At 41.7% G+C, this 144,179-nt stretch overlaps 3 protein-coding genes across 13 annotated transcripts; 1 reads left to right on the forward strand and 2 right to left on the reverse strand.

The window, feature by feature from the left end:
* Positions 1–224: 224 nt before the first annotated feature.
* KHK (ketohexokinase) lies at positions 225–17,951 on the reverse strand. 7 transcript variants are annotated; one of them, XM_026671576.2, is made up of 8 exons: positions 17,812–17,951; positions 17,226–17,342; positions 9,231–9,365; positions 3,022–3,094; positions 2,586–2,732; positions 1,993–2,081; positions 822–979; positions 225–576 (listed from the first exon to the last, which is right to left on the reverse strand). In XM_026671576.2, exons 1-8 carry the CDS (start codon positions 17,901–17,903, stop codon positions 491–493), a joined length of 897 nt encoding a protein of 298 aa, XP_026527361.1. In that variant the 5' UTR covers positions 17,904–17,951; the 3' UTR covers positions 225–490. The 7 variants fall into 7 exon arrangements, with proteins under 7 accessions (XP_026527361.1, XP_026527360.1, XP_087805362.1 ...); XM_026671575.2 differs by lacking the exon at positions 9,231–9,365 and adding an exon at positions 9,440–9,574; XM_087949236.1 differs by lacking the exon at positions 17,226–17,342.
* LOC113414552 (cGMP-dependent protein kinase 2-like) lies at positions 17,287–87,598 on the forward strand. Of its 5 annotated transcripts, XM_087949169.1 has the most exons (23): positions 17,995–18,079; positions 43,775–43,900; positions 46,923–47,087; positions 53,650–53,783; positions 55,160–55,307; positions 55,485–55,651; positions 59,524–59,637; positions 61,069–61,174; positions 61,700–61,763; positions 61,899–61,976; positions 63,155–63,243; positions 63,888–63,953; positions 66,322–66,360; positions 70,492–70,536; positions 74,675–74,804; positions 77,458–77,600; positions 80,927–81,016; positions 82,373–82,514; positions 83,959–84,122; positions 84,589–84,705; positions 86,039–86,101; positions 86,976–87,051; positions 87,158–87,598. In XM_087949169.1, exons 4-23 carry the CDS (start codon positions 53,708–53,710, stop codon positions 87,242–87,244), a joined length of 2,004 nt encoding a protein of 667 aa, XP_087805295.1. In that variant the 5' UTR covers positions 17,995–18,079; positions 43,775–43,900; positions 46,923–47,087; positions 53,650–53,707; the 3' UTR covers positions 87,245–87,598. The 5 variants fall into 5 exon arrangements, with proteins under 5 accessions (XP_087805326.1, XP_087805301.1, XP_087805295.1 ...); XM_087949200.1 differs by lacking the exons at positions 17,995–18,079; positions 43,775–43,900 and adding an exon at positions 17,287–17,408; XM_087949175.1 differs by lacking the exon at positions 43,775–43,900 and having other exon boundaries at positions 17,946–18,079.
* Positions 87,599–101,006: 13,408 nt separating this feature from the next.
* On the reverse strand, positions 101,007–117,612 carry EMILIN1 (elastin microfibril interfacer 1). The gene is made up of 8 exons (XM_026671574.2): positions 116,944–117,612; positions 112,364–112,489; positions 111,283–111,476; positions 106,683–108,683; positions 105,063–105,161; positions 104,368–104,385; positions 103,492–103,626; positions 101,007–103,070 (listed from the first exon to the last, which is right to left on the reverse strand). The coding sequence occupies exons 1-8, from the start codon at positions 117,120–117,122 to the stop codon at positions 102,715–102,717; spliced, it is 3,108 nt and encodes a 1,035-aa protein (XP_026527359.1). The 5' UTR covers positions 117,123–117,612; the 3' UTR covers positions 101,007–102,714.
* Positions 117,613–144,179: the final 26,567 nt, after the last annotated feature.

Here is a 144,179-nt window from a genome sequence, read left to right on the forward strand (position 1 = left end):
ATCTTTTAAATCGTTCCCAACCTTGGTGTACCAAATAGCAACAAGTGCGTCAGCAGCATCTTAATTCCACATCCTCTCTCCCCTCATAACTTCCGCCACTTCTGGATCTGGCTGGCTGAGGCACAGCTAATCCTTTTCCTTCGAGGCTTGCCTGTGTATGTGTGTGCGTACATACACACAAACCTTAGACTGGAATGCCTTGCATAATCAACCAGGAGCAATCAGCAACTTCAAGTATTTTATTTATCTTTTCATGGTTATACAACGAAACCTCTTTTCCTCCTGGCAGGAGACAGAAGCGTCTGAGCCAGCTTAGCCAGACTGCATATGGAATGTGTGGCAGGCAGCCTGACATGTCTTCCCACCTGCAGGAGATGCCAGAGGAGCAGTGCCAGTGGCACTAACAAATAGAACACGTACCATGAGAAATAATTCAGTATTAGTCCATGGTCCAGTGAAATCCCGCAGGTAACAGCTCTCAGCATGTTGCTCACACGATCCCATCGTACCCGTGAACCCCACACTTCCGGCCTGCCACCTGGCATCCATAGGTTAATGCTGCAGGAAGTGTATTTCCTGCCACAGAAAATGAGAAATCAGTTTAGTTTTAGGACAGATGGGCATAACTGCTGCTCTTTAAAGTGCAGGAGATGGAAGGATGAGGAGTTTCCTCCCCATTCAGATCTGCTTCTTGATGTTATTAGGTAGTGGTTTGTCGTGCAACTTAAAAGTGTTCTGTTGTCCAAGACACAGAAGCAATTGCAAAGGATTCTGCCATTCATGCTATACCTACAGGAAAATGAGAAGCATCCAGAACTCACCTTTGCTTAGAGCCAGGATCACAGCAGCGTTGAATGTGTCTCCAGCCCCCAGAGTATCCACAACAGTTTCAGGGGAGAATGCATCTGAATGCACCAGCAGCTTATCTGGTCCCATTGCGTCAGCTCCATACTCAGCCCAAGCACAGATCAAGGTAGCTCTAGACATGGAGTGCAGAGACTAACCCTATGTAGTGTTTTGGATCCATCAAATGAATAAATCCAAATTACTACACAACCAGGCAGAAGTGTGAATGTATTCCTTATCTGCTATATTCCAAACCAGGAAAAAGTAAAAGATGCTTCCAGGTGTTGCAAGAAGGTGGTGCATTTTCACACCTGACTGCTCCATAGTATTTTGACGGGACTGAATCCAAAGCACTGGATAGCACTAATGGGATATTTTCCTCCCTATTAACTTCCATACAAAATATTTTCTATTCCAGCTACTTGGAATCTCAACAGCAAATCTGAAGTTGCTGCTAGAAACTTTGCCATATAACTGGGGACGCTGACTGTTGATTACCCACCCATTCCAATAATGTGCCCAGGCAAGAAGCTGAGCCTGTCTGGGCTTTCCTTTCAGCTCTCAAAAGGGAAGTCTGTGCAACTCAGCCTTTGGCCTAAACAGAAAGAAAGATAGAGGATAGACCTTAAGGGAACATCAGATAGGAAGGTGTTATATAAATCCAATCAATAAAGTATTAAAAGAATTGTGCTTCTGATATAGGATTGCTAACTAAAGCTGCTGCAAAAGATAGTACCTTGGATTGTGCCATCACACGCAACAAGCATTTAATCTGATTTGGGCGTTATCGGCTTGTAGCACCAATTCAACCATGATCAGTACAGTTCTGGCTTAGCATGGTATGAAGCCAACCTGTTGCAGTTTATTCAACAAGTCCCAGTTATACATGGTTTAGCACAGTCTGTGTGTGACTTCAGCCTGAACGTGGCTGAAATATCTCTAAAGCTGCTTGTAAAGAGAATCCTCTCCAAATCGTTAAACAACTTGTGATTTGAGGTTTCTTATGGTGAAGTTGGTTGAGATGACCTCTAAAGGGCTCCCACTTTTGCCTCTGAGATTCTCTTCAGTCTGATATTCTTATTTCATACCACCCCCAATAACCAGGGAAGGATCCAGGTTTGTCCCCATGTTTTGGCTCCCTCCTACCCTGGCTTCAAACGCCTATAGAGCCCCTTCACAGCCTCAGGAGCTGAGTAAAATCCAAACGTCTTGGCCACATCTTTGCTGACAAAGACCTAGAAGAAGAGAACCACAACAAAGTCATCACTTTTTGGCTGGGCCTTATTACGTAGTATCTCGGTGATCAGATAGTGAGTGCCTCAGACTGTTATATATGAAGAAAATGACTGTGAGTCTCCAGAGCATTGGGGTGTATTCTGGCCAGACATTTAGAAAATTTCACTTCACAGCTATAGAAATCCCCCAGGAATATTACTGTTTATCTGTGTGCTCACAAAACTCATCTGCAGAAAATCTCTGGAAATGAGTGACTGAAACAGTACTATTGATTCAGAAATCAATTAACTCAGAATCCTTAATAAGGATTCTAACAGGGGATGCCAATACATCTTCAGTAGCCACAGGAGGAGGAGGCAGAGGTGGCAAAATCTCTTAAATCTATCCTATGAGAGGAACTTAACTGAAGGGCAGATTACTCTTTCATCACTGCTTGCTTTCTTGACCAGCCAAGTTTCCCACCTACATCAACCTACACCACGACTTTACCTTTGACCCCTTACCACATCTCCATAGCAAAACAGCTGGTACAGTTCTGGCCTGGTCTTTTCCACCTCCACAGATGTGGTCACTCGTTCAGATGGTGGGCAGGATTGGTTATACTTTTCTACCTGTTGCAGCATTTTAACCTGTTCCGAAGCATTCCTCCCCTGGGAGAAAATACTATGATTAATGACACAATCTGAGATGTCTGAATTTGATATTATTCCTGGAATTATTGATAGCCTTTGTTATTTTAGATGCCTCACAACTTATAGTAGTTGGGCCATTTATACCTGCTACTTCCAAAATAGATACCCAGCCACTTCACTGCCATGGAACATCACCTGCCTACTTGTAAAAAAGTGCCCGCATATTGTAAAAGGGTTGTAAATCTGACCACCATCATCTTATCACATGAACAATTAAGACCAACCTCCTTTCCAGTCAAAGCCTTACCTCCCAATGGATCCACTTGTATTGAGACAGGTCAACTTTTTCAAAATCAGCAGCTGTCACATCTGGCAGATTGCTGCAATTGGGAGAATGGAAAGTGGGAAGAGGAAGACAGATTTAATTAATGCAACAAACTGATTTTCATCTTGAATCAGTGAAACAGTAAGCAAATGCATACCTCCTTACAATTAAATAAAACAGGAAACAAAATACTTATTGACTTCTTAAACTCAAAGTGTATCCTGTGTAGCATCCTGTTTTGTTAGCACCAAATGAAATAATCTAGCCAATCCAAAGGGGACATGAATTGTTTTCTTATTGCTTGTCCCGAGTTTCCAATGAATAAACACATTACTCTGAATATGGTGGTTCAGTTATATGCAGAACTGATTTTGCAAGCTTAAAGTTAATTTCACCTCCTACTGGGAGCAATTCCAAAGTACTTTGGAGCTGCTTTGAGCTACACATCCCAAGGTTTTAAGCTGCACAGGCAGCCATCCCAAATAAGAATGTCTCTATAACTTAATTCCTTTTTCCCCAAATTTGACAAAAAGACATGAAGAAATCTCTTGGCAGATGTATAATGTACAATTGGGATGGAATTTATTTACTTAGGCATCTAACTGAACAATAATAAATTATAATATGCTAACCTCTTCCTTGGTTTCCATGATAACAGTCTGAATTTGGAGTCATTGCTTAAGGTAATGTGAGAATAAAGAAACTAGACATATATACATAAACTGAAATGCATTATCATAGAAAACAATAATGGCCATCAGTCTATACAGTGTTAAAAATATAAAATAAACATGAGAAAAAAGGCTAATCTCAACTGCTTGCTAAGTCTGCAATAATTGCACATTTAGTCGTACTAGGTTATTCGGTAACAGTGAGATTGACCTTTGTTCTGCATCTATGGACTGTCCTGGACTGTCCCTCCTTTCCTTAAGCTAAAGGATGCTTGACTAGGATTGAGTTTGATCCTCCATTCTCAACTTGTTCCTTTTATTTCATAGTTACCTCACTCTGAAAACATTGTCTTAGCACTAGGCCATACTCAGGAACTTCATCTGGAGATATTCAGCATGGAAACGGATGCCATTTAATTCTCAGCCCTCATTTTTATGGATTAATTGTACCTGAAATGGATTTGGTTTTAATGATTAACCCACTAGCCTGGAAGACACAGAGACTGCTTTGATCAAAGGCCACAAGAATCACATTCAGAAATATGACAAGCTTGGGCCTTCTGCATGTCCCCAAATTATTAACCAGGCCTTGATACTCTATTAGTAGTGGGAGACAGAAAGCTGCACACTTCCCACCAGTTGAGAAAAGCTAAGGGAAGGGAGGGGTGAGCGTCACATAAGCTTTTGTGTATATATTTTTTATGTGTTCTTTCATTCAATTTGTCTAGCCACCCATCTCAACAAGTGAGTCTTGAGTAGCAAACAATCTTAGCAATAGCAATAGCACTTAGACTTATATACTGCTTTATAGTGCTATACAGCCCCCTCTAAGCGGTTTACAGAGTCAGCATATTGCCCCCAATGATCTGGGTCCTCATTTTACCAACCTCGGAAAGATGGAAGGCTGAGTCAACCTTGAGCCTGGTGGGATTCAATCTGCCAAATTTCAGGCAGCTGGCTGCAACAGAAGTAGCTTGCAGTACTGCACTCTAACCACTGCGCCACCGAGGCTCTTAAATAGAAAAAACAATTTAACGCCCAGTTACCCTATGGTAAGATGGGCGGCGAATAAATTTTATAAATAAATAAATAAATTCCCATCACAAATATAAAAAGTAAAATACACAGCAGGAAAATATCACAATGGACAGTTGCTAACACAGTCAGGAGACAAGAGCCTTCAGACACTTGGTTCCTCAGGCCAGGTGCAGAACCAGGAGTTTAGGGCTTTATGAAAAGCCAGCAGGGCCCTGGAGGGAGAATATAGCCCATAGAGCAGAAGTCTCCAAACTTGGCAACTTTAAGACTTGTGGACTTCAACTCCCAGAATTCATAGCTGGCTGGAGAATTCTGGGAGTTGAAGTCCACAAGTCTTAAAGTTGCCAAGTTTGGGGACCCCTGCCATAGAGCTTGGTTGTAGATACAAAACACACTTAATTTGGTCAGATAAGGACCAGTACATGGAAAGATACAAACTTGGTATAGGTTACCCTCGGTGATTTATTTTTGTAGTTGTGCGGATCTAGCCTATACGAACACTGTAGCTGATCCTTGTATCCCCTAATGACTGGTTTGTCTAGCCTACATCTCACCTGTTGTTGTCAAAAGCCCAGGTTCTTTCTTGCTGTGAGCTGGTGGGAGTCACATTTGAATTTCTCACTCTGTGAGCCAAAAAGCTGCTTGGGGAAGGGGAACGTCACAAGATGACACAACCATATTTGGGAAGGATAATCAAGAATTAATATTGGCAATTGTGATTGGCAGCAATCTGGACTAAATTAGTGATTGACCAAGAATTAATAATAAATCAGATTTTTAATAGCTCATGCGTGGATGTTTTTATTCCTCTTCCATTGGGTGGCACCTCTGGAGGAATTGAACAGGCATTTTAAGCCCTATTTTGACCTGCTCAAGCAACTCTTATTTTCCCCAATAAAATGGAACAAGAGCTATATTAATTCTTATGTGGTCCAAGGAATTAAGAGCTGGCTGTGCTATTTCTTAACAAAGCTATAACCATTACGAATGTCGCCCTGCTCTGAACGTAGAGAGAGGAATCAATTCATTTATTGGATGTTGACTCTGATGAGTTGGTAGTTTTAATATGTTTTTCTTATCTTCCTGTTATCTTGATTGATTTTAAAAGAACAAGTCAGGTTCTTTTGGGTATCAAGCTGACCCATAAGTGTAACCTAGTGAGGGAAAAAATATCATAGAAGAAAGCAATGGGAAAGAACTGTCATACTCTTGCCTCAAGTTAGGAAGTCTTTACTTTTCAAAATGTGTATTGCTTCAAAATTATAATAAAAGGTAAGTCAGTCAATGTGACTCTGGATTTCTTGGTTGTTTAGCCAGACTATCTATTAGGTGATATCCATTTCTCTCAGGATAAGGAATCTCAATCTCTAAAATGGAATCAAGCTATCAGGCAAAGAAAAGTTCAGGCAATGGCACACTGCTTACTGCATGCAAAGCAGACTTTCTCCTTACAAAAACACACAGTAAAAACAAGTGACTATATTTAGAATGGGCTAGCACTAACTTTAGTATGATTCTTTAATGGCTTAGCATATTGTACAAATCCACTACATTTGGCTAGTTTATAATACAGTACATGGATTGTGTCAATCCATGGGTTGAAAATAGGTTGATTCTGGTTAAGTGATGTGTGAATGTTGGGTAGGTGTTAAAGCCTTGCTAGGCAAAAAAGTAAGTTATTAATATTGCTAACCAAGTAATTATAAGATTAATATCAGGACTAGACTTCCTGTCTCAGGAATGTCTCTGGAGTTTTTTTCCCCTTCCTTTGCTGGTACTTTGCTTGGATGAAGTGACCATTCAAAGTTACAATGGCACTGAAAAAAGTGACTTGTGACCATTTTTCACACTTACGACTGTTGCAGCATCCCCACAGTCTTGAGAGGCCAGGTGAGGAGATGCGTGCGTCAATGTGAGTGATATTGAGTTGGCCACACTCAGCCAATAACATGACCACTAACCCATGTCCACCCAGTCACATGACCACCAAGCCACGCCCACCACCTAAGCCACGCCCACAGAACAGGTTGTTAAAAAAATTGAATCCCACCCCTGCATACATACATACCCACCAGGCTATCCTTTATTGTGGGAAGCAACATTACACAGAACTTAGAAAAGAAGTAAGGAATAGTAAGGCAACTCTGCTAAAGGCATGAGATTAACAAAATAAAAGGAATCATAGCTAAATCTAGTTTTTCACCAACATCATTCACAATACCTCTCTAGATCTGCTTAAAGTTGACTGTTCTCTAAACATTCCATTTATTTTCATGCATATTTTATTTCCACTTCATTGCACTCAGTAATCAACTTTCAACATAATCTTTGCTCAAAATTCTATAATGAAATTCTATTATTACACAACAAGAAACATGTAGTACATTAAGTTTTCCGACACTTACTTCTTTCAATTATCTTTTGAGGGGGGAAAATCTGTTTTACATATCCTCTGTCCAGCATAAAGTTGCATTGCGCTTGTGAAATTATGCTCCCTGTTATTACTCATACTTTTTCTAACAGAATTCTCAAATGCTTTCTAGGCACTTAATATGCTAACACACTTGTATCTTTTTGCATTGTTCATTCTTCTTACCTTTCCTTTTAGCTAGGGTAACAGTAACAGCATACTTCCCATCTTTAAGGCTCAGTAATAGTCTTTCAACACGTTAAATAAACTACAGTACAGTCACTCCACAGGCAAAATAGTTACAATAATCTACAACTACATGATCTTACTATTTTCCAACATTCTAGTAGGATTAATGACTACTTAACCATCAATATGTTCTTGGACACTAAATTTTATAGTGTCTCCTAATTATATTTTCATCCCAAATCATTTTATCACTTCAATTTCATAACCACTCACATTGTTGGAGGGTCTTGGTTTAGTTCTTTTCACTTATTGTACTTCCAAAACAATTATTTCCATTCAAATTGCTTAATAACATGTCTCTTTTCATTGTAACTGTTCCTTGTTCTCTTCCACTGTTCCTTGTTCTCTTCCCTTCCTTTGTGATTATATTTCCCCACGCACGTTATGCAGCATCTCACTCTCATTCTCATTTATGAGTAGACTTTGTCTTATACGCATCTATTTCAATTCAATTAAATTCAGTTTTTCAATTCAAACCTTTATTGCCAGAGTACAACATGAGATTGGCTGAGCCTCCCTTCGTGCACTCCCTCAACACAACTCACAATGAAGGCAGAAAATTCCTAACCCAGTGAATCCTAACAAACATACAATCCTACTGCACCATGTGCATTTATTGCATGTCGCGCAGCCCCGCAAGTCATTCGTACTATGTTATTGTAAGGTTATTTTCCATTCCATTCCATTTCTCATCAACAGCCTTGTTCATTACTAAACATCCTTTTTCATATTTCTCATGTTATACTTCCCATTCTCTATACTGGGCAAGATCTTCAAGCAGATTTTAAACATCATGCCTATGAGCACTTAGCAGGAGTGCAAGAATTAATAGTAGTCAGCATGAGCTTGTCATGAACAAGATTAACCTTATCTCCTTTTCTCACAGAATTACCCCATTTCTCACATTTGCTTAATGGATCTGGATGCAGTGTATCTTGATCTCAGCAAAGGATTCCATCAATTCTAATGATATCCTCATTAATAAAATAGTATAATATAGGCTAGATGATGCAACTCTTAACCCGGTAATTACACCTCAGTAGTACTCATAACTAGCTCCCCATCAATTTGGAGAGTAGTATCAAGTAGAATGTCACGCAGCTATTTCCTGAGGCCTTTACCATTTTTATTAATGACTTGGATGAAGGGGGAGAGTGAGCAGTTTAGAACAGAAAGAAAGAAATGAAAATCGAGACAAGCTTGAATCATAAACAACCAGTGCAATTTTATGAGCCTGCTTCTCCACTGTGTGTGTAAGCAGCTAAAATAGGAAGCTAGGAAGGACCTATTAAACCACTTACCGCATTTCATTGAGGGCCGCATGAGGGTTGTGTTTGACCTCGGGGCTGGGTGGGTGTGGCAGGGTGGGCATGGCCAGCTCGATGTCACTTGTGTCGGGGGCACCAGTGGTGGCCTAGGCGGGGCTGGGGTGATCCTCTTGCAGCCCTTTGCCAGCGAAAATGGAACTTGCGGCCCTCCCGGGCTCCGTTTTTGCTGGCAGTGGCACTGTGGGCCGGTCCTTCACTGTTTCCAGGGCGGCCCCGCAGGCCAAACCTAAACACCATGTAGGCCAGATCCTCTCCGTGGGCCTTGAGTTTGATACCCCTGATTTACAGTAATAGTATAAACACAATCCTAGTTATATTCTTTGTAATCTCTTCCTGAAACAAACAGTTGCTCTAGCAGGCCAATCCTCGCCCACCACACACAGCAGTCAAGGCCACCTGGCCTCTACTGGGGCGCTGAGAGTCCTTTTGTGCCACCCATTGGTAGAGAGGGGGGGAAGGTTGGAGGCAGCACAGCCAAAGTGGGCCAGGTCTTACGTGTCATAAAGAGTAACTGTCCGAGAACCGTTGCGGCAATTGATGAGGCAGCAGGCACACGGTGTCTCCCCCTGGCTCTGCCAGACCAAGTGGGCAACTTCCACTTTGCACCGTTGGAAGTCAGACAAGATGAAGCTTGGGGCCAAGGAAGAGGAGAGAGAGAGAGAAACCCATTAGACTTCACTGCGAGGAATGCTCAACCTACGCACCTAGCAGCGTGCAGGATGGTGCGGGTGCCTGTGGCCCAGTTGCTGATCACCGTTGAAACGGGCAAGCTGCATGCCAGATGCAAAGCCACATGGGTGAGATCCACCTCATAGCGTCGGAAATCATCACGGACGAAGCTGGGAGGGCAGAAAACATGAACGTCTTCTTGTGGGGGGTGGTGGAGGTGAGGTTCTCTGACGGGTGGAATAGAAGGCAGATGCTCCCAAGCTTCTCTTCAAGACAACAGGGCTGTTACGGCCGCTTGGCAAAAGTTGTCAGTGGGCTAGAAGCTGTGAGGGCAGAGGGAGGTAGCTGTCTGAAGAAAGCAGATAAAAATGAACTCTGCAGTTTGGAAGCCGAGAGCTCTGAGGCCCTCAGAGCTTAGTACTTATTAAAAAAATCTCATTACATTTACTCTGGAGCTCTGCTCTCTGAAGCATATGCTGCTCAGGAGTCAACAGACAGAATTCATGCTATAGTAAGTGTTAGGTATAACATTGATACCAAATATGGTTTGGGTGAATAAATATATAAAACTTAGATATCATGGTTTAAGTGCTTATCACTTTAAGTACAATGCAGCAGGCAATTAGCCGATTAAGGGTGCGGTTAGAAGTTACAATATAAGGAAGCATTAGAAGCTGGAAAGCTTACTGTCTGTCTGTAACTGTGTGCTGCTGCGACTAACTGTGTCTTGCTGTGACTAACTGTGATTACTGACTGTGAGTGCCTGTGACTGAACTGTTATTGTTTGCTACTGTTTGCTGATTACTGCGTAATTCTACTGAATATCCAGCGTTTGTTTCTCTGGAGAGTGAAACCGGAGGAGGAGAAGATATCTTTATCGGCTGATAAAGATATTGCAAGGACTCTTAACTTGGACTATACTAGTGAGTCTTACTGGATGGAAATACTGTGAATGACTTAATGGACTGAATGACAATGCTTAAACTCTAACTGGATTAAAAACTATTTAAACTACAAACAGTGTTTGTGTTCAGTGTGTGTATACTCTGGGGCCCTTCCACTCTCGTTTGGCTTCCTGGCTTGACTACTGCTGCAATACTCTTCTAGGGGTTAATTCCCAAATCCCTAACATTGGTTATGGGCCCAGCTACTCATAGTCTAACTAACCAGGATATAGCAGAGAGAGTTGGTGTGAGTTGCACATTACTGTAAAAACAAACTGTTTTAATTAGTTTAAAATAGTCAAAATATCTGAAGAGCAATGGCACAAGTAAATTTGTCACAACTGTCCATGATATCCAGGCTGGATGGAACAAACTATGTTTCATGGTCAATGAAATGTAGTTTACTTCTACGCAAAAGAAGGTTTGTGGGACATTATAGAAAACCCACCAGATGTGAGTAGCTGGGATCCTGCTAATGATGATGATAAAGAAAAGTTACAAGACTTTAAACTGAAGAATGAGCAGGCTTTATGCATCATAGGACTGACTCTCTGTGATCAGCAGCTTGTCCATATTCGTGGAAGAAAATGCTGCAAACTGCTGGGAGAACCTCAGGAAGATTTATGTTCGGGACAGTGTAGGAGCACATATAAATCTTACACGGAAGCTTTTCGAACGCATCTTCAGAGGAATGGAGATATGTTAGTTCATTTAAACTGTATGAAGAGCATTTTTCAAGATTTGCAAGAAAAAGAGCTTATATTTAATGAACTGCAACAAGTCTACATAATATTATCTTCATTAGATCAAAGCTATGATGACTATGTGACTTCATTAGAAGTATTGCCAAAAGAAAGCCTCTCATTAACCGAGATTACAGGCAGGCTACTAGAAGAAGCCAGAAGAAGGCGTGAGCGTGACGAGCTGAGAGAAGATAAGAAAGAGAGAAATTATCTTCAAAGTTTGAAAGAAACCAGCAAAGCAAAGTAAAGCACCTGGAAGAAGAGAATTTATCTTCAACGGCATACACAATTAAAAAGTGTTTTAATTGTGGAGGCAGAGGACATTTGGCAAGATTCTGTAAAAGAGAAAAAGCCAGAATGTAAAAAAGCCAAAGAAAGCATTTGAACTAGCCATGTTTAGCAACTCTGATGTGAAGAATAATTTATGGGTGGTTGACAGTGGCGCATCCCACTGCATCACAAGAGATAAGACAAAATTTATAAAAATGTCTACAAGTTCTCAACATATATCACTTGCCAATGGCTGGAACCTGAAAGCGAAAGGTCAAGGTTTTGCACGTTGTCCGTACATAAACCAGGATATAAAAATGTTGTATGTACCGCAACTAAAGTTTAATTTGCTTTCAGTAAGGGTATTAGATAAATTAGGTTATGTAATTACTTTTAAGGATAATAATTGCATAATTGAAAAAAGATAACAAAAGGGTAACTGCAGCTTTAAATGGAACATTATATGTCTTAGATAATAGTAAGAAAGGGAGGCTCAAACTGTATTTAATAATATAAAGCCTCATGAAGAATGTATCCATTTATTGCATAGGCGTTTGGGGCATGTAAATTTTAAAATGCTAAACGTACAGTTGAGTTATCTGAAGGAATAAGGTTAAAACCTTGTGATAAATATTTGCGTTGTAATGTTTGCTGTGAAGATAAGAGCAAGGTATTGCCTGCAAATAGGCTAAATGGTTTCAAAACAAAAGAACCTTTAGAAGTAGTATTTGCAGACATAATAGGTCCAAAGAAACCCAGTATGGGGGTGCTAGATATATACTGAGCATTATGGACCATTATTCTAGATATGGGTTTTGCTATTTAATGAAAAGCAAAACTGAAACATATCAACATTTTTCAATTGGCTTAGGTTTGCTGAAAGAAAGGCTAAGCGACAACTGATAACCCTGGTGACAGATAATGGTACGGAATTTATTAATAACAAATTCCAGAACAGAATTAAGGTAGCTGGAATAGAGCATAAGAAGTCTGCTCCATACAGGCCAGAACATAACGCTTTTATTGAAAGAAGAGGCCAAACACTACAGGCAATGGTTAGAACAATGTTAAATGATTCTGGGTTACCTGATTCTTTGTGGGGGAGGCTACAATGTGTGCTAATAACATATTGAACAACGTTGTTAATACAACAACAGGTGAAATACCATTTACCAGATGGCATGGCAGGAAACCTGATCTAAGTTACCTGCACACATTTGGTGCACCAGCATGGGTGCATATCCCTGCACAACTCAGAAAAAAAGGGCAACATAGAGCTAAAAGATTTTCTTCGTTGGTTATCAGGCAAACCATAGGGCATATAGATTTTGGGAGAAAGGCACATCTAAAGTGTTATGTAGTGCTAGTGCCCAATTTCTAGAACATGAAGGATGGGAGAAATTAGAACAGGATGCCAATAAAGATGTAATTATTGAATCCTATAGAAATCCCATTAGTTATCCCTGTAACTTTAAAAATAAAGTAAAGAGACAAATACAGGATGAAATAGTGCCCATGAAGGAAGAAACAGATTCAATAGCTGAACAGGATGAGGAAGATGAACAGGTAGTAGTTCAACAAAGTCCTCCTGTAAGCCCTGTAATTCCCAGAAGAACTACACGTATATCTAGACCGCCTGATAGGTACCAGGCTAACACAGTGTGCCAGATTAATCAAGTTCCTAATTCTGTTGAAGAAATTAAAAAGTATCCTAATAAGGAAAAAGAAAAATGGTATGCAGCAATGAATAAGGAACTGAATTCATTAAGAGATATGAAGGTGTATGAAAATGCCAAATTACCTATAGGAAAGAAATCCATTGGCTGCAAATGGATATTTAAGGTAAAAACAGATAAAGATGGTAATTTAATCCATAAGGCAAGGTTAGTAGCCCAAGGTTTTAGGCAGAATGCTAATGACTATGATGAGGTGTTTGCACCTAGTCTTAAGGCAGCAACCTTGAGGGCAGCTTTTGTGTGGGCAGCTAGTAAAAACTATATAGTTAACCATCTAGATGTGGAAACTGCTTACTTGCACGCCCCATTAAAACATATTATTTATATGAAAAAACCTGTTGGTATTAAAAGTGAAAATAAGGATAATAATGATTGTTGGTTGTTAAAGAAAAGCCTCTATGGTCTTAAACAATCAGGCTATGAATGGAACCAGTATATTGTAAAGGAACTAGACAATATAGGATTTAAAGCTGGTTTAGCGATCCATGTCTGTTTAAGAGGGAGACAAATGGGAAAGTATCATTATTATTACTATTCACAGATGACATTGCATTGATAACTGAAACTAATGATGAAGCAAATAAAATAATAGCATCATTAGGAAAGAGAATAAAGATCAAGCAATTAGGGAGATAAAGAAGTATCTCGGTTTGAATATAAAGAAAACACGGAAAGGTTATAAGATATCTCAGGAAGATAAGATAAGCAAATTGCTAAAAGATTACAAGATGGAGCTTTGTAAGCCAGCTAAGACTCCAATGAGTCAGGAGTTTAGCAACACTGATGTACAAAGCCCTGAGTTTGATAAGGTGATTTATCAATCTTTAATAGGTAGTTTGAGTTATATTAGTAATTGGTCTAGACCAGATATATCGTACTGTGTGAATCAGTTGGCTAGATTCAATTCTGCACCATGTGAAAGACACTGGAATGCAGCTAAGAGGATATTAAGATATCTTAAAAAGACAATGAATTATTCATTGTATTTAGAACCAAAGGGTGATTTAATTCTGAGTGCTTATGCAGATGCTAGTTTTGCATCAGAAAGAGACACTAGAAAGTCGACTTCAGGAACAGCCATAATGCTGGGTAATACATTAATAGGCTGGAAGTCAATAAGACAACAGCATATAAGTTTGTCTACTATGGAGGCAGAATTCTCCTGTTTATCATTGTTATGTACAGAATTAATAATGTATAAACAAATGTTAATTGATATAGGTATAACAGTAGATTATCCTATAATTATACATGAAGATAATCAGGCAGCAATTCAAATGGCCACAAATATTGGAGTAAAAACAAGGAGCAAGCATACAGATCTAAGATACCTAAGCGTGAGACAATCTGTAAGAAGTAAGATGATTCAGCTAGAGTACTGTATGTCGGAGGACAATTTAGCTGATAATTTTACTAAAGCCCAAGGTGCCATTAAGCACCAGGAGAGTTGTGAAAAATATGGGATTAGATTGTAAGGTATTATATATTTATTTCACCCAAAAGGGGAGTATGTTAGGTATAACATTGATACCAAATATGGTTTGGGTGAATAAATATATAAAACTTAGATATCATGGTTTAAGTGCTTATCACTTTAAGTACAATGCAGCAGGCAATTAGCCGATTAAGGGTGCGGTTAGAAGTTACAATATAAGGAAGCATTAGAAGCTGGAAAGCTTACTGTCTGTCTGTAACTGTGTGCTGCTGCGACTAACTGTGTCTTGCTGTGACTAACTGTGATTACTGACTGTGAGTGCCTGTGACTGAACTGTTATTGTTTGCTACTGTTTGCTGATTACTGCGTAATTCTACTGAATATCCAGCGTTTGTTTCTCTGGAGAGTGAAACCGGAGGAGGAGAAGATATCTTTATCGGCTGATAAAGATATTGCAAGGACTCTTAACTTGGACTATACTAGTGAGTCTTACTGGATGGAAATACTGTGAATGACTTAATGGACTGAATGACAATGCTTAAACTCTAACTGGATTAAAAACTATTTAAACTACAAACAGTGTTTGTGTTCAGTGTGTGTATACTCTGGGGCCCTTCCACTCTCGTTTGGCTTCCTGGCTTGACTACTGCTGCAATACTCTTCTAGGGGTTAATTCCCAAATCCCTAACAGTAAGCAACAGAATGGGAATAGAATGGTCTTTGATCTGCCTCAGATCAGTTCCATAAAAAGTCTGTTTCCTGAAAGCAAAAGATCATAAATTTAGAGATTATAGTTTTCATGTGTTTCCTACCTAAAAACAGGTAGAAAAATGTGCCATTAACTTCAGTAATCATGGTTGGAGTCAGCTACAAGGACTACAAAAATGAAACGCAGGGACTATATGAAAATTTGCGACTACAAGTTCCACATCTCTCAAACACCTAGATGGAAAGTTTAGTGTAATATAAACTATAAGGTCAGGTGATAATAAAATTAATGGTCTGTGACTATTTACTTACATAAATACACACTTATACACCTATATAATGACCATTTCTTAGTAATGGGTGCCAGTGATAAGATAATCATAATTAGCCTCACTAATTAACTATTATCTGTTATTCCAGAGTTTCTGTCCCACTGCAAGTGTTAATTAACTTAGCAATGCTTGAATAATTCTGTGCAATTGCCAATTACTGACAATCTGAATGGTCATTGTGTTTGTATCACAAGTAATTTATGCTTTAATTAAGTTATCCGACCATACATTTTGCCTTTCCTTAACCGTTTACTCTGTTTCTATTTTTTCTATCTACATCTTACAAAGATTGGTTAATTGAAAATAATAATTCATTCATGAAGTAGAATATAGTTCACTGCATTCCTTTGCTGTAGTCTTAGGCATGCAGGGTTACTCTATTATTAACTTTAAGAATTTCATAAGACTTATTCATTGTACATAGCATAACATGATTAGTCTTTTAAGTGTTACAAGATTCCTTGTTGAAATTAATTATTTTAAGGGAAGGGATTCTTTTGCAAAAATAGAACAATATTAATGAAAATAAGTTATTTTAGAAGCAGAGGCAAAAACATGCCTGGCATCTGCATTTGAATCTCACGCCAAGTCTGATTTGTTGATCATCTATCACCAGTACATGAGAGACTTTTATTCCAAGAACATGGCTTGGAACATCCCAGATTGGAAGAGAAACAAAGTTAAATGAGAGAACAAAGACAAATAAAGACAAAACTCAGGGAGATATTTGTTAGAGCTAGAAGAAAACCAGTCCACCATCACACTGAAATGAATCCCCTGCAGCCTGATTTGAACCTTATTTGAAATAATTGAAATTCACCCATTTTCAGGGTTGTACCAGCAATGCAATGAACTAGAAGCTAAAATGGACTACATTCACACAACTTGCTGAGCCATACAAAACAAGTTTTTAAAGTAATTAACCTTACTGTGAATTCAGTCCCAGGTTTTATGTATCTTGGTTTAACATGTTAAATAACTCTGACATTGTGTGAAGGTTATGATCACTTCACTATAATCAGAGTCTCCTTTCTGTCACAACCAAATAACAGCCCAGTTTAGATTTGCACAACATGTACAGTTTGTTTACTGAATCACTCCAATTCTCTTGATTTGCACAATACTAGTTTAAACTATCAATGACTAGGTTTATTTAAAAAACAAACATTAAGCCACAAAATAGCCCACAAAGCTTAGCTTTTTGTGAAAATAGAGTCTACCTATGATGCTAATCCAGGAGAACCTTCTCAATTCCAGGCAAGGAGTGGATCAATGGACAAAGAAAATATATATCTGCAAAACACTTTAGGTTGGACACTGAGAAGGAGAAATCAATTTGTAGACTGTTGGGCCAGTCACTTTGTCTCAACCCTAGGAAGAAGGTAATGGCAAACCACTTCTGAAATGCCTTGGCAAGAAAATTGGCTGATCTTCTCTAGGCAGTCTGTGGACCAGACTGAATTTGGGGGGGGGGGAGGGGGGGGAGAATAGTAAGATGGGATCTAAGTGCATAAAATAAATACGTTTTTCATGAAGTGGAGACACACACTTCTGCCCTTCCCCTTCTGGCTTTCTCTCTCTCTGTGTGTGTCTGTGTGTGTGTGTGTGTGTGTGTGTTAGTCACAACCCCGTCTGTATTCCGCTGGCACTTACTTTGCAGCATGACCAGGAGCTAAGGAACCCATGAAAGCACAAGGGGCCCCCAGCAGGGCCAGAACGGTACAGGTGTTGGAGGCGTTCCCTCCACGTTGCCAGCGCTGCGACAAACATCTGGAAAGAAGCAACAGCCAACAGCAGCTTCAGCGTCCCATTCCGAGAGGCCCTCTGGGCAGCCAAGTAAAGTATCCGGGACTCCGGCAACACTTCAGGGCTTTTGCATTTGTTGCAATCTCTTCGCTCAGATCTTGAAACGGACCGAAAGGCTGCTTCGGGACGCAAAGGCAACACTTCCACCCTCCCTCCCTCCCTCCGTCCTTCCCTCCCCACCCCCGGAACCTGTTCCGCCAGCTCCGAGTACTCTGAGCCCCGGCCGGAGGAAATGAGCCTCGAAATTCCCCCCACCCCACCCCAAAGTGTGAACTGGTTCCTGCTTATCGGGGCTTTGGAACACGGAACCGGACAGAGCGGAAAGCTCTCCTCCCGCGACGCGGAGCAAAACGGGTTAGCAACCCCGCCCCCCTCCTTCTCCTCCGCAGTTTGCACCCAGCCGTGCCCCATTGCTAGGCCTTTGCAGCAGTACCTGGTGTCCGAATCCTCCTCCGGGTAATTGTCCACCACGCTGATTATGTCCAGGCACACAAGTCCGATGCACAAAATACGCTTCTCCTCCATCGGTCCAAGTGGGCGTCTTCCTCGGCTCCTGTCACTCCACTCTACGCCGGTCCCAGCCGGGGGCTCAGCGTTCTTTTCTCTTCTGCTGATCTCACGCCCGGATCGGCTCGTCCCAGGCAGTCGCACGGCCATTGGCAGAAGCGCATGACGGTCGGTTCCGATTGGCTCCCTCCACGGTATGCAAATCAATCCTACCCTTTGGTTCGAAGGCAGCTCTTTCCTTCTTTTTCATAGGACTCCCCCCACCCCCAGGAAGTAGGGCTGCCACTCTAGCGGGAGCCCCGTCCAGTGCCACCTACCCACCCTTTTCATCTTTGGAACTCAACGCCCCATTGCCGCTGAGCTGGGTCGCTGAACTCCCGGCAGAGCAAGTAAGGCCGGCCTGAATCGTACCTGCCTACAACACAGAGAAGAGAAGAGAAAAGAGAAGAGAATAAAGAATAGAATAGGAGAATACCTGTAGAATATATAATAAAGTAGAATAGAATAGAAAATAGAAAATAATAGAGAATAGAATAGAATAGAGAATAGAATAGAATAGAAAATAGAATAGAATAGAATAGAATAGAATAGAATAGAATAGAATAGAATAGAATAGAATAGAATAGAATAGAATAGAAAATAGAATAGAATAGGAGAATAGAATAGAATAGGAGAATAGAATATATAATAGAGTAGAATAGAATAGAAAATAGAAAATAATAGAAAATAGAATAGAATAGGGAATAGAATAGAATAGAATAGAGGAGAGAATAGAATAGAGAATAGAATAGAGGAGAGGAGAGGAGAGAATAGAATAGGATAGGATAGGATAGAATAGAAAATAGAATAGAATAGGAGAATAGATAATAGAGTAGAATAGAAAATAATAAAAAATAGAATAGAATAGAGAATAGAATAGAATAGAGGAGAGGAGAGAATAGAATAGAGAATAGAATAGAGGAGAGGAGAGAATAGAATTAGATTAGAATAGAATAGAATAGAATAGAATAGAATAGAATAGAAAATAGAAAATAATAGAGGAGAGAATAGAGAATAGAATAGAATAGAGAATAGAATAGAATAGAATAGAGAGGAGAGAATAGAGAATAGAGAATAGAGAATAGAATAGAATAGAATAGAATAGAATAGAACAGAATAGAAGAGAGAATAGAGAATAGAGAATAGAGAATAGAATAGAATAGAGAATAGAATAGAGGAGAGAATAGAGAATAGAATAGAATAGAATAGAATAGAAATAGAATAGAGGAGAGGAGAGGAGAGGAGAGGAGAGAATAGAATAGAATAGAATAGAATAGAATAGAATAGAATAGAATAGAAAATAGAATAGAATAGAATAGGAGAATAGAATAGAATAGGAGAATAGAATATATAATAGAGTAGAATAGAATAGAAAATAGAAAATAATAGAAAATAGAATAGAATAGAGAATAGAATAGAATAGAATAGAATAGAATAGAATAGAGGAGAGAATAGAATAGAGAATAGAATAGAGGAGAGGAGAGGCGAGAATAGAATAGGATAGGATAGGATAGGATAGGATAGGATAGGATAGGATAGAAAATAGAATAGAATAGGAGAATAGATAATAGAGTAGAATAGAAAATAATAAAAAATAGAATAGAATAGAGAATAGAATAGAATAGAGGAGAGGAGAGAATAGAATAGAGAATAGAATAGAGGAGAGGAGAGGAGAGAATAGAATAGAATTAGAATAGAATAGAATAGAATAGAATAGAATAGAATAGAAAATAGAAAATAATAGAGGAGAGAATAGAGAATAGAATAGAATAGAGAATAGAATAGAATAGAATAGAGAGGAGAGAATAGAGAATAGAGAATAGAGAATAGAGAATAGAATAGAATAGAATAGAATAGAATAGAATAGAATAGAATAGAATAGAATAGAATAGAATAGAGAATAGTGCTGGCCGACGACCAAAGAAGTCGAAAGCAGACTCCAGACAATGGAGATGCGAATCCTCCGATGGTCGGTAGGCCTCACCCTACTCGATCGCGTCAGGAATGAAGAAGTGCGCAGACGGTTCAACGTCGTGCCCATCCCCACGGTCATGAGGCAGTCCCGGCTACGATGGTTCGGCCATGTGAGTCGCGCCAAGGAAGAATCCATCATCAAATCTGCGATGAAGGTGATTGTCGGAGGAGCGAGACCGCGTGGTAGACCTAAGCAACGCTGGATGGACACGATCAAGGCCGATCTAGAGATCGCGAAGGCAGACCCGACATACGTGGCAGACAGAGAGGCGTGGAAGCAGTACTCAAGGACATTAGCGGACCTCGCCAGAGCGCGAGACAAACGCTGAAGAAAAAGAAGAAGAAGAAGAAGAATAGAATAGAGAATAGAATAGAGGAGAGAATAGAGAATAGAATAGAATAGAATAGAATAGAATAGAGGAGAGGAGAGAATAGAATAGAATAGAATAGAATAGAATAGAATAGAATAGAATAGAATAGAATAGAATAGAATAGAATAGAATATACAGGTAAAACTTGAAAAATTAGAATATCGTGCAAAAGTTCATTTATTTCAGTAATGCAACTTAAAAGGTGAAACTAATGTATGAGATAGACTCATTACATGCAAAGCAAGATAGTTCAAGCCATGATTTGTCATAATTGTGATGATTATGGCTTACAGCTCATGAAAACCCTAAATCCACAATCTCAGAAAATTAGAATATTACATGCAATCAATAAAACAAGGATTGTACATAGAACAATATCGGACTTCTGAAAAGTATAAGCATGCATATGTACTCAGTACTTGGTTTGGGCCCCTTTTGCAGCAATTACTGCCTCAATGCAGCGTAGCATGGAAGCTATCAGCCTGTGCCACTGCTGAGGTATTATGGAAGAACAGGATGCTTCAATAGTGGCCTTCAGCTCTTCTGCATTGCTCAGTCTCATGTCTCTTATCTTTCTCTTGGCAATGCCCCACAGGTTCTCTATGGGGTTCAGGTCAGGCGAGTTTGCTGGCTAATCAAGCACAGTAATCCCACGGTCACTGAACCAGGTTTTTGTGCTTTTGGCAGCGTGGGCAGGTGCCAAGTCCTGCTGGAAAATGAAGGCAGCATCCCCATAAAGCTCGTCTGCAGAAGGAAGCATGAAGTGCTCCAAAATCTGCTGGTAGACGGCTGTGTTGACCCTGGATTTAATGAAGCACAGTGGACCAACACCAGCAGATGACATGGCTCCCCAAATCAACACAGACTGTGGAAACTTCACACTGGACTTCAAGCATCTTGCAGTGTGTGCCTCTCCATTCTTCCTCCAGACTCTGGGTCCTTGGTTTCCAGATGAGATGCAAAAGTTGTTCTCAACAGAAAAGAGGACTTTGGACCATTGAGCAACAGACCAGTTCTGTGTTTCTTTAGCCCAGGTAAGATGCTTCTGAAGTTGTTTGTTGTTCAGGAGCGGCTTGACAAGAGGAAATACGACGTTTGAAGCCCATGTCCAGGATCCGTCTGTGTGTGGTGGCACTGACTCCAGCTTCAGTCCACTCCTTGTGAAAGTCCCCAACACTTTTGAATGGCCTTTTCCTGACAATCCTCTCCAGGCTGCAGTCATCCCTGCTGCTTGTGCACCTTTTTCTTCCACACTTTTCCCTTCCACATAACTTTCTATCAATGTGCTTTGATACAGCACTTTGGGAACATCCAACTTCTTCTGCAATTATCTTTTGAGGCTTTCCCTCCTTATGGAGGGTGTCAATGATGGTTTTCTGCATAACTGTCAGGTCAGCAGTCTTTCCCATGATTGTGAGTCCTACTGAACCAGACTGAGAGACCATTTAAAGACTCAGGAACCCTTTGTAGGTGTTATGGCTTAATTAGCTGATTAGAGTGGGACACTTTGAGCCTAGAATATTGAATCTTTTAACATTATTCTAATTTTCTGAGATTGTGGATTTGGGGTTTTCATGAGCTGTAAGCCATAATCATCTCAATTATGACACATCACGGCTTGAACTATCTTGCTTTGCATGTAATGAGTCTATCTCATATATTAGGTTCACCTTTTAAGTTGCATTACTGAAATAAATGAACTTTTGCACGATATTCTAATTTTTTGAGTTTCACCTGTATAAAAGAGTAGAATAGAGAATAGAAAATAGAGAATAGAATAGAATAGAGAATAGAATAGAATAGAATAGAATAGAATAGAGAATAGAATAGAATAGAATAGAATAGAATAGAATAGAATAGAGAATAGAATAGAATAGAATAGAATAGAATAGAATAGAATAGAGAATAGAATAGAATAGAGAATGGAATAGAGAATGGAATAGAGAATAGAATAGAGAATAGAATAGGAGAATAGAATATATAATAGAGTAGAATAGAATAGAATAGAATAGAAAATAGAAAATAATAGAGAATAGAATAGAGAATAGAAGAGAAGAGAATAGAAAATAGAAGAGAATAGAGAATAGAACAGAATAGAATAGAGACTAGAATAGAATAGAAAATAGAAAATAATAGAGAAGAGAAGAGAATAGAGAATAGAAGAGAACAGAATAGAGAATAGAATAGAGAATAGAAGAGAATAGAATAGGGCAGAACAGAACAGAACAGAACAGCAAGGGAGTTTGGAGGTCTTCTAGTCCAGCCCCTTGCTCAAGCAGGAGACCCTATACCATTTCAAATAAGTGACTTTCTAGACTCTTCTTAAATCTTCCAGTGATGGAGCACTCACTATTTCTAGAACTGCTTTCTAGAATGATATCTAGAACTGCTATTCAGAAAAAAAAACTTGGCCAGTCCTGTCGCAATTGAAAAGGTTACTTTCACATGACACACTACCTAATTATTGAATATTAACATGCTTTTGAGATAGTACATTAGATTAATCATAAAGAAGCATTACCCAATAGGCTAAATTGCAGAAAACCAAACCAGGGGTGGCATGAGGTGAGAATGCACCCACTAACTGACTGCAATTGGGAATTGTATAAACGGATGTTCTATGCATGGCTTGCCGGTTGGTTACTTTGTGAAAGGTTTGACTCAGATCACCACAGGCTATGATAAAGCAAGAGTTGGAATGAAGGAATACATATCCAGTCAACCTGTGTCAGGATCCAGGATCTACTCCAATTTCAGTGGTTTTAAAACAACAACCTCTAGTCTTCTACCTTATTTCAGAGGTTTTTGTGTCTGAAAAGAGCCTGATCTAAATTTACAGAAATTGCAGAAAAGTGGGGTGGCACATCCACACATCTGATATTCCAGCAAGGAGCCTTCTATTTGGTGTTTGCTGATTGTTTCCCCACAAGCAAATCCAAATGTAAATGCTTTCCAGGGACCCATATCCATGAGACTTGGAGCATAATGGACATCATGTTCTGCTCCTTCTACCATGCTGGTCTCAGCCATGGTTCAGCCTTCTCTCCTCTCCTGCTGATCTCATCCCAGAAAAACTATTGAAAGTTAATGTAACCATCACAATTTTTATTCAATACTTGCAGGCGTAAACATGCAGTGCTCCCTGGGACAGACACCAGGTATGTATGCAATGTTCTGGCATGGTATGGCATGTCTGTGCAGGGTGTGAGCTTGTAAAGCTTTTACAGCCAACACACTGAACACTCTTTAATCAAAAAGCGCAAAACAGACTGTCTACTAAAATCTGTGGGAAACTAACTTATCAGCCTGTGAAATGCCTTCCCTGTGAACTTCTCTCTGCACCTGTCATTTATCTCCTCATGTACATCCCAGGCCACAGCATGCATCTATTTTTTATTCTAAAAGCTGATGCAGTGGTTAAATATGGCATAGCTTGGTCCAGGTACGCTGATGCAGGTTGAAAGTGTAGACTTGAACAAATGAATATAACAAATAGATTATTTCAGTTCCTTTTCGCTGCAGCAGACAAAAACATTTGTTCCCATATAAGCAATGACAGCTGAAAATGTGCTTTTTGGAAGCCTCTCGGGCTGTTTTCTTCCCACATGCTTGTTTTAGAATGACAGGAGAGGCATCCTGCTCAAGGTGATTTAGGATTATTTGCTTTGAAGATTAATAGCTGCACATGTGCCTCTCTCTGTTACATGCTCTGGAAAGAAGAAAGAGAAGCAACCCTGGAGCCTCGTGAAAATTGGAAAAGGGGCAGCATTTCTGCAGAAGATCTTGCAGGTTTCCTTGTGAGTTATCTGCTCACAAAGTAAATGGGGTCAAAGTACTGCTATCAATGTTTTGCTTGATTAGTTACACCAGTAAACATATTGTTTATTATAGTAGTTTTAAAAAATCTACTACTCTATTGGCAGTTGTTCTCTAAGGTTGGAGATATAAGCTATTCCTCCACTGTGATTTATAGTGTTTTCACATACACTGAAATGATATAAGCCCTGTCTTCATTTTCTTTTCTTTTCTTTTTGGCACAATGATGGTTGGGTGACTCCAAGAGATGCTATAAATTGCTAGTGGGAAAATGAATAGAAATATCCTTTCTCTGACAAAAATTCAGCTGGCTGAGAAAAGGTCTCCTTCCATTCCGCAGGTAAAATACGTGCCTCACCTCTCAGTTTTATCCCTACTTCCATCGTCTACTTCCATATGTTGTGCTCTTGATAATAAGGCAGCTGTATAGGAGAACTCTCTGGGAGATTGTAATATTCAATGTTATTTCCAAACAACTATTTTTATTTGCAGTCAACTGAAATAATGCCGAAACTCTACCTGGAATTTCAGTCTTAGCAAGTAGAGAAGCCTGAATTTGGTCCCATACATTAACAAGTAAAAGAGTCTAGGTGGGCCACAGAGCATTACCCCGGCACAATTTTCAGTTTCTTTAGAGGCAGGTACTTTAAAAGTGCATTACAAATGTTCAAGCAAGGGACACAGTCTGAGAGGAGGGGCACAGATTTCTTTTTAGTACAATGTTAGTGTAGTTAACAGTTAACAGTCAAGAAATAAATAGCAATAGCACTTATACCGCTTCATATAGCAGACAGTACATAGTAATAGCACTTAGGCTTATATACCACTTCACAGTGCTTTAGAGCCTTCTCTAAATGGTTTACAGAGTCAGCCTATTGCCCCCAACAATCTGGGTCCTCGTTTTACTGACCTTGGAAGGATAGAAGGCTGAGTCAACCTTGAGCCATGGTGGCACAGTGGTTAGAGTGCAGTGCTGTAGGCTACTTTTGCTGATTGCCTGCAATTTGGCAGTTCGAATCTCACCAGACTCAAGGTTGACTCAGCCTTCCATCCTTCCGAGATCAGTAAAATGAGGACCCAGATTGTTGGGGGCAATAGGCTGACTCTGTAAACCATTTAGAGAGGGTTGTAAAGCACTGTAAAGCAGTATACGTCTAAGTGCTAGTGCTAGCTGGTTAGCTGGCAGTGAGCAGAGTTAGCCTGCAATGCTGCATTCTATCCACTGTGCAGTGCATCTAAATCAAATGCTTTGTAGTTATTGTTGCATTCTGAATCATAGTTGTTAGGACCACAAAGTATTTCAGTTTTAAAATAAAAAAAATATTTATTGAAGCATGCAAGGTTGTAAGAATACCTGTCCATCTTTTTCCCAGGAGCACAAGGACCAAGCTACATTGCTTTATGTTTTCATGAGAGCCGGTGTGGTTGAGAGGCTAGAAACCAGACTCCTGCCTTAGCCATGAAACTGGCTGGGTTTTCTGACCTAGGCTTCACAAAATCACAAAGCAGACTCCTTGGCCCAACAAAAGCCCTTTTTATTAGGTTAATGTGAATTCCTACCATTCACATCCAGCAAACTCCCGGCAAACAGTCTTTCAAGGGTGAATTATAACCACAGAGCTTATCAGGCCTGGAGAGCTGCCAGACTGATAGCTTCCAAGCATAACGCTATACAAGAAAATACTTGGCAAGGAGTCTCTGAGAGTCACAAACAAATCTTCACACTAATTAAATGAACTAATTGTCTCCTGCAAAACCCCACTCCCCTCTCACTCCTCTTTATTCCCTCTCTCAGCCAGTCCTTGAGTATTGAAGATTTGTCCTGAAATGAATATAAACTCTAGCTCCTTTGTAGTGCAATGGTGGTTTATTCATTAGCTCAGCAAACAACAAATACTGTTCTGTATTCTGTGCAGTGGTAGATTTTGTCTTCTGTACAGATGCAGATAGATAAACTCAACAAAACATACATACAAAGTCTTTATTATTGGTTCATCAGGTATCCTCATAACTCACATTTGTGACGAAGTTCTTCTTTAATGACCAATCCTTTGCATATCTGTCTTGTAGGTAAAAAGATGGTTATCTCCTATCCCTTTTCTCCCATCTCGTAGCGGTAGAAGTAGAACAGCTACCATGAGTCCGTGAGTTCAGCCAAGAGTGAGGAAACCTCCTCCAACCCATCGGGGGTCAATTTAGTGACCAATCAGGATTACAGATGTGGTCACGTGACATGGACTACATTTCCCAGGATACCTTAACTAGATTTACCATGATGCATTCCCTTAAGGGGACAGCTCACAATTGCTAACTAACTATCCAATTCCCATACACTGGCTGGACAGCACAAATACTCTTCTCTGACAAGAAAGGCTAAAAGCCAGGCAAGGTTAGAGTTGAGTTTGAGTTTGCTCCCTTTCCTTTTATTACCATTATCATGAGATACACACCATCGCACCCAGGCCTATATGCAGTTCTAATTCTGGCCACACCTAACCCATTATCCCTAAATGCTATTAACCCTATAACATGTCTATATCCCTACCCTATTCCGACCCTCACTAACTGATCCCCACCTGGTGCCACCTTCACCATGTTTTAACCTAAGGCTTAATTACCACTGATATGTGCCCCAACCCCCTTTAACAATATGCACTGTTAGGAATATAAGTCACCTAACAGGTATTTGGGTTAGAAATATGTAAACAAGGTAAACATTTTAAAACTGTATCTTTAAGAAAATGAAAAAAATCTAATTAGGTGTGGTTTCTCAAACAGCCATAAGATGGAGCCAGAAACCTGGTTTGTTTAGTCTTAGTCTCAGAAGAGAGTGTGAGTCAGTCTCTATTTCCTTCTGTTGGAGAGTATTGCCGTTCCATTTTTCCTAATTGACTGCTATTCCTGGATTTGATGTAAGTCTGATACTGAACTGTTTTTGACACTGGACTTTGTTACTGGATTATCCCTGGATTGAAAAACTAACTGATTTACCTGTGAATGACTTTGGACTGCTTATTTTGGACTTTGCTTAACGTTTCTGGAAGTAAAAACCTACACTTACTGTACAGTGTATCATTGTGCTGTGTATGCGTATTATTCAAACACTACTCTCAAATATGTCTCCCTGTATGCGCTCATTCTCCTAACGGGGAATTACCTCAACATGCACCACATCAATACATGAAAAGAGCCATTTCCAGCAGCCCCATAGTTGCTTCAGAATCCATCCTCCATCCCCGCAGTTGTTGCAGAATCCATCCTCAGCTCTGCTGAGTCATTCCAAAGCCATCGGCCACCACACAAGCAGAAATACAGATCTGGCAGCAGCAGAGATAAGGTGACATGGCTGACTTGCTGCGAGGTGTATTCGGAGCTGACACTCGGAGCCCAACAGGCAGACCCCTCTATCAGAGATCCGCCTGTAAAGCAATAAAAAGGGATTAATTATCGCCATAGTGGTTCATGTCCCCTCCCTTGGGTTTCCCAGGGTACCGTTGATGGAACTTCCGTTGAAGATATTGTTATGTATATGTAAATAACGTAGTTGGGTTGACAATATATAAACTACAAATATATATGTTTTGTAGCTTTAAGGAAAAATACTGTAATGTATCATGCTATGTTCTGGTTGGTTAATTATGCTACAAGTTGCCATAAGAGGGAGCTATAGATCATGGTTTAATTTCTCTTTCTCTTTTTCACTGATGGTCTCTCTTTATACTGATACTGACTGACTACGGACCAATACTGACTAACCCTGTTTATTTTGATATTCTGTTGATATCGAAGATTATCTGTTGTATTATGGTTTGATATTTGTCTGCTGTAAAAGACGTGAAACTGGTAAGAAGACTTTATAACTGGATATTTCTGGACTGTTAAAAATGTGTATGACATGGACTGTTTATTGGACTGTGCTATTTCTTCAAGTAAACATTAATACAACTTGTTCAACTCTGTGTGGCTGTATATTACTTCATAACTGTTCTCATAAAACCATTTCCGTGTGCAAATCCTTTTTATACAAGGGTTACTCGGCACATATCCTAACAGATATTAACATCAATGTGGCCAAACCATGACGCCTCACCTAAAGGATATCCTTTCCATTTTACTAAATATTGTAGACCTCCTTTATATATCCGTGAATCAAGAATAGACTCTATCTCATAATGATCTGCCTTCACTGGACCAGGTAATGATCATTGGGATTACATCTTCCGGGTTTAATGAGACTAATATGGAATACTGGGTGGACCTTTTTGAACCGTGGCAGTAAGTTCAACTGTACCATAACAGGATTAATCACCCGGCTTATGGTAAAAGGTCCTATATATTTGGGGCCCAACTTTTTACATGGGACACCCAACTTCAGATATTTGGTGGGCAAATATACTAAATCTCCTATTTGAAATGGTAGGTAGTCACTCCGTTTCTTATTGGCATGTGTCTTATAAGCTTTAAATGCCTTATGTATAGTTTCATGTACATTTCTCCAAGTTTCCGTGATCTTCGTAGACCAGGTGGTAGCAGTGGTAGGGTTGTCCGTCGTCTCAGGTAATTCAGGTACAGCTACGAAATCCATTCCATATACAACTTTAAAAGGGGTATGTCCTGTGCTTCTATGTACAGCATTATTGTACGCTACTGCAGCGTACAATAACACTGTCCACCTGTGCCTTTACTCCTAAGTTGACCCTTGTTCCTTAACTGTTCCCTTCTCCTGGCAGTTCTGTGCATGTGCACATTGGGAACAGGCTCCAGCTGTTCTTCTGTCCCACTGATTTCTGACTCCAAAGGCAGCTGATAGCTGTCGGACAGCCCTGGCCACATCTTCTCCTCGGATGCAGAGCACTCATCAGAGTCTTCACCAGACTCCAGGACAGGTCCATGTCCCCCCGCCTCTTCTGATTCTGGCACCAGCTCTTCTGGCTGCTGGTAGGCCACAATACTGGGTGTCTTTGGACCAGTCACATATTCTCATCCCATGATGTCAGCCTCAGTCAACAAACCAAAAAGTCAAATTCCTATCATAAGCAAAGGATCAACATTAGGTACATCCAAAAAAGTGGACCCTGCACTTGTAGAAAAATGCTACAAAGAAAAAAATATTTATGGCTAGCCTTATCAGGATGTCCCTGAACAAGAAGAAAGTCAAGAAAGATCTCCACAAATTTGGTCAAAATACTAAGATGGTGAAATTGGTCCAACTGATAGGATCAGCAACTATTGTAAACAGTTCTATGGATGTAATAAAAAATATCTTATGTGGATCAATTAAGAACAGCTTTTGAAATTAGTTCTTTGCAGGATATCCATCTCTGACATAGATTTTAAAATCATTATAGCGTAATAATGTCATTGATTGTTGATGTGTCACAATAGTGAAAGTAAAGAAAAAAATTATATTGTCATAAAAATGACAGGATAACACCATAAATGGCATAAATCAGTGGTTGAGGAAATGGCCTTCCTTTGCTAGAAAGAAACCTATCACCATGTATATTCGGTGTGTATTGAGAGGATATTTTGGGAGACCAATTTGGATCCCATTGCACAATATTCCCTTAGTCTTTATGAAAAGATAACATGGTCAAGGCATCCTGGTCTCTGTCCTAGTCTCCAGTTGGATACTGTTCCATACAAGTTGATGCTGGTACAGAGGTCCAACAAGATGACATTAATGGAAAGGATCTGGAACATGGGGTTTAATAGGGTTTGGCATGAAGCTTTGACACAAATGGGGCTCTTAATGTTGGGTAACATTGATCTGGGACAGCCCATGAGATCCTGGCAACCATGACAACTACAGATCTGTCCCAAATTGTCAAGGACCTGATGCATACTGGAGGTTACACATTAGTTTTGGGTTTGTCTGGTTTTTTGTTTGTTTTTTGCCTTGGGGCAGTTGTGATGAAATCTAAAGGATTTCACTATCGGTCCTTTGTCATAGCCAGATTACTTTTTGATTTAGTACTGCTATCCTCTGCAGGAGGATAGAACCCTATCCATTCCAGATCCTAATGGATCCAGAAGAGTTCTATAGCACTGGGATTTGATTGCTTGCACATTCATGATGATAAGGAAAGTGGGAGCTAAGATGTGGTTGGTCCTGCCACCCTGACCTTCCTAGATCTCAGCAGCTTTTGATCTCATCAGTGATAGTATCCTCGTGGACCCATTGTAGGAATTGGGAAGGGAGACATGATGTTGAGGTGGTTCTCCTACCTTCTCCATGGTCAATTTTAGTTTTAATCATATTGGTAGAAGGGTAGAAGTTGGGCCCAGAACCCCTGATGTGCAGCATGTCTCAAGGCTCACCTTTCCCCCTTCCTGTGTAATATCAAAATGAGTTGTTGGGGGAGGTCTTCTATTCATCGGTATCTTCAGAATGCTGATGATATCTTGTTGCACATTTTGTCCCTGAGCAACTAAGCCATGTGGTCAAGTTCTTGTCCCAATGCCTGGAGGTTGATGGGGAAGAACTCTTAATTTGTGATGGAATGCGTACCTGGAGAAGCTGTGGAGAGGAGCTTTCCCAGGGAGAAGGCAGTATATTCCAGAGAGTAGCCCAAATTAAAAGACTGTCCAATCCTGAGTTGGATGGGGGAAAGGGAAAGAGGTTCAGGGTAGCCACGCCCTGGTATCTGCCAGGATATATCTATTAGGGTAGGGCTTTTGCAAGATTCTGTCCATTAGGTGGAAGCAAGTGGAAGCAAGTAAAGAATTTGATTGGATTTCATAATGCCATTTTTGAGTTTGGGCTTGACACAATCCTAACAAGACTGAGCAGTTGTGCATCTTGATCTGTCAGGTTCTATGGACTTTTCACTCTTGGCTTTGAATGGATTGGGGGGTCTTCCTGAATTCTCAGATCCTGGTTAACAAGAAATTTACACTGAGGCCAAGGGTTCAGTTTGTGTGTCAACTGTGCCTTTTGTTGGATTGAGAGATCCTCTTCGTGATCACTCATGCCTTGGTCATTTTGTGGGTAGATTGTTGCAATACGTTCTACATGAGTTTAGCCTTGAAGCCTTAGTTGTCTTGTCAGGGAGATTGCAGCATATAAAATTAATAAATAAATAAATTATAAGATCATTTGGAAGGTTACTGGTCCAGAATATAGCAGACAAGCAGTTATGGGCAAGTCTCATGTGCCCATATAATATCCCTGCTGTGTGAGCTACACTAGTTGCTAGTTGACTTCCAAGTGCAATTCAAGATACAACAAAAAAGTTGAACTATCTGAAGAATCTCCTGTCTCCCTTGGTTTCAGTTTGTTTAGATCCCATCAATTCTATAATGTCATTAAGCAGTACCCAAGGAAATGGATCTTCTTTGTCCCACATCTGCCTTTTGAAACAGTATTTGCCCCAAAGATCCTTATACTCTCCACCTTGCCTCCCTTCAAGTGATATTTAAAAACCTGTTCTGTTTTAGTTTCCCCCCCCCTCAATCCTTGAATTAGGCTGTTTCAGCCTGGTTCCTTTTAATTGAGCAGGTGTTGATGCAAAAATATGTTGGTCCTCAGATTATTAAACCATTTAGAGAGGTTGTAAAGCACTGTAAAGCAGTATACGTCTAAGTGCTAGTGCTAGCTGGTTAGCTGGCAGTGAGCAGAGTTAGCCTGCAATGCTGCATTCTATCCACTGTGCAGTGCATCTAAATCAAATGCTTTGTAGTTATTGTTGCATTCTGAATCATAGTTGTTAGGACCACAAAGTATTTCAGTTTTAAAATAAAAAAATATTTATTGAAGCATGCAAGGTTGTAAGAATACCTGTCCATCTTTTCCCAGGAGCACAAGGACCAAGCTACATTGCTTTATGTTTTCATGAGAGCCGGTGTGGTTGAGAGGCTAGAAACCAGACTCCTGCCTTAGCCATGAAACTGGCTGGGTTTTCTGACCTAGGCTTCACAAAATCACAAAGCAGACTCCTTGGCCCAACAAAAGCCCTTTTTATTAGGTTAATGTGAATTCCTACCATTCACATCCAGCAAACTCCCGGCAAACAGTCTTTCAAGGGTGAATTATAACCACAGAGCTTATCAGGCCTGGAGAGCTGCCAGACTGATAGCTTCCAAGCATAACGCTATACAAGAAAATACTTGGCAAGGAGTCTCTGAGAGTCACAAACAAATCTTCACACTAATTAAATGAACTAATTGTCTCCTGCAAAACCCCACTCCCTCTCACTCCTCTTTATTCCCTCTCTCAGCCAGTCCTTGAGTATTGAAGATTTGTCCTGAAATGAATATAAACTCTAGCTCCTTTGTAGTGCAATGGTGGTTTATTCATTAGCTCAGCAAACAACAAATACTGTTCTGTATTCTGTGCAGTGGTAGATTTTGTCTTCTGTACAGATGCAGATAGATAAACTCAACAAAACATACATACAAAGTCTTTATTATTGGTTCATCAGGTATCCTCATAACTCACATTTGTGACGAAGTTCTTCTTTAATGACCAATCCTTTGCATATCTGTCTTGTAGGTAAAAAGATGGTTATCTCCTATCCCTTTTCTCCCATCTCGTAGCGGTAGAAGTAGAACAGCTACCATGAGTCCGTGAGTTCAGCCAAGAGTGAGAAACCTCCTCCAACCCATCGGGGTCAATTTAGTGACCAATCAGGATTACAGATGTGGTCACGTGACATGGACTACATTTCCCAGGATACCTTAACTAGATTTACCATGATGCATTCCCTTAAGGGGACAGCTCACAATTGCTAACTAACTATCCAATTCCCATACACTGGCTGGACAGCACAAATACTCTTCTCTGACAAGAAAGGCTAAAAGCCAGGCAAGGTTAGAGTTGAGTTTGAGTTTGCTCCCTTTCCTTTTATTACCATTATCATGAGATACACACCATCGCACCCAGGCCTATATGCAGTTCTAATTCTGGCCACACCTAACCCATTATCCTAAATGCTATTAACCCTATAACATGTCTATATCCCTACCCTATTCGACCCTCACTAACTGATCCCCACCTGGTGCCACCTTCACCATGTTTTAACCTAAGGCTTAATTACCACTGATATGTGCCCCAACCCCTTTAACAATATGCACTGTTAGGAATATAAGTCACCTAACAGGTATTTGGGTTAGAAATATGTAAACAAGGTAAACATTTTAAAACTGTATCTTTAAGAAAATGAAAAAAATCTAATTAGGTGTGGTTTCTCAAACAGCCATAAGATGGAGCCAGAAACCTGGTTTGTTTAGTCTTAGTCTCAGAAGAGAGTGTGAGTCAGTCTCTATTTCCTTCTGTTGGAGAGTATTGCCGTTCCATTTTTCCTAATTGACTGCTATTCCTGGATTTGATGTAAGTCTGATACTGAACTGTTTTTGACACTGGACTTTGTTACTGGATTATCCCTGGATTGAAAAACTAACTGATTTACCTGTGAATGACTTTGGACTGCTTATTTTGGACTTTGCTTAACGCTTTCTGGAAGTAAAAACCTACACTTACTGTACAGTGTATCATTGTGCTGTGTATGCGTATTATTCAAACACTACTCTCAAATATGTCTCCCTGTATGCGCTCATTCTCCTAACGGGAATTACCTCAACATGCACCACATCAATACATGAAAAGAGCCATTTCCAGCAGCCCCATAGTTGCTTCAGAATCCATCCTCCATCCCGCAGTTGTTGCAGAATCCATCCTCAGCTCTGCTGAGTCATTCCAAAGCCATCGCCACCACACAAGCAGAAATACAGATCTGGCAGCAGCAGAGATAAGGTGACATGGCTGACTTGCTGCGAGGTGTATTCGGAGCTGACACTCGGAGCCCAACAGGCAGACCCCTCTATCAGAGATCCGCCTGTAAAGCAATAAAAAGGGATTAATTATCGCCATAGTGGTTCATGTCCCCTCCCTTGGGTTTCCCAGGGTACCGTTGATGGAACTTCCGTTGAAGATATTGTTATGTATATGTAAATAACGTAGTTGGGTTGACAATATATAAACTACAAATATATATGTTTTGTAGCTTTAAGGAAAAATACTGTAATGTATCATGCTATGTTCTGGTTGGTTAATTATGCTACAAGTTGCCATAAGAGGGAGCTATAGATCATGGTTTAATTTCTCTTTCTCTTTTTCACTGATGGTCTCTCTTTATACTGATACTGACTGACTACGGACCAATACTGACTAACCCTGTTTATTTTGATATTCTGTTGATATCGAAGATTATCTGTTGTATTATGGTTTGATATTTGTCTGCTGTAAAAGACGTGAAACTGGTAAGAAGACTTTATAACTGGATATTTCTGGACTGTTAAAAATGTGTATGACATGGACTGTTTATTGGACTGTGCTATTTCTTCAAGTAAACATTAATACAACTTGTTCAACTCTGTGTGGCTGTATATTACTTCATAACTGTTCTCATAAAACCATTTCCGTGTGCAAATCCTTTTTATACAAGGGTTACTCGGCACATATCCTAACAGATATTAACATCAATGTGGCCAAACCATGACGCCTCACCTAAAGGATATCCCTTCCATTTTACTAAATATTGTAGACCTCCTTTATATATCCGTGAATCAAGAATAGACTCTATCTCATAATGATCTGCCTTCACTGGACCAGGTAATGATCATTGGGATTACATCTTCCGGGTTTAATGAGACTAATATGGAATACTGGGTGGACCTTTTTGAACCGTGGCAGTAAGTTCAACTGTACCATAACAGGATTAATCACCCGGCTTATGGTAAAAGGTCCTATATATTTGGGGCCCAACTTTTTACATGGGACACCCAACTTCAGATATTTGGTGGGCAAATATACTAAATCTCCTATTTGAAATGGTAGGTAGTCACTCCGTTTCTTATTGGCATGTGTCTTATAAGCTTTAAATGCCTTATGTATAGTTTCATGTACATTTCTCCAAGTTTCCGTGATCTTCGTAGACCAGGTGGTAGCAGTGGTAGGGTTGTCCGTGCGTCTCAGGTAATTCAGGTACAGCTACGAAATCCATTCCATATACAACTTTAAAAGGGGTATGTCCTGTGCTTCTATGTACAGCATTATTGTACGCTACTGCAGCGCACAATAACACTGTCCACCTGTGCCTTTACTCCTAAGTTGACCCTTGTTCCTTAACTGTTCCCTTCTCCTGGCAGTTCTGTGCATGTGCACATTGGGAACAGGCTCCAGCTGTTCTTCTGTCCCACTGATTTCTGACTCCAAAGGCAGCTGATAGCTGTCGGACAGCCCTGGCCACATCTTCTCCTCGGATGCAGAGCACTCATCAGAGTCTTCACCAGACTCCAGGACAGGTCCATGTCCCCCGCCTCTTCTGATTCTGGCACCAGCTCTTCTGGCTGCTGGTAGGCCACAATACTGGGTGTCTTTGGACCAGTCACATATTCTCATCCCATGATGTCAGCCTCAGTCAACAAACCAAAAAGTCAAATTCCTATCATAAGCAAAGGATCAACATTAGGTACATCCAAAAAAGTGGACCCTGCACTTGTAGAAAAATGCTACAAAGAAAAAAATATTTATGGCTAGCCTTATCAGGATGTCCCTGAACAAGAAGAAAGTCAAGAAAGATCTCCACAAATTTGGTCAAAATACTAAGATGGTGAAATTGGTCCAACTGATAGGATCAGCAACTATTGTAAACAGTTCTATGGATGTAATAAAAATATCTTATGTGGATCAATTAAGAACAGCTTTTGAAATTAGTTCTTTGCAGGATATCCATCTCTGACATAGATTTTAAAATCATTATAGCGTAATAATGTCATTGATTGTTGATGTGTCACAATAGTGAAAGTAAAGAAAAAAATTATATTGTCATAAAAATGACAGGATAACACCATAAATGGCATAAATCAGTGGTTGAGGAAATGGCCTTCCTTTGCTAGAAAGAAACCTATCACCATGTATATTCGGTGTGTATTGAGAGGATATTTTGGGAGACCAATTTGGATCCCATTGCACAATATTCCCTTAGTCTTTATGAAAAGATAACATGGTCAAGGCATCCTGGTCTCTGTCCTAGTCTCCAGTTGGATACTGTTCCATACAAGTTGATGCTGGTACAGAGGTCCAACAAGATGACATTAATGGAAAGGATCTGGAACATGGGGTTTAATAGGGTTTGGCATGAAGCTTTGACACAAATGGGGCTCTTAATGTTGGGTAACATTGATCTGGGACAGCCCATGAGATCCTGGCAACCATGACAACTACAGATCTGTCCCAAATTGTCAAGGACCTGATGCATACTGGAGGTTACACATTAGTTTTGGGTTTGTCTGGTTTTTTGTTTGTTTTTGCCTTGGGGCAGTTGTGATGAAATCTAAAGGATTTCACTATCGGTCCTTTGTCATAGCCAGATTACTTTTTGATTTAGTACTGCTATCCTCTGCAGGAGGATAGAACCCTATCCATTCCAGATCCTAATGGATCCAGAAGAGTTCTATAGCACTGGGATTTGATTGCTTGCACATTCATGATGATAAGGAAAGTGGGAGCTAAGATGTGGTTGGTCCTGCCACCCTGACCTTCCTAGATCTCAGCAGCTTTTGATCTCATCAGTGATAGTATCCTCGTGGACCCATTGTAGGAATTGGGAAGGGAGACATGATGTTGAGGTGGTTCTCCTACCTTCTCCATGGTCAATTTTAGTTTTAATCATATTGGTAGAAGGGTAGAAGTTGGGCCCAGAACCCCTGATGTGCAGCATGTCTCAAGGCTCACCTTTCCCCCTTCCTGTGTAATATCAAAATGAGTTGTTGGGGAGGTCTTCTATTCATCGGTATCTTCAGAATGCTGATGATATCTTGTTGCACATTTTGTCCCTGAGCAACTAAGCCATGTGGTCAAGTTCTTGTCCCAATGCCTGGAGGTTGATGGGGAAGAACTCTTAATTTGTGATGGAATGCGTACCTGGAGAAGCTGTGGAGAGGAGCTTTCCCAGGAGAAGGCAGTATATTCCAGAGAGTAGCCCAAATTAAAAGACTGTCCAATCCTGAGTTGGATGGGGAAAGGGAAAGAGGTTCAGGGTAGCCACGCCCTGGTATCTGCCAGGATATATCTATTAGGGTAGGGCTTTTGCAAGATTCTGTCCATTAGGTGGAAGCAAGTGGAAGCAAGTAAAGAATTTGATTGGATTTCATAATGCCATTTTTGAGTTTGGGCTTGACACAATCCTAACAAGACTGAGCAGTTGTGCATCTTGGTCTGTCAGGTTCTATGGACTTTTCACCCTTAGCTTTGAATGGATTGGGGGTCTTCCTGAATTCTCAGATCCTGGTTAACAAGAAATTTACACTGAGGCCAAGGGTTCAGTTTGTGTGTCAACTGTGCCTTTTGTTGGATTGAGAGATCCTCTTCGTGATCACTCATGCCTTGGTCATTTTGTGGGTAGATTGTTGCAATACGTTCTACATGAGTTTAGCCTTGAAGCCTTAGTTGTCTTGTCAGGGAGATTGCAGCATATAAAATTAATAAATAAATAAATTATAAGATCATTTGGAAGGTTACTGGTCCAGAATATAGCAGACAAGCAGTTATGGGCAAGTCTCATGTGCCCATATAATATCCCTGCTGTGTGAGCTACACTAGTTGCTAGTTGACTTCCAAGTGCAATTCAAGATACAACAAAAAAGTTCAACTATCTGAAGAATCTCCTGTCTCCCTTGGTTTCAGTTTGTTTAGATCCCATCAATTCTATAATGTCATTAGCAGTACCCAAGGAAATGGATCTTCTTTCTCCCACATCTGCCTTTTGAAACAGTATTTGCCCCAAAGATCCTTATACTCTCCACCTTGCTTCCCTTCAAGTGATATTTAAAAACCTGTTCTATTTTAGTTCCCCCCCTCAATCCTTGAATTAGGCTGTTTCAGCCTGGTTCCTTTTAATTGAGCAGGTGTTGATGCAAAAATATGTTGGTCCTCAGATTATTACTGCTTTTTATATCATGTTTTTTTTTTCTTTTAACTTTGTAAAGCTCAGTAGTTGTTTTGGAATTGGGTGACCTAGAAATTTAACAAACAAACAAACAAACAAACAAAAAAGCTACCCCAGTTTCATTTTTCTATGTCTGGTTCAATTGTCTTCCTTGAAGCTTTGCTGCCCGAGAGTTCTACTGAACTAAGATAAGTTATTGTCTGCTAAGAGGATACTGACAAGCATTGACCTCAGAGAATTCTAGGAAAATTAGGCCACCCATAGAACAAATCTTATAGAACCTTTTGAAGTCTGTTATGATGTATTTCTTAGTTTATACAATCATATTAAAACACAATTTATAAACCATAATGAGATGGCTCATAAAATAGGTTAATTAAAAACTAAACAGACTACATCAAGGCTTATTGCAGGAAAAGACAACTTTTCTGCAACCATAAGTCACATTTTGCATTCTGATGTTAACATGCCAGATGACATACAAAATAAAATCAGCCTTAGGGAATTACAGCAGATGTTACCAATACAATGAAGTGCTGAAATTCAAAAAGTTGACACTAGATTGAGACATATGAATATCAGAAAGCTAGAAAAACAAATTCCACAAATTCTAGTTAAGGAAATGTTAGAATATTTTTATACCTAATAAAGGCTAGTGTATTACTGGGGCATAGGTTTACCACAAAAGGTCCAGAATTTCTTCTAGTAAATCCTTCTCTTTTAAAGACCAGCCACTATTTATAGCAAAATTTAATATGTTTCAGGATTCATATCAAGTCGGAAAAACCCTTCCATTTATGAAGGGTTTAGTAAAGTATCATAGCATCCCTTTCTATGGTTCAACCCTTGACTGTCAACAGCTGTACTCTAATTTCTTTTTCTCAGCAATCAGCCTGAATAAACACATTCTGATATTAACATGCTAGATGACATACAAAATAAATTGTTAATGTATATTTGCTTTGAATGTTTGACATCTTATTATGTCTTGTCCCTGTTTACTTGAGAGCTTGTCCAGTTCCCAAAAGTCTTATCTGTTCCTTAGTATGTTAAGAAGGTTTCTGAGTTCTCATCTTTCCTTAGGTAAGATGAATTTTGTCCACACAAAGTCTGTATATATTTCAAAACATCAGTGTTATCACTAGACTTGGATCAGGGGGTTTATTGCAACAATAAATAGATCACACAGAATGTTCTGGCAGACATCAGAGGTATATTGGCCTTGTGCTTTCCTTAAAGCACTTATTCCATTCTGTTCTTTTATAAAGGGTTGTCATCTAAAATGTTTGAGTATACATTAAACCAAGAACTGACAACATAGCACTTGAAGTCTCTACGACATTTCTGATGGCTACAACTATGGTATGATATCCCAAAATTAAATTCAAATTAATTTTTTAGTTTATTTTTTCTGTTAAGAAAATGGCTGGGTGTTATATTAGTAAAAAATAATAGAAACTAAGAAAAAAAGAAAGTGCAGAAAAAAAAAATAGAAACGTAATAACGAAAAAGAAAAATACATAATGTAATGACTACCCCTTCATCACAATTTTATAATTTATCAATTTCTCTTAAAATACAAATGAACTCTTCTTCTCATATACCATCTCTTATCTATAAACAGGTCCATAAAACCTTGTCATTTCAATCCTCATATCAGCAAAAGTCTATTACCGGTAATTGTTATCATAGTTTACAACATGTCTACTTCAATCTTGATCTAATAAACCAACTTTATATTCCTTCTTTTACTTCTAACAGTTTTGTTCTTTAATTCCTTCAAATAAAGTTCTAGAAGTTGATTTCATTTTCCCATTGTCCCTATGCACAAAATCCTTCTAGACTTAATTAGATCTCTTTTTTAAATTCTATATAATATCACACTACTAACCAGAGCATACAAAACATTTGCTAGACCAATACTCGAATACAGTTCATCAGTCTGGAACCTACATTACGTATCTGATATTAGCACAATTGAGAAAGTCCAGAAATATTTCACAAGAAGAGTTCTCCACTCCTCTACTCGTTGTAGAATACCTTATGCCACCAGACTTGAAATTCTAGAACTAGAAAACCTTGAATTACGCCGTCTTCGGTCTGACTTAAACATGGTATATAAAATCATACATTGCAATGTCCTACCTGTCAATGAATACTTCAGCTTCAACCATAACAACACAAGAGCACACAATAGATACAAACTCAAAGTTAACCGCACCAAACTTGATTGCAGGAAATACGACTTCAGCAATAGAGTGGTCAATGTCTGGAATACTCTACCCGACTCTGTAGTTTCTTCCCCAAACCCCAAAAACTTTAACCTTAGACTGTCTACTATTGACCTCATCCCTTTCCTAAGAGGTCTGTAGGGGGCGTGCATAAAGCGCACCAACGTGCCTACCGTCCCTGTCCTATTGTTTCTCTTATTCTTTTATTTTTCTTATATGTACCCATTTCATGTATTCACAACTATGTATACACTTATACTTATTATCTTGTAAACAATTGGCAAATCAAATAAATAAATAAATAAAATAAAATAAATCTAAGTTGAACTTTTGCATTGTTATTTGTATATCCTTTAATTATTAAGACATCAGACTCTTTCATCTGTATATCCAGTGTAACATCTTTTTTCATATTCTTGTAGCCTGCCATTTAGAAATCTACTTTCGTATCAGTCTCAGTCTTGTCTGATAAAGCTTGTTTCTCTTTCATAACATCTTTTAAGTGCAGTCTTTCTATAACGGGTTTTTTTAAATGACCCTGTAATCCCTTTTATTCCAGGTAGAGTTGGAGCAACTAAATGGAACTGAGCCTTTACTGGCCAGATGCCCTTCCTGATATTTATTTGGTGATATTCACAGCAGATATTTTCTCTTTGCGCCCTGATAGGGAAACATTGGTCACTGCCTAGGATTGAACTTTCAATCTTCTGAGTGGGAGGTGAGGGTCATCATGCCGTTCTCAGTCTGCCTATAACGGTGACACTCTTAAAAATAATTTCATAATTCACAAATAATCTTCAATACCTCCAACAATAAAATATTTTGTCCATTCTAAAGTAGTAAGTTAATTTAAATGTTGTTCTCCTTTAATTATAATATTTAGTTCCTTCTGGGACCCTTTGTGTTCAACCTTCAAAGTCTCAATCTTTTATTGTTTTAAAGAATTCAAAATAACAGCATTTTCCCCACAGGAAAGATTCTTATAATTAATTTCAAAATCTTACTTCAAATTCACCTGGACCCTTAGGCCATTTCTAACTCTTCAAAATCAATAATCATCCTCTTGCTGTTTACTCCTAAACAATAATTTTTAAGTTCTTAAACATGTAATTTCTTTCATGAAAGAAGTTTATTCTCTTACCATTTCAAAGGTTCCTAAAAGCTGAAAAGCAATTAATAAGCAATTTCCAAAAGTGATTAGAAAAAGAAGTATACAATCCCTCTCCCATGAATACAAAGCACCAACTGTTGGAATTGGTGAAGATGGTGTTCCTCATTTCCCATTACTTTAAATCCATCAGAGGCCACTTTCTTTTGACCTCCTCATGAGGAAGAACCATCTAGGTCCTTCCTGTCATGCTTTGAGAGGAATCCTGAAGGATCAGTCAACTTTCCATCTCATTCTGTCTACCTACCATTCTAACTTCTACAAGTTGTTGGTTCTACTCTCAGTGGAGCCATCTTCAATTCACAATTTTTCCCTAGAAGTCCCTGAAACCCTCTAGGATTAAAGATAATAGAAGATTCAGGCCAATTTTGTGCTAGGAGTATTGCCTTCTGATGTGTACTTGGCTGAAAAAGCTGAGTCAAAGATGATATAATTTAATCACATATATTGGAATTAAATATAATTAACTAGTGAACTTAAGGCAAGGTTAGAATGTTTCAGGAAATTAAGTTTGTTGAGAAAAACACACTGAAGCATTGTAATTATAGGTAATAAAGAAAATAACAATAGCTAACTGGCAAAACAATAGGGGCCTGTAGGGTGGTTTAGTACAATGTACTTTAGAAAAAAAGGCAGGAAATTACTTTAGAAAAAGGCTTGGAAAGAAAAGAAAGAAAAGTCCATCCAACAACTGTTTTGTTGATTTGTTCCTTCCTCTACATAATTTTCACTTTTATAATTCCTTCTTTTATATTCTCTTTTATTTATTTGTCAAGCATGTATTAGATAACAGATATAATTAGCACATGATTATGATTACATGAAATGGGTACGAATAAAAGGGGACATTAGGACAGAGATGGTAGGCACATTGTACACTTATGCCTTATGTTTCTTCGTTACTTTCCTGTTGGAACAATTTTCTAGAATGCACAAAATAAGAGTGGATCACCTGATGGTATTCTTTCAAATGCCCTGTAATAGAAGAGGGTGCTCCAAAAATCTATATGAAGTTGCGTGTAGTAAATAGATAATTTCTAGTTACATTTAAAATGTACTTCTAAGAGCAGATATCTACAGTATGAGGAAATATATAAGATGTCAGAAGAGCCTTCACTTTCTGCAAAACATCTACTTTAAAAGGTAAAATGGATCAAAAGTCCTTTTTACAATTCCTACCTTTTGGAATCCTGACACCATGGAGATGTTGTATTTTGTGCAAAATGCCACAAAGCTATGCTATGGACCAGGACAATTGTGAGTGACTCTCTTGTAAGGAACTACCTGACAGAATCCTTTTGTTTTCATCTAACTCTCTTCAGCAGCATCTTCTGAGCTTCTTGAAGTGAACCTGAAAAACCATTATCTTCTCAGTGGCTTTCATTTGGTAACTATTGCATAATGTCTATGTAGTTCAGCAGTATCTAGAAGACTACAGGTTCTTTCCTTACTCAAGGGTCTTACACCATGGATGTCCAACATTTTGTCTTGTCTGGGCTACATTTAAATTGTTTCGTTACAGCACTGAAATGTGACACTTACATGTAAGTCTTAAATATTTAGTTCTGTCTCCATACTGCAGTTAGCTAAAGTAAATGCAAAACCACCAGCATGGTGAATGATTCACTTAGAAATATGGTGATGGTGGGAAGGATGGCACAGAAGAGCAGCTACAGGCCTTGTGGGCAAGGCTGAAGTTCTCTCTCACTCATTTTCTGGGTTCATACCACATGCTAAATTCTAAACACACACTAATAAAACACATTTGCTGTGTTCTCTTAATATTCTAGGCCATTATGTCTTAATATACGATCTTATTCACACATCATGCTAAGACAATAGTTGAGTTCCCACAGTACACTGAAAAACAAATTACCAATCCCATTTTAATTTACTGCACTGTGTTTTGCTAATCCAACCACCTGGGCTATGAACTACTAAATCTTATTCAGTAGTGTCAGAACCTTCCTAACTGCTTTTCAACATTGCTTGGTCCTTTCACATTTTGTAAACTGTATTTATTTATATACAATATTACTAATATGTATGGAGTTGTTCAAAGTTAAGAGGCAAAACAGGCTCCTGTTTCCAAGGAGCTTATAACGCAAGATATAACAACCTCATAGTGAAAATAAGGGAAGGAATTGAAGGATGGATGTGAATGAAAAGTATCACTCATCAGTTTGACTCCAGTTGGACACAAAATTAATGAATGTATTGATTGAAGTTAAATGTTGAATGTCAGTGCCAACTGGCTGACTGTTTTTTGGTGGATGAAGACATTTTGCAAAAATGATGATTTCATTAACCCAATTTATCATCCCTTCTGCTTTACCCCTAGAGGGAGCTCTTTACCTTCCTGGGTGTCATTAACTTTGTTCCTATTTCTCTGGTGGGGAAGGCACAGAAGATTTACCTGAGATCAAAGGGGATCTTCTTTCCCATTTCTGCACCTGTCTTTTAGTCAGTAGGTGTTGCATAATCAAGCAAATCATTTATATTTTACCTTCTGCTCTTCATGTACATGCTGGAAATTAACTCATTTGTCTAACTATGTTTCTACATAGAAAATAATTTTAAACCTTTTGCTAGAAACTGAAAAAAATACTACATTATTTTGGGATTTGACCATTAGAAATATTTATAATTATAGAAATACTGTATATTATTAAATTTTAGATCAAAATATTTAGGTATTTTTTATTTCTAACTGTGTCAAAGTAAGTAGGAAGTTACGCTTTCTGTATATCTTTTTGTTTTTCTTTATTCCTTTGCTCCTACTTCCCCTCTTCCATTTTTTCTTTCTCAAATCTTGTTGGTTTGTTGGTTTTTATATTTTACCTTTTGTAGAAATTTAACAAAGTATATTTTTAAAAAATGACAGCAATCAAATCACAGAAAATAATTATTCTTTAAAATCATTGTGAATCACGGCAATATCATGAAATAAGCAGGATAAATATTATTTTGATTTGCTTCTCATGGCCACATCAAACAACGTTTGATATTAAGAGCACATAGATAGTGTAAGTCGCTATATTTGTGGGAACACATAAAACAATAGGGAACAATAGGAATCTGCAATCACATCAAAACCATATCACAACAGTACAATAACAAGTACACCAGCTCACCTCCCCCACAGATTCAAGTCACCCGCAAACATTCCTTCTCCAGAATATTCATTGCTAACCTAAGAAAACATATACAAAAAAAAAAATCATTTCAGTGAATCAGCAAGAGAAACATATAATTAATGTTTCATTTATTGAGTCAGACATAATTGAAACCAAAGTTGTTAAATTGTAATGTCTTATTTTATGTGGATTGAGAAATGGACTCAATGTATTTCTGTCCCCATACACATAGGACATTTATATGGCTGGCCATCTTAAGCCAATAACACTGGGTTGCTCACAGTACAAAACAATCAGAATCATATAATGGCAAGTACAAATAAATATCAAAATACAAAAATACCAATGCTGAGGCATCCATTCAGAATGTTCAGTCACAAATTAATCTGCGTTGAGATGCCTGGGTTGTGAGGAGATAACTAATAAATCAGCCACAAACATTTTCATGACTAATTAAAGCAGAATTCAAACAGTTTCCACATACAGTTTACACACCTCTAGCATTAGGAGAGACTGTAGTCAGAAGCTGGGTTTAGCCTGGTTCTTGTGCAAATCTGTTTTCTGAATGTTTCCAAAAGCTATCGAAGTAGTGTGGAACACACGTAAAGCTAATCCACAAAGTAACATGCCAAACATGCTTAGATTGTGCTATGGATACAGCCTCTAAGTCTGTAACTGAGCTAATTAAGTATGTAATTTGAAAACAACCTACACACAGAAGAAGTCAGTCTCACTCTTGATTTCACTTTTTTTCCTGTCCTTGTAGAGCTGTGCGTATCACTGTTGACAGCAGTTAATGGTCTTCTGGACTGAATTAGGAGTAGTTTTTACATAATAACTAAGCAAACAAATCCCAAATCCTTTGTTGTAACTCCCAGAGCTTTCTCCATCCAGAATTGTGAAAATTAGCAGCTATGCTTCCTGCTGTTTTGAGATGTGAAATACTATGGTGTTTTGTGACTTAAAATAGGCTTATAAATCCTCAACCCCATTCAAAAAGAGGAAGTGAACTTTTCCTTCTCAATAAATAGGAAACATCATTGCTGAATCAGCTGTGATTTTTTTATCCTAGATAGGAATCCAATTACAGTGTTTTTAAAAAGATTTATTTGTTTATTTAGCGCATGGCATTTCATACATGGACTAGCAATACACACACACACATATATATTTCAACTAGATTAGTAAAACACAGTGAAATATAAATGTTAAAAAGCTGTATGTTCAAATACCAATGTCTAGGCCAGGGGTGTCAAACTCGATTTCATTGAGGGCCGCATCAGGGTGGTGTTTGACCTGGGGGGGCAGGTAGGCATGGCCAGGGTGGGCATGGCCAGCTTGACATCACTCGTGTTGGGGGCACCTGTGGTGGCCCTTCTGGGGTTTCATTGGCCCACTGCCAATGAAAACGGAGCTTGTAGCCCTCCCAGGCTCCATTTTTGCTGGCAGAGGCACTGTGGGCCGGTCCTTCACTGGTCTAGAAAGTGACCCTGCAGGCCAAATCTCAGCACCTCATGGGCCTTATTTGGTCCACAGGCATTGAGTTTGTCACCCCTGGTCTAGGCCATCTAGTTATTGAAGCACACCATTGTTTATATTTTTAAAAAATCAGATTCTGTACCGGTATATGCTCCCATCTTCCAGCCGGTCACAATGTGATCTACAGTTTGATGTGGGACCTCACAGTCACACTGAGAGGAGGATACTATCTCCCATTTATAGAGCAAGTCCTGGCGGATACCTTGTGAGGTGTGAATCCTATTCAGAATTGTCCATTGCTGAAATGGTAGTTCTTTCTATGTCTGGACGTTCAGCGACCCATTTCCATTGGACCCAATGGCTTTTCATTGGGAATCGATGTTAAAAGTTATTGAGCAGATGTTTTGCCAGTGTCAGTGGAGGCTTCCTGGATTTGAATCTTCAGGCTGATAAATGAGGAAGGTCGGTGTGCACAGATATTATCTTTTTAAGGGTTGGCTTATACAATAAACCATAATTAGAGTTAAGAATGAGGTGAAGCTAATGAATAATGGGAAGAACAATAAAATAACCTTTTTAGATATGTAAAAAAGAAAACACTATATCAACTGCTCAATTGGCAAAATGCTAACAGGTGTAAAGAAAAAAGAATGCTTCTCCACTCCTATTTTTGGATGCCTTTTCCCTAACAACAAGAAAAATGTTTCATAGGAAATTTTGTGGAGAAAGATAAAGAGATAAGATTGAAGCTTAAGATTAGTAGAAATGTTAGTTTTCTCAAGTTTCAAGCTTCCTGATTAAATACATCCAATCCTAGATTACTGAAGGAAATACCTGATGTCTGACTAAAGCTTTATCTTTCAAAAATTCTAGAGAACTGATGAGCAGCAAGATGACTGAAGAACATGAAATGTTATCCCTATCTCCAAAAATGAAAGATCTAGCAATTAGAGACCAATCAGCCTAAAATCAATATGAAGAAAGCTTCTAGAACAGTTCATAAACAAATTGATCTGAAAGCACCTTGAAAACAATCTGGTAAGTACCAGAAATCAGAATGGATTTATCAAAAGTAAATCTTGCCAGGCTAATATTTCTCACGTTTTTATTAAACAACCAGTTTAGTGGATTGTGGGAATGCTGTAGACATTATGCCTAATAGACATTGAATATAGCATTGCATTGCATTGTATTTGTTTGGCAAAGTACTCCATCTTATGCTGATTAGCAAGCCAGTTAAGTATGGACTGCATGGCATGACAGTTAAATGGATACATAGCTAGCTCAAAAATTATGCCTGAGTGCTTATAAATATTTCTTTATCAAACTGGAGAAAGGTGCTGGGTGACTGCCATAAATTTTGGTGCCAGATCCTCTTGTGTTCATGTTTTTTTTAAAAAATGATTTGGATGAAATAGAAAAGAAAATGTTTATCAAATCTGTAGCTTATCCAAAATGTGTGGGAGAACTATCCTAGAATACTTACAAAATTTGGAACAATCTCAATAATTTGGAAAAATGATGCACAAATAAAAGAATAAAATTTATCAGAGACAAATACAATGTTTTTCAGTTAGAAAACAAAATCAAAACCAGAGGTATAGCATGGGAGAGATATCCAATTAGGCAATAATAGTATTTGCAACTGAGCAAGCATTGTGATGTGACTATAAAGAAGACAAATGCAATTTTAAACTGCATCAACATTAATATACATTTTTAAATCACATGAAGTAATTATTCCATTCTATTTTGTTTTGGTTAGACTCCAATTTGAGGTTTTTTTTTGGAGGGGGATTGTTGGGGGGATAGGTTTGTTTCTTTTCTCCTGCTAATTTCCTGGACAACTCTTTGCAGTTTTCTTGGCAATTTTTTGGTTGTGCCTTACCATTGTTTTCTTCCTAGGGCTGAGAGAGTGACTAGCCAAAGGTCACCCAGCTAGCGTCAAATGTGAAGCAGGACTAGACTCAAAATCTCCCAATTTCTAGCCTGGTGCCTTTAAGCCCTACGCCAAATTAGCTCTCCTGTCTTGAGTACTATCTCCAATTCTGGGCATCACACTTCAAAGATTCAGAGAAACCAGAAAAGGCCAGAGAAGGGCAAAAAGGTTATCAGGCAACAAATTACTAAGTATTATAAAACATTGAAGAAGCTAGCATATGATAGCACTCTTCAAATCCCAATGTCAGATAGAAGAAGATGAAGACCTATTTTGTATCATTTCAGAGTGCAGGGCACAGAATATGTATTATGCACTGTAGTATAGAAAAAAAAACTGTATTATAGGGAAAACGATACAACAAATTTGACAATGGAACCAATTAGCAGAGAAATATTGGGCTGCCCTTCACACTAAATTGAGGTTAAACATCCATCAGTTGGAAGGGCCTTGAATTTCTGCATGGAGCGCAAGGTTAAGCTTGATGGTGTAAATGTTAACTCTGTTCTCCCATGGGTTGTTTCTGTTTTGAAAAGGAACTGACATTCTCTTCAACGATTTCTGTTCTATAAAAAAGCTTGTGTGAGAAAATTAAGTGAACTATACCATCTCTAGTTTCTTCCTGCACCTCTAATTCTTTCCTAGAACAAGCAAAATCAGTCTCTTTGTCTCAAGGCCATGCAATATACAGTATACATGAAAAGTGGGGTCAGAGAAAGAGACGAATAATCCTGACAGTTCCAATCATGGTTTTTCCTGCTCATGTGTAATTTTTTTTTTTGCACTTTCAATATCCAGATTTTTAAAATAACCCAGTGCTGCCTTTTGTTTCTTGATTAACATCCATAGTACTTTTTAAAGCTGGTATTATTCTGTTGACCAGAAAATCACTGTTATCATCTGAACTTGGGTCTGCTGTTTCAGTCTCATTAAGACAATGTTCCAGAGGGTCTAGGACAACTCATCACCATGGCCAACTCACCACGGCCAACTTGCTGCAGCCAACTCTCTATAGGACAATTCGCTATAGCCAACTTGCTGCGGGACAAAAGTTAGCTAATATCAAAGAAACGGTGGAATAGAATAATTAAAGAAAGGGTGAAAAATGAAATGTAAATAAAAAAAATTTAAAATATTTTAAAATTATTTTAAATAATTAAATAAAATCATTGAATTGTCCTGCAACAAGTCATCTTGTAAGTTGGCCATGGGGAATTGGCAGCACTGAGTTGGCCACGGCAAGTTGGCCGTGGTGAGTTGTCATATTCTGCATTCCAGAATGGATGGATTCGTGTGTGAATGGATGCTTAGACCAAAAGAAATAGAGAGAAAAAGGAGGAAGAGTCCCGTATCCTTTTTGCATCATTGATATGGGAAGTACTGCAGGCAGTAGAACTACCAACACTGATCTCTGCTCTTGGTGGCTAGTTTTCAAGGTTTGGCTCTAAGTTGCTGTCTTTTTAGGGGAGACAAGAGGCATCTTGTTGTGGAATCAGACCTTCCCTTCAATCCCTGATACCTGTTCCATTCGTGCCCTTGTAATAAACCTGTTTCCTGGCCTGCTTGTCTCCCCTCTCCCTTTATAGTCACATAAAGTCTTTCGTAATCATGGGACTTTGAACAAGGCAGAGGCGTTCCTGTTTGTGAGTGTGTATAAATATGGGCCGGGTACTTCAATTGCTTCATTTTCTATCGCAAACCTTTTTTCTGCATTTGCAGCATGAGGACACCGTGGTTCCTGCTGTGAGCATGGCTCCCACCCATTTTCCTTCTTGTCAGCAAGGAGCTGAGAAGGCAACTCCAGGCTCTTACAGGAGAGAAATCTTGTGATGGGGGGGGAGGGAATGCAGGGAGGAGGTTTAAACAACACCCGGATTAATGTGTAACTAACAGGCAAGGTGTGGCTGCCAGCAGCAGGGAACACGCAAGTCTTCCAGAACTGAAATGGATTCCCACAAGGGACAGGTTTGTTCAAAGATGTTCTGGGGAGAATGGAGGGAGGGTAAGCATGTGCATAGCCCTGACGTTCTGCACCAGCATAAATATCTTGATGGGGAGAGAAAGGAAAGATGCAACGTCTATCCCAGACCAAGGCTTAGAACTGGGCATCAGACACATATCCCATATTCCATTTTCTGAAAATCCCTTGGAGGAACGAGATAGCTCATTCACCCCATTACACATGAACATCAACACAGATGTCTATGGTTTCCTTGTCTGTCTTTGTAGCTGAGTGGCTCTGAAACTGTCAATCTGTTTTGGCAAGTATTATTCCTCAGATGCCAGTAAAAGTATTTCATGGGAATGTATGCTGAAGCTTAATTAGCTGCAAAACTTATCTGGTAATCTTTCTTTAAAACCAGATCTATGTTCTAAAATAACTGAAGCAAGTAGAAGAATAGCTCTGAGAATGTGCAGAGTGCCTACCAGTTCCCACTGGACTGTTTAGAATCAGCATCTGACTTAGCTGGTATAAAGGGCTCACACTGGCTCAGCTTTGTTCTTTCAAGGCTCACAGTTTTCAGCTCTTGAGCCAGGCTGTGCATTTTCAAAAGGACAGACAAGCTTGATTTTTTGGTCATGCTTTTTACCCTTCCCTTTTGCGAAGGATGTGTTCTCAAGCTGTTGGCTGCATTAAACAAGTTGCAGGATTATCGGTCATTTTTGCACAAATGTGAAAGTAGCCATGTGAAAAGAAAACCACCATGTTAACATTTCCACCCGTCTCCAGCTGAACCAATGCCCAGACAAGATAACTCACCTGCCCATGTAATGGCAATGTTTTTATGGACTAGTGTGCAGCCAACGAGGCATTGATCCTTTCCCCTGCCACATTGCAGGCCTGCCCTTTTCAGACTGCACATGCCATATGGAGAGCATGGCACAAACTCAGTGGGCAGTGTTCACACAAAGGAAGCTAATCAATGTTCACAGAGAGTCTAAAGATGGGGTCCACAATGCTTTACTGCTTGAAGCAGAGCTGAAAATGGTATCCTCTTCCAAACTTATGCTAGCCAAGTTAGTGTAATACGTGAAAAGAAATTTCTCAAGCTCTTTTCCCAGTCTCTGACAGTACAATCCCGATATAGCAAATGAAAACAGTAGGGGTTTCTCCCCCTTCTTTGTGACACTTACAACCTGCTGAGACAGACACCTTATTTTGCTTTGCCTTAGGAACATATCACTGACTAGTTGGAAACTGTCTTCCAGCTCTTCTAGGTCCCTTTAACCCAAAGTCTGGGAAATAACAGCACTTTTTAAGGCAGGAACCACATGAAAACTATAGTGTATAGTCCTTTTAGTTGAATTACTGTAAAAAAAAACACCCAAACAAATCTCCACAAATTATCTCCCTCAAAACCAGCAGATCTACATGTGATGTGGCTTTCCATATTTAGTGGTCTTCTATCAATCCATAATAAATGTAACCCTAAGCCATCACCTTTGGCCTAATTTGCATTTATCTTAGGAGAGATGGTGCTGGAACATAACTGAGCAGCCTTATTTTTATTTATGCTTAGATCTCAGGAAGATATGACTTGATCTCTCCTTAGGTTGCTTGCTGAGTGTGAAGGAAGAAGGCTTCTCCCAAACTTACAGCCTTCTCTTTGGCTACTCAAAAATGCAATTATGGCTTGGTCTCAGGATCGAACAGAGTGTTTCTCAACCTTACAAACTTTAAGAGTTGAAGTTGAAATCCTGATATCTTTTAAGTTGCTTAGGTAAGAAACACTGAGCTAAGGATTTGGCTTGACAGCTAAGGAGGGCTCCAGAAGACCCCTAAGAAAGCAAGGGATCCAGAGGCAGTAGTATATAATCCAAACGCCATTAATTGTGGGATGTGCAAAGTAACATTAGGAGGAATCCATTTGTCTGTCTGTCTGTTTCTGTCTCCTGCAGACCTTTTCCAGTATTATATCCTTTATGTAGCTGGCTCTAGGTCTTAAACTGTTGGGCTAGAGCTTATTGTTATTTTATATTGTTATGTTTTATGAGCCAGCCAGAGCCTTGTGGAATTGGATATGAAATATAGTTTTAACTTTAACGGCATCTAAAACTGCTTGTAACCTTCTTCCTCTTTTTTTTTTTTTTTGGAACACTTTGTGCAGAGACAGCTGGCTGAGTTTTAGATTCCAGGCGACCAAATAATATTTGTTTCAGAAAGAGACTGCTGTTTATTCTAAAATAAAACAGTGACAGTCTGAGGTGGAAAGACCTTTAAGACCAGGATCTAACATTATCTCCTGCAGTCTGGCTCCCACTTCGGAGTTTTGTTTTGTTTTGTTGGAATGTGCGTTGGGGTGTGTGTCTGCGTTATTAAACCACCTCATCAACTCCAGGCTTCTTATGCTACTGGAACCAGGTGAGAGGAAGGAAATTCTCCTAAATTGAGCCCGCTGGACTGGTTGGTGTAGGACCAGAAAGCGAGGCTGGCGGCTGCTCACTCAGGCCTTGTGAGCACACAAATGCAAGTGTGACCCTGGCAGTGGAATCCCGATTCCCGGCAGATCCTCAGGGTGAGGGCTCCGCAACTGCTCCCCACCAACTTCCAGAAAGCGACAAGCCGTCTGCAAAATATGGAGATCTATTCAAATGTGGCTGCTGATCCCACCCTTCACAGACAGTGGTGTCTCCTGGGTCGACTGCGTCATGCGCCTTTTTGGGCAGCCGTTGAAAGGAATCTGCTGGCTGCGTTTGCACAATAGTCTTGATCCCGTGGGAAAAAAAGACCTAGAAGCTATGCTTGCGTAACATTTGAATAGTTTGGGTTAACCATGGTTAGATTTGGGGGGGGGGGAGTGACAGTGTACTGTGATTACTTCAGGAGCCAGTGTATCATGTGGACCCAATCAAAGGCATTATTCAGTTAGACAGCCATCATTTGGACTTGATTTCACTTTGGACTCTCCAGGAAATCTGGCAAAGTGGCTGAGCCACGGCCCAAGTGACCTGCGCCTCTTGACCCCCTTCTCAAGTCGGGAGGCAGCGCCAGGGGGTCGAAGACCTTCGTCTCCTCTCCAGACCTACTTGGCGCATTAGTCCTCAGGGAAGCCCTCGCCGCGGACTATGGGAAAAGCCAAGGAGTTGCCCGACCTGCATTGGAGCCTGCCGGTTGCCTAGTAACACGTTGGCATCAGGAATGGCGGTGGAGCGTCGAGGGCAGGGAGCTCGCCGGGCCCGAGCCTCGGCAAAGATGTTGGCACGCCCACCTGCCCCCTCCCCCCACCCACGGACACCGGGGTGACTCACTGCCTCCGTCCTCCCCTCTCCGGCAGGCAGCCCCTCACTCCGCAGTTGGAGCGGCTGGCAGCGCGGAGTGTGGAGGCGCCACAGCACTTCGCAGCACTTTGGAGCGAAGCTTCAGGTGCCGCCTGCGCGGGCGGACGGGCGGGCGAGCGGGCGGTGGGGCACCTGGTGGGGAGATCCCAGGAAGTCACGAGCGGGGTAGGACCGTGCGGAATGGGAATAGGAGCGAGGGGGCACAGAGGCGCTCCTGCAGCCGCCGTTGCTCCGGGCAGCTCCCGTGGTCTTCGGCGCTTTGGTCTCCCGGAGGGGATCGGGTGACTGTCTGCTGCTCCCTTCCGCGGTGGGCAGCGCAGCGAGCGGGATCCGTGAACTGTTGGGGACTTTTTAAAAATCTCTCCTTCTGTCTCTTTGCAGACTCCAGGGCAACTCTCCGCTGCAGCCTGACTCGCGAGTCGACCCTCTGAGACCGACCATGGACCTTCGGCTGCGGGATCTGCGCCTTCAGGAGGAAAGGGAGTTTCTGGAGAGCGTGGCGCTACCCCAGCCAGGTAAAGCGATCCAGCTCGGAAGGGTAGAGGGGCGGATAAGAGAAAGCCCATCCAAAGTCCCCTACCCGCCGCGATCAGAAAGCAGAGTGCCTGCTCGGAAGAGAGGAATCACCGCCTCGGGCCCTTTGCAAGCTTCTCTCTAGATGTCGGGCTGGCTCGAGGCAGGCTGGTGCCCAGGCAGAAACATCCTAATTGCTCTTCCCGCGAATGAAAGGGAGGTACAATCGGACACACTGGTGCGCAGCTCCTATTCATTAGAATGAAGCTTGCGCAGGAGATAGTAGTAGGAGGGGGTGTCAAATATCGCCCCCGGCCCACATATGGCCCACTTCCACCTACCCTTGTCTCCAGGATGAGGGGGTGATGAAGATGTCTGTCCAGTTTCCTTCTAGCAAATCTGCCCTGTTTTTAGGACTATGTTCTATGTCGGCAGAGATCTGTTTATTTGTTCAGCCTTTGGGTGCTACTTGCTCCCACCATCCACCCCGGGAGGATTTTCAGTTCTATTTTACAATCACTGGTCCTTTCTGCTCCAAGACTGGCTGTGTGTTCCCAAACCAAAGGGAAGTCTGCAACAGTTCAACAGGTGTCCCTGAAGCTTTTCCTGACTGGTAGTTCGGGGCTTCCTCTTCCATATGTTATTGCTGCCAGAACACATCTTGAGGAGCCCAGCTCCTCACAGCTACAGAACGGAGGCAGCTGTGTTGACCACAAGCCCCGTGTCAGGCTGGGCATCTTCCTAAAATGAACCTCCCATTGCCATCAGCTCGGGAGGGGCATCCAGTTAGGAAGTCCTACTCAGTGAGGAAAACAACCCATTTCATCCTTTTGCTTAATTACCACCCAGTGTTTTCTTCAGAGAAATGACAGTGATCTACCTACTTTCCCTTTTTAATAATCAGAACGTTTCTTTTCCTTGGTTGATTGGTTTGGTGGGGGGGGGGGGCACAACTGAGTCAAATTTACTATTGTAAGTAGCTGCGTTCACAAAGCAGGTTTAAGCAGATCAGATAAAGACCAAGCAGACACTTTCACACAACAAGCTACACTTGGTTCCCACTAACCTCGGATTAGGGCTTTTTTTGTGTTGGTGTGGCTAGGTGTGAATTAATGTATAGTTCAATATATTCTGCTAAACCCAGAAAATAGGATAATCTTTTAAGCAAATGAAGTGTATGCAATCACCAACCCTGGGTCTCTTTCTTCCTAGTCCAATATTTTAAGAAAACTTTCTTCAGTTAAGTATCACCCAGATAGATGTGTTGGGATGGCTGATTGAGGTGATTAGGATGATTGAGAGAAAAAAAGGGGAGATGTTTAAAGTTTGCAGATTAAGGTTTTCTTGTTTGTTTGTTCTTCAATCACCGTTAATTCAGAGCATGCTCCAGGGCCAATGAATGAGAGTCCTCTGGATCAGTCCCCAATGGAAGAAGCCAGAAGAGGCAGTAGGGGGAAAGTCATTGTCCCTGAGCCCCTTATCACTGATGCTGATTGGCAGATGCCATGTATCCCCAAATCCCCAAGGTAACACATATTGTCTTCTTATAGTGGAATATCTGTCCTCAGGGTTACAAGCGGGGTGCAGAATTTGGAACTCCGGTCCTTGCTTGTGATATGGGGATATCATGGGACAGGTTGGGGTGGGGTGTGGGGAAACCGCAGGCATAACCATTGGGTCTTTTTTTCCTTCCCTTACCCCAGAGATGCCAGTCTAATTCTGGAAGCAGTGAAACGCAATGAATTCCTGCGATGTCTGGGTGATGGTCAGAGCCAGACCCTAGTGGAGAGCTTCATTTCAGAACAGCGACAGCCTGGTGACATTGTAGTGGCTGAAGGCGATGAGGGTCATGCTATGTACATCGTGGCTGGTGAGGGAACTATGTGGCAGGCGGGGGGAGGCAAGAAAGGGTATTTGCCTACTAGCCAGTTCCATCACTTATCCCCACCTGGATGATCCAGGGTGGGGTAGCCCTTCTCTCTGCCAAGGAATTGTTTACAGCACTGTTAGCTTCATTCCAAACAGGTCCAGATGATATTCAATTAAAACAGGTGGTTTTTTTCCCCTATTCATTATTCATTCATTTTGCTTTGCCTTCAGTTAACTGATTACTGCCTCTACGAGAAATGAAAAACCAGAAAGGGAAGACCATTTAACTGCATTTTCCCAGGAGAAGAAGAAATTCTCCAACAATTTCTCCACATGAGCCTCAGAGCTTCTTTTTCTTTGTTTGCCCTAAAATTACTTTTTGTTAGTTTTTGTTGTCAAACTGTAAGTGTAGGGTGATCTTCATTCTATATTTTTCAGAAAGGAATGATGCTCCCCGGGGGCATTTTCTTTGTGTTTTTTGTGTGGGCAGGATTAGAATAGACAATGATAATTGCCATTCCCCCCTCCCTCTCCAATTGATAGGGTTTTTGGAGAAAATTAAATTCTATAGTGACCTTTTTCAAAAGGATGTGTGTAAGAAGAAAATGTCAAAATGTGAGTCTTTTCTCTGACAAATGTCTTCTGAGAAATTTAGCTCTGCTTTTGTATTTGACAAGGAGACTGTCTCCCTTTCTGTTGTCAAAGGCTCATAGTATTGGGAATTTACAGAATTTACCAAACCAGGCAGGGCCATAGTGCAACTGAAAAAGACAGAGATCACTTCTGCACCTCCTTTTTCCATATAGTATATGATGTTTTCTTCATGCTCTTCATGCAGGAAGACTCAGAGGAGAAGAGAGCTCATGTGAGATAATGACAAGTATTCATATAGTATTCACAGTCAACTGAAATTTTAAAAAAATGTTTCTGCATATTGTGTTATCTCAAAATTTCATATTGTTAGCACGGTTGATGATATACAAATTCAACCACTGGTGATTAACCTAGGCTTAAGCAGAGACACTTAGAGAAGATGAGAATATCCCTGAGGCAGTATGGAATAATTATTCTTAACTGCTCAGTGGTGACAGCCTGCCCTTGATAGGTATTCTTCAGTGTCATGAGATGTGGACGGCTTTCCCCATACTCCCTTTTGCTAAAAAGGGAGCTTCTCCCAACTCGGTCCTGCTCCCTTGGCTGTTCGGTGTGAAAGCGGTTGACCACTTGGTTGCCAAGGAGCTACAACATCATTTGTATTGCAGCTGTTTTCCTAATGCAATGGGGTTACATTTCCCTTGAAGTTTGGCAAGGAGATTGAGCCCCCAGAGAAAATCAAACAAACACAAACCGCTGTTCAAGGAACCTTGATAAGGGCGGGGAGAGGTGCAACTCCAGCCACTGACAGCATCTTCTTGCTTTCAGCACCAGAGTGAAGTTGAGTTCAGAACTGATGGGTGGGGAGAGGAAGAGAGATGGAGTAAGAAGGCTAAGCATGAAATGAAGCTGTACCAGATGCCTTCTGCTTTTTTTTTTGCTACCATAGACTAACAAAGCTCTCCTTCTCATTTCCTATTTTTTCTGTTACAAAGCATTTGTGAATGAGCTCTTTTTTGTGCAGCCTAGATCCCCTTTTGAATTCACAGGATATTGGAGTATAACAGAATAACAGAGTTGGAAGGGACCTTGTAGGTCATCTAGTCTGACCCGCCCATGCAGGAGACCCTACACCATTTCTGACAGATGACAGTCCAGTCTTTTCTTGAAAGCTTCCAGTGCTAAAGTTCCCACAACTTCCAAGGGTTCTGTTCCATTGGTTGATTGTTCTCACTGTCAGAAATTTTCTCCTTATTTCTAGGTTGAATCTGTCCTTGTTCAGTTTCCATCCATTATTCTTTGTCTGCCCTTCAGGTGCCTTGGAAAATAGCTTGACCCCTTCCTCTCTGTGGCAGCCCCTCAAATATTTGAACACTGCTATCATGCCTCCCCCTGGTCCTTCTCTTCACTAGATTAGCCATGCCCAGTTCCTGTAACTATTCTTCATATGTTTTAGCCTCCAGTTCCCTGATCATCTTTGTTGCTCTTCTCTGCACTATTTCTAGAGTCTCAACATCTTTTTATAGTGTGGTGACCAAAACTGGATGCAGTACTCTAGCTGTGGGCTTACTAAGGCTTTATAGAGTGGTATTAGTACCTCATGTGATCTTGATTGAATCCCTCTATTAATGCAACTTAGAATTGCATTGGCTTTTTTGGCGGCTGCTGCACACTGTTGGCTCATATTTAATTGGTTGTCCTTAAGCATCTTAAGCATACCGTTGAAACCAGTTCCAACCTTTGTTAGCAGACCTCTGCCATTGTTTCTTCATGTTGTCACAGAATGCATGATTGATAACCAATTAGGTAGACAATAGTTCTGAAGATCAGGCAGCATCCTGGAGCAAGACGATGCTTTGTAACAGAAAAAAATGTTACTTTGTCCTTTGGTGTTACAGTGCCACCCAATCCAGAACTTATGAAACTATCAGTTGGTTTTCACTTGTTTCCCTTTGTATGGAACATTCAGCTAAAACAGGGAAGTTGTGGAAACCTAATCTCCTTCATATGTTATGGGAACTAAATCATCATTATTAAGCAATTATAGATTATTTGTATGGAAACACAGCAATTGTAGACCAAGACCTTGATCCCCCTTGTGCCACAGGAGAAGTGAAAGTGTAATCAAGCTTTTATTAGCTTAGCTTATTACTCCCTGGGGAATCTTAGAAGTGCTGGCCACATTCCAGGAACCCTTCCACTCACACGAGTGAGCTTTAGGAAATGAAAGCCATTGCCATAGAGGGTGAGGCTGATGACACCGCCTTGACTCTCAGACACCATTAACAAAATTGGATAAATTATAACAGCGCAGGGCCGGTTACAAACAGATGCTCTGTGTATGCCATAGATACACAATGCAATAACTCTGCCTAGTGGCTCTCAAGGAACCTGTGCTTTTCAATCAGATCATTCTTGGAGTCTGCAGAAACGATACAGGAATCTTCCTGATATCTTAATTGGTCAGCCTCATGCCTCAGAACTTTGTTCATCCGCCAGCAAATTGCTTATCTCATCATTTAGGCATGGGCCCAGGGTGTCTGAGGAGCTACCCCCACCCCAATGGGATTGGCCCAGCCCCCTCGCTCCAGTGGAAGAAATCTACTTTGGATCTCATCTGCCAAAGGTGGGGTCTAGGAAAAGAGCTTTTTCTGTTGTGGCCCCTGCCCTTTGGGTTATTCTCCGGCAGGAGTTGAGGTCAGCCCCCTGCTCCACTCCTGGCCTTCCAGAAGAACCTTAAAACCTGACTCTGCCAGCTGGTCTGTAGCCTCAATAGGGGTGCTCTTTGCTGGTTGTGGCTGATAGGGTAGAAAGAAAATCCCCAACTCTGTCGCCTATTCCTCTTGACTTTTAGTCTTTATTTAATCTTCCTTAATTTTAATTGTTTTGTTTTATCTTTTTTACCTTTTTTCACATTCTATAAGCCTCCCAGAGTCACTGCCACAGCGAGATGGGTGGCATATAAATTTCACAAATAAACAAACAGCCTGTAAATATAATTTCTGTGGCTGATGGTAGTGGTGAAACCAGATAGATTTCTGCACTTACTTGTACGACTTTGCGCCACTGCTATGTGTGGGCATGGGAAGAATTAGTGTTAATAGCAAATTACAGGAAGGTAGCATTTTACTAGTATGGCTAATAGCCATGGAGAGATCTCTTCCTCCCCCATGAAACAGTTCAGCCTGTGTTTATCTTGGGTCAGGGAGCCAATTCCACAAGTGGTGAAGCTGCAGGTGGCAATGACACATCTTCATAGCCCTTATTCTCATGTTGCAGAGGGGGAGCTCGGTGTGACGCAGAAGGGGCGCCATCTCCGCAAACTGCTCCCAGGGGATGTGTTTGGAGAGCTGGCTGTGCTATACAACTGCCAGCGCACGGCAACCGTCATGGGTAAGGAAGGAATTGTGATGTGCGTCTGCTTGTCAAAATTCTCTGCCGCTAATGTCAGTTTTATCAGCTATGCCTCTCATCATCAAAAGAGCCCCAACAACCCGTGTCCACCAACTGCTACCTTTCCCGACACCTTCCTGTCTTCCTTAGGGTCAACATGTAACTCTATTCGGATTGGGTTAGTTCAGAAGGTAAAAATGGAGGTGGAGAGGGAAGAAATGAAAGAGAAGACATGAGAGCTAGGAGTTGATGCATTATTAAAGAAAACAAATATGGCAAAACAACGAAGATCTGTGAAACCACAAAATTGAACCAACAGATTGGAGCCAGAAGCTTTCACACACATGGAATTTATTTCTCTTCACATTGCTCAATCTCATTTGGCTTTGCCATAAAAGGCTATCACAATTATGCCTCTGGAATGTTATGCAATAATTTGATAGTAGTTATTCATAAAATGTAACGGCTGGGGAATATGTTCACCCATCTAAAATAATTAGCCTGAGAACTGAGAGAGGAAGCTTTTATATTTTACATAAAGTATTTTATATTTAGCATGGCCTGTCTAAGATTTCACGCATCAGACCCCTCCCTCCCCATTAAGGATGAGCGTGCCAAGAAGTGTAGCTTCCTATGGAAAATATACTGACCACCAGGGGCATCAAGATGATTCTGGCTTCTTGGACGGGGAGACGGGGCAATTCTGGGATGAGTTGCTGTTGAAATATCCCTTTCCCCACGATGCCCACCAACAGCACTCAGGCCTTGGTGTGTCCTGCCTTTGCAAGTCACGCTGGGCTGGGGCATTCTTGATTCTGTTGCTATGGCAATTGTACAATTGCATCCTTTCCCTCTACTCTGGAACAGAAGCAGAATCTGCTTTTCTCTGTTTTCTTCCTGTGCGAGCGGCTAGTTGCTGATAATGTGTCTCAATGTGTTCTCCCTATTGGGAATTTGCGTATGCCTTTGAATTTTAGCACTCTTATTTGAGCCACCATAGCATTAACTTCGATACCTTATTTAATGAGCACCAGGGGAAAAATGGAAACATTACAGGATTTTGAAGTCTATGTGCGTCAATCGCAGTGTACAAGAGTGCTTGACAAAGTTAATGGTGAAAGCTGCCCACGCTGCTTTCTGAAAATTGCAGTTTCTTTCTGAAATACCCTTTCTAAAATGTGGCAGTTCCCTGTGAGAGGTGAAAGAATGTGTATTTATAAATCAACTTTTTTAGCATTATATAGGAAGGGATGCTATCCGGGGCCACGCCAATGGTTCGCTCACTCGTATTACTGATGACAGTAAACAAACCCAGAAATAAAAACATTTGTTGTTACTACCAAATGTTAAAAGGTTTATGCTGGAAAGGAACTAAAGCTAAACTATAGCAAAACCCTCTTTCTTGGTTAACCATAACTTCTGTCTTCTCAGCCCTCACTGTGGTGGAGTTGTGGGCCATTGACCGACAGATATATCGCAGCATCATCACAGAAAATGCCAAGAGGAAACGTGCTTTGGCCCTCGCAGGCTTGCGAGAGTAAGTAGCCAGAAGGAGGGGAGGATTAAGAAATGTTTGGACAATGGAAGGAAAAAGAATAATGAAAGTAACTTTTGTTCACCAGAGGTCAGGTGTGGTATAAATAAGTAAATGTAGGCAGGACAGGTGTATTGGCTCTGCGATGAATATCCCCTTCTTGATTTCTTCTGTGATTCTAAGAATATTGGCTGGGCTTTTGAAAAAAGGAAGTAATGGAAAAAACAATAGCCAACATTACCTCTAAGGCAAGATCTCAGTGGCAGAGCCAGTTGGGGTTTGGGGATCTGTGGAATTGAAGTTTGGATTAAAGAAAAGAAAAGGAGGATGCCAGGAGTGCATTCTCCAACACTGCTGGATTATCATACCTGGAATGAAGGTATGGGGAAAGAGCAGATGCCAGGAAATGTTCCAAATTATTATGAGCAATTAGGAGTGGGTCCTGCAGCTCCTGTGCCATAGATTTCCAAAGCATTCCTTGTGTGCGCTTCCTCTCCCTCTCCCCTTCTCTTTCTATTGCAATCCCAGGGTGAAACCCCTCCAAGGCCTATCCGATGCCGATCTTTCACAGCTGCTGGACTCTGCAGAAGAGGTAACTGCACAACCATAATAAAGATTCTCTCTCTCTGACTCAGGGTTGGCTAGGATCGTGCCGTAAAGGGGGTACCACTGAGATGGCCCCCAGCGCTTTTCAAGAGACTGAACATTAATCTGTACATTCTTGCAGCGCACCTTCATGCCCAACGAATTCATCATCCAGGAAGGAGATGAGGGGAGATCCTTTTTCTTCATTCTCACTGGAGAGGTGAGTCTTGGAATAGTAAAGTTGTAACAATGAAGAGAGATTTTGAGAAAGTGAAGACCTTCTCATGTTTTCCATTCTCCTTACAATTAACTTTCCACATGTGTAGGGTGAAGGCCAGTGGTGGGATTCCATTTTTTTTTTTACTATCGGTTCTGTGGGCGTGGCTTGGTGGGTGTGGCTTGGTGGGTGTGGCAGGGGAAGGATACTGTAAAATCTCCATTCCGTCCCCATTTCTGGGGTATGGTTACTGCAAAATCCCATTCTCTCTCTACCCTACTAACCTGCTTTCCAGCTCCGTTCTCCTGTGCAGGGCAACCAAAGAAGACCCAGCCAATCAGCTGGGACTCAGGAGGCAGAGAATAGATGGGGGCGGGGCCAGTCAGAGGTGGTATTTGCCGGTTCTCTGAACTACTCAAAATTTCCGCTACCGGTTCTCCAGAACTGATCAGAACCTGCTGAATACCACCTCTGGTGAAGACACAAAGCTCCAAGTCAGGGCATATGTCTGGCAAACAAACTTAAAGCATAGCCCCCTCTTTTTAATAGCGTTCTTACCTGGAGATGTGCTTTACTGGGCACATAATTTCTCTGAATTTTGAGGGCTGTTTGCTAGAGACCCTCCTTCTCCTTTGGTTATTTTGGGAGGTCCTTTCACAATCTCAAGCAAATTGCTGATTTCTCCTGCCTACATCCTTGACTCCTGGCGTGTCCAGGATGCTTCTCAGAATCGGAAAGAGCATTACAAAACATAGGAATGTAGCTATAGGCCAGACCTGAGTTCAACTCTTAAGAATTTTATGGATCCAAGTGTTCTTAACCACAGCATGACAGTGGTTTGCCAACCTAGGCTAAATGGAGTTTGGTGGTTTGTGGCTCGGCACAGAAACCTAGTCACTATTTTGGTGTGTTATGCAAAGCAAGCCATTATGTTACTTGGGCATAGCATGTTATGAGAATACAACAGTTGCATTTTGTCAACCAAAGTTTACAATTTTGTGTGTTTTGTGAATCTAGCCATTCTGAGCTTTTTTAAAAAAAAACCCCTTTCCCATCTGCTGTACCTGGTACAAAAATAGCTTGCCCTGTCTTGCTACTCTCCAAGTGCCAAACTGGGGACCAGTCCCCTCCTTCTCTCCTGTCATGCTGCCTGGTTATCATTTCTTTCCCGGCCTCTGCAGGTTGACGTGACCAGGAATGTGGATGGGCAGGAGGAGCACATCCGAGTGCTAAAGGCTGGAGACCATTTTGGGGAGCTTTCCCTCATTCGGTAAGTGTGGGACACTGGCAGGCTTTGTGCACTGGTTGATACGGATGCCCACTGGAGGTGAAAGAAATATTGTAGTATCGAATGTGCATATTGATGTAACTATTTGCTAGACAGAGTGCATAGCACACAGAAGTTGACTGAGCCAGGAGGCCCCCATGGAAGATCCAGTGGGTCAAGAGTTTTGGACATGTACCCCACTGAACCTCTCCCTTGCAGGAATCTTCCCTTGCTCCAGATCAATCTCCTCCAGGAGGATCCTCTTGCTGGTGTGTTTTTGGATGAGGAGTTACATTCACATAGCACATAACACTTACATACTGTTTCACAGTGCTTTACGGCCCTCGCTAAGTGGTTTACAGAGTCAGCCTATTGCCCATAACAATCTGGATCCCCATTTTACTGACCTCATAAGGATGGAAGGTTGAGCTGGTCAGGATCAAACTCTCATCAGCGAGAATGCAGAGTTAGCCTGCAATACTGCACCCTTGCCACTGTGCCATCACAGCTCCTATATATCATTGTATACCCTTGTATATCAATACACCCCACAGTGTTATTAGCTGTGGGCAACAGTCTTATTAATCAGAGATCACAAGAGAGTAAAATGTGAATTTTCTTTTTTGGCCACTTTTTCACACTTGCAGCAACATTCGCCGGACAGCCAGCTGTCGAGCACAGGGTGAAGTAACCTGCATTGCAGTAGCTAAAGAGTAAGTATTGTTGACCTCTTGCACATATGGAGCCTGAATGTGCAAAGATGTATCGTGAAACCTCTGCTTAGAACTGGCTGTAAAAGATCCTATGATTTCTCCCTAGAGTCAGAAATTCAAACTCCCTGAAGTAGTATTGTAGAGGCTGCTTCTAACCCAGCCTGCCTCATTTTCCATTCTGTAGAAAACATTCACTGATGATGGACTGGTAGGAATGGGAAGGGAAAAGTGACAGATATGTTAGCTTCAGAGAAGCAAATGGCACTCAAGAGCTGTCCAACACCTCACAAATCAAAGAATGCACAGAAACTAAGCTATAGAAAATGCACAGGGTGTTTCTAGGAAACTCTTGAGTGATATTGTTGCAGCCACGGCAATGGACTAAGAACATTTCACTGGTGTCTGGAAGATTATCTTCAGTAGGCATATGGAAGCAGAGGGTACAAAATGAATGAAACACAAGAGGGTTGAACATTTTTAGGTCAGCTTTCAGTACAAATACAAGAGTCAACAATTTTGTGGAAAGCTCAAGAGTTACATCAAAGGGGTTTTTCTTCCTTGGTTTGTGGTAGACAGTTGGAGGGTCCTCTTTGCTTTAAAACTATTTTGAGCTTATGCTTCTTTTCTCAAAAGCTGAGAAATCATGCCATCAGTTTTCAGCAGTGGTCAAGGGACACTATGGGGACTCCACAAAAGAGCTTGGAGGAAGCCCATATGGTTTTGGAGACTTAGTTATGCACCCAGAATACAAATTAAGAGACCATCTATGGTTCTTTGCTATCTTAACTTTCACAGCTTTACATCAATGACCAACATTTTAAATAACTGTATAATAATGAGACAGCCCTCTGCCTAGAAGATTATTGTTTGAAATATAGTGGCTGGATTCTTACAACATTCCAGGTTGAAATGACTTTGAGTAATTGGTAGCTCAGACCATTGTAGGAATCCAGAGTTTAAAATGAAGTAGGGGTGTCAACAATCACTTTCACTACTTGCCTCTCAAAAAGGGTAGAATTGGCTGTTGTATTATGTTAGTGTTTATGCTCCACTATTGAAACCAATATTCAAATAGCTTGCACTTGAATTAAAATAATAATGTATATGGCAAACTTGTTTCTAATGGAAAAAGGAAATAGAGGTCTTTCCCCCCTTTTTACTGTTTTGTTATAAATTTTAGTACATTGTGTGGTTATATACTGTTTCCATTCATTAATGTTTGCATAATATGTTAAAAATTATTGACATTCTATTATTGAAATAGCTTAGAATATTGAGGATAGAAAAGAGAGAAAAATAGTCTATCAATGTTAATTACAATTTAGACTGAAAATATTACAAGCATAAAATTATTTAGCTTTTTCATCCAAAGTTCAATGTAACAGAACCACTACAACTCACATCAAAATAATTGTTATACCAGAGGTCTCAATAGCTGATTACTTATTAAAGTCGCCCTTATATTGTTACTTTGTGTGTGTGTGTGTGTGTGTGTGTGTGTAATAACTATTAATAAAAGGAAAAAGTAGAGCAAATTTAACAATTTGCTAATTCTGTGAGTTGATGCCCAGGCATCTTAGGGTGGCTGAGGTTGAGAAACAAATTTAATTAAAAGAGGGGGGTGGAAGGAGGGAGGGAGGGAGAGAGAGAGTGGGGAAAACAATAGAAGAGAACTATTGGGTTTCTGACTTCCCCCTTTTTTAATACGCCCAACTGATTTGCAATATTTGTAGACATTTAGACCCCCTCAGAAACCAGACCAAAAATAATTATATTTGCCATGCTGCATGATGTGTTTCAAATTGCCAGATCTGGAACCAGTTATCAAGGGAGATGCTGAGCTTCTCTTTTCTTGATGTATCTAAACAGAGGCTGAACTGATTATTCCTTGCAGATGCTTTAATCTGAATTCTTGCACTGAGGAGATAGTAGTTCCATGTGGCAACTCCTCTTATAGTGGGGTGGGGGATATAGGTAGTCCTTGACTTACAAGCATTTGTTTACAATGGCATTGAAAAAAGTCGACAACCAGTCCTTGCACTTATGGCCACAATCACATGAAATGAATTCAGGCGCTTGGCAACCAGCACGTATTTACAATGGTTGCAGCTTCCTGGGTCTGGCTTCTGATTAGCAAAGTGAATGGGGGAAGCTGGTTTTGTTAAAAAAAAAAAAACACTGCATGATTCGCTTAACAACTGTGGCTAGAAAAGTCGTTACATAGGGTTCACTTAACAGCCACCTTACTTGGTAATTGAAAGTTTGCTCCCAATTGGGATCATAGAGGCTACCTGTATGGGGGCCTGTGAATAGTTCCAAAGTGAATGTTCACGACTGTCTTCTGAATCCTCACCCTGCCCTTTTGCAGGGATTTCCAGGAGCTGAGTCCAATGTGTGCTCGTGAGCCGTAAGTATTTCCCTGCTTCTGGGCTGGGTTGAATCGGGATCTGCATTGTGATCACTGAGGCAGTTCAACAAAAGGCTCTTTTGCACCAAGTTCCCCAGTCACAAGTATGAACTTCCAATTGTTTTTGGAAGGCAGAAAGGAACAACAGTGTCCTCTGCTCATCCCAGGCCCACTGTATGTGATTCCCATCCATGTATTCCTATTCCATGTTTCCATTTTGTGGCAGTAACAGGATTTGTTATCTGATTTGCCTGCTGTGCTTTACTTTCTTCTAGGCCCAGTATTGACTTTAATATGTGGACTTCAACTCCCAGAATTCCCCCGATAGCATGCTGGATGGGGAATTCTAGGAGTTAATGCCCATGCATCTTAAAGTGGCCGAGGTTGAGAAACATTGATATAGGCAACTCTGGCACTTTGATTTATTACTACGTGCAGTGGCAGAAATGTCCTTTCAGCTGGCTTAAGGGTTGCTGCCTTGTTGCAACTCTCTGATCTCTGTTGCCAGTGGTCTCCCAGCAGCATTTCCTTGACATGCAAAGTCTCACTGGTTGAAGACATGGCACAAATACATTTTTGAGATTAATATTGTTTCCCTGAAGCTACTCACTTTTCCACCTGGTTTTTTTAAAAAAAGTTCTTTGGTGCACCATTGAAACATTTCCTTTCCTTTCCTTTCCTTTCCTTTCCTTTCCTTTCCTTTCCTTTCCTTTCCTTTCCTTTCCTTTCCTTTCCTTTCCTTTCCTTTCCTTTCCTTTCCTTTCTTTCCTTTCCTTTCTTTTCTTTCCTGCTCCAAATAGCCCATGTGAATAAGAAGAACTGCAAAGTCCTTATTTTGGAGCTGAAATAAAACCTTACTTTCTGTAGTATCAGGAAGAACATGAAACAATATATTCTTTCTCAGCAAAACATACACCTTGAGGGGTCCTTGATGCTCTCTCAGTGCACTGTTCATGTTACCTAGTTTGGATAATGAATAGTCTGTAAGAAAACAGCCGAGCTCAGAAGCACCAAGGACCATTCAGATAATAAATGGGGGGGGGACCCCTAATAATTAAAAAAATTATGCTAGATTTCAACCGGTGACCTCCTGTATGTCAGGAAAATGTTACACCCACTTCATTTGAGAGGCTCCTGCAACAAGAACAGCACAGAAGCTATTAAGGCAAATGGAAAATGGAAAAAAAGGATTATTGTTCATTTTAAAGTTGCTTGGATTCATTTATATTTGAATGCTTTAATTTTCTATACCTAACTTTAATTTAATTTAATTTTACAGAAAATTATTTTTATATGTGCATATAAAAGTATATCTGTTCAGTAAGACGTGCCCAGAGAAAGGAATATGATTGGCAATTGCTTTCCTGGCACAGAAATTTGAGAGGACACAACATTAAGGAGAAAAGATGGGTGGTTTTTAAAGATGAGAAATAAAATAAATAAATAAACATTGTCTATTATCATGAAACACAGCAGTGCAGATTGAACACCCATCAAGTTGCTGCCGAAGTATCAATCCAGACAGAATTTTCTTAAATCAGTTTAGAATCCAACTAGCATCAGCATGGGATAGGAACAGCTTAAGGGTACAACACTGGTATGCCCAGAATCACCAGGTAAATATAATTATTGTCTTCTTATTTCCTGTACAAAATCCTCCAAACCTGGGCTCCAAGACCTATGTGAGGAAGAGCCACATAAAATTGGATTTTATATGGTCTTAAGGATGGATACTTTGTAAAGATGAAATTATTTTGGTTTTTAAAAAAAACATAGTCTTGTATAATGATTCTGAAAGGTAGGACCTAGTTCCAATTTTTTATTTGCACTGTAATTTGAAACAGCATAGTTAGTAAACCAAATTAAATCTTAAAATGTCTAATACTCTGTACATAAGAAATAACTCTGTTTTCATGCAGTGTTTATCCTGTGTGATGCTTTTACGTATGTTGACCACTGGGAGATAGTATATACCAGTAATCGGTTATGCACTCCCTTTTATTGGCCAGTATAAATAAAAATCACAATACTAATCTTCCTAATAGTATATCTCATATATAGACACCTATAAGGGCCTTTAGCTATCCCATTGTTGTAATAGTATTTTCCCCCTTTAAACAAGCAACAAATCACCCTGGATTTATCATGGGTTCCTTTTGGCATCTTTACTGTCTATTTTGTTAATGTTGCAGGCAAGCAACCCAAAAGGAATAAGATAAATGCTTGATCTATTGGCCAGTTTAGGCTGATGTGGGCATGTTTTTTCCCATCTGGCCCTTGGGCATTGTCTTTCGGAGTAGTTCTGTTTTGGACAACACAGCTGACCAGCAGTGATAGAGTTGTGCAGAGAAGTGTGTGCGAGTGAGTTCTCTTCTAGCTGCTTTGTGTTCTGGCTAATCCATGTCTCTGAACCAGGGATCAGTTCAGGGGTCTGGCAGGTAAAGTGTTGAAGGCATCATAGATGTCTTCTGTATATAAGGCATCAATGATCAGGTCTAATTTGACACAAGAATTTAATAGGGGTGCAATCAAAGGAACATGGGGTTAGTGCTATTTGAAAACAATACTCTTTTGGAATAGTGCTTGTCTGCCCTTGTCCAAATACTCTCTGAGGTCAACTGATATTAGCCTTTGTTTGAATGCCTCCATGCAAAACAGCACCAAACCAGAACAAGTTGTGACAGAGGACTAAACCTACTTGTTTAACCATCTGTCAAAATTTTCTTCAGTCCCCTATCATTCTGTATTAAGCACAGTAATTGGGGGATGTTTTCCCACTGGCTGCTAACATATGGAGGGAGGGGAGGAAAACAAAGCTGGAGGAATCCATCAATCACTGTCCTTAGCATGCCCTCTACACTGTAAATGATGACAACACCATTTGCTGGCATTGTGTCTATGGTAGCATAAGGCTAGCCAATGGGGACAACAAATCGTACACTTGAATTTTATTGTTGGCTCAGTGAGTGATGATAACGCTTTAATGTGGAGTCCTAAGTATGATTCTGCATTGATTAATTATCATCCCAGTACTGTAGGTACAAGATACGTTTGATTCCCCTAAATATGATTTTTGCTATTTTGTTGTATTTTTGTAGCTGTCTGCTTATGCAATCCTTGCTTCTTTGATTGTTGTTCCTTTTGTGAACCACAAAATGAATTTAATAAATAATTGAGAAAATGCCTATGGAAAAAAAAATACAGAACTGACTATCCTATTTAATCAGTTAAACAAAACTGACTCAGTGATCTTGTGAAGAATATTTATCTGGCTATCATTTGGGTTGGTTCAAAATATATACTAGCTATGTTCACAAAACATGCTTAACCAGATCAATTAAACTTCAACCAACTGCAGTCATGTAATATATGTTGAGCTTGTTTAATTTTAAACAACCTTAATATATTTGCTTTTTTGGTTCATCATTTTGCTGGGGATAGCTTAGGATGTTGCACAGATTCAGCTAGTTTGCTTAATTTATAATTCAGTGTATCTTTAAGTTCGTAAAATGAATGTGGTAAGTGAAAACATAGTATCCAGCTCCCTATTTTGTTTATGAGTATAATCAGGAGATGATCATTTTTAATGTTTCTCTCCTCCATTCCTACTGAAAGGCTTAGTCCTTTAGCTGGGATCTCCTAGGTGATCTTCCTTCTATTCAATTAATTAAAAATGAAGGATGTTTTCTTTCTGCCTGCAGTACTGGGCCCGGGAAGATCCTTTTTCTTGCCAAATAAGAACACCAATTAAATGTATTTCTTTTTATGGAATCCTAAAGGGAAAGGATTGGTTTTGTGTCCTCCGGTGATCTCTGCAGGTGTAGATTTTGGTCTGAGAAATGTGGCTTATTCTTGCTTTGGTAACTTTCTGCCATTCTGAGAAGAACCTTTCTGAGAAGAACAGAAGAACTCATCTGTCCAATGTTGACAATAAAGCATCATGTTAGTGAATTATTCAGAGCGGAAGAAGGATGATGTATATAACTATGGGTGGGGGCTCAGTTGGCCTGGAAAACTGTGTGGTGTATGTGAGAGAGAGAGAGGGAGGGAGGGAGGGAGAGGGAGAGGGAGAGAGAGAGAGATTTTATTCCATTAATGTCTCTTTTTTCTTCTCTTTTCCCACCCTTCCAGGGAAGTCATGGTACAAGAGGATCTTCCTCTTTCTGAAACAAGACGGTCAGTGTTAAACCTTCTTTATGAATATACTGGTGTGTCATTGCTGGGTATCCACCTCAGTTGCTGATGCTGATCCTGGGAATACATTCATGGAAAAGTGATCACGTAAGGCTGAGGGCTGTCAGGAGAAATAAAACCTTACTTGGTTGGTTTCTGCATTGATGCCAGGCCATGGGTTGCTGTTCCATGATTTACTTAACAGACATCCTATTCTTCTGTGGTTATAAAAGTCACAAAAACCAATGGAAGGCAATACCTCAAACACCTGTTTTTTGTTTAAGTCTAAGCTTTTTGACAATATTCTCAGGGGCTATTTATCCTACTGAAACAACAGTTCTAGGTTTTAAAATTCTAGGTTTGCCCAATTAAAGGACATATTGGGATTTCTGTTGTTGCTTGTAGCCTCCAGGTTTTTATCAAAACTCTGCCTTTTTCCTGCCAGTTTCAGTCGGGGGCGGTAAGAAATCTAAAGGTTGCCCTAGACAACAGTAGTAACAGCAGTGAAGTTATTCATAAAAACAGACCTCTGCTAACAGTCCATTTGTCTTGTTGAGATCATCATATCACACAAGCAAGGGAATATCTTTCCCTGCTAATCAAGAAAACATCATGGCCATAATCTGGAACATTTCCACGAAGTATCAACTTTATTTTTTGTACATCTTATAGATTAAATAGCACTAAAAAGGAATTATAAAGGAGCAAATTTAGGCACAGAAAATCCTGGAAGCTCTAATGCCTCACTGCTCTGAGGAATGGTCATCAACCTACACCAGTCAAAAGTTGGTAGGCTGCAAGTGGAAAACAGAAATGCCAATGGCAAACCAAAAAGGATTTAAATGCAGTTGTCTCAATTAAAGAAGTCAAGCAACACATGTAGCCAAAGGCAAGAACTGTCAGCTCTTTCTGTGCAGCCCCACGAACCTGGAGGAAATGCCGATACTGATCGGTTGTATCTGTACAAGCAATGCAGGGACTCTTTTTTGAACTGAACCAGGATGAATCTGTTTTATGGCAGGGGAATCATTTTCCTTTCGGGCTGCACTTCAATAATGTTATCCATGGTGGATGAGACTGTAGGAAACAATGGATCCAAATTGATATCCTGCAAAGGATATTTGCAACTACTGTTGCTACATGAAATAGCTAAAGACCTTATACCCTATGGTTCTAAGATTGCTGGTAACCCACCCTGGTCTATCAAATCCGCTACCCTTTTTCAAAAAAGGAGTCCCCCAGATGGTTCTCTGGATTGGCCTGCTACCGAAAAGTGAAGGTTTTATTTTGCAATAGGTTCTCAGTGGTCTACCATGCCAATCATTTTTCTATCTTTAGTTGAGGTTCCAGAAGAATGATAGCTGTGGATGAGAGATTCCTGACTTAAGCAATCAGAGCAGTTGCTAGGTTTTATGTACTTGCCCTGCTGTTAAAATAATATTTCAGCTGATATTATTCAGATGGCTGTCAAATATTATTCTTCACTTTGAAAACTCTTGTGGGTTGAAAAGCTGACAATAATAGATAAATCAAACTACAGCATCTAACTAGCAGGTATTTCAGAAATGACAAAGGCAAATTAGCAATGACTATTTTCCCCTCGTGCATTGAATAAGGTAGGAGGAACTGATGGCTCCAGAAACTTGTGATAGATTGTCTGTGCTGTTGAGAATAATCTGATGGTAGGACTGAAAAAGGAAACTTAAATCCATAGAGTTCACAGTCATAGAGGAATTGGGGTTTCTCTATGCTTATAGAAGGTCAGGAAGTTTGCACTCTCAGGAAAGCATCCCAAAATTAGGAAAAGCATGTATTGAAAATGAACAGCTTATTCAGAATTCTGGCAAAAGTGTTTGTGGGGTGTAGAAACTTTCCTAAATCCTAAATTGCGCCCTGCCTGGGTCTGAAATACATGCTAGTCTATGGTAAAATGGGGATTGAATAGTTTGTAAGTCAGCATGCCTTTAGGGCCCAATTATTTTCTTAGCATGTTTGTATCTTGTCAACCTCAATAAGATTTATGTTTAGTATATTGTGGATTCATGTCCTGAGTAGGTATGACAATCTGTCTTGATGCTACAGCCAAGGAGGGAAATATATCATTTTTTTTCCTGATCAGACTATTTTTCAAATTTACTCTGATCATGGACCGCAGAATTAAATAATCCCTGTGGTTTTGTGTTCACATTCACATTTTTAGGTGTTCACATTCACATTTTTTAGCAAATAAGATGGTTATGGTTGGGTTGAGTTGGGTTATGTATGCCTTCCTATTATCTCAATTTTTAAAGCTTTTTTTAATATGAAATTTTGTATCAAAAATTTTAATCCCAAATTAAGGCTCTATTTATCAGTTCAATAAATGGATCAAGGTAAAGGTTCTCCTCACACATGTGTGCTAGTCATTTCCGTCTCTAGGAGGCGGTGCTCATCTCCGTTACAAAGCCGAAGAGCTACGCTGTCTGAAGACATCTCCATGGTCATGTGGCTGGCATGACTAAACGCCAAAGGCACATGGAACACTGTTATCTTCCCACCAAAATGGTCTCTATTTTTCTACTTGCAGTTTTACATGCTTTCAAACTGCTAGGTTGGCAGACCCTGGGACAAGTAACGGGAGCTCACTCCGTTATGCGGTGCTAGGGATTTGAACCACCAAACTGCCAACCTTTCTGATCGACAAGCTCAGCATCTTAGCCACTGAGCCACCATGTCCTTTGGCTACATGCTAAAAGAGCAGAATGTGTAACACAAACGTACTGATCCAAGATTTTAGAAATCCCTCAGTGCTATTGAAAGTCATTCTCCAACTCTATGAAATCCAATTTTTAGGCATTCATCGTTAACAGTGCCTATTTGCACTCTTTCTGCGAGAGATCTCACATCCACTTAGCATTACACATGCAGACTAAGAGCTGCTAACCAAACTTGTTCATTATTATTGGATTGGTTTAATATTAATCTCACAGTGCTGCTCGCATTATTGCTTGCAGTTTTCAGCCTCTGATCCATCCACTGATTGCCAGGCACATGGGGGGACTAAGTGTCAGCATGCAGAGGGAAGCAAGGACTGAGACAATGAGCGGGGTTCTGACCCACACATGTGAGGAGGCTGCAGTGGACCACACTTTGAGAGTCACTGCTGTGGAAAGTAGTACTTTTCCAGCTGCTCTTTGCTTTGAGAAGGAAGGGTTGTGCTCCACGATACTTTTGTTTCTGGTAATGAAAAGCCATTCCCTTACCCAGAGACTGCTATTTGCATTTTTACAATATTCACACTGAATACAAAGTCACATTTAGGTCAATCATATACACCTGCCCCCGCAGAAGAGGACGCAGCTGCTGAGATTCAGCTAATTTCTGGGAAGGAAAAATGAGACTGCTGAGAGGAACAAGCAGCTGTTAAGGTTGGGGTTTTGTGTGCGCGCGTTGCTCTTTTTTTGCTAGGCTGCTGCTTTGAGCAAAGTTAATCTTTGAGAATGGAGCACATCAAGTGACCAATTAAAAACCCTGTCCTAAGGAAGGCCTTCCAGCAGCTACATTCCCAGAAAATGTTGAACAAGGACAATTGGCAGTTTTGCATTGACAAGCATGTTATCCTTCAAGGTGTTAGGTTTATATAGCATCATGTGTGAAGCACACCTATTTGATTCAAAGTATAACACACCTTGAAATGAGCAAGTGGCTACTTTTTAATTCAAGTAACAAATCTAATGAGCTGAAATATAATAGCTAAAAGTATTCTGATTTTGCAGATTTCCTGAGACAAACCTGATTATTATGTTACTGACTTCATCCATATAAGCATTGAAGAAGAAAAAAAGCATAGTACTGTAGACTTCATTAAGAAGAAAGTAAAGGACAGGAGGATGTTCAAATAAATAGCCAGATCTGATCCCTCAGATTAAAGATACTGTGTTTCTCTGCACCACACTGAGAATTTTTGATGTTGGACTGTTAGAGGAAGAACATATTTTTTTTCCTGCTGGTTTCCTGGTCCATTTTGTAGCAGGTTGATTGCTTGCTGTCTCTGGAAGGAAGATTGATTACTAACATTGGTCTTGGGAAATCCTGAATCGTCATATTATTGATGGGCAATTTCTCTCTCTCTCTTCCCCTCCTTATTCTTTCTTCTTCTCAGGGGTTCCTTCCTAGAGGGCCCCCCAACTCCGGTGCGACTCCAGGATCTTCTGCCTGTTTTCTATGAGGATGGGGAGCAGAGAGGGAGACCAGTGGTTTTGGGCACTGGCGGCTTTGGCACTGTTGAGCTGGTAAAGAATGGTTTGGGTGTTAAAGTTAAGGTTAAAGTTGTATCTAGTTTGATTTATCTCACTGCTTAGGTGGCCTGACACCAGGAATCTGCTGTTGGGTTTACATTACAGCTTTCCTCCTGAAACTCACGATTGTCTACTATACATACTATTCCCACTTCCAGTTTTTCCAATAATAGGAAATTGGCAAAGTATGTTTTACCAATAAAGGAGGAGATGTGTAGCTCAGGGTTGAAATAAGAGGCCGTTGGTGTTCTCTGAGCTTGGTTGTTTTCTGGCAGAGGTTTCATTATCCAAACTAGATAACATCATCAGTGATGATAGCACTGATGATGTTATGTAATTTGGGTAATAAAACATCTGCAAGAAAACAACCAAACTCAGAGAACACCAAGGACCCCCTCAAGGTATGTTTTGTTGAGAAAGAATAATTGGTCCAAGGGGACCCATTGTTTTCCATGGTTGAGGAGGAACCAGGGTCTCTAGTTCTGGTCCAACTTCATAATTGTTATATCATTTTAGGTTGTTCCCAACTATCTTCACTCTTGCCTCAATTTATCATAAAATAGCATTGTAGAAATTATGGGATATATGTTTTAATCAAGAATATTGTGTGAAGTTCTGGTGTCCGTAGTTGAAAGGGAACAGAGTAGAGGTGGAAAAAGTGCAGAAGAGGACTACCAAAAAATATCCTTGAAGTTTGCCTGATAAGAAAAGGCTAAAATATTTAGAACTATTTAGCTTTGAAAGAAAAGGCAATAAGATATAATCAAGATATAATCAAAATCTGGTGTGGAGAAATTTGTTAGGGAAGAGTCTCTCAATGTATTAAGATCAAAGGTTATCCAATGAATAATTGGAAGTAGCTTTAGAACAGGCAAAAAGGTGTTTCTTCACACATTGCATAACTGACTATTTGAATTCATTACCCAAGATTGTGGTGATGGCCACTAATTTGGACAGCTTTAAAAGGAGATTAGATAAAGTCCCAGGGACAAATATTTCAAGAGCTATTCATCTTTTAAGATTTTGTATGAGGTACAGCATGCCTCCAAATGCAAGAATTATGAGGACTCCAAAGGCATTTGACTGAAATTTTTTTTTGAATTAAGTCAAGTCTTGGTTGGGTTCAACGAGGCTATTTTTATGGAGAAATTAGTCCCATGGAAGCTTCTATTCCATCCAGACAATCTTCTCAGCACACTGGCATTCTCAACAATGCTATGGCAAAAACTAGGCAGAAGATTCTTAGATAGGATAACAGATAGATGAATGTATGTATATGGGGATTAGAAAAGGTTTGAAAGAAATTCCGACTGAGCAAACTGAAAAAATGTCATCAGTGTGACAGCTGAGGATCTACTTAATGGAAAACCTATTTTCAAAAACTTAACAAACTCAACATTAATCAAGTTTAACATGCTGTGCAAGGCACCATTATGTTTTAAACCAGGGTTGTCAAACTCCCGGCCCGTGGGCAAGATGTGTCACATGCTGGCCACGCCCATGCCTGGTTTAGCGAAAGGCAGAAAAGTCCCGATGTGTCACGTGGCACCACCATGACGATGTGAGTTTGACACCCCTGTCTTAACCTGACCTGGTTGAGTGTACTCTATGAATAGAAGTACACCCTCCCAAGCTACTCCGCCACACAAACTTCATACAACTATATTCTCATATATAATAGAACTATTGCAAATAAGAGTGATCATTGCATAAGAGCCTGTAAACTAAAGAACAATTGACAGAGGTAGCCTCAAGAGCATTTGGAGAGAAGAAGGCTCTTGGAACACCTTGGACTTGCTAGTTAGACTTTGCTCTTCTTCTTGCTCTTACTAATCTGTGCCAGGAGCTTGCTGCCTGCTGGCCCTTTAAGGGATACCTTGAGGATCTGCTACTCCTGCAATCTTCTCATATCTTTAGCAAAGTGAAGATGCTCTTTTAACAGTGGGAGGTCAGCTTAATTGGGAGGAAGCTAATAATGGAATAAGAAATACGTTCCCAATGGCTTTGGGGATAGAGATTTTGACTTTCATTACTGTCCTAGCTAGTTAACAAAATGAAGTAGCCTCATTGGTATTGGGGAAATATTTTTGAAGAAGGTAATTATACGAATTTCCCATCTTACTTCCCAAGAGAGCTACCCCTCTGGGAATCTACCAGTGACAGATAAAAGCTGATCCAGTCACATGAACACATCTTTGCCCAAAAAGGAAGCATAGTACTATAATGAAGTTACAAATCTAGTTTTATGTTACTTTAAGTAGGGAAAAAATGAACTTGCAATATAAGAAGTATTGGCGCACAATGTTTACATCTTGGGCTAGGTTCAAAATACAGCAGCTGTTATGAACTGAAGGGAGAATATTAAGGCTGATTCGATGTTCTTATGCCATTGAAATGGTTGCCCCTTTACTGGCCAGGCAACTGGAAGTGAGATTGGCAGCACTTTCCTTCCAAGAGGACAAAATAAGGTTCTCAACCTCCCACTTCTGGATAAAGCCTCTCTGCCCCACTTCTGTTTCACCTTCCCAAGCTTAGCTCTCCCATTTGCTCACTAAGAGGAGGCCATGAAATGAATCTGGGTTTGTGGGCATCTTGCTCTTTGGATCATAGGAGTAAGAATTTCTGAGCTACTTTCCTTCTTCTGCAGGTCCGAAACACAGTGGAAGGCCAGGACTATTTCTTTGCCCTCAAGCGCCTGAGGAAAGACCATGTGGTGCAGAAGCGACAGCAGGACCATGTTCTGATGGAGAAGAAAGTCCTGCAGCAAAGCCGCTGCCCCTTCATTGTCAGGTTGGAATTCCCATGCTGTGGAAGGAAAGGAAAGGAAAGGAAAGGAAAGGAAAGGGAAGGAAGGAAGGAAGGAAGGAAGGAAGGAAGGAAGGAAGGAAGGAAGGAAGGAAGGAAGGAAGGAAGGAAGGAAGGACCCTGGGGTGGGGATGAGCTGAGGGCTGGAACTGAGGAGATGGCAGCGATCATGGCCCAAGTGGCCAGACTTTGGCTTTATAGCAGCCTTGATGAAGACTATCATAAATCTGGAGGATCATTAGGACTGTTTCCTGCTATTTAGAGGTTTGTCCAAAATTTTGAACCAAGGTATCATAGCCCTAGCTGCTATGACCTCAAAGGCTATTACCATTCTCAATTATGCTAACTGGACAGGAGAGCTAAGGATAATTACAAGGGCCCTGCAAAGATCTTGCCTAATATGTAAAAAGCAAACATAACTCCTCCATTTTGAAAAAAAACAAACCCACCCAAATCTATAGTTGGATGATATCTTCAGCAGAGCCATCCATACCGATGCAAATGAGTGGGCAAGATTCTAGAAAGTGCCATCATTTCAAGAGAGTACAAAGATGGGTGGAAAGAAAGAAGTAACAAAAGCTGGGATAGGTATTTCAGTCATGAGATCTGCAGCATAAAATCAGCCTCAGAATCAAGATTTCACTGGATATAATTTTGGTGGTTAGCCTCTTTAGATTCCAGGTAACATTCAAAGACGAGAGTAATGCATACTGAGTGTATCAGCTCTGAAAGTACAAGGCCATTAGTCAACACCATTTTTGACTTATTTGATGTGATCATTCTAATAGACTGCTTGGGTAAGCTTGTAAGAGTCTGAAAGAAAGCAGCTAAGAGGAAAGAAAATTAAGATAAAAATCAATTAATTTTTGTAAAAAACCCCACCCCTTTGATTAATAGGACCCCTAATTCCTATAGTGGTGAATGAGATACCAGGGAAACATCTAGTGCAGTGTTTCTCAACCTTGGAAACATTGAGATGTGTGGAATTCTACACCTAGAATTCCCCAATCAGCATGCTGTGAAATTCTGTGAGTTGAAGTTCACACATCTGGAAGTTGCTAAGTTTAAAATATGAAAGACACACCCTCTTGTTGGAGAAGATGGATCTCTGTTAATGGTTGATCAACTGTGCCTTTTTTATTGTCTGTTACTATGTCCTTTTTGAGCAGCAGGTATATTTTTTTGTTTTCCTTTTATTTTTAAAATATCTAAGGAAGTATTTGAGTCATTCTTAGCATTGCTTACCAGTCTCACCATCCCGAAGCTTATGAACATAAACATGAAATTTTGTTTTCCTACAAACCTTCCTATAGTTCTAAGCCTAGGCTAGCTGATTGTGTATGCTGATCTATCTGTCTTACTGTTTCAATTTGTGTCCTTTTATTTTCAGAACTTCACTAAGGGTTTTTTGTTTCCTGTCCTTCATTTTTTCTCAATGGCCTGCAAGTGCACTTTAAACATCTCCATTTAGAGAACTGCCATCCTTGAGGTCCTTTTTGTTGGCCAATTACTATTGTTTCTCTTGCCACTGAATCCTATTTATCATTGCTCTGAGTATTTTAAAGTTTCAGATATGTGTTCAATTGCATCCAGCTTCCATTTCCCTTAAAACCAAGCTCAAGCATGGCAAAGTTAATTGCCTCAAATGTTTCTGCTATTTTCCTCATTAATGAATGGCTTTCCCCAAAGGAAAGTTAAACTACAATCTACTTGTCCTTGAGTTCACATAGACCTCTTTGTCTTACTTGGACATTTTGAAAAATTGAGTAAACTCTCTTTACAGGACATTGTCAAATGGTGGGACTGGGAAACCATCCACCAACCATGCCAAAAATTGATTCAAATTGAACTGGAATGAATAGAGTTGGATGAATAGAGTTTTGAAGAAGCACTAAATAAGCACTGGTCAAGTAGGGGAGAACTTCTCTTTCAATCCTGGAATCTCCACAAGCCCGGTGATCAACTTTTCAAACATGTGGATGTTGGGGCTATAAAAGAGCCAGAGTCTCCTCTTTCAGAAGACTGTAGGCCTTTCAGTTTTCTGCAGGGTTGGAGGAGGGGGAAAAAGGGGTTGTGGAGAAGCTTACTAGAGAATTGAAGGGGAAGAAGACATGTTCATAACAGCCTAAACTTGCCAATAGATGCCAAGTTGATCCCGTCTCCTGTGAAACATTGATTGGCCTCCAATAGTATGCTTGGTTAAGTGTGTCAGAGTCAATACATTTTGAAATTGCTACTGGTTACTGCCAATGTAACTGGAAAACACCAGTTTTCACATGTACTCCACCCAGACACCCTTTAATCCTATAATATCCTTTATAACTAAACATAGAATGCCGTATTTATCTACCTTGCATTCAGTCTTGTTGCCTCAGCCTTGTAAGACCATTTCAAATCCTAATTCAATAGAACCCTCAGAATTGAGGGGTCCTTGGCACTCCCTGAGCTTGGTTGTTTTCTTGTCAATGTTTCATTTTATCCAGATTATTCAAACATAATCAGTGCAAATAAGGAGTGGGAGTTGAATTCTGGAAGTTAAAGTCCATACAAATTAAACGTTGCCCAGGTTCTTCTATAATATTGACTGCCTATCCCAGTTTGAGAGGGAACAATAAAATAGGGGACTATGCGGAAAAAGCCCTCACAAACTGAAATTATTATGGCTGCAACTACCTTGGCAGTTGGAAGATAATTTATGTTCATATGGCAATTAGAGTTCCATTGGATTTTTCATAAGTAGCTGAACTGAATTAACCCTGGGGTTCTGTAGAATGCTTAATGTATTATTTACATTCCATATATTCATTTACATTCACATAGTGGCCAAGAAACCCAGAGCTTACTCTATTCAGCAAATGTGGTGTTAATAGTGTTGTACTTGTGCATTTTGCTCTTTTTATTGCTTCATAAGTCCACGCATCTTAAAGTTGCCAAAGTTGAGAAGCACTATTCTAGTCAAACGCCCAATTAAACAAAACACCATAGTCTGTTCCAGCTGTGGAGCTGGACAAATGCTTTTGCAAAGCCAAAGTAGCCTGAGGAGCATTCTTTACAGGAGCTGAAAAAGCAAAGAAGGGGTTGGTTTTGGTCATGCTCCAAGGTTTAAAATGACTTCCTGAGCCTTCTCTGAGCTTGATGGCTTTAGTGAAGCAAGGGGATTGCTGGGAGAGTTATCCTGAAGGCAAAGAGGCTTTGAGGAAGAATGTGGATTGTCCTGTCCACTGTTGATTGATGTAAAGTGCTTTAGTTCCCTTTGCTACCACTGGGACTGATTCTGTCCATCTCTCTTCACCCTCTTTTATTCTCCCTAGGCTTTTTTCAACCTTTCGAGATAGCCGCCATGTCTACTTGTTGCTGGAGTTCTGCCAAGGAGGCGAGCTATGGGCCAAGCTGCGTGAAGTGTATGAAGATGCAGCCATGGGACTTGGGCAGTGTGGGGCAGGATGGAAGGGTGGGGTAGAAAATGATCACCTGCATGTCTTTCGCAGTTATTCCAAGGTCAAAATGGTTGTGGGCCATAAGTTTTGCAAGTTTTGCTTCTTGGCCCACAAAATATACCTTCCACTTAGGATATACACTTCTGGCCCAATGCTCCAGCACCAAGGAAGAGTCCCAAACAGTTCATTGTCCTCTCTATATTACCCTCAATGACTACCATCTATCGTTATGTTTGGGTGGTTTCAAGCTTTCCATGTAGATATTCTGAATCTTAAACTTGGCTAATAAAGCACAGTATTAGTACGATATATTTCCCCAAGTCAGATAAAGAAGTAACATGTGATTCTTAGTGTGAACTTTGGTTATATATATATATATATATTAATGGCTTAGTTTGTGGGAACAACTGAGAATGTTATAGATATGCAGTCAATTGCTATCTGCCAGAAACCTGTTACATCCCCAAAGAAGAATTGTATCATAGTTTAATGTACTCATAAAACAACATTCTAAAATAATAGGAAGGTCCACCCAATATGCTTCATCATGAAAACCCAGCTCCACTTTAACTAGTCTAATCAGTGGGGTGATTCCTGTCATACAATTGCTTGGGAGGGATTAGCAGTAAAAAAAAGATGGAGCTGATGAAGTTGCTTCCCACTCCATCCTGTTCATGAAGGAAGCGGCTTAAGCTATCTCAAGCATCATCATCCCAGAAGGTACATAAGGGTTTTCCTGGCCCAAATTGGAGATAACATGGATTGACTATGGGATAGTTTGTATTCAAATTGTGTTATCTCCTCTTACTGAAATAATGTCAGCGTTCTGAGTAATGCACCCATTGAAAGCAGAATGAGGTAAGTAGATCCCTCTAAAACATGTTTATTGGATACATCTTATCGGCACCGTTGGTGAAAACCAACTCTGGAAGTTCCTGTGGTTTTCATCTAATTAAAAGAATGAAACTTCCCCCCTCCCCAGTGTCATCAATCACATGGTCCAATGAATATAGCTAGAAAGCTCCTCTTCTTCACCAGCCACCTGTTACGATGACTTTGGTTCTCACAGGAAAACTTTTTATTTTGACTGTAAGCTGGGCTATCTACTCCCCCCTCCCTTCTTTCTCAGGCTTCGTGGCAACTTTGAGGCAGCACAAGATGGCTTCAGCCAGGTTCGCCTCAGAGTTGACAACTAATCCATTTGCACAATATATTGAATTAAATGCAGTCACTAGATCTATGATTGTTTTGGGTTAAGTATGTTGTATGAGAACAGCCAAAATATATACTCTGCCACTTAAATCCCTTTTTTATTTCCAGCCGCTGCTTCTCAGAACCTGTGGCCATCTTCTGTTCTGCTTGTGTGGTTGAGGCTCTGGACTACTTGCACGGACAGGGCATTGTGTATCGTGACCTGAAGCCTGAGAACCTCATGTTAGATGCCAAGGGCTACATAAAACTGGTAACAGAGGTTGAAGAATGAAGCATTTTTCACACAGCGGCCCTAAGCTGCTTATCTGCCATGCTGAAAACAGCTAGAAATGCCATTGCTGCCCAAATTTCAAGCTGTTCTTCAGCTATGGCAACGGTGCTGTTCAGCCCAGGTGTCCTGTCCCAACGGTGATATTTGTGAATCCTCCTGCTGCTTTATCCCTCCAACCTGCTCCTAGAAAACAAACACCAGTGACTTTTCTTTCCATGAACTCATGAGGATGTGAGGGTTTCCATTGATAAGACTATGGTATGAGGCTTCCTCTATTGCAGGGCTGTCCAACCTTGGCCCCTTGAAGCCTGGCGGACTTCAACTCCCAGAATTCCCCAGCCAGCTGGCTGGGGAATTCTGGGAGTTGAAGTCCGCCAGGCTTCAAGGGGCCAAGGTTGGACAGCCCTGCTCTATTGCCATCCTCATATAAAATAACTCTGAGGTTGATTGTCTTATCCACTAACTTGTTTTCCCTGGACCCTTTCTGAAAATGGGTCTGCCCGAGTAGCAGAAAGTCAGGTATATCTTCCCTGCGAGTCCAGAAATGTACAGTCTGAGGTTTCAAGGCACATATAGTCCAGTCTCAGCCTGGATTGTAACTCCTACTGACCGCCAAAAGTAATTCCCAATTTGTAAATTGCAATGTGACAGATGGAAAAACATTATTAAAATACACACTTTGAAAAGCATCAACTATTTTTAATATTAATTACATCAAAGTGTCAATGAAATAAAATTAAATGTAGCTTTCATCATGGCCCTATCAATTATTTTTGGAGGTTTAGCTTCCAGTTCTGGGGGGTGGTACAAATGCGCTATCAGGGTCCCTGGTACACGAGCTTTCCACAATGGCCAGGTGTAAATCTTCAGGATCGCTCAAGTCTACATGCTTTCAATTTCAATTCAGTTTATTGCAGCCATAGACCAGAGACCAGAACAAATAAAAAAAACTCCAATTTAAAATTCTAGAATAAAATAATAAATAACAGGTAAAATTTATGATAAAATCCACTCTGTCAATTACACATGGTCTAACTATACTAAAATTACAATCATAAAACTATAATTGAAAATTGAAATTGTTCAAGTCTACATGGAGAAAAAAAATTCTCTCTTGCTTTTCTTCACTATTGCAGTTAGGTGGGTTTTTTTTTTTTAAACAGAGTATCTCTAAATAGAAATGTTTACTTTCCCACCAACGTCTGACCTCTCTTCCACTTCCTGCCTTTATTTTTCTAATATTTTTTTAAGCCATGTAGGTTGTTGGCCATCTGTAGAATTCTGCATTGTTTTCTGAATAAAAAGATTTGGGGACTCCAGCTTCATATACATATGGATTGATGGGGGGCAGCGGGACTCAGCTGAAGAACAAGTTTTTCTGTCCTCCATACCTAACTACTACTCCCCACCCTCTTTTTTACAGGTGGACTTTGGCTTTGCCAAGGCACTCAGGCGTGGGGAGAAGACTTACTCCTTTTGTGGGACTCCTGAGTATTTGGCCCCTGAGATCTTGCGCCATGAGGGACATGATTATGCTGTGGACTTCTGGACACTTGGTGTGCTCATCTTTGAAATGCTTGTAGGACGGTAAGTCTGTTGCTGCATTTCTTTAGGCATTCAGCAATGAGACACTCACACTACTTCCTGGTGCAATGTCTTCCCTTCTCCCCTACAAGTAATTGATGAGGGAGGAGAAGTTGTGTGTGTGTGGGGGGAGGAAATTGGCAAAAACTGGAGAAAGAGAGACAAAGCCTCAACTACCAATATGCACCATAGATTCTGAATGAGGTTCCAGAGCCATTTATTTAGGATTTGCTTAGAGTCCAGTTGACCAGGCTGACAATACAGGCAGAAGTGGTACAGATTCAATTACAGTTGCTGCTGGGACATATCAAGGATTGTTCCTTCTGGTGATATACATACATCATGCTATTTAGACAAGTGGAAGAATGAGTATCACTGATGAGGAACTTCTGGTTGTGAAGAAGTGGCTGGGTCTGTCCCACAGTGATATCTATATATTCATGTTTTTCTCTTCTTCTCCTCTTCTTAGACCTCCATTCCATAGTACTGAACCTCAAAAGATATACAGCAGGATCATGGATGGTGTCTTCTCTTTCCCTGCATTTGTCAGTGAGGCTGCATGCTCCCTTGTAGCCAAGCTTTGCAGGTATGATTCCCTGCTGGCATTCATTTCCAATCAATATGAGTGCAGACAGGGCTGTGCTAGGATTAAGTTCTCCCCTAAATAAGAAGGAAGGAAGGGATTGGGTGGGTAACCATACTCAACCTAATTCAAACTAGACAAATTGGTGTAGTGCGAACATTGTGGAGAATGTAGATGAGGGCATTAATAACGGTACTTCTCCTGCTTGCAGATTAATCTGTGGTTTCTGTGTCAACTGTAATTTAGCAAAAGCAAAATAACCCCAATAATGTGAACAGTCTAGGCCTCTGGCTACCTATTCCAGGAAGCATGAACATAAAAAGGACACTATTTAGAATTGGTTAAATGCCCATCACGCCTCTGAAAAGCTCTCATGGAGAACAAAAGATAATGATGTATGGATGATATCCAGAGGCATCTTGAATTTCCTACTGTTCTCCTAAAACAATCCCCACTTCTAGTATTATAAATGAGAGGTAGTTAGGTGTAGTGATTAAAGCATCACTAGTTTGGGAAGTGAAACGTCTGCAAGAAAATAAGCAAGGCTCAGGGAGTACCAAGGATCCCCCTCAGACTAGAAACAGGAGAGTGTGAGTCCCAGCTTAGGTACAATGTGAGCAGGGGAATCTTGGGCCAGTCATTCCCTTTCACCCCTGGGAAGGAGGAAATGGCAAACCTGTTGTGAATCAATAAAAGTTACTAGCATAAATGCAAATCAGGGTTTGGAAACCTGCACACCTAATTGGTCCTTATACAACAACTAGGGATTGGTCCATAACTAGTCCCTGATTGGCCACTATTTTGACACTTCTCATTGGTTATTAGTTTGAACTTGTTGCACTTGTCATTGGTTAATAAGGTAGCAGCTAACCCTATAAAAGGGTTGCTGCTGCCCATAGCCTTGCTCTGTTCTGTTCTGGTTATTATTATTAAAGAGTTGAAGTCACTGGTCAGATGTCTGGTCTCCATTATTCTCCAAACGTAACAAAACCATTTCCAAAAAAACTTGCCAAGAAAACCCTAAGGACTTTTCCAGGCAGCTGCTGGGAGTCAGAAACGGATTGGAAGATGCCCATGTGCTAATATTGCAAAAGTGGGAGGAAAATATCCCTTCTGTCTATTCTAATCATTTTATAACTTATATCCTGACACTCCCCCCCCACCCGTATCATTACCTCTTTTTTGTTTTGTAAATTAAAAAGTCCTAAATGCTGGTAACCTTGTACGAAAAAGAATCCAATCGTTTCATTGCCTCTTCTATACCAATTTATCCTACTGGATGTATGCTAAGAAAACACTGTTGTTGTTTTTCCTTCCCTTCCTTCCCCCTTGGCAGGCGTCGACCAGGGCAGAGACTGGGCAATACCAGCAGTGGGATTCGGGGCATTCGGAAGCACAGGTACCTTCATAAGAAAGAATGCTGTGCAGAGAAAAGTTACGAGCTGAAATTGCAGATCCTGTTTCTGCCAAAAGGTGGCACAGGAGTAATAAAAAAAGGTCCACATTCTATAGAAAAATAGGATGGAGTTGAGGAGTAATTCAAAATGTACAGAAGTTGGTAAGAAGATCAATGTATTTCCAGATGCTCATCTTCCGTATTGTCACTCAAAGGCATAAATGCTCATTTGAGCCAGTGAACTGTGTTTGAGAACTATTTGAGAACAAGGATCAGATTCTTTGCATTGTGGTGGTTTCTTATTTGCACATGGCTACCGACTTGGACTAAATATCTCTACAGAAGTGAATATTTGTAGCTCAGGATTGAACTGTGACACCCATGATGCTCTCTGAGCTTGGTGCTTTTCTTGTAGACATTTAATTACTAAACTAGGTAACATGCTAGTACTCCCCAGATAATATTAGTCCTGTTTTTTGAACACGTGTCTGCTGCTCTAGTGCTAAAGTCAGAAAATTAATTCTAGCAGTCTTCCATGGAGTGCTAAATCCAGAAGTCTAAAAAGCCTACGAAAGATCTGGCATTACATGAACAAGTGCCCACTTTTTCTTGAAGCTTGTATCAAAATGGCTATTGGTAGAGTCCAGAGATTCAAAGTGACCAATAGATCTGAGCTTCTGGACAGTGTCAGCAACCCTATTGGTGATGAAGTATGCTAGATTGTACACATCTATAGCAAAAGGTCTACAGACACTACTCTGGACCAGTGTTTCTTGGCAACTTCAAGATGTGTGGACTTCAACTCCCAGAATTCCCCAGCCAGCCATGAGAAAGAGTGGTCTAGATGTTTGCAGTTCATAGCCACTTCTGTCCTCAGGTGGTTCAACTCCCTTTCCTGGAAGAAGCTGGCACTGCGTCAGATTGAGGCTCCCACCACAGTGCTGCTCAAGCAGGTATGAAAATGGCCCTCAAGGGCACTCTCCTTCTGCTTTCCCACACCAAACAGGTTGGGAAGCTGCTTCTGTTCCTACTGTTTGTTTCTTGTTCTTCCTCCTCCAGGGTTTTCCTTACACCAATTTCAAGCGGTACTCTGTTTCACAGCAGCTGCCTGAGGAGGAGTTCTCCGGCTGGGATGAAGATTTCTGAGATCCTGGGACTGCAGGGAAAGGCCTGACCAGAGGCGTCTCCCTATAGGCCCCATGGACTGGATGGGTATTTGGAGGCACAGCTGAGAGACTTGAGTCACCCCAGCAACTTCTCCCACTCATACAACCAGATGCCCCTGAAGAGGGGTCTGTTGCCTTGTTATCCTCCTGCCTTTCTACCTTTCTCTCCAGTGCTTGGCAGAGGCTAGACTGCCCCTCCTGTTGTGTCTCGCTCCCCACTGCTCTTCGGGTTCTCCGACAGATTATTGCGGTGGGCAAAGTCACCTGTGAGTGAGGATGGTTGTCTTCCTGTGTTGTGCTGCTCAATGTGGGGAATAAATGCATTCAGGGGACAGCCTGAGCCTCCTTTCTGTGAATCAGACATGATGGCAAGGTGGTGTGTGTGTGTGTGTGTGTGTGTGTGTGTGTGTGTGCGTGCGTGCGTGCGTGCGTGCAGGGGAGGCGGGGGACTGACTGATCTCCATTCTGGATTCCACTTATTTTCTACTTTCAGTCCTCAGATATAAAGATGGCTCCCTCTTCTGGTGTGCAGCATTTTTCGGCCACATTGTCTTGAAAGAGGGGAAGTGGGGAGCTGCAGAGTGTTGATACTGAAGCAAAGAAAGGGAGGGGGATGAGACCTTAGGATGAGGGTACCAATTTTTCTTTCTTTCTGGCAGCATCTTCTCTCTCTCTCCCTCTCCTTCTCCCTCCCTCCCCCTCCCCCTCCCTTTCCCTCTTCTTCTCTCCCTCCCTCCCTGTCTCCCTTTCCCTCCCTCCCTCCCTCCCTCCCCTCCCTCCGTGTGTGTGTGTGTGTGTGTGTGTGTGTGTGTGTGTGTGTAAAGATCAGAGATCTAATTGATTCCTTGCACAAGAAGGAATTTGAAATTAGGCTGAGGGCCTTAAGTGGGCCTGTAGGTTGCCCAAATCTGTTCAGGCCTTTACATTCATGAGAGGTACACCTTTATATTGGAGCTCTACACTTGCAATAATTAGATTTCTGCTATCAAATTAATGCTAGATTGGTGTTATTACAAGTAGGACCTCTGCACTACATGTTTATTTATCTCTCAGGTTTCTACGCAGCACACACATTCCTTCCCTTGAGCATTATGAACCACCAAAACCAGACTCTGAATAAACAGTTCTTGAAAGGAGTGAGAATAGGTAAATGGCTCTGGTGAGTGTTGTCTTGATTTTGTTTTCAAATAATTATACTAGTGTTCCTTCAGTTCTGTAAATAACCTTTCTGTAGTGTAGAAAAATAAATTTTAAAAAATATCAGTAGGAGCAGGAAGGTTGATAAAGACATGTTTGGTTGTTCTGATGTCAGTTACTCTGAAACAAAAGCCTCCCATATCCATGCTGTTGTGTTCATTTATTTGCACAGAGCTGGGCTAATGGCAGATTTTCTCTAAATTTGAAAGCTAAACTCTTGAAATGTCTGGAATATGTCTTTACTTATATGAAGCTGCAATAGAAAACAAATAGCATATGTTTCACCTCTTCCAAGAGAGAGGACAAACATGTCAGCATGCTTGAAAATACTGTCTCTTATCAATCACTCTTTTCCAAGGTGAGCATTTTAACTCTTATGGTCACTTTCATTACTACAGAATCTTTGTCACTTGCCATGGTGGCACAATAGTTAGCCATGGTAGTGCAGTGAGTGGATAGAATGCAGTATTGCAGGCTAAAAATGCCCACAGCCAGGAGTTCTATCTTGACCAGCTCAAGGTTGACTTAGCCTTCCTTCCTTCCTAGGTTGGTAAAATGAGGACCCAGATTGTTGGGGGCAATATGCTGACTTTGTAAATCATTTAGAGAGGGCTGTAAAGCACTATGGAGCAGTAAGTCTAAGTGCTATTGCTATTTGTGCTTGCTGGCAAGCTCAAGGAGGCCACCTTTTACCTGAATTATCAACTACTGCAGAAAGAGCTTGATTGAGTATTTACTAGCTATTTCTTGAGGTCCCTTGATTAGCGGACTAGTAAGTCTAAATCTAAAACTAGAATTCATGAAGCAGAGGTGGATTAGAGATTTTGCTGAAAGGAAAGAATGCCATTCAACAAGATGTCTAGTCCATCTCTGCTCCTTTCTCACTCTGGGCTATTAACATCATTCTTGATGCTTCACTTTGTCCACTTTGTCCATAAGGGCATAGCACAGCTTTTAACAAAATCTCTATTATGTGCTCGCTTCAGCAGCACATATACTAAAATTGGAACGATACAAAGGAGAACAAAATCTCTGTTACAAAATCAGGCTGGAACCAAAACCGGAAAGCCATTGTTCAGTATGGTGAAGGCAATATTGTTCATAGAAAAAGGACTGAACAAGGAAGTGAATTTTGGAAGAAAGAATGAATTTAACAGTGAATATGCTAACCTTGAAACAGTAATGGATAATCTAAACTGAGTATTAAAAAAGGATTGGAAGTGTACAATTAATAAGAGGAGAACAGCAAAGATGGCAGATAATCAATCATACATATGCAGATGATTAGTCTTCACAGAGACAAAACTGAAAACCACTGAATTTTCAGAGGCCCTCAAGAATGATCTGCAGAGAAAGAAAAGGAGAATAACTGCTGCTCTCTGAGGAGCCTTAACAGAAAGAAAGAAAGAAAGTGGGGGAATATGTTTCCCATTCTGTGAATATTAAAAATCCAATTAAGGCAAATATAACGAACAACTGAAACTGGAATTATGGAGTGTTAATGCATTGATAGGACTGAGTATAGAAAAATTATCAACAGTACCATCAATAGAAGAACACTGAGAAATATTATAACTACATACAACCTTTTCAGTTTGCACTAATGATTAAGTCATTGGTGCATCTCATAAGGAATGTTTCAAGGCCTGAAAGAAGCCAGAGAAGAAATGCTGAAGAGCAGAGATAGAAGAAAGAGCATTAAAACAGCAAGAATAAATAGTGGTATATTTCTGGAATTCAGAGGAAAGGAACAAATGCTGATGGATGACAGAGAAAATGGGTAGCACTGGAAAAGATAAGATATTTGCATAATTGAACATACCAAGAAGAAAAAGGGAAGAGAAAGGTAGGTCAAATGGGGAGAGAAGCTAATGGTGGCAGGACAAGAAAGGGATGTCAATCAAAATTAAGAAAGAGATTAGGAAAGTACATAAAGGGCTTTGACAAGGAAAGTGGTATTTCGACTGAACTCAGCTCATAAATTTCCCCTCAGAAACATTACATTCACATAATGTATCTTGGTTATTGAGTTAACCAATTTTCTGGGCTCACACAACAGTTTGAATCAAAAACCAATGAAACATATCAGGTTTGCACAACACACTATGCCACAAAAACCTGAGTCGTGTGTATTGTAAGAATACAGCCTTGGTTGGTTTTAATCTGTCCTCATTATATAAATCACTGAGTTCCAATCTGTATCTTCTATTCTAGGTGTCCCTTATATGGCCAAATGTTCTGATTCCTAATATTGCTAAGAACTAACAATAATACATACTTTGCTCTGTTAGATTTTTTTCAACTAGTATCAAGAAGATAAAAAGGGCTGCTGGATTGAATTAAGAGTCCTCTTAGATCAAGTTGAAAATCTGTTTGGTTCAGCAGCTGTGTGGAAATATATGGCATCATTTCTCCCTAAAGATAAAATCTCTTTCAAGTCAAGCTCAACTCCTGACATTTTCACTGACATGTACATATTAATTTTTGGCAATATAGCGGTTTTCCATTGCCTTTTTCCAGGATATTTTCTAGACTTCTCAGTTGAACAGTCAAAACCCTGGTATTTTCTAGTGGACTGATATTCAAGTATTAATCAAATCCAACTTCTCTTAGGTTTTTGAGATCTGAGAAGACTGTCTACTGAAATGCATTATAATGTGTTCTGTTCTGTGTGCAGAAGCTGACTTTTTATCTTTCAACTCCAGTGAGCAGAAGGAACAAGAAGAAATGTTTTGTTGTTAAAACTGGGTTTATTTTGCACTCTAGATAATATACTACCTGCTGCATGAGGAAAAACAGTCTACCTCTCTCAGGGGCATAAATCTGAACTTATCTATATTCTTCCCTTGTTCCCTAAGCATTTAAAAATTGACCCTTAGCAGACGGGTGTGTAAACCAATGGTTTCCTGGATTTTGTTGTTTAATCTACGGTATAATTGAAGGTACAAAAGCACTGCCAGAGGGCACAATTCCACACAATACACTACCCTAAGACTAGAAAGCGATTGTATGTTATTTTATTTATTTTACAAATTTATATGGTGCCCAACTAATAAAGGTGACTCTGGGTAGCTTGCAACATTAAAAATCCACACTACCTCTTTCCCCCATAGCAGCAGCAATGCAATCAAATCAGACACTTTATCAGCTCCATCTCCATCCGTGATCTCCAGGCTCTCTGACAAAACCATATCTTTGGGGCCTTTCAAAAAAGCAACAGGGTGGGAGCCAATCATCTGTTGGGGGAACGATGTACTATAGAGAAAAGGCCACTACCAAGAAGGCCTTTTTTATGGTGCCATCAGATATATACCCCTAATATATGGGACCACAACCTCCCCATCCCGGTGAGCTTGGTGGATGTAATAGGAGAGTCTACAGTTAGGGGCTGGTCTATTTTTAACCTTACAGTTCCTTTCATACCAAAATAAGGAATTGAATTTGCCACCACCATCAGCAACAATTCTCCATCAATAACCCCACCAGAAATATTAAGAGCAACCAAGATGTTTTCTTAAACTCTATGACTGATAGGTGCTCATGTATCTTTCTCCACTGATTGATAACTAGTTAACATCTGTAATGGTGTAGATAACCGACAATATAAAGGTTCTCCATTTTATATTTCAGTTTTAATATATACTTGGAAAATTCAGACAGCACGGTTTTGAGACTCTCAAGTTCTTGAGGCTCTCAGGAGGAGGGAGAATTTTGTGGGATTAAGAGGCCAAATGAGATGAAAGGCAACCAGCCATCTTTACAATAATTCTCTCTTCAGATTTTTTTTCCTCCCACAAAGATAATGTTGGTTTTGTCCCTGGGTCTAACTGTGCCTTGGTTTACCAGTTCAATCCACAATTCAGTCTTTTTCCTTAACAACTCATGGCTGAGAGTGCTAATCTAGTATGTCTACAGTCAGACCAAGGGAACAGTGAAGAATGTTTTTCAACTGGGCCCTTCTGGCTACCTTTTTATTGTTCTGGGTTTTGTTTTGTTTTTTACTAAACAACCACAATAGGAAAGTATAGCTAAAACCTACTTTCAAAATTATAAAAAAAAATCCACAAAGAGAAAGTGGTAAACAGAAAACATAGAAAAGTAATGCTTTTATTTTGGTGGTCCAGACTTATTAATGACAAATAATTGATGTGAATCCAAAACTGAAAGTCATTTAATATATTTTATCCAAAATCACTTTAATGTTGCTGGAACACAAGTGATTCCTAACAATTAATGTAGAGTCCATAGGGAGTGGATAGGCAAAAAGGGGAATTGTTGTGGTATATATAAATATCAACTAGCAGCCCTGCACAACACATGGCCACATGTGCAGTAACAGATAACAGATAATCAGTTGGAAGGGACCTCGTAGGTCATCTAGTCCAATCCCCCTGCCCAAGTGGGAGACCCAACACCATTTCTGACAGAAGGGAGTCTAATTTCTTATTGAAAGTCTCAAGTGATAACGCTCCCACAACTTCCGAGGGCAAGCTGTTCCACTGGTTGATTGTTCTCCCTGTCAGAAAGTTTATTTCCAGGTTAAATCTCTCCTTGTTCAGTTTCCATCCATTATTCCTTGTCTGGCCTTCGGGTGCTTTAGAAAATAGCTTGACCCCTTCCTCTCTGTGGCAGCCCCTCAAATATTGGAAGACTGCTCTCATGTCTCCCCTGGTCCTTCTCTTCACTAGACTAGCCATGCCCAGTTCCTGTAGCCCACTAAGAGGCTTTGTGAAGCTCACCAGCAAAGTTCACCAGCATCTTCTTTGAAAATTCAAGAAATCTATCGCTGCTAAACATATCTGCTGTCAGGAAGGATCCGTTGCCTAAAAGGTGCACTGGCAAATACCTCCATACATTATCAGCTTTATTGCTACCAACATGCTTCAAGCTGCCAAATAGCTAATTGATGTGCCAGCTATTCCTTTGTGGCCGATTCTTTTTTTATTTTTATTTTATTTTGATTTTTCAATCGCTTACAAAATAATAGGTGTAAGTACAAGCATGAGTAAGAATACAGAAAATAGGTACGATTAAATGGGGACAATAGGACAGGGACGGGAGGCATGATGGTGCACTTATGCTCACCCTTACAGGCCTCTTAGTAATGGGGTGAGGTCAATAGTGGATAGTTTGAGGTTAAAGGAGTGGGGGTTTGAGGATGTAACTACAGAGTCAGGTAGTGCATTCCAGGCATTGACCACTCTGTTGCTGAAGTCGTACTTTCTGCAATCAAGTTTGGAGCGGTTAACATTGAGTTTGTATCTGTTGTGTGCTCTTGTATTGTTGCGGTTGAAGCTGAAGTAGTCATTGACTGGTAGGACATTGTAGCAGATAATTTTGTGTACTACGCTTAAGTCCAACCATAGGCAGCGTAGTTCAAGATTGTCCAAGCCCAAAATTTTAAGTCTGGTGATATAGGGTATTCTGTTGCGAGCAGAGGAGTGTAGGACTCTTCTCATAAAATACTTCTGGACTCGCTCAATTGTATTAATGTCTGATATACAGTGCGAATTCCAGACAGATGAGCTGTATTCGAGTATTGGTCTAGCAAAGGTTTTGTATGCCCTTGTTAGCAATTCAATATTTCCAGAGGAGAAGCTTCGTAAGATTAGATGTACAACTCTTAATGCCTTTTGGCAATGCTGTTACAGTGAGTAGCGCTTAGATCATTAGATATGAGTACTCCTAGGTCCTTGACAGAGTAAGGGTCATCAACGAGGTCATATCTGCCTAGCTTGTATTTGGTGTACTGATTTTTTTTACCAATGTGTAGGACAGAGCATTTGTTGGTTGAGATTTGGAGTTGCCAATTGTTTGAATATTCAGACACATATTCAGGTGTCTCTTTCCACTCGTGTAGTGTAGGTCTGCTACCAGCTTCTAGTCTGTTCACATGCCAAATGAGTGCCTTTATCTTGTGTGGATTGTGTACCAAACTACTCTCTTCTGACCCAATAATTCATTGACTCAATACATATGAGATGGACCTTTGATTTAATTTTCTTCACTGGGCAGAATCTGAAACTGGGTGGAAATTTCTATCTTCTTGTGAAGATTAGATTATTTCCTACTAAAGTTTAAGTGCTTTGGACTCTTCCTCCCTGCAAGTGAAATTAAATGTTAAAATGTCTAATAGTTTTTGTAGGGCTCTGAGGGATTCTCGTCTGCTGGTAGATCTATCATCCTGCAGTGCTTTTCTGAGTGATTCACAGTCTGTTGCATCTGGGCTAAGCAAAAAAACAAAAAAATCACAATTACATGCTGTGAAGTTTGAAAGGCACTTTGAACAGGAAACGCTTTTTCATCAGGCATGGCTTTAATCTACAATTAATGCAATCTGTTTGTTTTAGTTTTACCAGGTGACTTTTAATCATTCACCCAAGAACATTCATTTATTCACTTAAAACATTTGTATACAGGTAGTCCTAGATTGATGCTTGGCATCTCTGTCACTTGGTCATTAAGACATCAGACGACCACAATGGGCTTATGATCACACTTCCACTGTGGTTGTTAAGCAAATCACTGAAAGTCATTAAACATCAGAAAATCACAATTTGCAATTTTACTGCTGATTTCTCCATTAGCTCTGCTTATTGGAAGCTGGATGGTAAGACCGCAAATGGCAACCATGTGATTGTGGGACACTGCAGCATTCATAAACACCTGCCAGCTGCAAATTGCCTGAATCTCAATCATGTGTTCATGGGCACTCTGAAATAGTCGTAAGTATAAGGACCATCATAAAGTTCCTTTGCAGCAGTGGTGGGATTCAAAATTTTTTACTACCCGTTCTGTGGGTGTGGTGTGGCTCGGTGGGCGTGGCAGGGGAAGGATACTGCAAAATCTCCATTTCTTCCCTAGCCCGCTAACTTGCTTTCCAGCTCCGTTTTCCTGTGCAGGGCAGCCAAAGAAGACTCAGATGATCAGCTGGAACTTGGGAGGCAGAGAATAGACGGGGGCAGGGCCAGTCAGAGGTGGTATTTGCCGGTTTTCCGAACCATTCAAAATTTCCACTACCGGTTCTCCAGACTGGTCAGAACCTGCTGAATACCACCTCTGCTTTGCAGAGCCATAGCAACTTCAAATGAGCGTTAAACAGGACAGTCATTAAACAAACAACTTATATTGCTATCTTGAAACAGTTTAAGGCGATATATATAAAAAAATGCTACTAAACCAATAATGCTAATGCTAAATACTAATAAAACAATTAATATAAGATACATATATTAAAATAGATGGAAGTAAACAAGAAATAAAACTTTGCCTTTGCACTTCATCCAAGGGGAAGTTTGGGTGAAACAGTGGATCTTTAATTATATGAAAAGGGCTCCTTGAATAACAATGATAAGCTCCTTTTAAGATCGTGCCTCCAGGGAGAAAACTTGTCTATTTATTTATTTATTCTACTTGTATAGCCACTCACCTCAAATATGTACCTGGGTGGCTTACGATAAAACAGAAAATAAAAGTAAAATATATAACGTAAAACAAAAATGTATAATATCCAAGCATCATAAAATAACTACTGTGAGTAGCTACAAGATTGCAATCCAATATTTATGGCACTCCTAATAGGATCAGCCATCATGATAAGTGAAGAAATACATTGCAGTCTAGGACTTGATAGATGTCATGATGGCCTTAGAAAACATTCAAATGGAGTGATGGATACAGAGATCAGAACTGGGCAAGCTGTGACACTCTATTAGAAGGTAAAGTTGAGCTTTGAAGAAGCAAGACAGGAAGAATAATTTATGCTTTTGAACTTTTGCTTTGGAGAAGGCTCTTGAGACTACTGAGATAGGAAATAGGGGGATCATTGAATAAATGAGTCCAGAGTTCTCACTTGAGGCACAAATGAGTAGGCTGAAACTGACCTACTTCAGACACATTAGGTGAAGACCGAGCTCCCTGGAGAAGACCCCAATGCTGGAAACATGGGAAGAAGAGGACTACCAGTAGAAAGATGGATAGATTACAAGTGTATCATTGGATGATATGAAAGACTGGATTGGGGACAGATTGACATGGAAAACCTGGTTGCTAAGAGTGATTTGATGGCAATCAGTAGGATCTTCCTAAGTAATCATATAGATTTATAAGAGGGAAGATGATCTATGAAGGTATGAAGCTGCAGTTACAGATATTATTTCTTGGGGATGTAACTGTATTATGGTATAGCTTCTACTGGACATTTGATTGGCCCTTATATCATTGACTTTCCATTCATTTTTGGACAGCTTTCAGAGGCTCAAGTGATGCCATCCATGTTTTGTGTTAGAGAATTCCCTTATATGTGATCCTCGCCTAGTAACTTCATTCAGTGATTGAAGTTAACAACAGTGCTGAAAAAAACAAGAACCTTACAATCAATACTCACAGTTATGACCTTTGCAGCATCTCTCAGTCATATGATTGTCATTACAATCACTACACATTGCCCTGACTTGTTTTCTTCCCTTCTTCACTCTCAAAGCCTGGAAAGGAAGAGATTACAAGAGACTAAGCAGGCGCACAATGGGGAATACACACCAAAAGTAATGTGATGTTGCTGGCAAGTCCAAGCACTTTCAGTGATTGGGCTGGGAGCCACGAACATGCTACAGCCTGGTGTATTCCCCATTGTGACCCTGTTACTCTCTTGTAATCCCTTTCTCTCCAATGAATGTAAATAGATAGACGTATTATTTCCCTTCTTCCTGATTATCCCAGCAGTGAGGCAAGCATCCCAAAGGTTGGGGAAAGGAAAAAGAAAGCAAAGTCATGGCCACATGATTTCTCACTTAACAATTGCTTCTCTTATTGACAGAGTTGCCAGTCCCAATTGTGCTAGCGAAATGAGGACTACCTGTATTTTTTATTACTTTAATATTTTAATTGTACTGTAAGTTTATTGTTCAGGGTTCTTTTGTATTGTGAGCAGATGAGATCTTGTTAATTCTGACAAGAACAAATAAAAAAGTATATCCAATAACTTAACTCTTTGAAAAATTATGAAGACCATAGCTTTTATAAAGCTCTAGAGTCAGGATGGGCTTTAATACCAAGTTGCTTATTTTAAAGTTGCTTGGACAAACCTTACTGATTATCTGTGAGTTTGATCCTTGCCCTTAGTCACTTATGATATGTGATGCCCAGCTGTGTCTAGGAAATGATAAATTCCTCCTTGATGAGAGGTAATAAGCCAGACGTTTGAACAAACCTAGACCTATCTAGGATGCACAAGATCTGAATTATAGATCTTCTTGATAAAATGTTTAAATCAACATCCAACTCCAGATAGATAGTTTTGGAAGAAACTGCTAATATTGTATTTGAATTTTAACAGTATGTTGTACTGCGTGTTGTCTTTGAAAATGCCAGACATTTACCTACTGAAGAGATTCCTACTGATGAAAACGTGATCAGAAAAATATTAGAATGTGCAGAAATGAATAGATTTAACACTCGCAATTAAAGAGAAGGAGCAAACTGAATATTATAAGATTATGGGAACTATTTTATTGATGGCTAGAGAAAAAAATATGAAAGCTAGAAACAGCTAATAGTGAAATATAGAAAATATGTTAATAGAATTAAACATGTTAAAAACACATGTTATAGTAATAGAGATATTATGTATATCAAGAAGATAAGAATAAGATAAGAATAGAGAATTATTACCAAAGTACATGGATGAACATGGATGTAAATTTTAATTGTTATTGCACAAGATATTTGTACCCAGATGACACACCGTTAAATGGAAGATGAATTGCATGTACTTTAAATAAAATAAAAAATTATACAAAAAGAAAGAAAGAAAGAAAATGCCAGGCATTTCAACAGACTTAAAATAAGACAGTGAGATGGTTAATAGGAACTGGATGATATTATCATGTTATGTCAGGTCTATGCCTCATGATACATGTTAAGTTCATTTCCAGACTCGGTTCGAAGTGTTAATACTCCCCTTAAAACATTAATCAGTCTGGGATCACACTTTTCCTTCACACTCTCTTGCCCAGATGTTAATATAATCTTCAGCAGCCTCCCTTAAGATCCATCAGCTGAGAGATGAGGTAGATGGCAACTAAAAAAAGCCTTTTAATGGCCTCTTTATTGCAACCCCACCCCATCCATTTAACTTCTGAACAATCACCCCAATAGCCCTACCCTCAGAATATTTAAACAAAAACAGTTACCATTTATGTTTTAAAATAATGCATTTTTTAAAAAAATAATTTGGGACAAAGAAGACTTAAGGTAGGTTGTAGATGTAATGCTTTTAAAAATATGTCAGAATACCGTATTAGGACAGTCATGTACGTTTGCTGTTGTGGGGGGGTCATTTTCCATTCTTTTTTTTTTTCCTAAAATGAGTTTTATTCCTGACTGGAAATCTTTCCTTTTCTCCTTTATTTCTTTATAGATTCTTGAGGTAATGTTACTTGATAGAATGGGGAGTGGGGGAGGGAAACAAGGAATAAAATTAACTTTTTCTAACTTAACTTTAAATGATTTGCAAATACAGATGTAGCTGTAGACACTGGCTTCAAATTGGCAGGTTTGGTTGGAGGATTAAAGGCATGCATTAAAAAGGGAGCCAATGCACACTGGAGATTTCCCAATTGCAAATACAGTTTTTTATTCTCCCTCTCCATCTCCCCATCTCTCCTATCATCCTTCTGTCTGTCTGTCTATCTGTCTATATCATTCTATCATCTGTCTGTCTGTCTATCTATCTATCATCTATCTATCATCTATCTATCTATCTATCTATCTATCTATCTATCTATCTATCTATCTATCTATCATCTATATCTAATCTATATTTATCTATCTAATCTATATCTATCATCTATCTATCTATTGATATTGATATTGATGTGGTGTCGGGGTTTTCAATTTAATGTGGGAAGAATGTATGTTTGTGTTTATTTTCATGGTCATGATGTACACTGAAAATGGTGTTTGATCTTGTTGTACAAGGTGCAATAACAATAAAGTAAACTAACTAATCTAATCTGTCTATATTATCTATCATCTATATCTATGTCTATAATATCTCTAGCTAATTGCTAGAACTGCCCATCTCAGCAAATGACTCTGGACAGTGTACATCATAGAACATAAAAATAAATAAATAGCAATTAAAAAGATCTTTGTAACTATTACCACATATCTGTCCAAAGGCTACAATAGGCTATGCAATAGCATTCAGAAAGCTATTGGTACTAAATATATATAGTAACTATAAACTGCCCCTCTGAGATTTTCCTACGACTAGAACTCACCGATTTCCTCAAGTCTATCATTCCATTTATATCTTCCAAATCCTCCTCTCCAGAATATAATCTGTTTTGATTGACAGTTCTAACACCCAATTATCACATGAACCAGGCAGAATTCAAATCTGGGCTTTATAGGGTAATCCTATGCAGGTGTGCACAAACCTACAGGTGTTTTATAGCAGAGTGTGGCTTTTTTCTTCTTTGAACTCACCGGCTCATTTCTTAGCTGCAGTTTCAGAATCCTAATAAATTAAGACAACCTGCTAAATCAGATTTCAACCGTCAAATTACAGAAAATCTTACTTGTGGCCTATTCACGCACTGTTACAAATAATATTAATTTCACACACTGATTCACCTACAACACATTCTATGGGAACATTCCTGCTTCATCCTAATCGGTACCAAGATATTATTTTTTTTGCTGAAGTAGAACAGCATATGACACTACCTCATAAACACCAGCCATGGCAACCCAGACTGATTTAAGTCACTGTCAAATCAGTAGTAAAAATCGAGTAGCAACCAATCATTTCAGACTCATGTATATTAAAAATCTGTCTAATGGTAGGGCTCATTCTAATGGTAGTGATTGTTATACATGCTTTTGCTCAGCTATTATCCGTTTACTTCAGTTGGGCTGACAAGAAAGTATTCCACACGGCTAGATTTTTAAAGTTCTCGTTTGAGATCAGTGTTTTCTTAGTCAATTGGAATCGTTCTTGACTAAGAATATTAACCAGTCTTCTAAAAAATGACCATTGGACTCATACAACATGCACCTTCTCCCATTGGCCCATGCCCAAAATGGTACTAAAAGATTCTATGTGTATGTTTGTACTTGCACATGTTTATTACTAAAGAGAGCCAACATCTTTCCTGCTATACAATCCAGGCAGGCTGGCTGCAATATTTACTTACTCTTACTTACTCTAAAATTTTGCTCTGCCTTTCCCTCTTACCCACAGGAGATCACTTATGAGGTCCTTAGGACTCCCACCTTAGGAGGTCAAGTATTTCATAATTTGGTTGGTTACTTGGCCAAGACAGTTGTATCAGGGGATGTCAAGAGCAAGCAACAGAACCACGCATGAATTGTCTCAAGCAGCAGCTTTATTGTTAGTCACCAGTTACAAAAAAACCTCACCCCAGATTGACCACATTCCCTTGGGTAAAGTCAGATAAACCTTCAGTAATCTTCCTCCTCCTAACTTTCTTACATGGCTGAATTTGACACACACCACACAAGAAAAGAAAGGTGCATCCTTTTTTTAAAAAAAAAACTTTATTCAATAATTATATCATTAGCTGAGTTTAGCCATTATACAGCATATACGTAAGGGATGAAACCGAGAGAGGTGGGAGTTCTTCCATTCATCTACCACCTTCTTCTGCTTATAACTCTGCCAAAATGGCTGCACAAGATCTTTTCTTCCTCGCTTATTGTAGGAATTAGTGGCTTCATGGCGAGGAAATCCAGGGCTCTTAAATCTACAGCAAGTAGATAGCCTAGGTTTTGGCAGAGGACATGATTAGATGAGACAGCTCAGGTTGTGAGAAAATATGGGCAAAGCAGGGAGTCAGTTGGTGAGGCAAAAAGAGGGGAGCAGTGGACATTTTCTCTGGGGAATGACAGACACAGATAAATAACAAAAAGGATTCTTCCCCCCATTCCACGACAGGTAAGGGAGGACTAGTTCCTAGACCAGTGATGGCGAACCTTTTGGCTCGACATGTCAAAACTTCAGAAGATACCTAATTTGACTTGGGCTGATCTCTCTCTCTCTCTCTCTCTCTCTCTCTCTCACACACACACACACACACACACACAGACACACACAGGCCTCAACATCATCCCTAGCACCACCACTGCTGCTAATAAAGACTACCTTGTGCAGTTCCCAAGGCATGAGAGCTTCAGGCTATGGCAGAACTTCCCCCGTGGCCCAACATTCCACAAGAGCTGCTATGTGCCACTTACCTTTAGGGGATGTTCTCCTTCTGCTAACAGGCTCTTGCAGCCTACCTGACTTCGCTTCAGTCAATTTTGAAGCGGCTTTTGCTCTTCCATGGCTTTCGCAGCCTCCAGAACCCACACAAAAGCACAACCTGTTCTTGCGTGATTTTCAGAGGCTTGGGAGGCTGTGTAAGAGCAGGACCCTCTTACTTAAACTTCTGGAGGGTCCAGAGGCTGTATGAAAGCAAAGTTCAGTCTTGCCTTGCCTCCACAGTCTCTGAAAATTGCAGGAGAATGGGGCGTGCTCTTGAGAACAGTTGTTGAGTGTTGGCATAAACTCTGCTGTGTTACTCAAAATGTTGTGGTGTGTCAGCTTTGACATGCATGTCATAGGTTTGCCGTCACTGTCCTAGACAATGTGTTTTCTTGCTCTAGGCAGTTGCACTTTCTGCCTTTTCCAAATCCCGGGCCCTAGACAATGCAGAGGCTGCTAATACACCTATAGAGTAACCTACAGGGATTTAGAGAGGCAGGATCTCCCCATGGTTCATGCCTTGAGGCTGGTGGGAGGGAAATAGGAAGGGCTAGCAAAAAGTTTGCTTGAGACTACTTAAGTTCTCAGGAACTCAGCTGACAGCTTCAACTCTGGGGTGGCAAAAGCTGCCAACTTATTTATTAGATGTATGCCTTGCCTTTCCACCAAGGGTCAAGGCAGCTTCCATGGGGAACTCCTGTTGTTTTATCCCCACAAAAGCAACCCTGTGAGGTAGGTTGGCCTGAAAGAGAGTAAATGGCCCCAAGTCACCCCATGAATTTCCATGGCTAAGAGAAGACTTGACCTTGCTTCTCCCTAGTCCTAGTCCAACACCTTAATTACTCACAATACCTGTACCATCCTAGTTGTCACTGGGTGACACCAGCCCAGAAGGGAAGAACGGAGACATTATTTGGGTGCAAGTTGGGGGTTCCTTGTTATCCCTTTTTCCTGATGGGCTGTGGGCTGCTTTGGGTTGCTCCCTACCCCCATTGAGGAACCATATGGACCCCCAAATCTTCCTCATAAAGCAAGGCGGCGCTGAAAACTGTCAGTGGCTCATCTGGAGAGTGGGCTAGCTGGCCAGACACGAGGTCCACACAGAGGGTCTCATCAGACTCCATTGGAACAATGAGAGTGAAGACTGCCAAAGCACCAGCACTTGGTTGGGTCTCAGCCACTGGTTTGTTCTCCAGTCCTTCAGGCTGATATCCAGCTGAGTCGCTGCGGGCAATGGCCTTGTTGGAAAGTGAGAGCACTGCCTCAATCTTCTCACCTCTATGCCCGGTCAAAATCGCGCTGACCAGATAGCGGCCAGAAACAGGAGCTGTGAAAATTCCTGAAGGGAGAAAAGGACAGAAGAGCCATTGGGCAAAGAAAGAGATTTTTTGCCTTTAATCCTAGCTTACAGAGTACACATTTGGAGCTGGAGACAAAGTCTTAAATTTCAGAGATAGCTAAGGGATGCTTTGGCAGAAAAAAGAGCCTGAAGCAGAAATTTATTGTTACAGCAGATCATAGTCACAATGGCAATATGCAACTTCAGTTGTGAAGATGGCATGCTGAATGTTAGTGGCTAAGGCACTGTAGTGAAAAAAAAGTTTGCAGCATTCAGGTTCATCCTAAAGTATCTGGTAGGCTCTTACCTTTCCATGGGAAATTGGATGCTAAATGAGTGGTCTGACCCAGCTGAAGGCTCCTTCATGCTAGGATGACAACCATCTCATCCCATACATTCTTTTCACCTAATATTCACTGACCTGTAGTTGGGTCATAGAAATTGCCATCGTTCACCAGCTCCTTGTCAAAGATGATGGTTCCGGTATTGACATGCCACGTTGTCAGAGCTGCTGAGAAGGAGACTTGGGGTATTCTTCCAGGTGGACCTGGTGGTCCTGCAAGAGAATTGGGAGGAGAAAGAATCACCTTCTATTACTTGCTTTTCTTCTCTGCCTACCCTATCCTACCCTAATCTACCAGCTTTTCAATTTAATCACATTGGTCCGTTTATAGGAAACATCTCAATCAAAACTGTGGTCTCCTCTAGCTTCTATAATCCAAGCAACAGCCTGCAAATATTCTCCTCTGCTTTCCTCCATTACCCCATCCTCACCCCATCACATTACAGAAACAAGGGAGATGAAAGAAACTGTCTGAAAAGGAGACTTCTATTTATCATGGAAGAGCCATGGTGGTGCAGTGGTTAGAGTGCAGTACTGCAGGCTACTTCTGCTGACTGCCGGCTGCCTGCAATTTGGCAGTTCTAATCTCACTAGGCTCAAGGTTGACTTAGCCTTCCATCCTTCCAAGGAAGTAAAACGAGGACCTAGATTGTTGGGGGCAATATGCTGCTGACTCTGTAAACCGCTTAGAGAGGGCTTTGAAGTACTGTGAAATGGTATATAAGTCTAAGTGCTATTGCTATCATAGCACAGTAGTAAAGCATATAAGCCATACCAAACAAGTTTAGTACTAAACCCCTTTTCTGCTAGAGACTTTAGAGCACTTTTGCTACCAGTTCTAAACTATATAGAACACAGGACTTAATAGTTCCAGTTTCCTAGGTTTAAGCCTTCAGTTTCCTCCAAGAATAGAAATTACTTCTCTTCCACATCTCGTTAGCTAGCCTTGATTACCTTGATCTCCAGGGAAACCTGCAAAAGAAAAAAAAAAAAGGAGTCACATGAAAACAGGTATACCCATGAGATGGGATAAGCTATAGTGTCTTGCACTTATTGTAGGATTGTCTTCCTACTTGCTATGGTATACAGTGTTGGTAGTTAACACCACAGGTCAAATAAGGAGAGATTGCTCTTAGATGTGTCAAGACTACATTTAGCAAAATCTAGTTAAGTTCATAGCTGAAGGTTTGGCAACTGTCACTTCTGCATACTGCATTCCCACAAGAGTATTCTGGTACAATTCTTCCCATTATCATCCTAATCTAGACCTTCCTTCTTTTGACTCATACAACTCTGCCTACCCTACCGCTTATGGACCTTGTCCATTATTAATGGACATTATTAATAATGGACCTTGTCCATTATTTAAAAAAATCCCAAATCTCAATTTCATTGTAAGAACATCCGCTTAATCCAAGAACTAGTCTTGTTGCAGCTGTTTTTCTTCTGTCTGAAAATTATTAATTGGGGAAGCGCCTGAAACGTTTATCACTAACATATTTGGCAAGGATGACTGTGGAATGAAAGGGAATGAGAGAGTTTGAAGAGATACAGCATTTACTAAGCAGTAGCGCTGATCTTCTTGGGAGCATTGAATATTAAAAGTGCAGGCTACAACACCAAGAGTAAATTGAACTTAAGTTTCTCACCTGGAGGTCCCTCTATGCCAGTCTTTCCATCCTTGCCAGGTGGTCCCATCAGGCCTGGAGGGCCCTGTTTTCCCATGGGACCTGGAAGACCTGGAGGGCCTGAAATTTAGAACAAAGGACAGTCATTCTAGAATCAGGGGTCTCCAACCTTGGCAACTTTAAGACTTGCGGACTTCAACTCCCAGACTTCCTCAGCCAGCTTAGCCGGCAGCAGGTGCGGACGGTGGAGGAGAGCGAGGACTCAGGTGAGGGGCCAGGACCATTAGGGAGTGGACTGCTGCCTTCAGAGATTGTGGGGGCTGGCAGCAGTGATGAGGAGGTTCCTGAGGAGCCTGTGCTAAGTGCACGTGCACGTAGGATTGCTCGTAGGAGAGATGAGTTACAGCAGCATGGGCGACTCGGGAGTAAGCCTGCAAGGTAGTGGCCCCTCCCTCAAGAGGATAAAAGCCAGGTTTGAAGAAGCATTCTTTGCAGAAGGCAAAGACGCTCTGAAACTCAGCCTCGTGGACATTATAGTTAGTATTTGAAAACTCTTGTAAACTATTTCTTATCTGTGGGTTTTTGGCAGCCTTGAAAAATAACTTGGCAAGGCTCTTTCTTGTCTGAGCTAATTAGTTGGAAACACCTTTTATCTGTGAACAAACAGAATTTGTGGATGAAACCTTAAAAGGTGGGGGCTACTGCCTTTGTCTTGTGTTTGCTCTCTTGGAAACAGGTTGGATCAGAACACTGTTCTAGATAGTACCTCATAAGAAAGGGAAAGGTGGTCAGGATATACAGATAGTCCTCGCCTTACAACAATGCATTTAGCAACCATTTATAAAGTTACATCGGCACTGAAAAAAGTGACTTACGACCGTTTTTCACATTTATGACCATTGCAATATATCCCCATGTCACCTGATCAAAATTCAGAAGCTTGGAACTAACTCATATTTATGATGGTCTCAGTGTCCTGGGGTGCAACCTTCTGACAAGCAAAATCAATGGGAGAAACCAGATTCACTTCATCATCCATGTAACTAACTGAACAGCTGCCGTGATTCACTTAACAACTTTGGGGGGGGGGAAGTCGTAAAATGGGGCAAAACTTAACAAATGTCTCACTTAACCTCCCCCCAAAAAACAACAACGTTGGGCTCAATTGTGGTCGCACGTTGTCAAAGTATATTCATGAATTGGAATAGAGCTTAGTAACAAGGGCAGCCAATGAGAGCTGAAACTTAAAGAGAGAATCTGGGCGTGGTTGGTCTCTGTTCTGTGCTCAGCTCTAAAGTGAAAGAGAAACTAACTTGCTTGCTTGCCTGATGAACTAAAGTGAAACTGATGTCTGTTTCTTAACTCCTGAGTTGCTGTTCTGCTCTGAACCTGTAACATGTCTGCTTCTGTTTGAGTTTTCTCCACGCTGGAGAAATCTACAACTGGTATTGTAAAATTTACTTTATGTGCTTCTAAAGAAGTTAAATGAAGCATCAGTCATCTGTGTTTACTTTTCTGGCGCTGAATTTACACTGCAATTGTCTGAACATACCTGGACTATGCCAACCTTGATTCCTACCTCAGATGAAACCTTCCTCCTCCTCCTAGTTCACCTCTCCCCATTGCAGCTGCTAAAAGTACCTGTGAGGTCCTGCAGCGTGAGGTCATGCAGCTGACCCTTCAGGGTGTGAAGAGAGCCATTGAGAGTGCTGAGGTGGCGGTGGATGGTGCCCAACTGGCCACCGTGGATCTTCTCTAATAAGGCTCCGTGGCTGCGCAGAGTCCCATTCACCTCGTGAATGCAGCCCCACAAAGCCGAGATGTGCTTGTTTAGCCCTTCCTTGATCTTGCGCAAGCTCCCCGAGACCTGGTCCAGTCGTTCACAGGTGCCTTCCAGCTTAGTCAGTCGCTCCGCCAGACCTCCGGAGGCCCTCCGGCAGTCCGATGCCTCCACCTGTAGGGTGCCGCTGAACCGCTGAACCTTGTGCCCCAGGTCTTGTAAGCGCACGTCACTCTCACCCACGTGCTCCGTCACCTCCTGCTGCACGCGGTTGATCTCTGTGATGATGCGATCCTTAGTGGTGCCCAGTTCATGGATGTCGGTTTCATGCTTCTCCACTGTGGCCTGCAGCCCAGCCAGGGTCTCATTGAGCGAGCTGAAGCCCAAGATCACCTCCGAGAGCTCTCCCTGCAAAGACTGGAGGTGGATGCTAGAGCTGCCTCCAATCACGCTGAAGCCATCCAGAGGTTTGGAAGTCTCCCCTTGCTCCGTGCCCAGTTCTGGCTTTTCCCCCATTGGCCGGCAGGCTGTTTGACAGGCTTCCACCTGCTCCCTGAGCTGCACCATTTCTCCCCATACCTGGGAGCAGCTCTGACCGCAGGGATGGTGTTCCAACCTCTCGACCCCTTGCTCCAATTGATCCAAGCGCTTGTTGGTGCGATTGGAATAACGGATTAAATCCGGTGGCCCCGCGCTCATGGAAATCACCACCCGGTTCTCCAGCTCACCAATTTCTCCGGCCAGCTTGCCAAGGGCTTCGCTGTTTGCCCCCACCAGGCCTTGCAAGTTCCGCAATTTCCCTGACACGTCCAGCTGGTGGAGGTTGGAGCCCAGCAAGCGCAGTTGGCCCTCATTGTCCAGCACGCGCCGCTCCAGGTCGCTTAAGATGTTGCTGATCTGCGAGTCCTGGTTGCCCGGTTCGGTGCAGATCTGGGTGCAGGTGTGAACGGAGACGCGGACCCGCTCCAGCGCCCCCTGCTGCTGCAGGCTACTGTCTTTCAGCCCGCCGAGGTCCCGCGACAGGTTGGCCAGAGCTCGTCCCACGTGGCTCTGGAAATCGTTCAGCCGCGAGAAGAGGAAGTCTAGCTGCCTCTCGGCCCGGCCGAGCCGGTCACCTGCTCCGTGCAACATGACCTGCAGGTCCTCCAGGTGCTCCAAGAGGCTGCGCTGTGTGGTGTTGACGCGGCTCTCCACCTCGGTCATTCGCCTGTCCATGCTCCAGGGTGCCTGCGGTTGGGCCGAGGGCTCCGGCCAGCCTCCCGCGTGCTCGTTCAGCACGGCTACCGACTTGGAGACTGTTTCCAAGCCGCGCTCCAGCTCACCCACCCGGCTTTCCAGCTGAGGGCAGCACGCCTTGGGCAGCTGCTCGGCCAGGCGGTTCACGTGCTGCTGGATGGCGCTCACAGATTCACGGTTCCGCTGGTCCAGGGAGGAGACCAACTTCTCCAGAGCTTGCAGTCGGTCGTGGTCCTCGGCTTGCTGCCGCCTCAGCCCCTCCACGCCAGTCAGACAGGAGGCGCAGGAGTCCTGCAAGCGCCGCTCCACCTCTCGCAGGACCTCGCCTCGGACGTCTGTCCTGCCACCGCCACCGCCTGCACCTCGCCCATTCTCATGGTTGGCGATGCGGTTGTCAAGACGCTGCAAGTGGCGCTGGATCTCGTTGAGGGTTTCCTTCATCTCCGGGTGTGCGGCGGCGTCTGCTGGCTGCTGCTTGCCGTTCAAGGAGGTCTCCACTACCCGGCGCACGTCTTCAGTCAGCTTGGCGTTGTTGGCCTGCATGGTGGACTGCAAGTCTTGCAGTTGCTTGGTCAGGCTCTGCACTTTTTCTTCCAGTTGTTGGACTTTCGCCGAGTCCCGGTGTCCTAATCAGAGAGATTGAAAAGTGCATCAGGGCGCTTTGGCTTGAATGTATCAACTTGAGTGGCTTGCTTAACTCTTAAGACAGCCTCCCTGAACCTGCTTCCCCTCCTCTTGTTGGAGGGCAGCATGTATAACACCAATGACCAAGCCATGATGGAAGTTTAATCCAACTCTTCTATTTGAGATGCCCTATATTGGGGGAAAAAACCAATAGAAAAGAATATATGTAGTTCAGGGTCAAGCAGTGGAATCCTTGGTGCTCGGCTCTTTTCTTGCAGGTGTTTCACTGTGTCTGCTAAGCAGAGCAAACTCACATTCGTTGCCCTGGTGTTACCTAGTTGAATAATGAATCATCTGCAAAACAATCAACCAAGCTCAGAGAGCACCAAGGACTCCAGGCTAGGAAAGATAGCTGGAGGGGCCTGTGAATTAAGTAAATGCTTAGATTGTTTTCCTGAAACCAAAATTGCATTAAGAAAAGCTTAAAATGGGCTGTTGATTCTTGGAATATTTTTACACAAATCAAACAAGCCTTTTCCTTACATGCAGTTTTCATTGGCATCTCGATGCTCTTTGACATCACGCTACACCAGTCCTTTGTATAATGTAAAAACCTCCCCACCAAATAGAATGACACAGAACCATGAGGTGTTGATATTATTGTCCTCCCACCCCTCACCCCAATTTTGGAGAACCAGGTTAATGCAATGAAACTAGATTTTATCAGTAACTATAAGATGGGAATATTTTAGTATGATTCTATTATTTATTGCATTTATATGCTACCCATCTCATGTTTAAGCCATTCTAGGCAGCATCAGTGAGAAACACGTCATGGGCTATTCATCAACCAAAATGTTTTCATCATAATCACCAATGAGGACAATAGAATTTTATTAATTAGTCAGGGCAACATATAATTTTAAGTTACTCTATAATAAAATTATTCTACCCTAATGAAAAAAAAGTTCCTTCCTGGAACTTAATCTGAAGAAAAGTAAAGATTAATAACTTTTTTCAACATGACTAAGTAACGGGCAACCGCAGAATACCAAATTTTGCTGGATTATGCCCCAAACTCCCTCTCAGCACTATTTCTTCCTGTAGTAATGGGCCAGTATTTCTAAGAAGCTGATGGTGGCTTCCCCTATAGCTTGCCTCGAACATCTGGTCTTCCAAAATCCCTTGCATTTGAATAAAGAAAAACTTAAGGACATTCTCTTCTCTCCATGAATGTATTGAATCCTCTTTAAATCCATCTTCTTAAGCCTCTTTAAAGTAATTTTGTGAGAGACTGTACCTCCCCACATCTGGCACTTATCTTCCCATCAGCCGCCTTCAACAATGAGCAGCTGCAAAGATACTGGTAGATTGTAATCCTTGTGAAAGAGGTTTGACAGGTGCAGCTTGTCACGGAAGGTGAGAAAAGGAGGCCAGCTAAAACGCCGTCTCTTTACCCGTTAAAGATGGAAGAGCTCCACTGCTCTTCATCTCCTCTTGACAATTTCATGGGGATTCTCCTAGGGATAAGAAGCATGGGAAAACACCCAATGCAAGGGATCAAATTCATGCTAACGTACATTTAGGCTGAGAAAATCTGGGAAGAGCTTTCTGGCAGGGGAAACCAAGAGTGAGGAGTTCCTGGTGCTGGGTGCCAACGAAGTGAGAATCTGTGAAGATGTGCTGCAAGATTGCCAAGTTAATGAAAGCCAGAGCAACCATCAATCTTTCAAAAGGCAATCTTTAAAAGAGTCAATCTCTTAGGAAGCTGGCAAAATGCTATGATTTGTGCTCCATATGCATACATTTGCATGTGCTAATCACATTCATAGCTAAGCTTTGCCTCCCTGCCTTCCTCATCTCGGAGTTTTTCTTTTATCCTAGGAAAACCACAGGGTGGGGTGCGGGGAGCTATCACACAAGGGGAAGAATGTAGATTTTAAAAAAAAGATGCCAATCATACCACCGCAGCAAACTGGAAACTTTATTTACACTGTTTTGGTTTGTACCCAGGGGTGGGATTCTACCTGGTTGGTCTGGTTCTATAGAACCGGTTGTTATGATTCTGTGCAGTTTGGAGAACCGGCCAATCGCTCCACTGGCTTGCCCCCCCACACACACACACACTCCTTACCTGGCATGCACACCATCCAACTTGCCTGCCTTTGGTAAGTTGCTGTTCTGCTGTGCCGGGAGATTTAGATTAGTTAGAAAGTAGGAAATAGTTGGATTTCTTGCTTTCTAGCTAATTTAAAAGCAGACCTGAACCTTTCTTAGGACTGAAGCTTCTATTTTTCAGTGCAGACTCAGGCAATAGATTGCAGAATGGTAGATCTCTGAGTGAATCTGTGATTCTGTGAGCAAATCAATCTGCCTGCCTGCTTTGCCTGATTTTGGGTAAAAGTTGCTCTTTTTTAAATAAAAAATTCAATATTTACATAAATATTTACAATATTTACATAAATATTTACAATATTTACATACAAGCCACTCCCAGCCAGTCACGTGACCACCAAGCCACACCCCCAAATTAGGCCACGGCCACAGAACTGATTGTTAAGAAATTTGAATCCCACCCCTGTTTACACCTTTTCGGTTTACCTTCTCCACCACTGAGTGGGTTGCCAAAGCCGGATAGGTTGGGTCGACCAGGTTGAGGTCGTGGTCGGTTGGTAGTAAGGAGTGTCCCGCTTTCAGCACAGTCATCACCTGAATAGCCAGGGCAGCAGCGCCATTCCAAGTCTGAGACCATCTTGTAGGCCACCTTATAGCGTGGGCGCACAAAACTCCGGTATCTGTCAGGTAGAAGGAAGAGCTAAGAGGATTTGTGCCTGGAGTAAGAAAGGGGGCAGGGATTTTTTTGGGGTTAGCTATTTGCTTGGAGAAGTAATAATATTCTTGGCAGGCAGCTGGTAAGCAAACTGCTAGAATCACATATTTCCCTTCTTAGGGTGAGGTGGTTCTCTCTAGCATTTCTTTTCTCCCATGGACAGTCAGAGCTCCTCAGAAAAAACTAAAAGCTTTTCTAGATTGAACAAGCATTGGTCTTTCTTCCTGGACAAATAGGTTTAACAATGACTTATCTACAAAAGCTAAACAGGGTCAAACCTGCTTTGATGCTTAAGTAGGAGACCACCAGAAATCCTTCAGATGTAGTCTATAGCAGGGGTCTCCAACCTTGGCAACTTGAAGACTTGTGGACTTCAACTACCAGAATTCCTCAACCAGCAGTTGAAGTCCACAAGTCTTCAAGTTGCCAAGGTTGGAGACCCCTGGTCTACAGTACCCTGGGAAGTAAAAAAAAAATGCTGCAATTCAAAAGATCACCACTAGGAGGCAGTAGATCACTTCCATGTGCACAGCCCATTAATTTTTGTTGGCACTGGGATCAGTGCATTTCCCTGATGGACTGGGCACACGCCAGGCAACAGCCACAGGCATCCAGCCTCTCTTCTCCATTTGCCCAGAGAAGTCATGACCTCTTACTCTACCCTGCTAGCAAGCCAGCCTGCCAGTGAGGCTGGGATCAATGAGATTGAGTAGCGGACAAATGTGTTCTGTTGCCCTACTGGTGTTTTCAGTCCAAACCCCAATTCTATATGCTCTGCAATGACTGGGAACGGTAAGAGATCTACAGTGACTTACACAGGTGTTCCCTTTTCCCTGCTCGCCCCTCACTCACATGACAACACGAGGGCACTGGAGTTGTCCCCAAACACACGGCTGATAATCTGGTTTCACATATGTATCGACTCCATCCTCCACCACACAGCTCACGGTCCGTGACACCACATAGGAACACCAATTCCTGCAATGGTGCAAGAAAGGAAGGTTGGTTGATCTACAGATGAATTATTTATCTATTCCAGCCCATGCAGTCAGCCTGCTTGCACAGCTAGCAGTAGCGAAGCCCAAAATTTATCTCACTTCCAGATTCCCATGTACGAGAGATGTTCTAATTCAGGTCTGAGGCCAGGAGCTAAATGGCCTCATTTTCAGGGAGATTCTCTGAGCAACATGTTTCTAACTCCTGCCTACTCCACATTGCTTTGACATATTTGGCACAAGGTTCAGCTTCTAGAGAGAGGATGAGGACTTAATAGATAACAGATAATCAGAGTTGTAAGGGACCTTACAGGTCATCTAATCCAACCTCCTGCCCAAGCGGGAGGACCCTACACCATTTCAGACAAATGACAGTCTAATCTCTTATTGAAAGTCTCAAGTGATGGCGCTTCCACAACTTCCAAGGGCAAGCTGTTCCACTGGTTGATTGTTCTCACTGTCAGAAAGCTTCTCCTTGTTTCCAGGTTAAATCTCTCCTTGTTCAGTTTCCATCCATTGTTCCTTGTCTGGCCTACAGGAGCTTTAGAAAATAGCTTGACCCCTTTCTCTCTGTGGCAGCCTCTCAAATACTGGAAGACCGCTATCATGTCTCCCCTGGTCCTTCTCTTTACTAGACTAGCCAAGCCCCAGTTCCTGCAACCGTTCATTGTATGTTTTAGTCTCCAATCCCCTAATCATCCTGGTTGCTCTTCTCTGCACTTTTTCTAGAGTCTCAACATCTTTTTTATAATGTGACTTGAGAGGGGCCTTAAATTTTAATGCTTGTTTTAAACAAATCCCCAAAACAAATCATGGGATTCAAGTGAAAGCCAGAGGCAGATGTGCCTAAGGCACGCTTTGATGTTAATTTAAACTAAGAGTCCCCTCTTCATTGTTGCTATTGTTGCTTTAAACAAAGAGACTTTGATAAAGACCAAAAAAGGTACTGAGTGGAGAAACCTGGTGCTGAGCTACACACTGGGGGCATGTCTATACAAAGACAACATAGGATGGGGGAAACTTGGCTCTGAAATAGAACCTCTGAAAAGAGTCTGTTGCTATTGGCCACGTTGAGCCATGCGTTGCAGTTGCTAAAAAGGCTATCTTACGTTACATTACTACAAGTATAGAATTCAAATCATAGGAAATAATTATTCCTTTCCACAGACTCCATTCGGAGAGGTGGGTACCATAGTTCAAAAAGACAATGACACGTTGGAGCAAGCTCAGATGAGGGCTACTGGGAACTGTAAAGGGTCTGAAATCCAGCCCTATGATGTCTCAAGGGGGCTTTTTCAGAAGGCAACTGGACTTTTGTTTTTCCTTGAAGACATTTAGCTTTTTATTCAAGAAGGCTCTTTGGTTCTGACTGAATGTTGGAGGACCCATTTAAACTACTCAGATGACTTTGAGGGCACAGATAAACCTCCAAGTAACCTCAACAACTCTCAGAAAGAGTGCTAATAACCAGATAATTTCAAGGAATATAAATTCTTCCATCCCCTACCATTCAGTCAGAACTGAAGAAGCATCTTGGATGAGAAGTGAAACGTCTTCAAGGAAAAAAGAAAGTCCAGTTGCCTTTTGAAAAAGCACCTTTGGGACAACCATGACCTGGATGACTGAGAATCTTCATAAACATTCAGCCCTAAGATGAGCAGCAAAAGAATCTGGACAGAAAAAAGCAAAAGTCTGAAGGGACAAATGACAGAAGTCTTCAATTATCCGAGCAGCTGTCACAAGAAAAAGGAATAGATTTATTTTCCATTGCCCAGAAGGCAAGACCAGAACCAATGGGTTAAAATTACAAGAAGGAGTTCAGTCTTTATGTTCCTGACTATATGTGTTATCAGCCAATGGAACAGGCTGTCACACAAAATAATGAGTTCTCTTTCAGTGGAGATCTTCAGGCAGAGGGGAGATAGTCAGAAAGGCTCTAAGGGATCATGTACTGACTAGGGTGTTTGAGTAGAACAATGCTTCTAATGTCCTCTTCTGTGATTAGACTACTGAGAATCATATGATTATGGCAGTGTAAAAATCTGACAGATTAGATAGACATGTGCCCAGTGGGCTGGCAGATACACTGTAGGTTGATCATGATCTGTGGAATCCCACTGCCCTAGTGAGAGAAAATGTATTATCTCCCACTACTGTAATGTACTAGTGAACCCCTCAAATATTGGCTAACAGAAGAAATGGCACCAGAGCAATTCCCTCTTCTTTTGTCTCTTGGGAATGCACTTAATGAAGGAATCCTAACTCCCTGCTTGTTTACTTTCCTTGCCACCAAGACCCAAGTTGCAGTACACGCTGGGTCCAGGTGAATTGCCTCAAGAATGCTTTTCACTTTGCTTGGACAGAGCCTTAAGGCCTAATGGCCTTTAATCAAGGAGGAGAGCAGAGAGATTCTGCTAAAAAAAAAAAGGCAGGTCAAAGGCCAGGTAGGGATGCCTCTCTTCATTATTGGAAAAGATTAGTCTGAACTAACAAGTTACTTTCCTACTGGTTAATGTTTGCCCAGTTCACCTTATCAGATTCACCATCCTCACAGAGGAAGTTTAGGTATTTCCTGCATGCCATGGTCAACTTGAGAAAGGAATTCATATAAATGAATTGATCTTCTAATATTGTGTTGAGAATCTTTCCTGAACTATAATTACTATGGCAAGATTTTGAACAGGATCAGTTCAAATCAGACTTCAGCATGTATAAGCCTTTTTCCATTATCTGGTGCTGAACATTTGTGCCTCCACAGAGAGCCGCCAGAAGGCCCCATTCTGTTGGGAATTTCCAGCAGATGGCAAAACTCATTGGTTTTGACAGCCTTTGGAGATCTGAGATAATATGTTGTTTCTGTCTGGCTGCTATTTTTGTGTAATGTTTGTGCACTGATTCAGTACGTTTTCATAATGGATGATTTTACTCTTGGTTGTTATAAACTGCAATAGATGTGTGGCTGAAGAACTGCCTATAAATCTAACAACAAATAAATATTCTACAGACCTCTAAAACCAGCCCACAAGAAGAGGCCCAACTAGGAAAAAGTTAGGCCCTATTCTGGACAAATTATGGAGCATTTAAGATGGGAGGAGGAAGTGAAGGGCGATTGTATGAATGAAGAAGTCTTATATTGCTTTGCTTTTCTCCTCTAATCTACAACTCTTGCCAAATTCCATTTCTTGTTACTAGTTTCTGGAGCCCCTTTCTTTCTGCCTCTGTACAATGCTCCTCCTATTTCCCAAACCAGCTGCAAATTTACCTTGGAATCTAATTCCCCCTTTAAAAAGCAACATCCATTCAAACCCCAACTGCTTTTGCCTCCCCACTCCACCCCATCCTTCCCCACATTAGCTTAAGAAAGATTCTGAAGTACTGAAGCAGCAACTTCCTTCTGCCACCCCGAGGAACGCTGCCTCCTGCTTCCATCATATGATTCTTCAGCGTTTATCCTAATTCCTCAACATCCCACAAATATTTTGTGGTCATCTTGAAGCACAGTCCTCTTCCCCATAAAGACAACACATTCCCAAGTCTTATTCTCACAAATATTAACAGCTTACAATGCACCTAGCAAACAGGATTCTCCATCCCACGCATCCACACTCACCCCACATCTGTGGGGAAAAACCACCACCCCAAACAAAAAAGGAAGCTAATGGGGTGGGTAGCTAGGCCAATTGTTTTGGATCACGTTGGGCACGGGATAGTCCTCAGCCCTTAATTTGCATCCAGAGCCTCTTCCCACCTTCTGTTGGGAAAGATAAGCACATGGACAGGGATTGAAGTGTGTTGCTATGGAAACACCATTGTCACCACCTCTTTTCCATGTTCACTGTCAGGCATCTTTCTTGGGACTTCAAGCCAGTGTATAATCATTCATAACAACATATAATATAACAGCCCATAAAGTCGATTACATTAAAAAGCAATAGATTATGAGGCTATTCGTGGCTTGCCTCTATTCAGATTTAAAATTTAAAACTGACTTAGTGTGAGCCCAATTTTTTTCTCTCCAAACCCCATGGTGGGATAAGCAATGGGTACTTTTAAACCTTCAATCACATGCAATGTAGATTTGCCACTGCTACGATGGGCAGCCAGCCACATCTAAATATACCATACTTAAGCAAATAAGACTCTTCTCTAGTGGGGCCTTTTCCAGCCCTCCATCCTCTTCTAACCAGCTCCGGGGTCTCCTCCATATCCTTTAAACCTCATAGGAACATAAAAATGGTCTTTTCCAGTGCCCTCCCCTCAGGCCGGTGGCAATAACCAGCTTCCCAGAAGCTCAGACGTAGAAGCGCTTTACGCCTGTGAAAGTCTGACTTCGTTCCTTTTGCCCTTCCATTTCTTTCTGGAGGACCCGTATCCAGACAGCTTGATTTTGCCCCAGCCCTGCATCTGCCATGGTCTGTAGAGAGTCAGCTGCCTTACCTGTGGCGACTGGCCACCCGGGCGCCATTGGTTGCTTGTGCCGTCCCTTGGAGCTGTGTGAAAGGCAGGTTGTTTCCTGTGTACAGATTGTACCTGGGAGGGTAGTTCATGCCCCAGACCTCCCTGGCCAGGAGACCCCACCAAATGCAGAGCCATGCAGTGACCCCAGGGCCGGCCATTCCCAGTTCTTGGTGGTCCTCCTCTCCCTGGGCCCCTGGGTCAGCTGCACATGGCCTGGGCCCCTCGGCCTTGGCAGCAGGGTCAGTGGCGATGGCAGAGCAGGAGTCTTCCTTCCTTTCTGGCCCTCTCCCTGACGCTCAGCCTGGGCTGAGAGGGCTCCGTGCAGCCGCTCACTCCTCACACACTGACAGCTTTGCAAACTTCCCAGAGCTGGCTTGCTCACTCCCCCCAACTTCCTGCCTGGCAGCTCTGAGCCCCAGCGCCCTGTCCCCCCCCACACACACACAAGCCTTCCCTATCCTGGGCTTCCCTGCTCTCTGCCCAACCGCTGGCTCCTCACCCCTGGGTTGGCCTTGGCCCTCTGAACATCCCCTCCACCAGCCAGCCCCTTTCGAAATGGGGATTTTCTGCAGTCTCAGTTCCTGCTTGGCCACCCTCCTCCCTCCTGTGCTGGGTTTGGGCTGCTCGTTCACATCTGCTTCTCGTTACAGTCAGGACGGGAAAGAGGGGGGGGGGAAAGTGTGCAGGAATGGGAAAAAATGAGGGGTTGTGCATGAAGCCCAACCAGCCCAAGGGAGTCAGCACAACACTGCTACTGAGTGAGGTCCCTGCCACAGGGCAAGAGGCCACGTACCCACCATGCGTGGATCCTGTGCCTCACATGCCACATTCCTCCCCCACCCCCAGCCCAGAGCTGGGGAAATGATCTCAGCTCTGGGTCCGACTCATGGGGCTTGGTGTCTGCTGCCCCTCCAGTTCCCCCACGTCACTAGCCAGGAGAGTTTCCAGCAAGCAGCCTGTCTGGCTAGCCCCCAAAGAGATGTGTGCATGTCTGTGTGTGAGAAAGAAACACATCTTGAGACAGGGGAGCCTTTGTTTCTGAGAAGTGGGGTGGTAATTCTCTGACTCGTTTCTGTTGTCCTGCAATCTTGCTGTTCTTCCCTGGCCAGCCTCACCTGCTCCCCTTGACATCCCACGCTGGGATTTCTTTCCAACTGTCCCAAACAGGATTGCAATGAAACGTAGAGCCTGCATCTGTTGGAGAGGCCTGATTTTACACAAAGTGTCTCAGTCCATCTGGGCCTAATGGCGCTACACCCCAGCCTCCAACTTTCCTGTTATCTAGGAAGTTTTTGCCTAGAAGGCTCAAAATGCCTGAGGGCTTCCAGACAGGGCTAAAATGCTGAGCAAAATGAAAAAGGAGATACCAAAGTTGAATCTCCCTTAGAAGGACTTGAAACTGAATTCTCCATTCCCTTTATATGGAAAACAGAATACGTCAGGGTGAGATATAATCCACTAAAGCTGATTTCATGAGCTAATGCATATTATTTGACCTCTCTCTACTAACAACTTGTAGCTGTTCCCATGACCATCCTAGAAACCTTAGATCACATGACACACACACACACACGCACACCATCCTGGAAGGAAGAAGTATGTTTTCTTCAAGCTTCTACAAAGACAATCTAGTCCATGTGCATAACAATCCCTGTTCTGGCTATAGTACTTCCAGAAAGACAATTTCAATGCTACATTCTTATACCTCAGTAGAACTGGCAAAAGGAGATGGATATGATATGTCAGGGCAGCAGCACTTATCCTAACCTTCCCGAATCTGTAGATGTGCCTGGACTATAATACCCCTCATCCTCGAGAGCTGGAAATGCTGGCTGGAGTTTCTAGAAAGTTCCAACTGGAAACCATAGAACTTTATATTTTCCAAAATGGCAGCTGACCAGGAAGAATTGTCTTGTTTCAGGTGTTACATGTGAGTATATCCAGTGAGGGGGCAGCACCTAGCCAACCTTGGCTAATCTCAAAAAACGCTAAGTAGCTGATTAGTATTTGAATGGGAGACCACCAGGAAATTTCAGGGCTACAGACTAGACTGGAATTTAAAACAAGATCTTGGAAGACGGTACCAAGAAAGGTCCCCTGTGTGATTGCCAAAAATCTGTATTGCTATGGCCAGGAAGTCGCCAGGACTTGAGCTCAGCTCAAAGGAGGCTTTATTGCTTATATGGATGTGCAGGTGAGTAATGAAACATATGTCTGTGCTGCCCCTCATCTATATATGATCATACTGGATATCTGCTCCGGTGTCTGGAGCATTCAGTTCATACATCAGGGGTATCAATGTTGTACAGGTGTGAATGAGATGTATGAGCTGAGAAAGACTTGGGTAAGAAAAGCCGTATGTATGCCACACAGTACATACCTGTGTGATGTGTAGCTGTAGGGCAGGGGTGGGCAAACTACGGCCCGCGGGCCACATCCGGCCCGTTGGTCTGTCCAATGCGGCCCGCCCCTGAAAAAAAATCGCTGCCATTGGTCTGTCCAATCCGGCCTGCCCCTGAAAAAAAATCGCTGGGCGTGGCGTATTGCCCTGTGCCGCGTGGCCCCCAAAGCTGCAAAACAGTGCGGAGCGATCTAGGGGTAGGAAAGAAAAGAAATTTGCAAAGGTCTCGGCTGGGAGTTCGAAATCACCTTCGAGTGCGACCTCTCCAAAGGTGAGTCCCCGCCGATCCCCTTTTTTTTCCGGGGCTTCCAGGCTTAAACTTTGCAAAGGCAAAGCTTGCAGGCTGGAGCGTCTTCCCGCCAAGGAGCGGGAAGGGTTCCACCCGGCGGGCGGGGCAGGCTGCTTGGAGCCACCTAAAGCTAGGCCGCTGCTGGTGGAGCCTTGCCCTGCCTTGGTGCCCCGTTTCCCAGCTCGGCGGTCCTGCTCGGGCGGCACTTTAAAAGCCTGCTCCCAGCACCCAAGCAACTTCCCAGCAACTTTCCGCTTCGTTTTAACTCGCGGGCGCTCGCACCTGGCCCCAAGCCGCGTGGCGGAGGGGAAGCCCGGTGGGCGGGCGGGCAGGCGGGCTGCTTGGAGGAGGCGACCCGGTGGCGCTCCGGGCTTCCCCTCCGTCGTGCGGCTTGGGCGAGGCGCGAGCGCCTGCGAGTTAAAACAAAGCCTAAAGTTGCTGGGAAGTTGCTCAGATTTCCGGGGCTTCCAGGCTTAAACTTTGCTTGGGCGGCACTTTAAAAGCCTGCTCCCAGCACCCGAGCAACTTCCCAGCAACTTTCGGCTTCCTTTTAACTCGCGGGTGCTCGCGCCTGGACCTGAGCTGCGTGGTGGAAGGGAAGCCCGGCGGGCGGGCGGGCAGGCTGCTTGGAGGAGGCTCCGGGATTCCCCTCCGCCAGGCGCGAGCGCCCGCGAGTTAAAAGGAAGCCGAAAGTTGCTGGGAAGTTGCTCGGTTTCCGGGCTTCCAGGGCTTTGCAAAGGCAAAGTTTGCAGGCTGGAGTGTCTTCCCGCCGAGGAGCGGGAAGGGTTCTGCCCGGCGGGCGGGCGGGCTGCTTAAACTTTGCTCAGGCGGCACTTTAAAAGCCTGCTCCCAGCACCCGAGCAACTTCCCAGCAACTTTTAACTCGCGGGCGCTCGCGCCTCGCCCCGAGCCGCACGGCAGCCTGCTCCAAGCAGCCCGCCCCACCCGCCAGGCGGAACCCTTCCCGCTCCTCGGCGGGAAGATGCTCCCTCCTGCAAACTTTGCCTTTGCAAAGCCCTGGAAGCCCGGAAACCCGAGCAACTTCCCAGCAACTTTCGGCTTCCTTTAACTCGCGGGCGCCGCGCCTGGCCCCAAGCCGCGCAGCGGAGGGGAAGCCTGCGGGCGGGCAGGCGGACTGCTTGGAGGAGGCTCTGGGCTTCCTCCGCCAGGCACGAGCGCCTGCGAGTTAAAAGGAAGCCAAAGTTGCTGGGAAGTTGCTTGGTTCGGGCTTCAGGCTTAAACTTTGCAAAGGCAAAGTTTGCAGGCTGGAGCGTCTTCCCGCCGAGGAGCAGGAAGGGTTCCGCCCGGCGGGTGGGCGGGCTGCTTAAATTTTGCTCGGGCGGCACTTTAAAAGCCTGCTCCCAGCACCCGAGCAACTTCCCAGCAACTTTCGGCTTCCTTTTAACTCGCAGGCGCTCGCGCCTGGCCCCGAGCGCGCGGCAGAGGGGAAGCCCGGTGGGTGGGCAGGCTGCTTGGAGGAGGCGACCCAGCGGTGCTCCGGCAGCAGCAACAGGCAGTTTCGCCCGGGCTCCGCTCAGGTGTCCGGCTGGGGCTGTCAGGAGTTGCTACCGCCGGGCGCAGCTCGTGCGGCTCCAGTCCCGCGTTGCCTTGGGAAGGAAAAGGCAAAACCAGGAGCCGCTGAGCCTGAGCCTCCGGTGCCGCTGCTCCCGTTGCAAAGCACCGCCGCGGCTCTTCCTTTTTGCCTTCCCTTCCCGAGGCACCGCGGGACTGGAGCCGCGCTGGAGCCACACCGGCGGTAGCAACTCCTGACTCAGGGGGCCTCCGAGGGGAGGGGAAGGAGGAGAAGAGGGGGAAGGGGGGGGCAATTCCCAAAAAATCTTGTGCTGACCTGGCCCGTCTGTCAAATTTTAAAAGTCAATGCGGCCCCCGAGCCAAAAAGTTTGCCCACCCCTGCTGTAGGGCTATTTACCTACAAGGTACTGTAGTACAGTCCAATTTCCCCCAAAGACCCTTGAGACCCACAGACAACAGGTGAACTTTCCTGTTCTTCTTCTCTGCAGAGACCTTTGCCTCCCCTTTCCTGTTGTTTCGTTCACCCCTATGCTGAGCTAGTGTCTGGAACTGGCTGGCCTGTCTCTCTGCAAAAGCCATCAGTGTGAGGAAAGCAAACTACCATCAAGCAAACTACTACCCAAAAAAGTGGTCCCTCACTTCTGCCTTCTGAATATCAGGAGGGGGAAGAAAGGAACAAGACACGCATGCCAGAAGTATGCAACACACACAACACATGGTGCAACTTCCAGCTGGAAATTGCTAAGGGACATGAATATGATTTTTATCATGGGGCAAGTTATTTGGCTCAGAGTGAGAGGAAACAATCTCCTGCCAGATCCTTTTGCGTGGAACAGAGCTCAAATTACAGATGATTTGGGGTGGGTGAGGGTGGGCAGGAAATCCAGCACCCCTATTTTTTGCAACGGGCCCCTTAACTCCTATTTTCTTAGCATGATTTGGCTAAATTAGGAAGAGTCAAGCAAGAGGCAGGCTTGTGGATTTCATTACATTCCCCCTTCCTATATAATCAAAGCATTGTGCATGAGTGATGGGTGCCCTGGGGGAAGGAGAGACTTACATCTGGTAGTAGATTCAGAATGAGAAGCTCTCTGACCTAAGAACACACATCTAATACATCAGCACATTGGGCAGAAATTCAATGAATTTTGCTTTCCCGTCCTGGTGTTCCCATGCTCACGAAGTATACTTTTCTGTTTAACATGTATTTAGTGGCATATGAGAATTGCCCTGATCTCAGAGGAAGAAGAAATAGAGGTTGCACAACCTTTCCATACTCAGTGGATAATTTCAATGCTAAACACTGAAAACTGCCATCGAGCACAACCCCTTGCCATTCAAGATTGTGCAATGATCTTGGCCCGTAGATAAAGGCTTGGTCTAGCCTCCCCATGATTCCATTAATCAAGGACCTCCCCTTCCCACCAAATCTTCCTGTACTGGAGCCAAGAATGGAACTGTGTGAGGCCTCTCCTCCCAACCATGTCCCCTGTAAGACCCTCATATCAGGGCTTTAAGTGCAGGACACTCTATTTTCCCTCTATAAACAGACTCCAGGCTGAGAGTTCATTGTTTGCATTAGGTAGGGGGAGGGGGAATAAATATCTTGGAGGCACCAACAGATTTTGGTATACTGGGACATGGCAAGCATCAAATAGTCTAGATAAGAAGAACGTTTAAATGAAATTGCAATGAGTATCACGGGGAAGACAACTTTGGCCCATAGTTTTTGCAAAACCATCCCTGATCCAAGTCATCCTAATACGGAAGGAGAACCTTGTGTGGGCTTGATCATTTACATTTCTTGCTGTCCAGAATAAATAAAAAGACCCACACATATCTACCTCCAGAGTCTAATAACTCCAACCTTGGCTGACTTAAGTAAACTAAGGAAGAATGCCTTTGGTTCCTGAACAAGGAAGTTGGCCACAATAATCTATGGTCCAGTAACTTCCCAGTTAGACTCCTGGAACCCACTGTATGTGGATCTGCCCTTGAAGTGAACGCGGAAACTGCAGCATATAGCAGAAAACTGCCAGTTGGATTATTTCTTAGCGATCATATAACATGCATCCTAAAGGATCTGCTCTGGCTACTAGTTGGACTTCAATGTTTAGAAAACGAAGTCAATAGCTAAAGAGATTTAAGGTTTCTATTGATAAATTACCTCTCTTGGTAACTAACTGCACATTAAGATCAGCAGGGGTGGTGGTAGTGAGGGCTCATTAACATCCTTTGGCTGATAGAAAGGCATGGTGTGAGGTTGTGTGAGAAGGTTTTTTGTTGTTGTTGTGGACCCCTACTTTCAAATGCCTTTCTCAGCATGAGAGACCACCACTGACATTTTTTGCTTTGGGGTGCTGCCCACCTAGCAGTTCAAAATCATGCAAATGCAAGTAAATTAATAGGTACCACTTTGATGAGAGGGTAACAGCGTTCTGTGCACCTTTGGTAGATAGCCATGCTGGCCCCCATGACCATGGAAATTGTCTTTGGACAACGCTGTCTCCCTTGGCCAAGAAATGGAGATGAGCAAATGGAGATGAGATGAGAAATGGAGTTGGACACCCCTGGGCAGGGAAACCTCTACCTTTACCTTACAAGATGAAAAGTTGGTTTTACATCCCAGCCTTACCATTTGTTGTGAAAGTTGTTGCTTCTCAACTCGCTACAGCTATGAGATATTTTTATGACATTTTATTTTACTTTGTTAGCTTGTTTACTTGTCAACTCAATTACAAGAGTTATTGTTGATAGTTCCAGAGTGACTTAGGATAGCGTGTGCAGGCTGTAAATATAAGACATTGTTGGCATATGATCAGGTACACACAAGAAATTAGTGATGGCTTACTGTGGCTTAATTTGCCCCTGTAGAAATGATGATGTCATAAATCAAAGAACAATGACATAATCAGAGAGGCAGACAGCCAGCTAACCAATCAAGTCTTGCTGACTAGCAAAATGAGCTAATAATATCATGTGGGAGATGGAGAGAAAAAGTCCACTGCTGTCCTTTCTTCAACGAAGATGTCTGAATAGTTTTAAGCTAGTCTTGTTTGCAGTGCAGCTTTTGTAATTCTTCAGGCATTTAAAGAAAACATAAAACCACAACTCTTTTAAATGTACCTATATTTAAATAAAACATTGCACGCAAACGGATATACAGACAGTACGTGCCATCCATGGCTTGTGCTCCTTACCCTCAGATTGAAGGAAACACCCAGCCCAGCCTCTCACCACAACTTTAATATTATTTGGGGGTGGAAGACAACAGACAAAGGAAGCCACAGCAATACACAGGATCTTGGAAAAGAAAGCAGTCACAGGACACAGATGTCTTATTCCAAGATCACCGTATGTGAAAGATCCTGCCGGTTCTTCCCACTGCAGCAAAAGGCAACCACAAGCAGGCAGAATACCTGGAGCATGGGCAGAGTTGCTCTGGGCTTCTGAAAGAGAACCTTGAAGCCGTGGTAGATCATAGCTGTCGTTGGCTTCCATAGTTCCAGGGTCCTGGTTCTTCTAGGGGGAAAAAGAGGGAGCTGTGCCCAGAGTCATTTGCTGGACAATGCTGTGGGCAGTGGGCCATAGTTCAAGTTATGGAAAAAAAGAATGAAGCCCTTTAAATTTGGCTCTCTCCAGGGCCCCTGGCCAGGAGAGAAGCTAGTTATATAAGTCAAGCTCTCTCTTTTCCTGTGGTCATATTTCCAGGCTGGGATTCAGTTGCAGAGCACTGTGATTCTGATTAAATCCAAATGTTCAGCTCTGCAGGCTGAATATCTAGAGTTTCTTTTGAAGTATATTGGTGGGCAGGGGTTTATGTGGAGTATGGTAAAATAATAATAATAATAATAATAATAATAATAATAATAATAATAATAATAATAATAAGAAGAAGAAGAAGAAGAAGAAGAAAGATGACAACTCCGACAGTGAGATCAAAACTGTAATGACATTGTGTGGAGCTTCAAATGCACTGTTGGCTACCAAGTCCATTCTTTTTTTTTTTAACCATACCCTGTGGACACCCCTGCTACTTGATCAAGATAGAGACAGCTGGAAATAAAAGAATAACGGCAGGGGTGGGATTCTACCGGTTCCGACTGGTTCTATAGAACCGGTTGTTATGATTCTGCGCAGTTTGGAGAACCAGCAAATAGTGCACTGGCTGGTCCCGCCCCTCTCCGCACACTCCTCCCCTCCCTGCCCAGTCTGTCCTTATCGCGCATGCGCAACATTGTGTGTATGCCCGACATTGCTGACTGCGTTCTTCCCCACCCAGTCACTCCTTAAGGTATTTCTTTTTTTTTCTCCCTCCCGACCATCAGCTGATCCTATGGGATTCCCCTTGCTTACTTACTGCTTCGCCCAGGAGGCTTCCCTGAGGCCCAGGAAGGCAAAATATAGAGGGGGGCACAGCATCCCCCCAACCCCCTCCATTTTTTGCCTTCCTGGGCCTCAGGGAAGCCTCCTGGGAGCAAAAAATGCCCCCCACCCCAGAAGGCTTCTCTGAGACCCAGAAGGCCCCAAAACGGAGTGCAGGGGGCTGCTGCATGGCCCTCATGCTCCATTCTTTTCCTTCCTGGACCTCAGGGAAGCCTTTTGGGAGCAAAAACACCCCCAGGAGGCTTCCCGGAGGCCCAGAAGGCCCCAAAAATGGGCGGGGGGAGTGCTGCAAAAAGAAAAAACAACCCATGCCCACCCAGTCACGTGGCCATGCCCAGCTAGCCATGCCCACCTAGCCACACCCACCTAGCCACGCCCACAGAACCAGTTGTTACAAAATTTGAATCCCACCCCTGAATAACAGAGTTGGAAGGGACCTCGGGGATCTGCTAGTCCAACCCTCTGCTCAAGCAAAAAAACATTATCTCAAATCAAGTTGCCCACCTGAGCATGGTACCGGTCTATGATGAAATAAGATGGGCTTCCCACTAGGTGCAGGCATGGAAGATTTTAATTCTGACTCTGGAGATTTGAATCTAATTGGTGCCATATAAAATCCAGGAGAATCACTGCTCCTCTAATCACTAGTTGTTGGTTTATATAGCCTTCTCATTCACCCTGATTAGGTGATATTGGGATCTTTGGGTACTGAGTCCCCTCCTCTGGGGATTTTTACAATGTATTTTTTCAATGATTATTGTTATGTATGAGGCATGGGTTAGAAACGGAGACAAAACTGCTTCTCGTGAATTCAGCTCTTTATTTAAAGCATGATAACAGAGACAAAAACCCCCGGATAGCGGCCGCCTTTTATAGAGTGAGCTGCTATCCGGATGACCAATGGATGATGTTATAGGGTTTGAACCTCGTCCAATGGGACTCGGCCCGCCAACAGCCAGTCAGATTGCTCGGAATGGACCAATCATAACTTGCCATTATAAGGGCCAATAGGAAGTGCAGGATTACGATCCTGCTATGCAAATGAATCTTTATTAATTACATTTCTTTAGTTCACAACGATTATGATCATGATTTATCACTTATTGCTTGTTATGTACCCTGAGAGCTTATGCACTGGAGACAAATTCCTTGTGTGTCTAATCACACTTGGTCAATAAAGAATTTTAATTCCAATTCCAATTCTAATTTTGTTGTTCAAAATGCCTTCTGCATTTACTGAATAGAAAGGAGGGGGCCTTCTCCAAATATCTTGCAAGTGTTAGCCTTCTAGTATTTTCTGACAGCATCTATTTATTCTCACTCTACTTAGGAAAATTGCTTTTGGAATAGTAATTGTCCACCTGAAATCAACTTGAGGTAGAGGACTTCCTTTTACTGCTGAATGAAACACCATCGACCTGTTTTTGAGTTGGTGGGAAACATCTATTGCCTGCATTGGCAATCCTTATGCCCCACTATTTTTGTTCTAAATAACATTAAATGCTACTATCCTGATAAGTATGTAATATGTGATATAGACTTTGAAGAAGCAAGATAGGGAGAGTATTGATGCTTTTGAACTTTGGTTTTGGGGAAAACTGAGAATACAATGGACAGCCAAGAAAGTAAACAAATGGATCCCTGAACAAATCAACTTAGAATTCTCACTCAAGGCACAAATGATAAGGTTCAAATTATCCAACTTTGGACAGTTACATGAAGACTTAACTCTCTGCAGAAAGCTTTAGTGCAGAGAAAGGTGGAAGGGCTGAAAAAAGAACGATCAGCAGCAAAGCGGATGGAGTCAATTACAGTGGCAATCGGGAAATGCTGGGAGACCTGAAGGACCAGGTTAGGACAAAATCATCATAGAGGAAATCTATCTGTGCTGTCACTAAGAATTGACAACAGTTTAATGGCATATAATCAGTTGATCAAGCAAATGTGATAAGCAAAGTAATTGGTCGATTCTTCTGGCTTTGTTGCCATTACTCTTCATCATGTCATCACCCAGTGAGAAAAACACCTGCTGGTCATGCACTGCAGCAAAACAGGGTAAATTTGACTCTTCATTTCTATAATGCCTCCTCCCAGATTATCACATTTGAAGATAATCTGAGCTGAATTGGGTTTTTTCCCCCTTAAACAATCAGCATCGCAAAGAAAGCTAAATCCCCAGTGCTTTTATTTATGATTTAATTCCTTATGTGGATTATTTGGGAAGCAGGCTGGCTTCAGGTTAAGACCAAGCAGGCATTGGCCTAGGGCATCAAAGCTTAGGGGGTGCCAATGCCCACTCCTTCTTCTGAAACATTCTGAAAATACAAATTCTTGCATGGGAAAGAGGTAGTGCCACCTGTCAATGTGGCCTAGGGGGACTTGCACCCCTGAACAGGAAAGCATGGAAGTGACTTGTTCTCCCCATTCCACGATTACATTTTTTTTCCAGCCTACATTCCATGCAGTTAGAATCTTCACAATCTGGTTAGCTGGGTAGCTTAGACTTGTTGCACAATTTGGATTGACTGCTATTTAAAATTACCAGCTGTTTCCTCCATTCTTTGGAGGTTGTACAATGGTGATAGTTTGCGTCAGTGTGACAAAACCTGTGTTATTTTGTGCTACGTGGGAAGTTGGTTGCTTGAGGCAGGGATGTGTTTACAAGCAGCTCAAGGAATCCCTGTGTTGAACTTTCGGTTTGAAGGGCTTTGGCGACAGACAGAAATCCATGATCGTGCGTGGTTTCGGTCTGGGCTCGCCGCTGGAGCGCCCTGAGCCGGCTGGTTTCGGGGCTAAGCCACCCCGTAGAGGTGGTGAAGAGGGGGGAGACCGCCAGCAGGGTGGAGGAGAGCCACATCTCTCCTCCTCAGCTGGCCATTACTCCCTTTCCCGAAGGCGGTTGCAGCAGTGGTCAGAAATGGCCACCTCAAAGAAGAACTCGACCGGAAAAGAATGTGCAGGAGGAAGATAAGAAGTGAAAGTTTTGGCTGAGCGGGTTAAATTGTAAAAGCAACAACTAAGGTACCCTGGAATTTAAACTTACAAAAAAATAACATCGCTCCCAAAGAAGAGTCGGAAGCAGCGAAGGAAAGTGAAAAGGGAAAGGTTTGGCTTTTTTCTTCTTCTCTCTCCTTCCCTATACTGACAACTAAGAGACTTAAATAAGAAATCGGAAAAATCCGCTTTGACATCAATAGGCAATTAAGCTGAAAATAAAACAAAATGCCAAAGGGATAATAAAGATTTCTGGACATTAAAATTTTTCTTTTTCATAAGCAGGAAGGGAGAGAAAAAGAATAAGGGCAGGATCTGGAAGAGGGAGGATACTGCCTGGAATTAAAAAGAATCTACAGTAAAACTTCAACAAGACTTCTAAAAGATACATTTTAACTGAAACTTTGCAACTAAATAGTAACCCCAGGAAGAGAAAGTGAAAAAAAAGAGCAAAAAAGAAACAGCTTGCGTGGTATTTGGATTATTTGGTGATCTTTGGATTCTTGGTTATTATATTTGAATGACTAAAATCAATCGGGTGATTGTTTAAAAATTTATACAATGGCACCACTTTTGGATGAATTGAAAATGGAACTTAAAATGTACAAAGAAGATGCACAAGAAGGGAAGGGTTCTTTTGGCTTCGTTTTTCAATTCTTAGAAATGGAGATTTGGAACTATGAGAAACAACAAGAAAAGACTGCAAAACAAGTAGACTGGGACAAAGAAGAAGCCATCTTTAATGAACAAGCAATTTTATGTGGGGAAGAAAAAGGAAAGGGGGGAAAGGGAATGGAGAATTTAAGACTTAAAAAACAACAAAAGAAAAAAGAAAAATAATTCAAAAAATAAGTATAATACTGGAAAGCAACAGAAGAGGGGAATACAGAAGAGAGAAATAGAGGTAGAGAGACAAGGGGGTAAAAAGGGGAGAGAGAAGAAGAGAGGGAAGAAGGAAAGGAAAAGAAGTTACAAAGGACCGGAGCAAGATATAGAGAAACATGACCTATTTACAGATAATGGGTGAAAATCTAACTGAAAAAGGGATTCTGTAAAGGTACATAAGATTGTATCGTTATATTAGTAATAGAAATAACTTTAGAAAATTGGAAACAACGTATGATTAAAATGAGGGATAAAATAGCTAGTGTAATTTAGTGAAAAGTTTGTGAATAAAATAAGTGAAATAAAATAAATGAGAAAATTGAATTAGGAAGGAATGGGAACATTTTAATTAGTTAATGTTGTATAAAATATAAGTGAAGAGGGGGGGGGGAATTAACTATGGAAAGCTTATAATTGTTCCCATAGAAGTATGATATTTAATTGAAAAGTAATGTTAAAGATGTTAAGACTTTAATGAATATTAATATTAATGATAGAATTGAATTGGAATGGAATGTTGTTTTAATTATATACATTTATATATATTTTTTAAAGAATACAGTGTGTATTTTAAGAATGTACCAAGCAGAATCCGAATGGAAGTTATGTATTATATTGAATGTTACAACTTTAGGGAAAAGATATAAAGGCGTCATACTCCAATCAGTAGCTACAGGAGAAATTTTGTTTAATGAGAAAAGATAATAGATAATTGAAACAGGACAGACAAAAAAATATAAATACAATGTTTTGAATTGAGATGAGATAATTAAAATAAAATTGAGAAAATTAAAAGAGAGGAGAAGCTATGCCAAAAATGTAAAATAGTAATAAGATATGGAATAGAATATAAAAATGAGCATGAACCTGAATTTGTGTCTGTATGAAGAAATGTAACCCGGGATTACACTACTTTCAAAAAAGATGTTTTATTTGTATTTTTTTTTCTCTTTGTGAAAACTCAAATAAATTTACAAAAAAAAAAAAAAAAAGGAATTCCTGTGTTAAACAAATAGAGCTCTCAAACTATTTCCCCAGTTTAAAGTGTCATCAGCACTGCACTGCTACATCCAGATCTTCAGGGGAAACAACAGCAGATTGGCAGCAGACAAGACTGACCAGGGAACAGAGCAGGTGTGTCTCCATAGGCCTGAAACTGTCAGGAAGGCCTTTCTCATCCCATTTGGTAGAGGTCATCTGATTTCCACTCCGTTGTAATGGGTATCAAAGCTTAGCAGATTCTACACAGGCTGCTGGTTGTTGTTGACAGAATGTGGGGTTAGGTGGGGAGATTAATACACTATTTTAACACCTGTGCTGTCCCAGCTAGTCTATGGGAATTGGATAGTTACTTAGGAATTATGAGCTGTCCCCTTAAAGAAATACATCATGGTAAATGTAATTAAAGGTATCCTGGGAAATGTAGTTCATGTCACGTGGCTACATCTGTAAACCTGATGTCACTAAATTGACCCTTGAAGGGTGGGGGAGGTTTTCCTCATTCTTTGTCTGAACTCTCTAACTCATGGCAGCTTCTTTCTATCGCTACGAGATGAGTTAGGGGATAACCATTTTTTACTACAAGGCAGATATACAAAGGATTGGTCATTAAACAAGAACTTTGTCACAAATGTGAGTTATGAGGATACCCGATAAACCAATAAATGTAATTTGTTATGGACGTCTTGTTGAGTTATCTATCTGCATCTGTACAGCTTCAAATGCACCTTTGTGCAGAAGGCAGAAAAGTAAAAGATGTATTCCTAACCCATCAATATATAAAGATTGTTAATTTGGATTTGTGATAAAGCAAAGTAATATTGAAGCCAGGAGTGAAAATGCAATGTTAATTTAAGCCTACATTTTCTTATTTTCTCTCTCTCTCTCTCTCTCTCTCTCTCTGAGCAACGGAACTTTTTACATGGTGTTTGCATGGTGGGAGGGGCTTGAGTTCCCCACATGCTACAAAGAGATCTTTCTAACTGCAGAGTGGAAAACCAGTAACCCACCCACCTACCCTTGTCTCTGCTCAATTTGTCTTCCTGCTATCTCAAAGACTCCATTTGCATAACAAGGAGAGTGAGATATTTCCCAGCTCTCAAAGGAAAACCAAACCTCTGTCTTTAAACCTTCTACAAATGCAGCAAGAGACTTTCAAACATCCTATTCTCTGGCTTAATCTGCGTCTTCCCATTATTGGCCAAAGTAACCTTACAGCCTGTTTAGAATTGAAGGAAGGGGCCAGGTATTCCCCATTTATGTCTCTCTCCAGTTACAAATCCTTTCCAAACGCAATGGAAAGTTTGATAAATCTTGCATATATTGCTAAAAGGAAAGGCTTTGCATTTCTTATGCTCTCCGCTGCTTCAAAGAGGCAATGAAGGAGGCCTCTCCAGCTATTTTACCACCACTCTGGCCGGTTTATTGGGGGTCATAAATCATTAGTTAAGGACCGTCTTCAAAGCAACGGAGCACATTCCTCCCTCCAAGTCACAAGGCTGATTCAAGCAAGCTATTTGAACAAAATAATTCAAGGAGCAATTTCTTTTGTTTAAAAAGCCTAACATTTCTTCATTTCCTCCTCTCTTTATTAAAAAATTAAAAGCATATCACGGCCACAGTGCATGAAACTTACTGAAGTATGTTTCCTAATGAATTTTTCCCTTCCAGCGAAATCGGCTGACACTCAACTATTAGCTTACAGCACCATCTGAAGTAGGCAATAAATTCCTTTGGGCAATCAGCAAACTTCATAGCCACGAGGCTCACCCCCCTAAAGAGAGAAATCAGAATTGAGAATCGCCCGGGCGGTGCGAGCGGCGGGCGGGCGGGCGGTGCGAGTGGCAGGCGGGTGGGCGGTGCGAGCGGCGGGCGGGTGATTTCTTGGCGTGCGGTGGGGGGTCTCTTTTGGCCGGCCCCGATTTTTTTTTCAGAGGGGAATATCATGCCTGCTCCTCATCCACAGACAGTTGGGGAGAGAACTCCTCAGATACAACCCAATTTAGATCTCCAAACACAAGGAGAATACAGTTTTGTCCTATGCACAACACTCGTCACTCGCTGAACAGCTGCACTGGATTTGCAGTGAAATCACTGACCCAACGAAAAGAATTGCTAAGGGAGTACCAAAACTGCTACAGGTGTTGCAAATCCAAACACCCATCCAAGTACTGCACAGCCAAGATGCAATGCGACTTTTGCAATAGTGACCAACACCTGACCGCGCTGCATCCAGACTCCAAGCCGCCACTGCAGATATCCCGTAACCCTCCTTCAGACAAGGAGCCTCAACGTAATACAGAAGCATGCAGGGCTCCTCGACAGACTGCTAAACCGCCACCAAAACCAAGGCTGAGCGTCAACTGCACAGCACTGTGCGCCGACTCACCACACTCTCGTTCATGTCTTCCCATCTGCTTAGCTAAAGTGTACCCTGAAGGACACCCTGAAGATGCCGTGAAAATGTATGTGCAGATAGACACTCAAAGCACCTGCACCCTGGCCAGACCCGCATTTTTCGACCTCTTTGAAGTGCAACAGGACAAACTTCCCTTCACTGTATCAACATGCCATGGACCAAGAAGCACGGCGGGGAGTAAGCAGATTCTACACAGGCTGCTGGTTGTTGTTGACAGAATGTGGAGGTTAGGTGGGGAGATTAATACACTATTTTAACACCAGTCCTTAAGCTTTCTGGTTCCAGACTGGGGAATAAGATTAAAGCAGAAGACACAGCAGGAAAAAGTGTTTCCTGGTATATTTGGTTTGATGCAAATGAGAAGCAGCCAGAAACAATTCTTTTTTTTTTTTTTGTAAATTTTATTTGGGTTTTCACGAAAAGAAAAGAAATACAAATAAAACATCTTTTTTGAAAGCGGTATAATCCCGGGTTACATTTCTTTGTACAGATACAAATTCAGGTTGATGCTCATTTTTATATTCTATTCCATATCTTGTTACTATTTTACATTTTCTACATAGCTTCTCCCCTCTTTTAATTTCCTCAATTTTATTTTATTTATTTCATCTCAATTCAAATCATTATATTTATATTTTCTGTCTGTCCTGTTTCAATTGTCTATTATCTTTTCTCATTAAACAAAATTTCTCCTGTAGTTACTGATTGGAGTATGACGCCTTTATATCTTTCCCCTAAAATTATAACACTCAATATAATACATAACTTCCATTCGGATTCTGCTTGGTACATTCTTAAACTACACACTGTATTCTTGAAGGAAAAAGAAAAAAAAATATAAATGTATATAATTAAAACAACGTTCCATTCCATTCCAATTCAATTCTATCATTAATATTAATATTCATTAAAGTCTTAACATTTTTCACGGTACTTTTCAATTAAATATCATACTTCTATGGGAACAATTATAAACTTTCCATGGTTAATTCCCCCCCGTCTTCACTTATATTTTATAAAACATTGACTAATTAAAATGTTCCCATTCCTTCCTAATTCAATTTTCTCATTTATTTTATTTCATTTATTTTATTCACAAACATTTCACTAAATTACACTAACTATTTTATCCCTTATTCTAATCATATGTTGTTTCCAATTTTCTAAAATTATTTCTATTACAAATATAACAATACAATCTTATGTACCTTTACAGAATCCCTTTTTCAGTTAGATTTTCACCCATTATCTCTAAATAGGTCCTGTTTCTTTATATCTTGCTCCGGTCCTTTGTAACTTCTTTTCCTTTCCTTCTTCCCTCTCTTCTTCTCTCTCCCCTTTTTACCCCTTTGTCTCTCTACCTCTATTTCCCTCTTCTGTATTCCCCTTTTCTGTTGCTTTCCAGTATTATACTTATTTTTTGAATTATTTTTCTTTTCTTTGGTTGTTTTTTTAAGTCTTAAATTCTCCATTCTCTTTCCCCCCTTTCCTTTTTCTTCCCCACATAGAGTTACTTGTTCATTAAAGATGGCTTCTTCTTTGTCCCAGTCTTCTTGTTTTGCAGTCTTTTCTTGTTGTTTCTCATAGTTCCAGATCTCCATTTCTAAGAATTGAAAAACGAAGCCAAAAGAACCCTTCCCTTCTTGTGCATCTTCTTTGTACTTTTTAAGTTCCATTTTCAATTCATCCAAAAGTGATGCCATTGTATAAATTTTTAAACAACCACCCGATTGATTTTAGTCATTCAAATATAATAACCAAAAATCCAAAAGTCACCAAATAATCCAAATACACACAAGCTGTTTCTTTTTTGCTCTTTCTTTCTTTTTTCACTTTCTCTTCCTGGGGTTACTATTTAGTTGCAAAGTTTCAGTTAAAATGTATCTTTTAGAAGTCTTATTGAAGTTTTACTTTAGATTCTTTTAAAGTCCAGGCAGTCTCCTCCCTCTTCCAGATCCTGCCCTTATTCTTTTTCTCTCCCTTCCTGCTTATAGAAGAAAAAGTTTTTAATGTCCAGAAATCTTTATTGTCCCTTTGGCATTTTGTTTCATTTTCAGCTTAATTGCCTATTGATGCCAAAGCGGATTTTTCCAATTTCTTATTTAAGTCTCTTAGTTGTCAATATAGGGAAGGAGAGGGAAGGAAAAAAAAGTCAAACCTTTCCCTTTTCACTTTCTTTCGCTGCTTCCGACTCATCTTTGGGAGCGATGTTATTTTTTGTAAAATTTTAATTCCAGGGTACCTTAGTTGTTGCTTTTTCAACTTAACCCGGTCAGCCAAAACTTTTACTTCTTATCTTCCTCCTGCACGTTCTTTTCCAGTTGAGTTCTTCTTTGAGGTGGCCATTTCTGACCACCGCTCCTACCGCCTTCAGGAAAGGGAGTAATGGCCAGCTGAGGAGGAGAGATGCGGCTCTCCTCGACCCTGCTGGCAGTCTCCCCCCTCTTCTCCACCTCTACGGGGTGGCTTAGCCCCAAAACCAGCGGGCTCGGGGCGCTCCAGCGGCGAGCCCAGACAGAGACCATGCACAATCGCGGATTCCTGTCTGTCGCTGAAGCCCTTCAAACCAGAAGTCCAGCCAGAAACAATTCTGATTGCCTAATCTTTTTTATTTTCCTTTTAATGGGATTGGTCTGAGCTTTTATGACTTCTCTTTGCAAAGTATCTGCTTTGCCAAGAAGCAAGAAATGCTCTTTAACATAAAGTTCCAGGCTGCTTCTGCTGACACGCTTCCAAGCTGCCTCTTTACCAACATCCCTGTAACTCTTCCCATCCAGCCTGGACTTCGTGGTTATTGTTCTGTATCCTGTACAGGTGGATATGTAAACAGATGCAGATAGATAACAAAACATCCATAACAAAGTAATTTTATTGGTTCATCAGGTATCCTCATAACTCACATTTGTGACGAAGTTCTTCTTTAATGACCAATCCTTTGCATATCTGTCTTGTAGGTAAAAAGATGATTTATCTTCTATCCTTTTCCCCCCATGTTGTAGCGATAGAAGTAGAAGAGTTAACACGAGTCCATGAGTTCAGCCAAGAGTGAGGAAAACCTCCCCCAACCCCTCGAGGATCCATTTAGTGACCAATCAGGATTACAGATGTGGTCACGTGATATGGACTACGTTTCCCAGGACACCTTAACTAGATTTACCATGATGCATTCCCTTAAGGGGACAGCTCACAATTGTTACCTAACTATCCAATTCCCATACACTGGCTGGACAGCACAGTTATGGCTGTGGTCTGTGTTCCATATTAGCAGGCTTGAAACCCTGCGTTCCTATTGGTCCAGACAAGCCGGATCATGATTGGATGGCTTGCACGCTCCTGATTGGCTCTTACAGGGTTTGCCGCGATTGGCTGCAACCAAGCGCGGCAAACTCAAACAGTTGTCATTGGCTGCCTATAAAAAGAGCTGCCGTGCGCTAGGCTTTTGTCTCAGAATCTAGCTACTTAATAAAGAGCTGTTGTTCACTACTCATGCCTCACCTATTCTTGGGACCCACCGACCGAACTTAACACTGGCGACGAGGGTGGGATCCTGAGACAACGAGGCTAACCAGCACGCGGCAAACGGCGCCAAGACGACCAGCGAAATGGCCAGCAGCACCACACCGCCCGCACTATTTAACCCTGCCAGCGAGGACTGGGAGTCCTACATTGATTGTTTCAAAATGTTTTTGGAATCCAACAACTTGAAAGATGCCACAGGCAGCAAGAAACGGGCGGTATTTCTAATGCACTGCGGGCCCTCCGTTTTCAAAATGGCCAAGGCACTAGCAAAGCCCGCCGACATCAAGACAATGGATTGGGACAACCTAGCTCCCATCCTCCGAAACCACTATGCTCCGGCCGTACCAACTCTCATCCGGAGGCATGATTTTTACCAGCGTGAGGGCAAAAGCATCGGTGAATTCATGGCCGACCTGAGGGACCTTGGAGGGTTGTGCGGATTCGCCAACCTGGATGAGGCCATGCGAGACCAGGTCGTTCTCGGCCTGAAAGATCCAGCACTCCAAAGCAGACTAATGGCCAAGGGTGACATCTCCCTCACCGACGCCATAGCCGAAGCGACTGCAGCCGAAGCCACCCGCAAGTCAGCAGCCCGAATGCGGCATTCAAACGGAACCGATCGTCAATCGACTAGCGAGGCAACTACCACACCTGAAAAACTCTCAGCCACCACCCACCATGGTGATGCCGAATCCCCCTCTGACAGTGAAGAAGAAGAAATTCACCGGCTTCAGTCAGAATGCGAGCGGCGAGACCGGCGCGGTCGCAAGTCGGGGTACCAGTGTGCCGGCTGCGGAGGAAATCACCCGCATTCCAAATGCAAGTTCCTGGATGCTGTTTGCCGACATTGCGAGAAGCGGGGGCATATTGCTAAAGTATGCCACAATAAAAGAAATTTCAGCCCCCGGCGTCGAGGCAACAGCCCGAGGAGACTAGATGGCACCCCCACCAGAAACCAGGACCGCCAGACTGACCACAGATGGAGCCGGGACAGCAGAAACAAAAGATTCAACGAGGCACCGCGCAGAGAAGAAACACACCAAACAGTCATCATTGCCCATTCTTCACCAATAGATGCACGAAAGGTACGCATCGAGGTCGGTATCGAAAACCAACCATGCACCATGGAGGTAGATTCTGGCTCCTACCTCTCCATGGTCTCCTGGCGCACCATAAAGTGCCTAATGCCCAGCATACGCCACCAGGAACTAAGTGACCAGAAATTGATCTTGAAAGACTACCAAGGGAACCGTATCCCAGTGGCTGACATCGGGCATTTCAAGATCACCTTCAAAAACCGCACCAACATCCTACCACTTACAATTGTGGGAAAAGACCGCCCCAGCTTACTTGGATTACATTGGTTCTCACCGCTGGGGATCGAGATGGCAGGCATCAATCACACAGACGAAGAAGATTGGGAGGCGACGCTCGTACGAGACTTCCAAGAGGTCTTCGATGCATTCCCTTAAGGGGACAGCTCACAATTGTTACCTAACTATCCAATTCCCATACACTGGCTGGACAGCACAGTTATGGTTGTGGTCTGTGTTCCATATTAGCAGGCTTGAAACCCTGTGTTCCTATTGGTCCAGACAAGCCGGATCATGATTGGACGGCTTGCACACTCCTGATTGGCTCTTACAGGGTTTGCCGCGATTGGCTGCAACCAAGCGCGGCAAACTCAAACAGTTGTCATTGGCTGCCTAGCCGCGGCCAGCTCTATAAAAAGAGAATCTCAGAATCTAGCTACTTAATAAAGAGCTGTTGTTCACTACTCATGCCTCACCTATTCTTGGGACCCACTGACCGAACTTAACAGTCTGCATCATATCTTGTGTCTCTTGACAGACCCAGGAGAGGAGGGGAGGGGAGGGGAGGGATTGATTTTGCAGGTGCCTGAGATGTAGTAGCATAATTCCCAACTGGATGTGATTTGTAAGGAGTACTGGGCGTACTCAGAGGTGGGGGGAGTCGTGGAAAGCTTTGTCAGCCAGGACGGTTGATGATGGCCAAGGCAGGATTTCCCTTGCTCCTTTCATCTTCATTTTCAGATTTATTTATTTTTATTTATTTATTTGGTTTGTCAATTGCTTACAAGATAATAGGTATAAGTAAAAACATAGTTACGAATACATGGATACATATAAGAAAAATAAAAAAAAATAAAAGAAACAATAGGACAGGGACGGTAGGCACGTTGGTGCGCTTATGCACGCCCAATGCCCTTATGCCAGGAAAAACCTCGAAGCTCACTGTTCACGTTTGGGATTCAGTATAGCTTCCTTACAATGGAGGATTAATTGATGATATAGGGATTACCCTCCAAGCCTTCCCAAACCACTTTTCTAAAGGCAAAGGTGATGTCCCAGCAGAACTATGGAACGTCCCGCTCAAACACACGCATACTCCCGCCTCCAGTCCCGGGGCTGGGGACATTGCCAGGTAGCTCAGCCACAGATTGAAAATATGCTCTGGCTGCACTCCTGGCTCTGTCTTTCTCCCTTGCTATTTTTAGCTGCCTCCAAATAACTTGTTTTTGTCCTAGAAATGGAAAGAGACACCCCACCCGGAGATAGAGAATGGGGTGGTGCCAATTTTTCGGCACTAGGCTTGAGGACAGAGGCTGTGTAATTATCAATCTTTGAAAACCATGTGGTTTTGCCAACTTAAGTGGGGTATGGGTATCTTAAATAAGCAAATGCAATATCTGCTCCCATCCCTCCTTTGTCACTGATTGTTACAGTGCGCGACGGGATATGGAAGATTTTTTTCCAATAAAAGGGGAAAGAAGGAAGAGCTTTCCAGAGATTGGGACAGAATGTTTCTATGCTAAATCAGTAGCTGAGTCAGATAGATGTCTCTGGTCATCTAGTGGGTTTATTCTTATCAAGCAGGATCGGGCCTTGTGGTGCAAATCAGCATGTGAATTCGCAAATATGAAGCGCTTGAAATTCTAGAACTAGAAAACCTTGAATTACGCCGTCTTCGGTCTGATTTAAGCATGGTATATAAAATCATACATTGCAATGTCCTACCTGTCAATGAATACTTCAGCTTCAACCATAACAACACAAGAGCACACAATAGATACAAACTCAATGTTAACCGCACCAAACTTGATTGCAGGAAATATGACTTCAGCAATAGAGTGGTCAATGTCTGGAATACTCTACCCGACTCTGTAGTTTCTTCCCCAAACCCCAAAAACTTTAACCTTAGACTGTCTACTATTGACCTCACCCCTTTCCTAAGAGGTCTGTAAGGGGCGTGCATAAGCGCACCAACGTGCCTACTGTCCCTGTCCTATTGTTTCTCTTATTCTTCTTTTATTTTTCTTATATGTACCCATTTCATGTATTCACATCTATGTATACACTTATACTTATTATCTTGTAAACAATTGGCAAATCAAATAAATAAATAAAATAAATAAATAAAAATAAATAAATAAAAACACAGCTTACTTGGGCCAAGCCACTGCTGGGGGGGCCATCTCATGCTTGCAAAGCCACATACCCAGCCATATTCCACTGCCCTAAAATGCAGAGTAGCTCTAGGCCAGGGGTGTCCAACCTTGGCAACTTTAAGCCTGGAGGACTTCAACTCCCAGAATTCCCCAGCCAGCAAAGCTGGCTGGGGAATTCTGGGAGTTGAAGTCCTCCAGGCTTAAAGTTGCCAAGGTTGGACACCCCTGCTCTAGGCTAACTCCCTGCATATGCCTTTAGCCAGTTCTGAACATCCTTTCCTGGTCTAGGCCTCCATCTCTTAAATACGCTCTCAAAATGCAAACTCAAATGATATGCCTCTATGTTGTGTGCATTGTGGTTGTGGTTATGACTGTGCAATGCAAAGAAAGTGGGCCAATTATGGGGCCGGAGTGGCTGCTCTGCTAACTCTCTGAATGTATGATTTATTTTCTGTGGGCATAGAGATGGCTGCCCTCCTGTCACTTGCAAGCATAGGCATCTGTTTCGTCTCCCTCTTCCCTGCACCCCTCCCCCAAAAGAAGTCAGCACTACACTGGCTCCCATTAGTTCTAGCAGCTCCTTCCCAGTAAAGACACTTTTCCTTTTATGGCAAAAGCATCTGGAAAGTGATGGAGGGGAGGAATTGGTGGGGGGGGGGGGAGCAGCCACTCCCAGTTCAACAGTCCAATGGTACTCGCTTGGCAGAACCTGGAGAACAGCCTGCAACATCTCAGTGAGAACGGGCTGGCTTGGGGGTGGGACAGGGCACTTTTTCCGCAAGAGGGTGCCGCTGTCCCCGACTTCTTCTGGGTCTGTTTCACAGATTGTTGCTCACCATTGAACAGAATTAGAAGCATTCAAAAGAATTCAGAGTGAACGGAATGCCAAGCCCTTCCAGTTAAGAGTTCTGTCTGCCGCAAAAGCTTCTCAGCAAAGCTGAGAGGGCCAGGCGTTTCGTCTTCCCCGGAACGTGCTAAATCTCTAGAAAGCAGCCCCCCCTCCTCATGCCTCTTGGAAGCAGTGGCTGGGGCTTGAAGTAGCCTTTAGATCAGGGGTGTCCAACCTTGGCAACTTTAAGCCTGGATGACTTCAACTCCCAGAATGCCCCAGCCAGCTTTGCTGGCTGGGGCATTCTGGGAGTTGAAGTCCTCCAGGCTTAAAGTTGCCAAGGTTGGACACCCTTGCTTTAGATGTTTATCACACCCTGACTACATTCAGGCAACATAAAACCACATTAACCAATTGTAATGCCTGTGTTCATATCGTACGCTTTACTGAAACAAATAAAACTGTGTTATGACTTAATGCGATGGTCTACTTTGCTCAACAGATAAAGACCACCGCTGATTTCCTAGCCACACTCTCAGCATCACATCTCCTTCAAACGGAGCTCCATTCTTGATAAATTAATTGATATGTCCAGGGGTGGGATTCTACCGGTTCGGACTGGTTTGGGCGAACCCCTTACTCCAAAGATCAGCTGGCAGCAAACTGGTTTACTGCGAGGAGCATGTGCGTCCACCTGCTCTTTCCTGTGCTCTATTTCCTTTTTTAGAGCACAGCTAATTTGCCGTGCCTCAGCTGTTTTATTCACAGGGACTGCTGTAGAAGGTTAAGTATTAGAGCTTTCTTAAATGTGGAGCGCGCACACAGAGCGCGATCACCGAACCAGTTGTTATACCGGTGGAATCCCACCCCTGGATATGTCCCTGTGTGTTCTTGGCATAGTACTGGTGATTTGCCATTGCTTTCTTCCAGGATGCTTCTGCTTCTCAGGATAATATTATAGGATTTCCTGGTGGTCTCCCATCCAAGGGTTGACTAGATCCAATCTTACTTATTATTTAAAAATCAGCCAAGGTTTTAAGGCAGAACTGGAAAGACGAAAACACTGATTTTATGAGGAACACAGAAGTGGACAGAAGTCTTGTGAAGTGTGAATGCCACGCAGATATAGCCTAGTGACCAACTTGGCAAGGACTAGCAAAAGCATACTAGATGAAGATTGCCATTTTGTTACAGATGGTAAACTGACCATCTCCAAAAGGGCCTGATGGTTCCAGAAAATCATGATCACACTTAGGCGTACCATTCTGACACCCACATAGGTGATTTCATTCAGAACCATCCAAAAAAGAAAGTCTTGAAACAATAGTCCTCATTTAATAAAGGAGAATATGTAGGGTTAAAACGAGGGGTCCTTTGGTGGTCTCTGAGCTTGGTTTTTTTCTTGCAAATGTTTCATTACCCAAACTGGGTAACAGCAACAGTGCTTTGATGATGACCCCTCGGTCCATATTTAGCAACTGCCTCATTTAGCAACCATTTGAAATTATGATGGTGGTGAAAAAGTAACTCTATGACCAATCCTCGTGTTTACGACCTTCTCAGGACTTTAAAGCAAAGGAAAGCTGAAATACGATTGCAAGCAGTTTCACTTAGCGACTCTTTCATTTAATGACTGAGGTGCCAGTCTCAATTGTGGTTGCTAACCACTCTAAAAGTCCCTTCCCAAAGCTCGAACCGGATGCCTGCAAGAAGACTGCAGGCAGAACCTCAGTTCTATAGGCACCCATTGGCTAATCCCGAGAAGCCCTGCGTCTTGTCTAGCAGACAGTGAAAACTCATCCATCAGGAATGTGATTATTTAACAGTGGAACTAGTTGCTCCGAGAGATGTTCAAGGAGAGGCTGGATAGTCATCTTTTGAGGATACTTGAATTCAGAGGAGGGGAATTCAACCCCACAGCCTAAGTGCATCTCTCCCCTCTGACTGAGTTCACCGCACACACAACTGTCATCAATCTCCCTCCAAGTACATGTTACACAATCGCAACAAATGTGACCCCTGTTGTGTGAAGAGAGTCTAAATTTCTATCGTTTAAATTCTGTTTAAGCCAGGCAAAGTGTACCTCTCACTTCTCATGAATTCCACATTTGAAATTCCACATTCAAACAGAATGCTGTGTGAAACAAACCCTCCTTTTATTTATTTTTTAACAAACATAAAGTTTAAAAAACAACATAACTCCCTGCAGCTTTTTTGTTATTAGAAAAGAGGGGGCAAAAATCTATCTACCCAGTTGTACTTCTTTCTCCCATATACAGTCTCACTTTAGATCTCTCTGCAAACATGATGACCTCTCTTGTTCACGTTTGAACTAAAAAAAAAACCTCTTTGTAACCTTCTGTTTCTGCTCAGCCCCTGGATCATTTGGGGTTTCCATATCTGCACACTTTCAAATTATCAATGCCATTTTCAAAGTATGGCAATCAGAACAATATACAATATTATTTTGTTAAATAAATCAATAGATTCAAATAACAAATAATAAACTTTTAATCATGGTTTTGCTATAAATATATTCTGTGTTCAGTTGATACAAAAGGAGAAGTCTCATTTTTGATGACTTTCTTTGTTTCCAAAAATGAAATCTGGTGACGGTGATGGGTTTCCTAGCAGCAGCAGCACACTGACACAGAGATTCTTAGCAACTTCAGCATCACAACCTCAAGCCCCTTTTCCTGGTCAATGCAGTTTTAAAGATTAAGTGCAATGTTTTATTCTAATTTCCCCTATTTACCCTTTCCAGCCATTTTATTTTCCTGGTGAATGCTCTGTTTTGGGGGTGTCAACTGTTGTACTTTTGATTGCTGTACATTTACTGTCTTTGTGTATAGCATTTTTATCAATGTATTGTTTTTAATGGATTGTATTCATCTGACATTAATCTGATTGTATTAATCTGACATGTATTGATTTATCAGCTGTTTTGGAAGACTCTGAAGTAAGTGACCCTAAATATCTGAAGAAAATTAATGTTCAAGTAATATGAGGATTGACTCAACTATCCATGCACAGTCTCAGACACTGAACACGGAGTCTTGGATAACAAACAGCACAACTGCACTGGCAGAGTGACAAAGATATAGGGCAGCCAGAGGGAACAATCATGATCTTCGCATATGTTAATCTTTTGAAATTGGTGCATAGATAATAAAGAGAAATGTGTGGTGGATTGCAATTGATTGTTATGGCTAACTTCCTTCCAGGATCAGAGGCAGTACAGGAATACCAATGGATGAGGAAAGGAAGAGCCTGAGGCTGTGCTATAACCTTCACACCCTCTATGAATGGGCTGCCATCTGCCCTCCCCATGTTTAAGAGCCAAATTCCAGGAAGTTTATGGACTTGCATAGCTTGGAAGTTAATGAGGACTCTGGTTGGTCTAATCCAACTCAGCTCTTCCTATACTTACAAAGTTCTGCTGCTTTCTTCTATCTTCTTGAAAGAAAAGCAGGGTGTCTTATTGATGGCTTC

The sequence above is a fragment of the Notechis scutatus genome, chromosome 1, assembly GCF_049901735.1.
Source record: "Notechis scutatus isolate UNSWTSFEM ecotype Mainland chromosome 1, rNotScu1.2, whole genome shotgun sequence".
Classification (NCBI taxonomy): domain Eukaryota; kingdom Metazoa; phylum Chordata; class Lepidosauria; order Squamata; family Elapidae; genus Notechis; species Notechis scutatus.

What these genes read in the sequence shown, in the direction of transcription:
- LOC113414552 (XM_087949200.1), top strand. Translation starts at nt 53,708, where the DNA reads ATGGACCTTCGGCTGCGGGATCTGCGCCTTCAGGAGGAAAGGGAGTTT. An exon ending in TGCTATGTACATCGTGGCTG is followed by an intron (nt 55,652 to 59,523) that starts GTGAGGGAACTA and finishes CTCATGTTGCAG; the next exon opens with AGGGGGAGCTCGGTGTGACG. An exon ending in GGGGAGCTTTCCCTCATTCG is followed by an intron (nt 63,244 to 63,887) that starts GTAAGTGTGGGA and finishes TCACACTTGCAG; the next exon opens with CAACATTCGCCGGACAGCCA.
- KHK (XM_026671576.2), bottom strand. Translation starts at nt 17,903, where the DNA reads ATGGAGGAGAAGCGTATTTTGTGCATCGGACTTGTGTGCCTGGACATA. An exon ending in GCTCCTGGTCATGCTGCAAA is followed by an intron (nt 9,366 to 17,225) that starts GTAAGTGCCAGC and finishes CTTGGCCCCAAG; the next exon opens with CTTCATCTTGTCTGACTTCC. An exon ending in TGTTTTGCTATGGAGATGTG is followed by an intron (nt 2,082 to 2,585) that starts GTAAGGGGTCAA and finishes CTCTTCTTCTAG; the next exon opens with GTCTTTGTCAGCAAAGATGT.
- EMILIN1 (XM_026671574.2), bottom strand. Translation starts at nt 117,122, where the DNA reads ATGGCCGGCCCTGGGGTCACTGCATGGCTCTGCATTTGGTGGGGTCTC. An exon ending in CGGGTGGCCAGTCGCCACAG is followed by an intron (nt 112,490 to 116,943) that starts GTAAGGCAGCTG and finishes GCACCATTGCAG; the next exon opens with GAATTGGTGTTCCTATGTGG. An exon ending in CAGTGCCCTCGTGTTGTCAT is followed by an intron (nt 111,477 to 112,363) that starts GTGAGTGAGGGG and finishes TCTACCTGACAG; the next exon opens with ATACCGGAGTTTTGTGCGCC.